Source organism: Ursus arctos, unplaced genomic scaffold (genome assembly GCF_023065955.2).
Source record: "Ursus arctos isolate Adak ecotype North America unplaced genomic scaffold, UrsArc2.0 scaffold_4, whole genome shotgun sequence".
Taxonomy (NCBI): Eukaryota; Metazoa; Chordata; class Mammalia; order Carnivora; family Ursidae; genus Ursus; species Ursus arctos.
Window position 1 is genome coordinate 48297039 of NW_026623056.1, and position 123907 is coordinate 48420945.

Consider the following 123907-nt stretch of genomic DNA (forward strand, 5'->3'; position numbering starts at 1 on the left):
TGAGGGGCTTAAATTACTTTTTAAGTGAAAATGAAAAATCACTGTTTAAAATAAAAGACAACTGAAACAGAAGTGGCTAGCAGGAGGGAACACCTAAACGAGAATCTTCTTTAAAATCATGCTGATTAGAGTTTCCAATATGTGAGATTATCTAGAAGTTCTTTAGTCTACCCACAGTGCCATCCTGTTTTCCCTCAAGTTATGCAACTCGGCTTATTAAGAAAAGAAACTAACCAATTCATAACAGAAAAAAGGAAACATTATGCCTTTCTTTAAGATTTGGTTTAACCATTCTAAAGCACATAGAATAAAAACAAGACCACAGAAATTTGAGGCAGACTTTCCGAAACTCGAAAACATCACAAACTAAAGGCATAAACTAAGCTAGTTTTCAGTCCATTTTCATCTTACATCTTGTGAATATCAGTTTGTTTCCTTTAACATAAAGTCCTTTTACTTAAAATTTCCACAAATACTTAGGAAAAAATAAGGTGACCTTAAACACAGTACTCAAACCTCACTGGTGACCACAAGAAAAAGTTGTATCTACGTCAGATCCAAAAACTCGCCACAAGTATACGATTTATGGCTTAATAAAGCTTTTTTTTTTTTTTTTAAGAAAAAAGAGTAAGAGAAAATCTAATGTGATTCCTCCCCACCCCCAGAAGTCAGAGCTCTGCTCTCAGAAGCCCTTTGAGCTACCAGGCCAACTGGATGGCGCCCGAATTTTACAGATGGTCAAAGGGCATCGAGTTACAGTAAACCCCTAGCACAGCGCAAGTCGTCCAGTCATCGCCTAATAAACGATGGCTAGTGTGATGCCGCTAAGGAAGTCGCAGAGGACGCCGAATTCCTGGGCGGCGCGGACCCTCCCCTCCCGGCCTATGGGCCGCCAGGAGACCGGGGAGACGGGGGTGCTGGGGGCGCTGAGACTGCCCCCGCCCGGGCCGGTGGGTACCTTGCAGCCGCTCCGCGCGCGTGCCGCCTCTCGGCCGGGACTCCACAGCCCCGCAGGAGGACACGGACGAGGCGGAGGAGAAGTCGGAGGAGTCGGAGCCGGGCGAGCCGGGAGCCGAGGGCCCCGACGCCGAGCAGATGGCGTCGCAAGCGCCCGGGGCCGCGGCTGGCGGCGATGCGCCGTAGAAATAGGCCAGGTTCAGCGGGCTGGTCATGAGGCCACCGTCGCCGGCCCTGTCCAGCAACCCCTCTCCGCCGCGGCTGTCGTCCAGCAGCTTGTCCACGATCATGCTCCCGGGCTGGGCGCTCGGGGACCCAGACTCCTGCGCCACCGGCTCGTTGCGCGCGGCTGCCTCCTGGCTGTGGCTCTGGCTCTGACGGACTCGGGGACCGACCGGCGGGAGGATGGCGCGGGCACGGGCGCGGCCCGGGGCTGCCCGGCTATTTAACCGGCCTCCAGGGGCGGGGAGAAGGGGCCGCCGCCTCGCCTGCCTCCCCCAAGCCCGGCCGGGCCATTGACGGTGTCGGGGCCGCCTCCCCGGGGGCTCCTCCTCCGGATGCGTCCCGTTTCCAGTAAAATGTACAGGATGAGGCAATGTGCCCTCCGCCCTCGCCCCGCCCGCCCGGCTCCGCCCCGACTGACCGGTTGTTTTCTCCCCCTACACCTGGAAACCCCGACCGAGGGCCGCCCTCGGCCTCCCGGACCGCGACCCCCCCCCCCCCCCGGCCGCCCGCCGGGAGAAGCCGGGCCTGGCACGCGGGCAGAAGGCGCGCGGCGTGGGGCTCCGGGCCTGCAGAGGTTGACGGAAGGCGGGAAGGCGGGAAGGCGGCGGTGGGAACAGGTCGGCCTGGTTCCCGGGGAGTAGGAAGTCCTGGCAGCCGCGCGTTCCGCACTCCTCCGCCCGCCCTGGCGCGGCGAGCTTCCCGCCAGCTCCATTTAAGGCGTCTCTGGAAAGTTCCTACGGGCATGTCTTCTCCAGCGCCTCAGAGCGGCTTTGTCCTCTTCACTTTAAGTTTGCCAGCGTAGCTTTTGGCAGGGTCCCAAACTGAGAAAGACGTTGAAGCTATTTTTCTGTCCTCAAATTATAATCTGACAACTAAATATTTTTTGGCACAGCCCGGAAATGAAAAACAGTGCCCTACACCCCTGTATAGTTCAGTACTGAACAAAGCCATCTTAGCAAAATGATGAATATACATACATGTATATGTCTGTATTCATATACATATAATTTTTTCCTTTCTGCATAATTTTACATTTTACCCGATAAACAGGAATTTTGATCTTTCCTATCTTAAGTACTTTTTTTAAAGATTTATTTGAGATGGAGAGTGAGCAAGGGAGAGAGAGCACAAGTGGGAGGAGGAACAGAGGGAGAGGGAGAGGCAGACTCTCCAGTGCTCAGAGAGCCCGCTGGGGGCTCCATCCAGGGACCCCAGCCGAAGGCAGACACCCAAACGACGGAGCCACCCACAAGTCCCTCTCTTATGTACTTTTTAATGGATTTATACAATTCTTTATTGAAGTCCTAAATCTTGTTAAAACCATGGCTGGGAGTGTGCAGGAGAAAAAGATGATTATGTCCCTCCTTTCAAGTACACTATAATCTTGTAGAAATGATAAGGTAAGCACACACATGCTGTATTAAAAGAAACCGATTGTGATTAAACATCATGAAGGATACAAAGTCCAACAAGTGTCGTAAAAAGAAAGACAAAAAGTGGTGGTGGAAAAGAGGTCAGGAGGAAAATCTTTACAAAGGAGATGGCATTCCCTAAAGGATGGGTGGGATTTCAACCAAAAGCCTTTACAGGAAGAAGGAACAGTATGGGCAAAAAAATTGGGAAGAGTCGGATAAAAGCTTGCAGTCCTGTTTAGGGTAGTCAAAGGAAAGAGGATAACATAAATGTAACAAGTAACTCGGTGCCTTTGGGTGGAGCACCTCCAGCGGCAGGCTACGACACTGGGTCTTTAATAAACACTGAGTGAACACGAAAGAATTTGGGGCAAGCAAAATCAACCTGCAAGCAGCTTAGATGGGGTAAGACGGAGGGGCCCAGAGGCCATTAGGAATCATGCAATAGTCCAGGAGAGAACTAACCCAACACTGGTACAGAGGCAATGAAGAAGAGGAAAGTAAATGGAAAGAAGGGGCAGGACAGCATTGCTGAGACAGAATCCACAGGTCTGGACCTGTTGGCTGCAGGCAGCAATGAGCGGGTCCCCGATCAGGTTGTGATTGGGGGCTAGATGACCAGGTGAACGGGGATGCCAGCTTCAGATCACAACCAAATCAGCAGAAGCAAAATCTTAGGGTTCCAGGAGGGAAGTAGGGAAACAGGAAGACAATGAGCTTGAATTGTTACTCAGTATTAATAGGTGACAGAAGACCCTGCTGGGAGTTCCAAAGTAAATATTTACTTCTTTCTCAAAAGTATTGTATTGCCCCCAAAACTTCTTGATGTCTTTCCTTCTCCCAGTTTCTGGATTTGGGTAACTTTAAAAAAATAAAGAGGAAACAACTCCTTTGTATCTGCAGGAAATACAAGACTCCAGTAATTGTAGTTCTTCAGAAACCAAAGTCACGTAAAGGATGCTCCCAATGAGACGCTGGGCTTTCTCAATAAAATCTACTTGAATACTTTTTTTCTCCCCACTAACATTTTATGTATAATAAAGGCCTTAAATGTCTATTCAAACAAATTCATGCACAAATATTTTTTTACAAAATTAATTCTCCCCCCAAAATTACTTCTGGTTTCGCTTGGTAAATAAAAATCCAAGCTCAAAAGTATAGCCCTCTGGAGAACTTATAAATAAATATGGTCAGTGAAAGACTAATGTTTCAGAATAAATATTCAAAGTTTTCTATGAAATGTCAAAGCAATCATATTGTTTGAGAAGACCATAAGTCCCAATGCCCAGAAGCCCTCCCACATACAGCCGAGAATCCTTGTTTGTTAACATCACTACAAAAAGAAAATCTAAATATACTTTGCTTTATTTACATGTTGAAATATAAATTCTATTTGGTCTATGAGGTTGAGTGATATGACACTACCATTGTTCTAATCAAATATGATAAAACATTCATTCTCAGAGAGAGAGAGCTACCATGTTATGAGGACTCTCTGGAAAAGTCCACTGAGGCCAACAGCCAGCAACAACTGGACAGCTATGTGAGAGAGCCATTCTGAAAGCAGACCCTCTACCATGTCAGGTTTTCAGATGTCTGCACGGACCAACATCTTGACTGTAGTCTTAGGAGCAATCTTGAGCCAGAATTCCCCCAAAGCCACTTCCAGATCCCTGACCACAAAAACTATATTTAAAAAATGATGCCTTAAGAATTTGCCCAAGGTCACACTGCTCATCACTGGGTGAAAAAATTAAAATCCTCGTCTATCTGACTCTAGAGCCTGATCTTTTGCTTTAAAATGGAGATCAGAAGACTCATTTCCTCAAGGCTCAGATACTCTGCCTACATATAAAGATACGAAAAAAGATGAAAATGACAAAATGACATATCAGAGAGATCCCTGACTCATGAAAGGAGAATTCTGCTCCAAAGCAACTGGAAGAAACTGTAAATAAGAAATAAAAATATGACGATGGCTACCTTTCCCTTGGCTTTATAGATGGTAACAATTTACTTTATGTATCTTATACGATAGAACACTTCTGAATGGTGCCAGTTAAGTTGTAACATCATTTTGAGGTCAATCATTCAAAGTTTTTTAAAAACGTACTGATTTTTTAAATGTAGACGTAATAAAATTTTCAAAAGCCAGGAATTATTTGGTGCAACCTTTCAACTGGAGATGAAAAAGCCAGTGAAGTATTTTACGGGGTAAGTTATTGTACTGCATTGGCTAAAGAAGTGAACATCATAGGTTAGAGATTAATAAAGCCTGGGAGAATTTATTTTGCTAAATGCCTTCTAGATGAAAAAACAGCAAAAGAAGTAACAGCCCTGCCCTTCCCAATAATATAGCAACTCATCAAATTAAGATTCGACTGCAAACATGAAAGCTGATCTTGTCTGCAGTACTGCGTATTTGCCTTAGAAATGGATAGATCTACAGACTGTCTGGACTTGCTATTTTGGTTGTATTCATCAGGTATTAGCACTGGCTAATCACCAAAGATCTTTTATATGAATGCTTAAAAACAAACATAAGAGGGTGCTGAGATATTCAAAATGTACAATAATCTTCTTGAGTCTCATCATTTATCCTGGAACAATTGTATTGACATTTGCCCTGATGGTACAAAAGCAATGGTGGGTAAGCTGCTGGTGCCTTACAACAAATCAGGTCAGTGCCAACAAAATGAAACAGCAGTCATTGGTTTCATCACCACCACCCACTAGCAGAAAAGAAAAAAGCCAGGTTCAGTTAAGAAAGTCCTGGGCTTGGGGCGCCTGGGTGGCACAGCGGTTAAGTGTCTGCCTTCGGCTCAGGCGTGATCCCGGCGTTGTGGGATCGAGCCCCACATCAGGCTCCTCCTCTATGAACCTGCTTCTTCCTCTCCCACTCCCCCTGCTTGTGTTGCCTCTCTCGCTGGCTGTCTCTATCTCTGTCAAATAAATAAATAAAATCTTTAAAAAAAAAAAAAAAGAAAGTCCTGGGCGAAACAGTAACAGTTATTAATTTTATTAAATATGGACCCTTGAAATATACATATTTTTAATATTCTATAATGATTTTCTGGAAAAACACTTGGTCCATTAGATTGAATGAATTAAACAATAAGACACACTATTTGTTGCACTCCAATCCCATTTGAGTTGTGAGTTGAACTAGTCATGATTTTTCGTGGAGTACCAATTTATTTCACTGACAAATTGTGGTTATTCTGACTTGAATGTTCATCAGGTTTTTTTTGTTTTGTTTTGTTTTGTTTAATGAACAAAGTAAGCCTGTCATGTCAAGAAACAACTGACAGTATTTGTTGTCAATGATAAAATCCAACCCTTCAAATGAAAATTCTAATTTGGGAACTTTCTGCCTGACACCCTGAACTTGATACCTTTCCAGTATTTTATTTTATTTTATTTTATTTTATTTTATTTTATTTTATTTTATTTTATTTTATTAAGATTTTATTTATTTGAGAGAGAGAGCATGAACAGGAGTTGGGGCAGAGGAAGAGGAAGAAGCAGACTCTCCGCTGAGCAGTGAGCCCAACATGGGGCTCGATCCCAGGACCCTGAGATCATGACCTGAGCCCAAGGCAGACACTTAACCAACTGAGCCACACAGGCGCCCCTTTAAGATTTTATTTTTTTAAGTAATCTCTACACCCAATGTGGAGCTTGAATTACAACCTGGAGATCGAGTTGCATGCTCCACCGACTGAGCCAGCCAGGGTCCCCCATACCTTCCCACTATTTGAGGATGTTTTTGATGAGGTCAGGGGTAATATGTTATTAACAAATGTGACTTTTTAAATATTATATACTGAAATGTGGTAATATTTGGAAAATTTACATAACTCAATATTTTTCAGTATTTTCCAAATGAAGAATGCAAGATGTTATAAAATCATACATGAGTAAAAGATCCATTCGAGGTGGGAGAGAGACCAATAGATATTGATGTATTAAGAGTACGAAAAAGTTCACTGATATGGTTTCAGATTCCATATTGCATTTATCCTTGGATGAACTACCATTTGGTATAATACCAAAGAACAGCCACAATTATCTGAAGACTACTAAAACATTCCTTCCTTTTCCAATTACATATCTGTATGAGGCCAGATTATCTTCATAGATTTCAACCAAAACAATATATTACAACAAATTAAATGCAGAAACAGGTACAAGAATCTGTCTTCTCAGGGCACCTGGTGGCTCAGTGGGTTAAGCGGCTGCCCTCAGCTCAGGTCATGATCCCAGAGTCCTGGGATCGAGCCCCGCATTGGGCTCCTTGCTCATCAGGGAGCCTGCATCTCCCCTGCTTGCCACTCCCCCTGCTTGTGCTTTCTCTCTCCCTCTCTCTCTGTGTCAAATAAATGAATAACATCTTATTAAAAAAAAAAAAAGAATCTGTCTTCTCTAAAGCCAGACATTAAGAGACTTGCAAAAATGTAAAACAATACTGCTCTTCTCATTTTTTTTACTTTTTTAAATTTGCTACTGAAGTATAATTGGCACACAATGTTACATTAGTTTCAGATGTACAACATAGTGATCCAGCAATTCTATACATTATGCAATGCTCTCCTTGATAAGTATAGTCACTGTCACCATACATTAGTTATTCAATATTATCGATTTAATATTTAATATTATTGTATTCCCTATGCTGTACTTTTCATCTGTGTCTTGTTTTATAACTGGAAGCTTGTACCTCTTAATTCCCTTGATCTATTTTGCCTTCCCTCTGGCAAACACCAGTTTGTTCTCTGTATGTAAGAGTCTGGTTTTTTGTTTGTTTGTTCATTTGTTTTGTTTTTTAGATTCCCCATATAAGCGAAGTCATAGGATATCTGTCTTTCTCTAACTTATTTCACTTAACATAATATCCTCTAGTTCTATCCATGCTGTTGCAAATGGCAAGATTTCATTCTTTTTTGTGGTTGAGTAGTAGTCCGTTACACACACACACACACACACACACACACACACACACACACACCCCATATCCTCTTTATCCATTCATCCATAGATGGACATGTGGGCTGCTTCCATTTGTTGGCTATTGTAAATAATGCTGCAATAAACGAAGGGGTGCATGTATCTTTTTAAATTACTGTTTTCATATTCTTTAGGTAAATAGCCAGTAGTGGAATTACTGAATCGTATGGTATTCTTATTTTTAATATTGTGAGGAAACCTCCGTACTGTTTTCCACAGCAGCTACACTAATTTACATTCCTACCAACAGTGCATAAGTGTTCCCTTTTCTCCACATCCTCACCAACACTTGCAATTTCTTGTCTTTTTGATACTAGCCATTCCGCCTGGGGTGAGGCGATACCTCATCGTGATTTTCATGTGCATATGCCTGATGATGAGTGATTCTGAGCACCTTTTCAAATGTCTCCTAGTCATCTATATGTCTTCTTTGGAAAAATGTCTATTCAGTTCCTTATGCCTACTTTTTTAATTGGATTTTTTGTATTTTCAGTGTTGAGTTGTGTAAGTTTCTTTATATATTTTGGATACTAACTTCTCATGGGATATATGATTTGCAAATATCTTCTCCCATTCACTAGGTTGCCTTTTTGTTTTGTTGATGGTTTTCTTTGCTGTGCAAAAGCTTTTTATTTTGGTGTGGTCCCAACCGTTTAGTTTTGCTTCTGTTTCCCTTGCCACAGGAGATATATCCATAAATATGTTGCTAAGGACTATGTCCAAGAGGTTATTACCTATGTTTTCTTTTAGGAGTTTTATGGTTTTAGGTCTCACATTTAGGTCTTTAATCCATTTTGAGGTTTTTGTATGGTGTAAGAAAGTGGTCCAATTTCATTCTTTGGCATGTAGTTGTCCAGTTTTCCCAGCACACACCATTTATTAAGAGACTGTCTTTTCCCCATTGCATACTCTGGCTTCTTTTGTCATAGATTAACCGACATAGATATAGGCCTGGCTGTATCTCTGGGCTCTCTATTCTGTTTCATTGATCTTTGTGTCTGTTTTTGTGCCAGTACCATACTGTTTTGATTACTATAGTTTTGTAGTATATCTTGAAATTAGGATTGTGATAACCTCCAGTTTTGTTCTTCTTTCTCAAGACTGCTTTAACTGTTTGAGCCATCGATTTTTTTCTGGTTTAGAAAATACAGTTTTTAGGGGCGCCTGGGTGGCACAGCGGTTAAGCGTCTGCCTTCGGCTCAGGGCGTGATCCCGGCGTCATGGGATCGAGCCCCACATCAGGCTCCTCTGCTATGAGCCTGCTTCTTCCTCTCCCACTCCCCCTGCTTGTGTTCCCTCTCTCGCTGGCTGTCTCTATCTCTGTCAAATAAATAAATAAAATCTTAAAAAAAAAAAAAAAGAAAAAGAAAATACAGTTTTTAAAGTAGGTAAGTAAACATTTTTTTAAATTTTATTGATAGAATGTAAGCAGTATCATATGATTCAAACTAAAGTTCCAGACTGTATTAATAATTGTTGAACACCTGGTTCTCGAAACTTCCTCTCCTTTACATTTCTATTTAAAATATCTAAGGCAGGCCTTCATCTCTCACCTGAGTCAAATGATTACCCATCAACCTTGCCCACTTAAAATCTACCCCAGACTGCCATGAGCATATGCTACCTATGACCAAATCTAAGAATTCCCCTACCCTATTTATGGATCCTATGATGGCTCCCTATCATCTTTAGCATCAAGTTCAGTCTTCTTAGAATGGCAAGTGTCCAAGCCCTGCCTTCCTCACAAGCTTCACCTTCCTCATTAGCTGCAGTAATACCAAACTGAATAGAGTTTCCCACAGCTCTGAGACTTCACTTCTGCTTTTCACTCTATGTGAAATGTTCTCACCTCCCATCCACCACCCCTGGAGCCTTCCCTGACCCTCCTCCTCCCCACCCTCACTCACCCTCAGTCTGGCTTAATGGCCCCTTTTCTATGTTCCCACAAAGATTTCCATCAGGACTCTCATGTTGTGTTGAAATTACCCATTCAGGAGTCCATCTCCTCTACTCCACCATAAGCTCCCAGCCCATGTATCCCTTGTAAGTGCCAACCACCTGTTACTTAGTATCCATTTAATTGAATGGCGCATTTTTAAATAGTTATATTTTAAATGGTTATATAAGTGCCTACATAAGATCTTGCCTTTTGTCTCTCAATCCACAAAATCTAAAATATTTACTATTGGGTGAAGTATAGAAAAAGTTTGCCAACGCCCACTTTAAGCAACAGTGCTGCTTAGAGGCACTACAGTGTCATGGCTTTGAAACTTGCAGACTCAGCTCTAGAACTTACCAGCTGTGTGACCTTGTCCCCTAATCTCTGAGCCTCAGTTTACTGACTGGGTGGCTTACAAATGAAGATTTATTTTCTCACAGTTCTGGAGGCTGGAAGTCCAAGAGTAAAGTGCCAACAGGGTTGGTTTCTCACCAGATCCACGTATGGCCTTTTCCCTGGTGTCTCTTCCCCTTCTAATAGGAACACCAGTCAGATTGGATTAGAGCACATCCTAATGGTCTCACTTTAACTTAAGTACCTCTTTAAAAGCTCTGTATCCAAATACAGTCACATTCTGAGGTACTAGGGGTTAGGGTTTCAACATATGATTGGGGGGACAACGGGGGGAGAACGCTTCAGTCCATAACAAATAGGTTTGATGTAGCTGGATTTTAGAGGTTCTGAAAAACAGGCATAGGACTTTAGTTATGATATGGGAGGTCATGGGGTCCAATTATGGTCAAGCAGGGAAAAACATGGATATCATAGCTTTCCTAAATAAATTTCCAGCTGCTCTTTTTTTTTTTTTAAGATTTATTTATTTATTTGAGAGAGAGCATGAGCAGGAGGGGCAGAGGGAGACAGAGCGAGAATCTCAAGCAGACTCCATGCTGAGCATGGAGCCCAATGCAGGGCTCAATCTCACAACCCTGAGATCATGACCTAAGCTAATGAGCCAAAACCAAGAGTCAGATGCCTAACTGACTACATGACCCAGGCACCCATCCAGCTGCTCTTCAATGTGATGGTACTGAGAATGAGGACCCGTGGGGAAGATGCAAGCATTTTGGACAAGGAACTAATAGATCTTTTTTACAGTGGAATAAAGGTGCTGAAAGAGTTAAATCTTTAGGTCCTCTAGAGATTTCTGGAAAAAAAATGAAGATAATCTTTTAGTGGGGGTGGAGAAGCAAAGGAAGAATATGGCAAGTTTGGTTTTAGATCTCTTGATTATACACTTGGCAACATGGAATTAGAACTCAGAGAAAAGGTTGGAGCTGGAGATAGGAATCTGGACTCTTCACACGGGTCAGAGTTGAATCTGTGGGAGTCGGGGGCTTGCTTAGAGTTCAAAAAACATAGGAGACAAAAACTCTCAGTTCTCAAACTGCTTTGCTGTGACCTAGGGTTTGGGAGATAGTTTTCCAAGACCTCTCTAGCTAAAGTGGCACCTCTCGCTCTCTCCCTTTGCCTTGCTTTGTTTCTCTTCATAGCACAGTATTACCACCTGGCATTATATTTATATAGCTATTTTGTTGTCTGTCTTTTCCCAGGAGAACGTAAGCTCCGTGAGGGCATAGACTGTCTTTTTGTTCAGTACTCTGGAGGAAGGTCCAGAACACTGTAGGTGCTCAATAATATTTACTGAGTTAACCTATAAATAGATGAATTTTTATGATCAGTAGAATTTAATTGGATAATAAATTGCTGAATATTGTCTTTTTATCTTTTCTTAAAATAAAATTTTGTTCTTTAACAAATACCTTTGGGCAAATGAACACACACATATACTTGAGAATCCTGACATATACAACCTAAAAACTTAGTTTCGTTTTTGTGTTTTCCCTTAAGTTGTGATATTTCCCCAAATCAAGAGCACCTAATCCCCTCTCTGCAACAGTATTTATTTATGAGAAAGTAAATGTGACTTTCTTTAAAAATCCAGGCATTTCAGCAATGTGGTTGCTCTTATCAGATAATCTCTTTGCACCTACTTTTTTTTCTTTTTAAATTTTCACGGTAGGTAATTTGTGGCATCATCGGTTTCTGTCAGGTCTCTTTTCCTTTTACTCACCATACCTGTACTGAAAGATTCCTATATCATTGTACCTATGTGGGCAGCAACAGTCCATACAAACATATGTTTATCACTTTTCTTTATAATTTTCTCCAGGAGGACTGCTCGTCGTGCTATGGTGTCTCATGAAATACCGTTATAGGTAGTATAGTCATTTAAACCAAGTCCGCCCTCCTTTTTTCTAAGGAATCATAATGAAAGAAGAATCTGAATCAGTTTATATTTCATACAGGTGAAGACTGTTGTTAAATCTAGCTTCTCTTTTTCAGGTAGTATGAGTGGTACAAATGGCACTAGAATTATGGGGTAAAGTAATTTAAAGCAATAGTTCTCCAAAAGATGGGGAACTCCTCCTTACAGGACTATTCGGAAACACTGAGGAAGTGTTTTCAAGAACCACATGACCCTGTGTTGAAGATAGTAGTGGCCAGAGAGCACCTTACCGATGGGAGTGGAGCCTATGTCTCAGGTGTGTAAAGTAAACGCTTGAGAATCACTCACTGGTCAGGCATTCTGAGAGTTAAAGCAAACAGAACACATGAAACTAAAAGATGACTGGTTTCTATCTATCCTCTACTCTTTATTTCAGGGTTGTTTTGTTTTGTTTTGTTTTGTTTTCTCTCTCTCCTTTTTTTTTTTTTCTTTTGGTCCCCCAGACCCTGTTTGCTAGAATTTTATGGAACTTTTAAACTGTAAAGGAAAATATAGGCTGATGGGAAGAGGGCACTCCGCAGGGCAACAGGACAAGTCTGTAAAATCCAGAATGAGGTTAAGAGATGAAATTTGAATATGCTTGTTAGAAATAGAGAAAAAATGGAAAGATGTGAACAGGTTACTAAACCTCATGGCCAATTTAGTGCATCTTTAGTAATTGTTTATTATAGTAATAGTTTTCTGACTTACAAATTCTACCATTATGATTTTTAAAGTTTTATTTATTTGTAAGTAATCTCTACACCCAACGTGGGGCTCCAACTCACAATCCCAAAATCGAGTTTCATGCTCTCCCAGCTGAGCCAGCCAGGTGCCCCATACAATTATGATTTTTTTTTTTTTTAACACACTGGGCTCCTTCCTAACCAGTCTGCATCAATGTGAAATTGCTCTGGGGGGAAAAATGCTAGAGAGACACAAGTTATAACTAGACAGGTTTTTGTCCAATATATAATCTATTCCTCCCTGGTCCGCCCAACCATACACACAGAAATAGGTGGAGATTTACTCAGTGGTCATAATAATTATGGGAGTGAGAAAGGAACTGAAATATATTAAGTGTCTAGGATGTGTCAAATACTTTACATATCTTGTACATTATCTTGTGTGATTTTAGCAATTCAATTTAGATACTAATATCCCAGTTTATATGTGTCTGTGGGGTTGTGCTATGGCAGCCCCAGCTAACGCACTATCCCATCATGCTTCCACTTACTACTCAACATGCAGTCCTTATGAGTGATCCTGGAAAGCAGCACACTAATTCTTGTCCCTAACATTTTGGGGGTGGGGTGGGCAGAGGGAGAGGGAGAGAGAGAATCTTAAGCAGGCTCGATCTCAGAACCCTGAGATCACGACATGACCGAAATCAAGAGCTGGACAATTAACCAACTGAGCCATCGAAGTGTCCCTCTTGTCCCTAACTTTTTTTTTTTTTTTAAAGATTTTATTTATTTATTTGACAGAGATAGAGACAGCCAGCGAGAGAGGGAACACAGGCAGGGGGAGTGGGAGAGGAAGAAGCAGGCTCACAGCGGAGGAGCCTGACGTGGGGCTCGATCCCAGAATGCCGGGATCATGCCCTGAGCCGAAGGCAGACGCTTAACCACTGAGCCACCCAGGCGCCCCCCTCTTGTCCCTAACTTTTATCCAAGCTAGAATTACTGCCTGATTTTCTTCATCCCTTGCTTAAAAGCATAGGGTTTTGAAGTCAAACAAACCTGGCTTCAAATCCCAGCTCCATTCACTTAACAATCATGTAGCTTTAATTAACTTCTCTAAGACTGTTTTCACATCCATAGAATGGAAACACCAACTGCATTCAGTCAGTATGTAGGTAAATGAGGTAGTGTACGTGATATGCCTAGTACCACTCCCAGCACACAGTATACATTCAATGATGAGAGTTATAATTATTATCCATTTTTCAAAGCTCCATTAATACTTGCTTCTTAAGCATTCTGGCCTCCTTGGGCCACCAGCCAAACTTGAAGAGAACATAGAAGGGAATCATGGAGTCAAGTCTGGACTTGACTACAGAGTCTTGATGCCACTGAAAATGTTGGAGTTCATGTCATAAGCCATGGGGAACCTTTCAGGATTTTTGAAGAGGGAAAAGGATGACCAAAGCCATGCTTTAGGAAGGACAAAGCAGCAGCCGAATGTAGGTGATCAGGACAGACAGTCTGCAGTAGTGACTGGTCCTAAAAGATGGAAGGAGGGTGGTACCCCTATAGGGGAATAGAAAGTGGGGACTTGTTTAGAGAAATATTTCAGACATACTCTGTGGGGCTGACAACACAGTGCACACAGAAAGATAGGAGAGAGGCAGAAGCAACTCCAACACCTTAAGGCTGATAGAGTGGTAGCACCACGAACACAAATGTGGAGGCCAGGTGAAGGAGAGTACAGGAGGCATCGAGCTGATTTTAACCTCCACATTCCACACCTTGTGCTGATCCTACCACTGCCTCTCGCCCCGTATCTGCAGTCTGATCAGGGCAGTCTCCATGCCCTTTCCTTCCAGTAAAATTTCAAGAAGCCATTCCAAAATTAATTCACACTGAGGCATAGAAATCTTTCCCAGGGGCGCCTGGGTGGCACAGCAGTTGGGCGTCTGCCTTCGGCTCAGGGCGTGATCCCGGCATTATGGGATCGAGCCCCACGTCAGGCTCCTCTGCTATGAGCCTGCTTCTTCCTCTCCCACTCCCCTTGCTTGTGTTCCCTCTCTCGCTGGCTGTCTCTATCTCTGTCGAATAAATAAATAAAATCTTAAAAAAAAAAAAAAAAGAAGAAATCTTTCCCAAAGGTTATTTGCATTTTAAAATGAACAACAATGAACTCTAGATAACTGACAAACATAAGTGAGGTATGAGATGGAGCGAGCATCTCCTTCGACACTATTATCACCATACATTTCCCTTCCTATTTGCTACAAACACTTTGTCTGGCTGCAATCTGGCACCATCCCTAGACTTGGACATTAGTGTTGTGTCTAAGAACCCCTTTCTTATCCTAATACTGGATGGTGTTCAATGCCACAGGAAAAAAAAAAAACTGTTTTCATTGCCTGTTTAAAAGATATGAAGCATCAGCACAGAGCAGCGAGACTGGGAAGGTCCATGATATACCAGTGTCTGCCACCTTCAGACAGTTCTAGGTCATCTGTCATGCTACAAGACATGCCAAGGATAAATCCAGCAGTCTTGTCCAGCGATCATTTTCGATTTCCTCCAACCCTTGTCTTCCCTAATTAAATCCATCTCCTTTGCCCTTTGCAAGGGTATGAAATAGAAACTTCTTACAGTCTTCAAAATAGTTTTTCACAGATTAGAAAATAATTTAAAATTCATTTTTTTTCATTCTGGGTTATTCTGATTTTTTTTTCGCATTCTGTGTTCAACCAAAATTCACAGGGTGACCATGTGCTTACACTGCAGAGGTGAGGGAAGGAGGTGGATGAGAGAAAGAGGAGGGTGAAAATCTGATGTCACACAATTCCCATCCTCAAGGTGTTCTCGGTTCAGTTCATCTTCATTCACATCTGTGGATTACCTCTGTGGCTCTGATCCTTGAACCTCCCATAAGCCTCTTTAGGTTTCTTTTAAATGTGAGAATCCATAGCAAGGGGTGCACATTTTCAAAAGGATCTGGCCCATATGGAATCTAAGTGCCTTACCTCAGTGCTTCTCATAGGAGTTATTCCCAGCCATGCATTGTTTGTAAGTATGTACATTGTAATATGTGGACAAGCAAGGGTGAGGCTGATTTATTTAAATAGTTGTGGTGCTGAATCATTCTACAGATTATTTATTCTGAATTTCCTATCATTTTCTGTCATATATTCATGACACAAATATTTTTTAACTGCCCTTCACCAAACACTGCACAAAATGAGTTAAAAAGCAATGATCATGGTGCTATAGAAAATAGTAAAGCAGTTCCACAAAATATTAAACATAGAATCAGCGTGTGATCTAGCAATTCCACTTCTGGGTGTCACCCAAAAGAACTGAAAGCTCAAACAGATTCTTACACACCCATGTTCACAGCAACATTATCCACAAGAGCCAAAAGGTAGAAGCAAGCCAACCGGCCATTGAGGGAGGAATGGATAAACAAAATGGAGTCTATACATACAACGGAATATTATTCAGCCTTACAAAAGAAGAGTTTTTGACACATGCTATAACATGGATGAACTCTGAAGACGTTACGCTAAGTGAAACAAGCCAGTCACAAAAGGACGAATGTTGCATGATTCCACCTACATGAAGCCCCTAGAACTGTCAACTTCATAGAGACAGAAAGTAGAATGGTGGTTGCCAAGGGCTGAGGGAGTGGGGAATCAGGAGTTATTGTTCAGTAGATGTGGATTTTCAGTTTGAGAAGATGAAAAATTTCTGAAGATGCATAGTAGTGACAGTTGCACAACAATGTGAATGTACTTAATGCCCCCTGTTCTATACACTGAAAAATAGTTAAGATGGTAAATTTTATGTCACATATATTTTATCACAATTTCTCAAAATAGTAAAAACATTTAAGGATATAATAGAAGAAAATATTCCTGAAATAAAGAAATATGGGGGGGGGGAATCATCAGAAATCATCCCTCTTCTGGAAGCAGGTACTTTATTTATTTTTTAAGATTTTATTTACTTATTTGACAGAGAGAGAGACAGCCAGTGAGAGAGGGAACACAGGCAGGGGGAGTGGGAGAGGAAGAAGCAGGCTCCCAGTGGAGGATCTGGATATGGGGCTCGATCTCAGGACCCTGGGATCACACCCTGAGCCGAAGGCAGATGCTTAATGACTGAGCCACCCAGGCGCCCCTGGAAGCAGGTACTTTAAAAAACTGTGGCAATGATGCAGACACAAACCAAGACACAAAGAGAGAACAAGCCAGGAAAAAAAATCTCTGTGACCTCAAGTGAATAAGTACATGGAGAGCATTTACAGCTGTGTGTCCGACCTCGTTTTCATTATCACACCATGTAAGGAGAATTTTCAGACATTTCTTCCCTAACTGTCCCCTGATGAAAGTTTAAAACCACAGCTAAACGCTACATCTGTTTATGTACTATTAGGGTCCTTTACAAGGCCACAAACCACTGTAATATCTAAGCTATTTCCCTCCCCCAAGAACCAATTTTGCCCTCTTGGGGGTACTATCACGCTCTTGGGGAAGGCATGATTTACTGTATTAGCCACTCTAAAAACGGGTGCCATGACAAACAGCAAATCTGACTGAAATAATCACAGGACCAGGAATGCTCACATACTAACCGACGCTAAAATGTGTCGAAAAGTCTTATGTCGATGTTAAAACTTTCTGCACACTACTAAACTCCTGAACGAAAAGTGAGAAATTCATCCTTACTGTCTTCAAACATCTGGAAGTTGTGACTGTATAGATACAACATTTAGATGACTGACAAAATTTTGAAAAGTTTAATTCAGATATTTGGTATCATGTAAATAATGTAGCATTACCACTGCTGTTTAACATAACTGTGGCAGAATTTACTTTTCTATATGGTACAATGACATATACGGATTTTAAAGAAAAGCTGCATAATTGTGAACTAGAATTTAAGGAGCCTTAAAATTCTGCTACTCTAAGTGTGGACCTTGGGCCAGCCTATTACCACATGGGAACTTATTAAACATGCAGAACGATAAGCTCCGCCTTAGACCTACTGACACAGAGTCTGTAGTTCAACAAGATATCCAGATAATTCTCACGCGTATTAAAGTTTGAGAAGAACTACCTTAAAAGACAACTATCAAAATTCTTCCTTAACTCAACAGAGCATTTTATTTTTTAACCAAGTAGATTAATTACTCCACTCATACTACAGAGCCTATAGGAAATGCAAACTAGAAAAAGAGCATACAAAATTGTTAAAGAATCAACATACAAAACATGCAAGTTTCTATCCTGGGGGCTACCTCTGAAGGTAATTCGGGTAGTTACTTAACTCACTCTGCACTAGCAGGGATGGTAGAGAACAGGTGAGTGGGTTTTTTAGGTGCCCACTGTTCCCCTTCAGAAGCAGTAGCAGTGGGCCCTATCACCAGAGCTTTGACTAGCAAGGCTCTTACAAGCCTTAGCTTTCTAGCACAGAAGGAAATGTCCTGTGAGAAGCAGGGGTAACAAAGGGTGGGATTCTCCTTTCTTCATAATCCCAAGTGTTATGTCCAAAAATGGCTTCTCCCATCCACTAGCCCATCCACTCTCATCAGTTCCACCAGATAGCTTTACTATTGTAGGTATGAAAGATTTTCCTATGGTCTTCTTAAAATAGGAAGGCTTATGTGGTTACCAACTAAAACCTTATCAGTTAAATCTGAACCGGAAGTAGGGGGTGGCCAGGTGTGACCTAGAGAAAGGCAAGGACCCTGGGGGAATCAGAGCCCTGGAAAGAGGTTGACCTCTCCCCATAGTACTCGGCTAATATCCCAGTGGCCTGGTGGCAAGGGTACTAGCTTTAGAGATAACACCCTCAGATTCAAATCCAATCTCTGCCACTTACTACCTAGGGGATCTTGAATCAATTGCTCAATCCCTCTGAGCCCCAATTTCCTCACCTATAAAATTACTCCAATGCTATTAGGAGGGCTAAATGAGATCTTGCTGGTCAACTCCCAGAATTAGTGTTTAATAGATGTTAATTCCCTGCTGCTAACTCCCCCAAAGGAGGAAATATGTTCATCTACTAAATTTGGAAGGAAAGTGTTTTACCTCACAGTCCCAAATTAAAGGAACAGGAAGTGCTTTAAGCAGAAACCACATATGCTAGCTTTAAAGAGCGGCTTCACCGAAACCATAGGGGGCATGATGCTCTCTCAGAGCCTGTTAAAGATTACATAACTCTGAAACTGCCAGTCAGCAGAGAGCTGAATTCCCCTCTCAGACGTATGCATGTGTTCTCCTCTCATAGAAAATAGTGGAAATTCAAATTGGTTAAAAGCATACCAAACCACCAAAATATCTTAGTTCACAAGAAATCACAGTACAATGCCTATAAGTAAAATTCACAGTAACTTTGAGGTAACTTCAAAAATTGATTTAAGAGATCCAAGAATCTTAGAAATTTTAGAAAACATCCCACGGCCCATTTTGACTACATCAGCCAAGGTCAAGGTAACATCTACAGCCCACTTGGTTAGAGTTATCTGCCTTTCTCACCCTCAGGCGTTCAGCATCAGGCCAAGTTCAGCCTCCTGATCTTCCTGTTAACCTGGGGGGGAAGAAATCGAGAAGCCACCAGATCAGTCAGCTGTAAGCCAAAGGGAAATGGTTTTCTCAGGAACAATTCATTCCCTCTTTAGCGGCTCTTTAACTTCTGAGAGGGTTTCTTTGGTTCTTTCAGGGCAGAGTAGAAGGAGAAAAGTTTGCCTCCTTTCCTCAGTAAGGAAAAGTCTGCATCTGGGCAACTAAATTATGCTGACCGTGGTCACCACCTCCATGTTGGAAAGGATGCTGCCAAACATTTACCGTCATACGTGCTGTGCACTGATTTCTTGTGCCACTCATCCCAGACTGACACTTCTGTGGTCCCAGGGCTCTTCACCTGTACCTTGCCCGACTGTGTCTTTAACTGAAGCCAAATAAAAAGACTTCAGGATTCTCTTCATGTTTCGATGATCTGTTTGGTTGATCCACTCCTCTACCAGAGATTATTGAGGGTAGTGAATAAGCCTTGCAGATGTTTCTCTCCTTTTACTGTCTAAACAACCTACTATCTAAGGTAAAAAAATATTTCACCTGCCCAGATAATGTATTTCTTTAGATGGCAGATTTAAAGTGGGGGAATATATATGAGCACCAAGTGCTTAAAATGTACATAATAAATGTCATCCTCTTTGGGACACACCCACCCCTTGACAGCCAGTTTACAAATCCACTAATCCCTGTGGAGAGAATCTCTAATCCACCCTACCTAGAAAAGCATTTTTATTCACACAAAATTCCTTCAGATACTTTATACAGATTGTCATAAATCTGGGGGTCCAACCAAGACATCAAATTTCAGGGTTTCCCTCATTCATAAAATTGTCTTGTAATACTTGTCTTTAATTTTACAGGGGTAACATAAGAATTAATGGGGGCATTAAATGAGTGAGAAAGTATACCTCTAAACCCACACTCAAACCTGGGAGATTTCTGCCTTCGAGTATCATAGTTCTACATCACAGACTAAAGATAAATTGTTATATGGGACTTACGCTACTTCCATCAGGCATCCTATCCCTCTCCTCAATCAGCATCTTAGTCCTTCCTGACCCTTCAAGGCAAACAGATGCGATTCATGGCTACTATCAAGCTATAGAAATATCCCAGATTATTTCCCCAAAAACATAGCCCCCCAATATTTTGCCCCCAAACAAGTATGATCACCCAAATATCATAAAGTGATTTCAAAGGAAGGAATCTGAATATGGGGGGAAAAGCTTAGCATTTAATATACTTTTTCATACTAAATATCAAATAATAAAAATATACCTTTGAGTTTGAAGAGCCAAGTCATAGAAATACGTAAAGGCAAATCAATTGTTTCCAGCTGTAATCAGCGATAATAAACCCAAGTACGTGAGAGCATGAGAAAGATGATCAGTTTCCTTTTGAGGTTACATGATAAGCAGCAGCAGTTAAGCAGCCTGTTTCTCTAAAACTCGGCGTCTGACCTCGTGGCAAGAAGAGGCCAGCCCCTCTCCCTGTCCCCTTTATAATGTCCGCTGTCGGTTCAGCACTCTAGAGGCATGGGGGCGGGGGAAGCTAAGGACCTATTTTCTAAAATACAGAATACAGTCAAACGGCCATTCGAAAGGGATTGCGTGGGCACGGAGGAGGGGCGGAGGAGGCGGCGGGGAGGGGGCAACGAAGACTAAGTTTGTGGATTTTTTTCTGCATACTGGAAATTCCCAAGCCAAAAAGGTACCAACCCGAGTCCCGGACATTCCCCTCGAGGGCCGGCTCCAAGACCTGGACTGGAATCCCGCAGAGGAATCAGAAGCAAATCTAAAACCAAAACATTTTTCTTAGGGATGCCTTTTTAAAATCTCAATGAATCCACACCGGGTGTTAGCGTTGCTTCCTCATCTGATTCACCTTTTCTTATTTAGCTTTTTTTCTGTAGGTCTTCAAGGGGGGGTAAGGGGGGGGAGCGCGATACTTTCTACGACACAGCTTTTCAAACTATGGCAGTCAAAAAGTAGTATCGCTATCATGTGCCTTCAATGATAAAGGATAATCTGAGACATAAATAAAACAGTGGTTCTGTAACAAGATTACGTTATTTTCACTCGGGCAAGGGCCGGGGTAGAGTGGGGTGAATTTAAACAGAGAATGAACTATTGCATAACATTTAAAGGATTTTGCCTATGACATTTGGTTTCACTGTGACTCCTTTTCCTTTTGGGACACTTACAACTGGAATCCCTGTACCGCTTCACACCCCACCCCCACCCCCACCCCCGCAGTGTTAAAATCCAGCTTTATAATTAGACCGGAAATGTCTGATTCTCCAATAGGAATGGGCATCTAGAGCTAAACACCAGAAGGTCCTTGAAACTTTAGCAGAAGATCGTTCTTCCTGACTTCCTCGCATTTAATGGTGAATATTATTATAGCAAAAGATGAGGCACACCTAGGTGTTGTGAGAGACCCAGCCCTGTGTGAGGCTCCCTGCTCAGTGTGGAATCTGCTTGAGAGATTCTCTCTCCCCCTCTGCCTCCCCCCTACCCCTCCCTGCACTCGTGCTCTGTCTCTCAAATGAATAAAATCTTTTTTTAAAAAAGCAAATTATGATACTTAAGTTCACTTTTTTAAAAAGTAAAAATGTGGGGCGTCTGGGTGGCTCAGTCAGTTAAGCGTCTGCCTTTAGCTCAGGTCATGATCCCAGGGTCCTGGGATTGAGTCCCACATCATGCTCCCTGCTCAGTGGGGAGTCTGCTTCTCCCTCTCCCTCTGCCCCTCCCCTGCTCGTTCTCTCTCTCTCTCTCTCTCTCTCTCTCTCTCATAAATAAAATCTTTAAAAAATAAAAGTTGAAATGTAAATATTTGCACTTTCAAGAGACAGGTTAGACTGCACTTGGAAGTGCATTTTGTGCCCTTCTACCTTGTGTAGCCTATAAACTTCCGCCTTCAGCAACCCTCTTCTCTTCCACCACCCCCTAGCCCCCAGAATTCCTAGGTGCTCCTAGTACTCAGGAACTAGGTCTCACTTTCAAAGAGACAAAGAACACCTTTGAAAAATCCCATCTATTTATTGCACACTGAGAAGTCAGGAATTCTCAGGGCGCTGAGACCACACTGCAGACATAAACCCTGAAGAGACTACTGCTTAGCGCGAAAGAACGAATACGCTTAAAGTAGAATTTCTAGCATAAGCAACTAACGCTAATCAACTGAATTCACCCAGATAATGCTGAGCATGGGGGCGGGAGGGGGCCGATGTTAATTTTCCTGTGCTTCTCTCAGTAATTGCTTTTTCCTTTAACAGGACCCAGAAACAGACTCATCTCTGGCGTGTAACATGGATATGTAAAGGCTTACCAAATATTCTTTTTACACCCCATGTATCAATCTGAAACTTAATTCCTGAAGCCAGGAAATGTCAGTCAATTGGTATTTAATAAAATGATGGTTGTTCAGGGAGCCAGCCACCCAGGGCTGCCTGGGTGGCTCAGTCAGTTAAGTGTCTGCCTGCGGCTCAGGTCATGATCTCAGGGTCCTGGGATCGAGTCCTGCATTGAGCTCCTTGTTCAGCGGGGAGCCTGCTTCTCCCTCTGCCTGCCACTCCCCCTGCTTGTGCACTCTCTCTCACACACAAATAAATAAAATTAACAAAAAAAAAAGTAAAAAAAAATTATGGTTGTTCAGAATGGTAAAATGGATCATATTGGAACACCAAAGATCTGTGTTGTATTGCTAATGAAAGGTTACTCTTTATAAGAAAACTTCTAGAAAACATAATTTGTGTAGAAGGGCCTTATTATGGATTCTCCCTTTCACAAGTAGCATCAAATCAATCATTTGAGCTCTAGAATATGAGGAGATCCACTAAATGAAATTAATGCCATCATTCCAAAATAAAAATCCATGGTTTAACCCAATGAAACTGTATATAAACCAGTTTTAATATTTTATTATAAACCTAAATGTCCAACCATAATGACCAACTTAAATAATAATAGCATTAGCTGAATTATTGAGCAGACTTTTATAATTCAGTTATGAAGACTAACTAGAAAAATATTTGTACGTTAAATTGAAAAACACAGATACAAATTACATATTATCTGTGATTATAGCTATGTGGTTTTAAAAAAAACCTGGAAGAAAATATACCAAAATGCTAATGCTTACCACATTAGATGATAGAATTAATGGATTCTATCCATAGATTTTGTCTAGATTTTACAGTTTTTAAAAATAATGATGTCCTGGGGCGCCTGGGTGGCACAGCGATTAAGCGTCTGCCTTCGGCTCAGGGCGTGATCCCGGCGTTATGGGATCGAGCCCCACATCAGGCTCCTCCGCTATGAGCCTGCTTCTTCCTCTCCCATTCACCCTGCTTGTGTTCCCTCTCTCGCTGGCTGTCTCTATCTCTGTCAAATAAATAAATAAAAAACCTTTAAAAAAAATAATGATGTCCTTTATATTTATAATGGAAAATATGTTATATAAACAAATTATATTATTTGGCTGACATGCTAATATTCACAACTGTGGTACTGGCCCTAAAATAAACTTTTCAGGAGAAATTAAAATATTGTATCTAATTGTTCTGAGAAAGATATAGGTAATATTCCAAACTCCACACTTAAAGGCATTTTTTGGGAACACATGGGTGGCTCACTTGGTTAAGCATGGGACTCTTGATTTCAACTCAAGTCATGATCTCATGGTTGTGAGATCAAGCCCCATGTTGGGCTCCACGCTCACTGCAGAATCTGCTTGAGATCCTCTCTCTCCCTCTCTCCCTACTAGCACTTTCTCTCTAAATAAATAAAATCTTTGGGGCGCCTGGGTGGCTCAGTTGTTAACCATCTGCCCTCGGCTTAGGGCGTGATCCCAGGGTCCTGGGATCGAGCCCGCATCAGGCTTCCTGCTCTGCTGGAAGCCTGCTTCTTCCTCTCCCACTCCCCCTGCTTGTGTTCCCTCTCTCGCTGGCTGTCTCTCTCTCTGTCAAATAAATAAAATCTTTTTTTTTAAGAAAAGGCATTTTTTTAAAACTTCCATATCAGATAATATAAAGACAAGTTTAGTGGGGCACCCAGGTGGCTCAGTTGGTTAAAGCTTCTCTCTCTTTTTTTTTTTTAAAGATTATTCATTTTTGAGAAGCACCTGGGTGGCTCAGTCGTTAAGCGTCTGCCTTTGGCACAGGGCGTGATCCTGGCGTTCTGGTATCGTGCCCCACGTCACGTCAGGCTCTTCTGCTGGGAGCCTGCTTCTTCCTCTCCCACTCCCCCTGCTTGTGTTCCCTCCCACTGGCTGTCTCTCTCTCTCTGTCGAATAAATAAAATCTTTAAAAAAAAAAAAAAAGATTATTCATTTTTGAGAGTGAGTGAGTGGGGTGTGGGCAGAGGGAGAGGACGGAGAATCTCAAGCAGACTCCCCACTGAGTGTGGGGCTTGAGGCAGGACTTTATCCCAGGAAGAACTGGACACTTAACCAACTGAGCCACCTAAGTTCCCATAAGCATCTGACTCTCGATTTTGGCTCAGGTCATGATCTCAGGGTTGTAAGATCAAGTCCCCACACCAGGTTCTGTGCTAGGCGTGGAGCCTGCTTAAGATTCTCTCTCCCTCGATCAGTAGGAGAAGGAAGGGGAAAATGAAGGGGGGGTAAACAGAGTGGGAAATGAACCATGAGAGACTATAGACTCCTGGAAATAATCTGAGGGTTTTAGGAGAGAGGGGGGTGGGGGGATGGGCTAGCCCGGTGATGGGCATTAGGGAGGGCACGTATTGCATGGAGCACTGGGTGTTATATGTAAACAATGAATCGTGGAACACTACATCAAAAACTAATGATGTACTGTATGGTCACTAACATATAATAAATAAAAATCAATTAGTTAATTAATTTTTTAAAAAACAGTTCTCTCTCCCTCTCTCTGCCTCTCCCCCAGCTCGCAGGCCTCTCTCTGAAAGGGAAGGGGAGGGGAGGGGAGGGAAGAAAAAAGGAAAAGGAAAGGGAAAAGAAAAGGGAAAAGTCCTGCATCAGGCTCCCTGCTCAGCAGGGAGTCTGCTTCTCCCTCTGCCCCTCCTCCCACTTGTTCGCTCTCTCACTCTCTCAAATAATAAATAAATAAAATCTTAAAAAAAAAAAAAAAAATCACTCCAAAGCCCTGGAGAGGCAGTGGAAACTGAAATTCTCCTGAGAAGATGATGCCTTCTCTTCCTCCAGCAATCTCTGAGAAAATGCTCAAAAAGTTCTTTCGTGAAAAAGATAATCTCTCTTTATAAAAGTCCAACAAGTTGTAGTTGAAAAGGGCTATTTACTCTCACATACCTTGGTTCAAATCCAAACTCGAGTTTCTCTTCTATAAAAGGTACCTAATATCACCTACACTACTAGATAATGATAAGAATTAAATGTTAGGGATTAAGCCCCTGAAATAATAGACAAGCAATATTATGTCCTTAGTTCTATCTTCCTTCTTCCCTTAGTTGGTATTTCTTAAAGTGTAGAATACCACCATTGCATCAGAATCACTGGACACTTGTAACAATGGTTGATTCCACAATTCCCAGAGGCATGACCCGTAAGTCTATATTTTCATCAAGGATTCCAGGTGATTCTCAGACACTCTAAAGGTTAAAGACCATTAAAATTAAGCTATCTTGATATTTTTAACTACTTGTTGGTCCTCTTTAGACTCAGAAAATAATTTAAAATCTTCTTTCCCCATATATATATTTAATAAATTTGAAGGTAGGCCCTCAAGGCTAAGAAAGGAAGATCTTACACTCTCTGTTCTAAGTGAAAACTCCAAATTCTTTGGCCCACTCTCCTAAGAGTGTTTTTTTTTTTTTTCATGCTTTAAGCATCTGTCTTCATTTCTAAAGCTTCCCCAGTCTCTTCATGTGTCCATTTAGGGATAACTAAAACTAGACTGTAATCTATTGTGACTCAAAAAGAAAAGAGTGCTTATACTTACTAAACGGCCCCAAGTTAACCTAAACTCATTTAAAATTAATAAGGTAAAGACAGTCAAGTAAAATCGATAATTCCATTATTTTAAGATAGCCAGGAGGAATAGCAGCTTTTTACTTCCAAGCATGAGAGAATGTGTGAATCTTACGTTCAGATCAATAAATACCTGTTCCAGATCTCAATATCTAACTTTAGATTCTAATTAATCTCTAATGTTGGTATGTGATTCAAAATAACAACCAAAAAAGAAACACTTGAAATTGATGGAAGTAACTTCTACAACTTTATAATAAACAAGCATTCTTTACATAAAAGTTAGTTCTTAAAAACCTCAAACTTCAAAACACAAAAATAAATTTCCATTTATAGATTCCCCCTTCCAGTTCCAAAAGCGATCTTTAAGTATTCATCATGTAAAATTTAGCTGAGATAAGTAACAAGCCCCCAGTGCAAATATCAATTCAACATAGAGACTTTGTGTACTGCTTTCATATTTTCCTTTTGCTTCTTTTCTAGATAAAAGCAGGATACGGTAAATAGTCCCACTAGAAAAGTCTAACCAAGGATACTGGCCTCTTCAAGCAATTCAGAAAGAGACCCAGTACTGGATCCTCAAAAGCAACTCCTGAGACACAACAGTCTTCAGTGTGTTACAGGAGCCACTGACCAGAAGCCTCATCAGTTCCTCCCACAGAAGATGGACCAACTCTGCTATTCATACAGATAAGCTCAATCTCCTTCACCATATAAGCGACAAACACTCCACTAGCAACCACTTAGGTCAGAACACTTTTCACAGTTTTTAGCACAGTCCTCTCCCCTCTCAGGAGAGGCTAATTCAAACACACTCATTAGCATCTTTGGTTATAAGGGCAATAGTGCGTAGATGTTGTTAATAGTGGTTCTCCCATGGCTATGTAAAGATTGGAAAAAGTCCTGTAGGTAGATATAAATGCAACCTGCATTTTCTAAGCTCCTTATAAGTCTTAAATAAAGTCCAGTTCCTTCTGAAATTTTGTACATGTCAATAGCAGCCATCTCTCTACGGGGCCAGCCATAAACTTCCTGTACTGAGGGTAATATGATTCCTCCAGTCCCCTCCAGGGCAGGCTAGGTCTCCAAGGGGCACACAAAGGACAAGAACATGTCCAGTTGGTTCTTCACAATAACTTCATCTGGATGTAGCTTGTGGGGTAAATAATGAGCCAGGGTCATCTCCCAGGCATCAACGAGATACACTCCAACCCCTGAGAACATCTTCCGAAGGATGGTGTCCAGCTGAAAGTTGTACCAGTCACTGTTGAAAAGGCTCACCTCGGGCCCCAGCTCTTGGGCGTTGGCGGTACGGATGACTACTACGGTCTTAGGGCTTCGATCCAGGAGCTGGACCACTGCTCGACGGATATTCCTGAGCCTCCGGATGTACACTTCCAAGGGGAAAGTGCTGAAATGAGACCATATAGCTATGGCCACCACGGTGTTCTTCCCTCCCACGATGCCATTCAGCTCATTTGCCACATAACGGAGCTCATTGCTAAAGACAGTTGTAAAGCGGATGGGTGGCCCATGGCAGCGATATTTGAGCAGGATGTTGTGCTTCTGGTCTACCGCAAGGAAAGGACCCACATTCTTGGGACTACCCAAGTTAAACTCCACTAAATCTGAAACAAGGAAAACTCAAATTCATAAAAATGTTCAAACCAAGCATACATATTATGATCATTCTATACTTAGCAGCTTAAAAGAACATTGTTCTTTTTTTAATAAAAGTATAACAAAAAGGTACAATTGTAAAGGGAATACCTATTCCACTGGCCTCAAAAGACCTTTATTCTAACATATCTATTATTTAAACTATCAGTGATACCTATGTCTATATGCCTCAGAAGCAAAATAACCTGTTTACCTCTTACCATTAGGCCAAGAAATCTTCCTGCTTGCAGCAATTGCTAAATATCTAAAAATCAACTTGGCATTTACACATTATTCTTCTAATAGACAAATATTATTTCTTCTAAGACAAGGGCTATAACTTCTGCTTTTTAAAGAATATATAATATTAACCAAATACTTCTTTTTGCAATACAGGAAAGAAAGGAGCAACCCTGTTTCTTTTGACTTTCAATTTCACCCTATGGATGGAAAATCATATTAATGTCTCAGAGAATGTCTCTCTCTGTCACAAGAATAACAAAGACAGCTGCACATGTTAGAATTCCCTTCTTCCTACCCATTATCTAAGTGGTGTTTCAAAGTCCAGCTCCTCTGAGATCTTCTGAAGGTCCCAGGAATCAGTGATTATTTCTCTTTTGTTACCCCTAAAAAACTGTCTATACAATTCATCACTTAACATATACCCATAAGGAAAGCGGGCCCGTCTAATATACTTAAACGTTCCTACAAGTGCCTTTCAGAGAGCAGACTAACTCCTGGCAACCCACGTCAACTAACACTTCTAAGCACCTATTCAGCAGCACGAGCCAGCAATGCTCAGATGGGTAAGTCACAGTCCTTGCTCTCAAGAGGTATACTGTCAGTTTTGAAGAAGTAATATCACCCTATAATTGGTCTACGTTCTTCTTAAGGGTTAAAGGTGTCACTTTTCTCTCGATGCAGTCCCAGGCTCCTCTTCTAGGTGTTTCCTACCTAATTCATTACTATTTAGCATTTGGCCCCACTTAAGTTGAATAAACTCAAGCTACCATCTTTTCTTTTGATTAAGATCAAGCACTGACACAAGGCTTTATCAGGTGAAAATCTGTCTGCAAAGGATATGGTGGAAAACAATCAAGACACTCAATGTGATCACTGCTGTGAAAGGAAATAATGAGCTACGTCATTAGAACTTAAGAAACAAACAACTACAGACTCTTGGAGGGCCTAGTCAGCATCAAAACATTGTTTAGCATTATGCCATACAAATTATATCCCTCTTTCTAGTTTTTAATTTATGCCTCATCAACTAAACTCGGCTATGTCTGCTTCAAAAAAACCAAGCAAAACAAAAACTAACTTTCTACTTTTGGGGATCATATCTACTTCTTCCTCTCCTTCTAAAAATTAAATCTGAAACTAAGTTGATGTAAAAAATAAAAGAGAAAAAAAAATACCAACAACAGCTCACAACAAGCTATGGGACTGTGCTTTATGGAAAGCCCTGCCCATACACAGCCCTCAAAAATAGTTCCCACAGATTTACTTATCAGCTCTCTAAATTGTAAGCAGGGTCTTTAGGACTGTTACCTGGGATTCATCCCTCCTTACCCCAGCCACACACCTTCCACAAAGAGGAAAAGGCCCTTGAATAAGGGATGGCCCTCCAGTGAGTGGGGCTTTAGTCTGAGTCTGGATAGCATCCCCAGAGCCCAGCAGTGAAATCAGGAAGCTAAGAATGCTGGGACTTACCAAGACTCCCTCAGAAGGAGCCAGCTCATCTCAGAATCATACCAATGGAATGCCCAATGGATGACACTGGGAAGGCTTTGCTGAATGGATCCATTAAAATGGACCACAGTCAGTTTGGCTGTTTCCTTCCAGGGAAATCTATTTTAAATTTGGAGTCTGACCAAACAGAACTAGGAGAGAAACAACTGGAAATGTCCCCCTCTATTTTAGAGCCCAGAATATCAGAAGTAAAGGACTGCTGTAGGTAATACCGTCCAGCTGCCTCATTGCACACATGAAGAAATGAAGCCTGATAACAATAACATGTCCAAGATCACATAGCTAATCAGTGGTATGAAACTTCAACAAGAACCCAGTGCTTCCACCATTAATACGTCAACCCCACCATGGACCAGAAACCATCACACAGCTCTCCAGAGTTAGGATACCTCTTTAGTCCTACAGAGAAACAACTACTTCCTTGCCTGATGTCCTTCCTCAGGCACTGGAGTGAAGAGAGCTGATTTTGTGCATGTGGTAGAGTTATAAAATAAAATGCAAAGTACCAACCTGGAACAAACGTAGTAAGGTATTCAAACCATTGCCTGATTGTTGAGTCACCAAATAAATACACCACTTTTCTTTGTAAACATTCTGTGATGTTGTCGGGGTCATTAAACTGGCGCATCTTAAACTTTCTGGGCCTCCACTGGTCTTTATAATAATACCCAGAAGGAAAAGTTCCTGAGCCTTGAGATAGTTCTAGATCATTAGTTTCTGGGGAAAAAAAAAAAAAAGTAAAAAATAAGATATTCTGAAAGTCTCCTCCAACAAACTTACATGGAAAATGCTCCAAGAAACAAAATTATGCCTCCATATTTGTTAGCCTGCTGGTATATGGGTAACATTTCCTGCTATCAGATCTCAGAGAAATCCCAGACTTTCCCCTTGCTACAAAAGGTTCTCCTTTGCACAAAAATAGGAAGATCTGAAACGTGTGTGAGGGTATTGGCGGACAGAAGGGGAAAAGGGGACTTTGAGCATTCCCCTCTGATTATGCATGTTTTTATCAAAGCCAAAAATAAAAGCAGGCAAATCCCAGAATAAGTTTCTCATACGAACACCTTAAATTCATATTTTACATATGTATAGTAGTCAGTCCATTGTTGCTCAGCCTATTAAAAGGGAAGTTTTAACCTATGGGTCCTATAATCAAATATGAATTCAGAAAACCACCACTTAATACAGAGAACAAACCAAATATACACACTCTAAAGAATTATTCCCCACAACACAAAAGGTTCAGAAGGTCTTTTTGTACGATGAACAGTATTTAAAATGCAGCAGCAGGGCGCCTGGGTGGCTCAGTCGCTTAACATCTGCCTTCGGCTCAGGTCACAATCCCCAGGTCCTGGGATCGAGTCCCGCATCGGGCTCCCTGCTTCTCCCTCTGCCTGCTGCTTCCCCTGCTTGTGTGCTCGCCCACCCGCTTGCTCTCTGACAAATAAATAAAATCTTTGAAAAATCAAATCAAATCAAATCAAATGCAGCAGCCGTATGTACTCATGGTTGTAGCCTAGCTACACGTGATGACACAGGCGCCAGGGCACATTTCGGAGGGACAGTCAACATCCTTCTGCCCTAACACCTCCCTTGGAAAAAGCTTCTGTAGAAACAACACACTTTACATGCTTCAAAATAAACAGACAGGGATGGCAAATATTTCCTGTGAGTTTCCTCTGCAATTAAACATATTATCTCATATGATGTTCACAATAACCCTTTAAGAAAGGTCCTGTTGTTACCCCTACCTTTAGGAACAGTTAAGCAACTCGACCTAGACCCAGAGCTAGTAAGTGGCAAAGCCAAGACCTGATCCAGGCAGGTGAGCCCCGAAGCCCATGCGCTGACCACGGTGCTACATCACGTCTCACAAGCAGATGGTTGTAGGGATGGCAGCCATTTTCTTTCTGGCTTTCTTCCTGAAGGTGTACACTTACTTCCAACACTTATTCGAACCTAAAATCTTCAAAAACCACCGGTGATTTCACATCACTTCCTTACACACCCCAAGGCTCAAACCTTCATCAGAATCTAGTAATTCTACAGTCTCACCTGTTAAACCACAGTTTGAAATCCAAATGTTTATACAGTCAGCTGTTTAAATTTGAGTTCCTTATTTGTGACTATTTGCAGCTCATCATCTTGATATTATTCCTATTACTCAAATTATTTCGGTTTTATTCTCTTCAAAGAAGATGCCCTATTTGACAGGTAGTGCATATTTCATCTTTTAACTTAAGCAACTGCTAATTCTTTGAAGGTTCAGGGCCAAAGCAGCAAGGTAAACAGAATTTTTTTAAAACTTCGCTTGGAAAAAATAAAGAAAGAAAAATAAAAACTTTACTTGGAAAATGTGATTGTCAAAGAAAAAAAGGGGGGTAAATATTTATCTGGCTTATTCAAAAACAATTTCTCCACGTGTTACCAAGCGTGGCTTTACTATGTTACCACACCCTGCCCAAAGCTCCCTCATTACATCAGCACGTCAAGGTTACACAGGCAGAGAGCTCCAGAGCAGACACCTGGGGTACAAAGAAAACATTTACTAGACTGGGAATTAAAAGTGATTTTGAAGTTACAATTTTTACAATGGTTAATTCAGGAGACTCGGCTATTCTGTGTCAAATACATGTTATAAAGAAAAGTATATATCACAGAGGAAACAATTACCATTTCCATTCAAATGTTAATTATATTTACTACCAGAGTTAAGTCAAGCAAAGCAAATCAATTATTGAACCTGACATTAATTCTCTACACACGCAGCACTAGATAACAGAGCATATTTTTAAAGTGAATGCATGTACCTACATTGCCCTCTTATGGTCAGCTGAGACAAACACATTTCCTTTTTCTTTTTTTTTTTTTTAAGATTTTATTTATTCAATTGAGAGAGAGCAGGAGCAGAGGGGAGAGGCAGAGAGGAAGAGAAAGGGTCCCTGCTTCTCTATAATGTGTTGGCTTCTCTTTAAAACCTGTAGCTTGGGGCACCTGGATGGCTCAGTCGGTTAAGCAGCTGCCGTCAGCTCAGGTCATGATCCCAGAAGTCCTAGGATCGAGCCCCACATCGGGCTCCCTGCTGAACAGGCAGTCTGCTTCTCCCTCTGCTCCTCCCCCTGGCTCGTGTTCTCTCCCTCTCTCTCTCTCTCTCAAATCAATTAATAAATTTTTTAAAATCTTTTTAAAAATAATAAAAAAATAATAAAACCCATAGCTTATATTTTCCTCCAAAGGGTGTCATCCCATGCGGTTCATTAGCCAAAATGAGGGCCACAAATGGGACAAAAGGAAAAAGAAAACTGCAGAGGAAAAAAATTCCCTAAACTATCCAGAAAGAGCTGGATGAGAGATACAGTATGAATTAAGGGTGGGAGATGTGTGTGAGTGCACGTTAGTGCTCATGTCCCTTAATTTTATGGCATGGAATTATCTGTGGAACAAAAAAAAAAGTAAAAGGCAGGCCAGAGGGGAGTATATATTTCATGACAGAAAAAAACAAGACAGAGAAGAAAAAGAATCAAACAATTCCTTGCATTAGGGAACATGATGGGCACAGGACGGGCTGGGTGCCATCTCAGGGAGGTAAGAAATGAGGACAGCGTGTGTGGAGCTGTTTGGGCATACCTTGACAAGTGCTGGGACTGTGAGAAGGTCCTGGCAACACAGTCATTATTGTGGCTTGAGTTTTGAGTTCACCCTTGTGTCCCCCCTAGAAAACCTTGGGAATTTAATTTTTTTCTTTTTACGTTAGTCCCCTAAAAGCTAAGCATTTTACATAGGAAAGCTAAAAATAGGTATAGGTAGAAATACCTATAGATTCAAAGAATGCTGAAAGGGACCTCAGATAATGGCTAGTCTAAATATCTTTTAAAGGTGAAGAAAGTATGTCACAGAGTGACTTGCCAACGTTTCTCAAAGAGTTGTAGAGACAGGCAGCGGTGAGGGTAGTACTGTTTACAAAGGCATACATTACACTACGGATACAGCTGTGGGAGTGGGCTTCCTACCCCCAAATGATATCAGTTAGTTGAATTTTATATGTAGGATATGAGCCCTTTGATTTTCTAAGTTAACCAAATAAAATGTATTCTGTACGAAGTATTTTTTCCAACAACTGGAAAGTGGTTGTCTTTAAAATAGCTTTGTCCAATTTCTTGTGCCATCACATCAACGTCAGAGTGAAGTCTCATCCATAAAGGCACTAGTTTGGTTTTCAGCGAACAACATGAAACACATTCCATCATCCGCTCCATCATTTGCACGCATTTAGACACTAGAGAGTTGATGGATTTCACTCCTGCAGACAAACCCACCACACCTCGCAAGAATGTTAAGGGGTAGCAGAAAAGGGGCTGGACTGAGTCAGAAGCTCCGGTTTATGTCTGGCTCCACCTCTCCACTGTGAGACCCCAGAAATCACTTAAACTCTCATCGTATTCATCCCCTGTATTCTCAGAGTCTGGTCTAGCATCAGGCACAGAGCAGATGTCAAAATGATGACTGAATGAGTCTCTGGAACTTGGTTTCATTATCTACAAAATGGGTCAATTACTAGTTTTTTTGAAGGGTTGTTGTGAAAGTTCAATACTATAGTAGCATTAATAGTATTAATCATTTTTAATATAAAGGGCAACACTGGAATGCTGGAAATAGTCTATATGTTCTAAAGTCTCTATCTTCATGTGGGTGGTAGTTACATTTTATTCATTTTCTATTGCTGTGTGACAAACCACCACAAACTGAAGTGGCTTAAAAACAAGGGACATTTATTATCACAGAGCTCTGTCTGCAAGAGTCCAGGGCATGGCACAGTGCGGTTCTCAGAGTCTCACAGGTTGAAATCAGGTTCTCAACAGGGCTCTGTTCCTTTCCAAAGATGAGAGAAACCTGCTTCCAAACTCATTCAAATTGTTGGCCAGATTCAGTACCTTGTAGTTTTAAGACTGAGTTTCTTGTTTCCTTGGTGGTTGTCAGCCAGGGAATGCCCTTCAATTTCTAGGACCTGCCTACATTTCCTGCCACATGGCCTCCTCCATCTTTAAAGCCAGCAACAAAGAATCTCCCTCATATGGAAGCCTTCTCACATTTTGAATCTCTTCAAGAAGAACCTTGTTCCTATTGAGAGCTTATCCAGTTAGGTCAGGTTTACCCAGAATAGCATATTTTTTTAAGTCAACTTTGTTACATAATCAAATCATGGGAGTGATATCCCATCATATTTGCAGGTCTTTTCCACACTCAAGAGAAAAAGAATTATATGTGGGCATGGGTCACTGGGGTCATCTTAGAATTCACCTATCACAGCTACAAAGACAGATATAAATGTAAAATCCCATTGTACTATATATTTACAATCCATGCTCTCTATTGTATGTAAGATACACCTCAAAGGATCAAGAAAATAGCAAAGGGCCACAAAGATGTTTACGTTTATTCTACTGCTATTAGATCTAGTTTTATCCCAAACTCTCAGTAAGTTTCCCCCAAAATATGAACTCTAGTTTAGTTGCCGGTGAGGTTAGAAGCCATAAAGGCTTCTATTAGCCTCTGATGGTCTCGGGACCATAGTACAGGTACTAATGAAAATGAGCAGCAATTCTGACACTGGGAAAGCGTGTCAGAAGCCAGATCTTGTCCCTATAAGTCTTTGCTTTTGATTGGAATTATACCCATGTGTGGAGGCAGACAGGTAATCTCAAACAATTCAGCAGACTAAATATGCATCTTAAAATAATTTTAACTTGTAGTAAAATCAGTTAACAAATATATTTTAAAAACTGATAGGGAAAAAAAAACCTTCAAAAAACAGGATTCACAAGTAAAATAATAAATGTGGAAAGACTAGAAACCCTTCCAAGGCCAGGGCAAAGAAAATACAAGATGGGTCTGAAATATCTTCTGGTGCCAGAAAGTAAGGAAGTGCTTACAGGAGAAAAAAAAAAAAAAAAAGGATGACAGCATGTCATAGGGGCATAGGAATCAAACTGAAAAAGTTCCCAATTGCCAAAACTGGAGCAATTAGAGTAACAAAATAAATAACAATTGAATTGGGTAATAACCCAAAGAATGAAATAAATAATCATGAGTCATAAGCCTATAATGACATAATTAAATAGAAAAAAAGAGACAACTCTTCCTTACAGAAAAATTCCAATTAATAAATGTCTTAGGAATGAGAGATTAAAAAATCAGAATTACATACCACAGAAATAATTGCTGCTGGCAAGATCTACTAATGAGTGCAAAAATTAGTGGGTGAAAGTTAAGCAGAAACAGGATGTTCACATCCTGATTTAATATAGAGACATCTGGAGAGTAGTTTCCTGTGGCTATTATAACAAATTACCACATATTTAGTGGCTTAAAACAACACACATTTATTCTCCTACCGTTTAGAGGCCAGAAGTCCAAATTCAGTGTCACTGGGCCGAAACCAACGTATCAGGAAGGCCATGCCCGCTCTGGAGGAGCTAGGGAGCAGTTTGTCTCCTCGCCTCTTCTAGAGCTATGCTCTCTGGCTCAAGGCCCCTGCCTCCATGTGTTAAGCCAGCAGCATATCATCTTCAGGTCTCTCTCTGCTTCCGTTGTCACTCAGCCTTCTGCTTCTGCATGAAATCTCTCTCTGCCTCCCTCTTAAAAGGACACTTGTGGTTGCATTTAGGGCCCACTCAGATTATCCAGATAATCTCTCCCCATCTCTAGACCCTCAACTTAATCACATATGCAAAGTTTCCTTTGCCATCCATATTCAGCAACACTCACAAATTTGAGGGATTAAGATCTGGATACCATTGGGGGCCATTATTCAGCCTACCACCGTCTCAAAGTATCTCCCCAGAATACAGACTAAATACAAAGAGAAGAGAACCCTGACAGACACCACTTGAACCAAGTGATCGAGGTTAACGTCGTTAACAATACGTATCAACATCATGTACTCTGCTAAAAGGGCACAGCATCATTTCTGTGCTATTCTTCCAAAAATGCATGATCTCCTTCCAATCATTAGAAAACATTAGACAAATCCAAAGTTAAAAACATTCTAAAAAAGATCTGACCAACACTCTTCAAAGTGTAAAAGTCATGACGATAATGCCATAGACGGAAAATTAAGAAAACACAGTAACTAAATGCAATGTGGGATCCCTGCAGTGATTCTGGAACAGAAAAAGGATGTGAGTGGAAAAACTGATGAAATCCAAATAAACTCTACAGTGTAGTTAATAATATTGTACTGATGTTAAAATCTTAGTTTTGAAAGTATTATGTGGTTATATAAGATGTTAGCATAAGGGGAAGCTGGGTGTAGGCTATACAGGAACTTTGTACTATTTCTGTAACTCATATTTAAGTCTAAAATTATCTGAAAACAAAAAAAAAATGTTAAGAAAGAGGAAGGAAGGAACGAAGGGAGGAAGATAGGGAGGGAGGAAGAGAGGGATGTGAGCCCATGGTTTAGGGTCTTTGAGTGCACCCTGCTGGTCACTTGTGTGAACTGCAATGAAGTTCTCCTAAACTGGGCCTCTTTGATATTACATAAAGCAATTGGCCTTCTCTTTTCTTTCCAGTTAGGTACCTGATCTGAGATGGTCTCAAAGCCAGGTTATTCTGCTCCTACTGATTCATGGTTCCTTTCTTCCTCTAAAAATTCATCAAGGGGATGGGATGCCTAGGTGGCTCAGTCAGTTAAGCACTGGCCTTCAGCTCAGGTCATATCTCCAGGGTCCTGGGATTGAGTCCCACATTAGGCTGGCTCCCTGCTCAGCGGGAAGCCTGCTTCTCCCTCTGTCTGCGGTTCCCCCTGCTTGTGCTCTCTCCCTCTCTCTGACAAATAAACGAAATCTTAAAAAAAAAAAAAAAAAAAAAAAAAAAGATTTCCCTTCTAACAACAAAATCCATCAAGGGGAGCCTGCGTGGCTCAATGAGTTAAGCGACTGACTTTAGCTCAGGTCATGATCTGAGGGTTCTGGGATCCAGCCCAGCAAAGGACTCACTGCTCAACAAGGAGCTTCCTTGTCTCTCTCCTTCTGCCCCTCCCCACACTCATTGTCTCTCTCAAATAAATAAATAAAATCTTTAAAATAAACAAATGAAAATAAAAATCCACCAAAGGTCTCACTGGACTAAATCTGTCTTCTCCAAACAGAACAGCACATCACGAACCCACAACCACTTCTTGGCTGAACACCAAGACCTGTCAGGAGCAGCTAAACCATCCAAAGCTCCACGCACTGACTATCCCACCAGACGCCCAGGGACAAGGCAGGCAAGCCAGAAGGCTGGGACTGTGGCAGAGAGGGTAGACGTGGTAGTGGGACGGGGCCTCCTGAGGTGTCGGACACGAAAGAGTGTGAGGAGTGCAGGACTGTGGGGAATAATGTGGAGGGGAAGGCCCAGGCAAATAAAAGTATTTCCATTAATGAGGATGTTTCATTTGTGAATCTTTTAAAATTAATAACGCACCGGCTTTAAGTAAATCAAATACAGCCTTTCGTTAGGAAAAGACAGGGATTTCTTGTGGCACATGATGGTGGAGACCAGAGATACAGGCTGGCAGTATCTTGGGTGCCTCTGGGCCACAGACAAATTTTATGTAGCCCACAAAATATTTTAAATGTTTTCAACTGGATGCCAATGTTTTGAAATCTGGAGATATTACATTTAAAGATTAAAGATTAAGAGTTCTCATTTTTTTTCATGGAAAAAAAAATCCTTACAGATCTGGCCACATGTGTCTACATTTCTGCACAGCAACAAAGCAGAAGGAACTGCAGAGAGGCTGTCCTTGCTCTTCAGTTCCTTCCCCATCAATCACACAAGGCATGCATGCGACTAATACCGACCCTGACCAGATTCAGATGTATTATATACGAGGCCCCATGGCACCCGTGTTCGCAGTATGTGCAGCAGACTACACATATATGCTATCAACAGCTAAAAGGACCTCGCCTGCCATCTGCATAAGCTTCCTTAATAATATCCATCCTTTCCTCCTAAAGGTCACCATAGCTATATACATCTATTCTGCAAAAACAGAACATACACATTTACCCCTCAGAATTTTGTTGTCTTATTTTAACAATACCCTATACCAATGGATCAAAGTCACCTAGAAGGTTTGTTAAAACACAGACTGCTGGGCCCCACACCCCAGCGTTTCTGACCCGGTAGCCTGAGATAAGACCTGAGAATCTGCAATTGTAGCAAGTCCCCACCAATGCCAATGCTGCTACAGAGATCACACTTTGAGAAAACGGCCATTCACCAACCCAATGCTTTTGATTTCAAAAACTTCTATGACCATTTTACACACATTATCTCCAGAGCACCAGATATCAGACAGAACTTCTGCAATAATGGATACATTTTATACAAAATGCTGTCCAACAGGGCAGCCACGAGCTACATGTGGCTCCTGAGGATGTGTGACTTAAGAACTAAATTTTAAACTTTATTTAATTTTAATTAACTTAAACGTATATAGTCACATGTGGCTAGTAGCTACCATATTGGACAGGATAGCACTGAAGGCTCCCGAGGAGCCAACCAGAGAGGGCAGAGGGGCAAGAAGATGACTTTTACATGAGTATAAATAGCAAAGCCCACAATTATGCACATAAGGTCTGATTCACTTTAATCAAAAAGCTCTTTTAGTATTTTCAATTGTGCCCGGAAGTACGTTCATGGCATATTAAAAGAAGGAAAAAAGTTTTCATAACATTAGTGAAACCACAGAGCCTCACCCATTTAGCAAGAAAAACAACAAATCATCACACTCTTTTACCTTTTATTCTCCTGGGAATCACAGTTACCCAGTCAGGTCCACTGGAGTTGATTGGCATTTTGATATTGACACCACTTTAAAAGGAATAAAAAGAGTACAAACTTAGATTCAAGAACATTTATTTTCTGATATGTATCTTCATTTGCAAATTTAAAAAAGGTATGATTTCAAAGAACCCTAAGATGAAATATCCTTATAAATGTTAATCAACACAATTAATTAATAAACTAGGTCTCTTATAATAAGCAGGTTATACAGATATACAAAGCGAATAAAAATTAAATAGGTTTTTAATTTTTTACTGCTTAGCACTGAGATTATAAGCTCCAAAATGACAAATTCTGGTCTGAATTACTTATTCCCCTTAGACTCAGAAAATGGCTCACACTGATGAGAATGTCTGTCACTATATAATTTTCAGGCTCAGATCTATGGAGAATTAAGTCGCATGTCAGATTCCTTAGGCCCTGCCCAGGACAGAGATGAGTCCCTACTGAAGACACTTGTCCCTAGATATGTCTTTTGTGGTACTTTGTTCATCATTATGATGGCTCTGGAATGCCTCCTCCTAAAACACACGCTCCTCAAAGACACAGACTGTGTCTCACTCACCTTTTGCCTGAAGCACTTAGCACAGGCCCTGGACTAGAGTCCATGCTTGGAAAATATTTGATGGAGGGCTGTGTGAAAAAGCAGGGGAGAGTGGAGTCCAGGAGAAAAGTACTGAAAACTTGCTAAAACTATGCCAGAAACTGGGTCACAATAATTAGCTCCTATGCTTAAACCAAAAACAAACAAAATAAAATGCTAACTTTCCAAATTCTTTTTTTTTTAAATTTTATGTATTAATTTGACAGAGAGAGAGAGCGAGAAAGCACAAGCACAAGCAGGGGGTGGGTCAGAAGAAGAGAGAGAAGCAGGCTCCCCGCTGAGCAGGGAGCCCGACACGGAGCTTGATCCCAGGACCCTGGGATCATGACCTGAGCCAAAGGCAGACACTTAACGACTGAGCCACCCAGGCACCCTTCCAAATTCTTGATATAGGAACTGAGTCTTGATATTTTGTTTCATCAAAAATCAATTCAAAAAGGGGCACCTGGGTGGCTCAATCGGTTAAGTGTCCAGCTTGATTTCAGCTCAGGTCATGATCTCAGGGTTGTAACAGTGAGCCCCAAGTCAGGCTCCATGCTGGGCAGAGAGTCTGCTTAAGATTCTCACTCTCCCTCTCCCTCTGCCCCTCCCCCACCACTCACACTCTCTCTTTCACTTAAAAAAAAGAGAGAGAGAGAGATCTGGTCTTCAATAATTAAGCTTCAAATGAACAATAGGAAAAAAAGACACAAACCAAAAAATAGACTCTTAACTATGCAGAACAAACAGATGGTTACCAGAGGGGAGGTGGGTAGGGAAATGGGTGAAATAGATGAAGAGGAGTAGAGTACACTTATCTTGATTAGCACGGAGTAATATATAAAATTGCCGAATCACAATAAATACTGTACACCTGAAACTAGTATAACACTGTATGTTAACCCACTGGAATTAAGGTTTTTTTTTAAGATTTTTATTTATTATTTATTTGAGAGAGAGAAAGACAGCAAGAGAGCACAAGCAAGGGGAGTGGCTGAGGCAGAGGGAGAAGCAGGCTCCCCGCTGAGCAGGCAGCCCAACATGGGGCTCAATCCCAGGACCCTGAGATCAAGACGGGAGCTGAAGGCAGACGCCTAACCAACTGAGCCACCAACTGAGCATGCAATGAATTAAAATTTTTTTAAATAAAATAAAATAAATAATTCTTGGGGTGCCTGCATGGATCAGTTAGTTAAGCATCTGACTCTTGGTTTTCGCTCAGGTCGTGATCTCAGGGTCATGAGACTGAGCCCCAAGTTGGGCTCCCTGCTCAGCATGGAGTCTGCTTAAGATTCTCTCTCCCTCTCCCTCTGCCCCTCCTACCCTGTGTGCTCACTCTCTCCCTCTTCCTCTCCCTCAAATAAATAAATAAATCTTAAAAATAATAATACTAATTCTTAAGCTTCTACTATGTGCCTGGCACTGTCCTAGATGTCAGGGATCTAACAGTACACGCAACACACAGCATCTCCTCCTTCATGGAACTGACATTCTAATGAGGGAGAGAAACAAAAACACAAGAAAGGCAGGCAGTACAGTTGACCCTTGAACAACATGGGTTTGAATTGCGCAGGTCCATTTATGCGTGGGTTTTTTTCAATAAATACAGTACAGTACTGTACATGTATTTTTTGTTCCTTATGATTTTCTTTTCTCTAGCTTACTTTTTTTTTTTTAAAGATTTTATTTATTTATGTGACAGAGAGACAGCCAGCGAGAGAGGGAACACAAGCAGGGGGAGTGGGAGAGGAAGAAGCAGGCTCCCAGCGGAGGAGCCCGATGTGGGACTCGATCCCGGAACTCCGAGATCATCCCCTGAGCCAAAGGCAGACGCTTAACGACTGCGCTACTCAGGCGCCCCTCTAGCTTACTTTACTGTAAGAATACAGTACATAATAGAGGTAGCATACGAAATACGTGTTAATCAACTGTAAGGGTTCCAGTCAACAGCAGGATATTAGTAGTTCAGTTTCGGACAGTCAGAAGTTAGAGGAGATTTCAGACTCTGCAAGCAGTTGGCACCCCCCATGCCCGTTGTTTTCAAGGCTCAACTGTATCAGGCACTATATTAGAAAATAACTTAAATAAGTGGCATTTAAGACACAACATGACTTCTAAAACAGCATAAATAAACCACTTTCATGAGAAAGCCTTGAGGTAAAGAAAAGAAGAAAATTTCCCCTTCGTAATTTTCCGGTAAAAATGTTTAACCCAGGGCAACTCCTTCGGGTCCCCTCCGTCCTTGGGAGCTTTGTACGATCACTTTGCTATCGCTCAATAAACCTTACTTTGCTGCCAAAAAAAAAGTTTAACCTCAATTTGGTCATGAAGAAACAATAAAGCCGCAAATCCAAACTAAGGGACAACCTACAAAACGGTGACATCAAAATTCTTTTTTTTTAAACACTTTTTAAAAAAGATTTCATTTATTTATTTATTTATTTGAGAGAGAGAAAGCATCCGAGTACAGGCAGAAGGGAAGGGAGAGGGACAAACAGACTCCACTGAGCGCGGGCCTGACACAAATTCTTCATATTATAAAAAACAAACTAGAGACCTCTTCCAAATTAAAAGAGATTAAAGAGATTACAAAACACACTGTGTGTGATCATACGTTAGATTAGTTCAAATAAACTACAATAAACAAGTAAATATTTTTTAAAAATAAAAAGGGGTGCCTGGGTGGCACAACCAGTTGGGCGTCCAGCTCTTGGTTTTCGCTCAGGTTGTGATCTCAGGGTGGTGGGACTGAGCCCCGTGTGAGTGTGGAGTCTGCTTATGGTTCTCTTTCCCTCGTCATCTGCCTCGTGCGCGTGCTCTCTCTCTAAAATAGATAAACACATCTTTATAAAATAAAAAAGACAGCCACAAAGGACATTACTGGGACAACCGGAGAAACTTGAGCATGGACTGTATATTAAATAACAGTACTGTATCACTGATAAAGGCCCCAAGTGTGATACCTGTGCTCTGGTTACATATTGGATGAGTGCACGTGCTAGGAGATGCACACTCATGGGGTGCAACACCATGATGCCTGCAACTTACTCTCAAATGGTCAAGGGGGAAGAATTATACATAGACATCCACACATGTAAACACACTGCAGAGAGAAAGCCCATGTAGCAAAACACTAACAATGGTAAATCTAAGTAAAAGACCTATGGATGTTCATTTTTATTATTCTTGCAGTGTTTCTAATGATTTGAAAGGTTTTTTTTTAAACATAAAGTTAGAAAGTAAAAAAGATTAAATTATGCTAAAAGTATATGGGAAGCTTTTCATGTGAGAAGCTCACTCTTTCAAAAGGCCTTCCTTTATATTAATAGGATCTTTTAAGCAAAGTACTGTTGTTCTTTCCAAAACCAACATTTTTTTTCCTTAGGAGTAAAGAACCAGAGATTAAATCACTTTAATTGTCCAACTGTAATTTAGGGAACCAAAGACCAAAGCTAAGCTTCTTAATCCTTTCTGAATTAAGCAATGTTATGAGCCACCAAGGGAAAAAGGTAAAAATGGGTATCAGCCTAATATATTCAGGCCATGAGCTCAAAACAGTACACCCAAGGACACCTCAAAAGATCAATTTCAATCTTTTACTTTTTCTTTTCCGTTAACTGGTACAAAACTTCAGAATTTTAAAGAGAAAACAATGCAAAAGATAAAATCCGTATCAGGACTATCAAATGTTTAGTTTCCAAAAATGCCACCTCAAACACTATTTTCCCAACAAACTTCCAGGTAAGTAGAATTTCTTAATGATTCTACTACAAAGTGCCATCAGCCAGCCTCATCCAGCATATGCAAGTAAAGACAGGGACATACATTATGTCGCCCTTCACAATTCACAGGTGTTTTCTGGTTTTAATGGTAGGATTTAGTGTCAGGAATATTCTTAAATTTTACAAACTCTCTAGCCTTTTTCCCACTTTTTTCCACATGGAATTTCAATAAATTACAAGCAATGCTGCTTCTTTTTTGCTAAGCCACTAAGCAGACTGACAACACAACTCTAAAAGAGGGGTAATTGAGCAGTCTTCTCACACTGGCAAAAAGTATACAGAACTGAAATAATCTGCTCACCATCGCTGTTAAGTAGCTTGTCTGAGATCGAACCCAGGATAAAACTAAAGCTAAAGTCCTTGTGTCCTGAGTTTTTCCTGTACACTGAACAACAGCGCCGTAAATACATTGAGTAGTGCTCCCTCTGCTGGCCTTCTAACAGCATGGCATGAGTCCACCAAATGTGTATTTAAAACTTGGACCAAAAGCTGACTCAAGCAGTGAAAAATCAAGGGCTTTATTGCAGAAGTTCCTGTAGACATACACACCTTATGGTAGGTACTTCTCCCCCATTGAGGAATGAGTGGACATAAAACATAAAATTGTTTAGGGTTGCCCAGATGTACTCAACAAAACTACCTCTCTAGCAGGAATATTTTTAAGTATCTATTTCATTAAAAAATAAAAGACATTTTTACACTCTTTCAAATAATTGGATTTTGACCATACGGCTTTCTAACTTTTTTTTCCTTAGGCATGTTCTTTTACTTCAGAACTACATGGGATGTTGAAGAAAACATTTTAATTCATACTGACCCATACACTCTATTCCATATATTGATCATTATGCTGAAGGTTTTACACTTACGTTCAAAAACAGAAATTTGTGTACAGTAAAGCAAAAATGTCAACAACTATTAATTTAAAAACTATAGTTTGTTGTGGTATTCCTGGCTTCCCATGTTTATCATTAAATCAACCCAGCAATGTTGTCATATTCATAGTCTTTTCTGATCTGTTCTGTGAATAAGTGATCTTTCTTACATAGCTATAGATATGCTATGTAGTTCCGAAGTAAAACATAGATATGAGGGTAAAAAAACAAAAACTCAAGGTTAAAAGGTCTTTAATCTGAACTGAAGTAAGCTCTTGGCTTCATTTTTTAAAAACTATTCACAGGGCGCCTGGATGGCCCAGTCAGTTAAGTGTCTGCCTTCAGCTCAGGAAGTGATCCCAGGGTCCTGGGATCAAGCCCCACATCGGGCCACCTGCTCAGCAGGGAACCTGCTTCTTCTTCTGTCTGCTGTCCCCCCACCCCGCTTGTGTTCTCTCTCTCTCTCTCTGTCAAATAAATAAACAAAATCTTTAAAAAAATTTTTTTAAACCTATTCACAAAAATACATTAATTAATTAAAATAAATAAATAAAATAAAATAAAAACTATTCACAGGGAGGCGCCTGGCTGGCTCAGTCAGTGCAGCATGCAACTTGATCTCAGGGTTGTGTGTTCGAGCTCCACCTTGAGTGTAGAGATTACTTAAAAAGAACCCAAAAATTTTTTTAAATAAATCAATAAAAACCATTCACAAATATAATTTTTTTTTTCTTATTCACTAACTCTCCCAAATTGGGCCAACTTCAGAGAGATATATGAAGCAAATAACCAAAACAAGATAAGTCTCCTAAATGGGACAGTGTCTCCTAATTGGGTCAAAAACAGCAGAAAAGAACCCTTAAATTACCCCGTAGAACAAGGAGCACGCACCTCTGGAAGAAAGCATTCTCTGCAGCAGTTAGGAGGCCCTTCAGGTATCCACCTTTGAAATGGTTAATTCTGCTACTGCAAGGGAGCTTCTTTGGTTTGAAGCAGAACCAGGGTTCTCCAGTGTAGAGATCTGTGAAGTTACACAGGGGCAGACTCCCGGGAAGACACACATTGCACTCTGTGGTTTCAGAAATTCTTCCTGAACGGAAGAGACTCTTGAAATAGACCCTATGTGGTTTCTCTTCCTGTAGGTGCTGAAGAACTCGGATCCCTTCCGTGGGGTGGACCAGAGATATGGACACTTTAACTTTGCCCGGCCAGAGCAAAGTAAAAAAGACCTTGTAAAACCCATTCTGGTAGTCTACCACTCTGCCCACAGCCCCCGCCTGCAGCTTAGGGGAGTGGATTCTGGCCTGCAGGTAGTCTCCACCATATTTCTTGGGCTTTCTCTGAAAATCCTGTACATGAACCAGCACTTCTAACTGGCTTCCCACCTTGAAGAAGGCTGCAGAGTTCAAGATAACAAAGTAGCTGGAAGAAGGGTCAGTGCTCTTCAGAAAGGGGACTGGACCCACATCAGGCACCTGCCACTGTAAGGCAGCCAGCAAGGAGTCCTCCTCCATGCGCTCCCGGCTGGACAGAGTCTGATGCTCATAGCCGCAGTAAGGATTCCGGCTAATTGCTGTCACCTGGGAGGAAACAAACTGTCCACTACTATCGATGAATGTGGCTGAAACAGTCTCATGGTCCAAGTACTAAAGAGAAAAACACAAAAACAGAAACCACAGACAGCTATGGTAAATTTCCTTCTATCAACCAAACTTACCTCTGCTTCTGTTTAACTTTAATAAAACTACTTGGGATGACATTGGTTCAAAAATCAGAGTTCACTACTTTTACAGGGCTATCTTTTTGTAACACAGTGAAATCAGGATGAGGAATAAAGTTTTAGAGAGATCTCCACCCTTCTGTGAATTCTACCTCCAGGAGCTCAATCAGGTCCCCACAGTCATTATCAGTGGAAAAAATCCTCTTGCTTCCAGCAGAAGAAGAAAAGGAACCATTTGGAAATACAACAGAGCATTCTGTTCTTAACAAGGTCTGCCTTCAAGATAAACTATTTTACTAGAGCCTAATCTATTGGGGTTTTATCAGCACCTAACCAAACTGGAGTAAGGGACATATCCAGCTCCAGCCCATTCTAAGCATCTATCCAACTTAAGGAGTGTAAGACAAGGAATGAGAAGCACTTCTGAAGTTCACAGCCCGGTAGCAAAGGCTCACTGGAGGACCAAGACTTACTCATAGGACTATAAAACACTTTACCTTCCCGACACCTCTCCATCTCACGACTGAGAGCTTATTTATCAGAGTTCCTTTTACCCAGTACATCACATTCAGCTTTCAACAAAAAGCTACAAGACATAATAAAAGGCAAAAAACATAGCTTGAAAACACAAACCAAACATCAGAAGCAGACTCAGATATGGCAGGGTTGTTGGAACAATCAGACCAGTAATTTAAAACAACTATGATTAATATGCTAAGCCTCCTAAGGGAAAAAGCAGACAACATGAAAGAACAGATGGGCAATGTAAGGAGACGGAAATTCCAAGAAAGAATGAAAAAGAAATGCCAAGAATAGAGAACCCAGAAATGGACCCTCGACTCTATGGTCAACTAATATCAACAAAGCAGGAAAGAATATCCAATGGAAAAAAGATGGTCTCCGGGAGCCTGGGTGGCTCAGTAGGTTAAGCGCCTGCTTTCAGCTCAGGTCATGGTCCCGGGGTCCTGGAATCAAGCCCCACATCAGGCTCCCTGCTCAATGGGGAGCCTGCTTCTCCCTCTCCCTCTGCCTGCACCCCCTGCTTGTACTCTCTCACACACGCTCTCTGTCAAATAAATAAATAAAATATTTTAAAAATTAAAAAAAAAAAAGAAAAATGTATCTTCAACAGATGGTGTTGGGAAAACTGGACAGCCACATGCAGAAGAATGAAACTGGACCATTCTCTTATGTCATACACTAGAATAACTTCAAAATGGATGAAAGACCTATATGTGAGACAGGAATCCATCAAAATCCTAGAGAAGAATACAAGCAGCAACCCCTTTGACCTCGGCCACAGGAACTCCTTGCTAGACACATCTTCAAAGGCAAGGGAAACAAAAGCAAAAGTGAACTACTGGGACTTCATCAAGACAAAAAGCTTTCGCACTGCAAAGGAAACAGTCAACAAAACCATAAAACAACCTACTGAATGGGAGAAGATATTTGCAGTGTCATCAGATAAAAAGAACTTATCAAACTCAACACCCAAAAAACAAATAATCCAGTCAAGAAATGGGGATAAGACATAAACAGACTTTCTCCAAAGAAGACATCCAAATGGACAACAGACACATGAAAAAATGCTCAACATCACTCAGCAACAGGGAAATTCAAATCAAAACCACAATGAGATATCAACTCACACCTGTCAGAATGGCTAAAATTAACAAGTCAGGAAAAGACAGATGTTGGCAAGGATGTGGAGGGAGGGGAACCCTCCTACACTGTTGGTGGGAATGCAAGCTGGTGCAGCCACTCTGGAAAACAGTATGGAGGTTCCTCAAAAAGTTGAAAATAGAGCTACCCTACGACCCACCAATTGCACTACCAGGTATGTATCCAAAGGATACAAACATAGTGATTCAAGGGGCACTTGCACTCCAATGTTTATAGCCGAACTATGGAAAGAGCCCAGATGTCCATTGACAGATGAATGGATAAAGAAGATGTGGTATGTATATATAATGGAATATTACTCAGCCATAAAAAATGAAATCTTACCATTTCCAACACCGTGGATGGAACTAGAGGGTATTATGCTAAGCAAAATAAGTCAATCAGAGAAAGACAATTTTATGATTTCACTCATATGTGTAATTTAAGAAACAAAACAGAAGATTATAGAGAAAGGGAGGGAAAAATAAAGTAAGACAAAATCAGAGAGGGAGATAAACCATAAGAGACTTTTAACTATAGGAAACAAACTGAGGATTGCTGGAGGGGAGGTGGGTGGGTGGATGATATAACTGGGGGATGGATATTAAGGAGGGCACTTGATGTGATGAGCACTGAGTGTTATATGCAACTGATGAATCACTAAACTCTACCTCTGAAACTAATAACACACTATATGCTAATTACTTGAATTTAAATAAAATAAAATTTTAAAAGCCTACCAAAGGGGCATCTGGGTGGCTCAGTTGTTAAGCATCTGCCCTCAGCTCAGGTTATGATTCCAGGGTCCTGGGATCGAGCCCCGCATTGGGCTCCCTGCTCAGCAGGAAAACTGCTTCTCCCTCTGCCACTCCCCCTGCTTGTGTTCTCTCTTTCTCTCTCTCTCTCTCAAATAAATAAATAAAATCTTTGAAAAATAAAAAAATAAAAGCCTACCAAAAAAAGAAAAAAGGAAATGCCAGACAAAGCGGAGAGGATTTTTAGGGAGAGAAAACACTCTGTATGGTACTATAATGATGGACAGATATCATTATACATTTGTCTAAACCTACAGAATACACAACAGCAATACAGAACCCTAAGGTACACTATGGACCTTGGGTGATCATGGGATGTCAAGGCAGGTTTTTCCTTGATTAAAAAATGTACCATTCTGGTGAGTAATGATAATAATGGGAGAGGCTAAGCATGTAAAGTGGCAAAGAGTGTATGGGAAATCTCTGTAATCTTCCTATAGTGTAAGCTCTGACAGTTGTTTTTTTCTTTTTTGTAATCCAAGTGCCTGAATTTTGACCTCAATTTTGATTGCCAAGGCACGCATTTCAAGAGGTATCCACTTTAAAGACAGCTATCTCAGAAAAACACAATGCTAGCCACAAGACTAGATAAAGAGCCTGGCCACCACCTCCTGCGATAAGCTCCTATGCTTTAGAGATCTTGGTAGATTCAGATAAGTGACCATTTCCTGTACTTTAAATTCCCACTCTTACATTTTAAATTCACCAATAAAGAGTGAACCTGTGAAACCCCAGGCCCCTGTCCTTAGATTCCCCCCCCCAAAAAACAGCAGAACCCCAGGCCCACACTCTCTCTTTCTCTAGCCATGAGCTCACTGTGTGGCCCCAGGTGTGCTGTATACCCTCCAGGACCTATGAATAATAAACTTGTTTTTCGAAGTTTCCTGCTTGCAGTCAATGGTAAGAACCACAAGAACCAGTCCAGCAACGAGAGGTAATTAAGAGGCTGAGACCAGGGCAAAACATTTCCTGTCAATTTTCCTTTAAGCCTACCAAAGACTCATTTTAGACCTAAAGACGCCTGCAGATTGAAAGTAAGGGGGTGGAGAAGCCTGCAAATAGATGTCGAAAGAAAGCCCAGTCCGAGTAGCAATATTTATATTGGAAAAATTAGACTTTTTTGGTCTCATATCGTTTTAAGTAGGCTCCATGCCCAGCATGGAGCCCAATGTGAGGCTTGAACTCACAATCCTGAGATCAAGACCTGAGCTGAGATCAAGAGTTGGACACTAAACTGACTGAGGCACCCTAGCACCCCTGTTCTTGTATTGTTTTTCTCTGCTTTGGTATCAGGGTAATACTGGCCTCATGGAATGATTTTGAATGTGTTCCCTCTATTCCATTATTGGGAACATTTTTATAAAGATTGTCATTATTTTTTTTAATGTTTGGCAGAATTCACCAATGAAACCATGAGGTCTTAGACTTTTCTGTGCTGGGAGATTTTTGATTCCTAATTCAATTTTCATTCTTGTTATTGGTCTGAGAAGATCTTCTACCTCTTGGATTCAAGATTCATGATTCAATCTTGGTGACTTGTGTGTTTTTAGGAATTATCTGAGCTTTTTTCTAGGTTATCTAATTTATTAGTATATAATTGTTTACAGTAATCTGTTATCACACTATATATTTCTGTGGTTAACTGTTGTATTGTTCTCTCTTCCATTTCTCATTCTGGTTTTTTGAGTCTTCTTTTTTTCCTTAATGTAGTTAAAGCATTGCCAGTATTTTTTTTTTAAACTGGTCATTACTTTCAATGTTATGTTATTATTTATTCTGGTCTCTATTTGTTTCTGATTTTTCTTTTTTGTTTTCTTCTCTACTAAATTTCAGCTAACTCTTCTTTTTCTAGTTCCTCGTGGTGTAAAGTTATTTCAACTTTTTTCTTTTTTTTTAATTGTTTTGCTCTTTATTCCTTTTTTTTAAAGATATTATTTATTTATTTGACAGAGAAAGAGAGACCACATAAGCAGGGAGAGCAGCAGACTGAGGGAGAGGGAGCAGCAGGCTCTCCGCTGAGCAGAGAGCCCAACATGGGGCTTGATCCGAGAGCCCTTGGATCATGACCTGAGCCAAAGGTAGACACCTAACTGAACCACCCAGATGCCTCCTTTTTTTTAAGATTTTATTTATTTATTTGAGAGACAGAGAGCACAAGGTGGGGAGGGGCAGGAGGAGAAGCAGAGTCCCCGCTGAGCAGAGAGCACAACACAGGGCTCAATACTAGGACCCTGGGATCAGGACCTGAGCCGAAGTCAGATGCTTAACCGACTGAGCCACCCAGTGCCCCTCAACTTTTATTCTTAATACAAACACTTATAGCATAAGTTTCACTCTAACATCTGCTTTTTCTGCATCCCATAGGTTTTAGAATATTGCTTTTTCTTTTTCTTTTGTTTTGAGACATATTTAGATTTGCTATTTGCTTTCTTATTGGGCTAATTGCTTGTGCAGCACTGTGGTGCTTAATATTTACATATTAAATATTTAATATTTACCTTGTAGATTTTTCAGCTTTATTTTATTGTTGATCTTTAGTTTTGTACCACTGTGGTTGGAAAATATACTTGGCATGATTTCAGGCTTCTTAAATTTTAATATTTGTTATGTCTCCTTTTATGTGATTTAACCAGGGTATTCCTCTGACTGTACTTGAAGAAAATGTGTATTCTATTTTTCTTGTATGAAATGTTTTATATATATCTTTTATAACCATGTCTTCAAGTTCGTGCTGAGAAAAAAACTTTAACAGAAGGTACTGGTTTAAAATAAAGCATATCAGAAGGGAGGTGGGTGGGGATGGGTGAAATACATGAAAGAGATTAAGAGTACACTTAGGATGATGAGCTGAGTAATGATGTATAGAATTACTGAATCACTATATTGTATACCTGGAACTAATATATAACACTATATGTTAACTATACTGGAATTAAAATAAAAATTTGATAATAATAAATTTTGGTTTAAACATAAAACTTTTCTTAAAAAAATGTTTTTTTAGACCCAAGCCTAAGGCAGACACCCAACTGACTGAGCCACTCAGGCGCCCCTATTTCTTAAATTGATACTAGCCATTCCAAATGGTGTGAGGTGATATCTTACTGTGGTTTTGATGTGCATTTCCCTGATGAATAGTGATGCTGAGTATCTCTTAATGCGTCTGCTGGCCGTCTGAATGTCTTCTTTGGAAAAATGTCTATTCAGGTCTTCTGCCCATTTTAATTGGATTGGTTTTTTGGTATTTCTTTATATATATTTTGGATATGAACCCATTATCAGAGATATCATTTGCAAATATCTTCTCCCATTCAGTAGGTTGCCTTTTTGTTTTGTTCATGGTTCCTTTGTTGTGCAAAAATTTTTTATTTTTTTAATTTTTTTTTTTTTTATATTTATTTGTCAGAGAGAAAGAGAGAGAGAGCACAAGCAGGGGAGAGCAGCAGGCAGAGGGAGAAGCAGGCTCCCTGCTGAGCAAGGAGCCCAACATGGGACTTGATCCCAGGGTCCTGGGATCATGAACTGAGCCAAAGGCAGACGCCCAACCGACTAAGCCACCCAGGTGAACTCCCAAATTTTTTATTTTGGTGTAGTCCCAATAGTTTACTTTTGCTTTTGCTTCCCTTGCTTTAGGAGATATCTGCATAAATATGTTGGTACGGTCAATGTTCAAGAGATTACTGTTTTCTTTTAGGAATTTTATGGTTTCAGGTCTCACATCTAAGTCTTTAATCCATTTTGAGTTTATTTTTGTGTATGGTTTAAGATAGTGGTCCAGTTTCACTCTTTTGCATGTAGCTGTCCAGTTTTCCCAACACCATTTATTGAAGAGACTTTTTTCCATTGTATATTCTTGCCTCTTTTGTCATAGATTAATTGACCCTATTGGCATGGGTGTATTTCTGGGCTCTCTATGCTGTTTCACTAATCTATGTGGGGTTTTATTGTTATAAAATTTGTTTCTTGTCTTCAGTTCCTGAAAACACTTCGGAGCTATAAAGGTGAAATAGATGTCTTTTTTTTTTTTTTTAAGATTTTATTTATTTATTTAACAGAGAGAGAGAGAGATAGAACACAAGCAGGGGGAGTGGCAGGCAGAAGCAGACTCCCCACTGAGCAGGGAGCCCAATGCAGGGCTCGATCCCAGGACCCTGAGATCATGACCTGAGCTAAAGGCAGACACTTAATGACTGAGCCACCCAGGCGCCCCTGAAATACGTGTCTTATTCAAAATAGGTGTCTTTTCACCACAACTGGGTTGATGTTAATGAGATGACTTTTGGAAAGCACCTAAGGATGGGGGCTGGTTGCCAGGAGAACCAACCATGATTAAAGGACTGAACCTTTCAGTCCCATCCCCTCACCTCTGGGAAGGGGAGAGTGGCTGGAAGTAGAATCAACTGCCAATGGCTAATGACTTAATCAATCATACCTGTAGAATGAAACCTCCATAAAAACCCAACAGGATGAGTTCTGGAGAGCTTCCAGGACGGTGAACCCATGGAGACTCAGGGAGAGTGGCGCACACAAAGAGCGTGGGAGTTCCATGCCCTTGCCACACAGCTTGCCCTATGCATCTCTTCCATCTGGTTGTTCTTGAGTTATATCCTTTTATAAACCAGTAATCTAGTAAGTAAAATGTATCTCTGAGTTCTGTTAAACCACACTAACTAATTAGTTAAATCCAAGGTGGGGGTCATTGGAACCTCCAATCTATACGTAGCAGGTAAGAAGCACAAGTGACAACCCAAACTTACAAATGGCATCTGGGGGGGGGGGGACAGTAGAACTGAGCCCTTAATGTATGGGATACAATGCAATTTCCAGGTAGATAGTGTCAGAATTGTGTTGATTTGTAGAATACCCTGCTGATGCCCAAGAATTGCCTTGTGGTATGGAAAAATCCCCCACATACACACTGGAAATTGTGTGCAGAACCTTTTTAGTACTTAACCCGGGAAACTGCATCCAACATTATATCATGAGTTAAACTGCAAGGGGGAAAAAAACAATAACAACAACAAAGCAAAGCCAAAAATTATTCTCCTTAAAAGCTAGTATTACCTGTTACAAACCACTTGAACAAATGCCTCAAGCTCCCCACGTATGCCAAAACACTTCATAATCTTACACAGGTAAAAATAATCCCACACAAGGTAAAAATAACCCCCAAATAAAGAATTTTTAGTGATCTTCTTAGAATCTGTATTTTTTCCCTTTCTTCTTTTATTATGTTAGTCACCATACAGTACTTCATTAGTTTTTGATGTAGTGTTCCATGACTCATTGTTTGCATGTAACACCCAGTGCTCACTGCAATATGTGCCCTCCTTAATACCCTTTCATTTTCATTTTACACTTACTTACAGACATTTTCAATGGAAAGGATTTCATTAGGAGCCTTCATTTTAAAGGAGAACACGGTATTATTTGTTAATTTAAAAAGGTAAGAGATGGGGGCGCCTGGGTGGCTCAGTCGGTTAAGTATCTGCCTTCAGCTCAGGTCATGATCCTGGATTCCTAGGAAAGACCCCTGCACCCCTGCGTCAGGCTCCCTGCTGAGCAGGAAGTCTGCTTCTCCCTCTGCCCCCCACCCTGTTCGTGCTCTCTCTCTTTCTCAAATAAAATCTTAAAAAAAAAAAAAAAACCATAATAGAGAAAGCAAAAATGACTGAAAATTTCGTCTTAGCAGAATTAACATCAGCATACAACAGCCTAAGACATTCCTCCTTTTTTGTCCCCCTTTCAACAACTAATCAGGCATCCGTCCATAAACAAAAGTGCCTTTATGGGAGTTGTGGGAAACAGCACCATATGCCAAGGGACCTAGGAGTCTCGCCCACACGTACATCTGGTAACAGGCAGACAGACTTAACACAGGCTGCGGAAGAGCCAGTGAACCTGCCCCAACCCCTCATGGCCACAGTCAGGGAAAACATGAAGAGTGCTGACCTGGGCAGATCCCAGTGAATGAAAAAGAATTTGCGGAAATCCAGCCTTCCCTAGAGGAGGAGATTCCAGCATGCCACTGGTGATGCACTAGAGCAGTTAACAGAAACTCTGCCGGTGCTGTCCCTCCCCCAACACAACACAGTGCAGATGAACTATCTGGTACCATCCTCTCCCAAGAGGGAAAAGGACAGTGGTGAGTTAATGCTCAGCTATCTGCTGAGGGAGATGCTGGTAGAGAAACCCATTTCTCTCCAGCAGCACCCAGAGTACTAAGGCTAGACCTCCATGACTGGTGGGAGGGAGGAGATCAGGAAAAAGGCAAATGAGAATATAACTGCATTGAAGGGATGCAGTTCTGCTGACTGCACTCAGAACTTTAGCAAGAAGTTGATCCATAAGCCTGACAATCTCCCCACCGAGCCCATGAGCACCCCAACACCCTGAGTACTAAATTCACACCTCCTCCAACTCTGCAACTAGCTCCTCGCATACACTTCTAAGTGAGGTGGCAAGTGTAAGTCTGACAAATGAGTCTATCAGAAGAATAGACTAATATCTATCAGCAAAGAAGAAACCAGAAACTTGAGTTATAGTGCCACTTTCTAGAAAACAAAAGAAGTTAACAGCAGTTAGCCTGGTGGTTTATAAGACTCAGAGAAGAGATAAAAACTTAAGAATTGTGTCACATGAAGAAACAAAAATGTGGAGAAGATGTATCCACATAAGGAGGAGAAAACCCCAGATACTACAGGACCAACAGTTTACCCCATCTGAAAGTAACTAGTATAGATTTGAGGAAGTATCTGCTACCTTAAAGGCAAAAGCAGCAATGCAAATCTACAAGAACATGAAAAATCAAGGAAATACATCATCCCCAAAAGATAACAATAATCTTCCAATAACCTAACTCAAACACACAGAATGTAACAAGCCATCTGATAAAGAATTCAAAATAGCTGGTTACGGGAACTCGACAAACTAAGAAAACACAGACAATTCAATGAAGTACATCAACAAAATGAGAAATCTACAGAGAGAGAGAAATCATAAAAAAGAAGCAAACAAATTCAATGAATGCAATGAAAAATGTCATAGAGAACATCTACAAGAGAGTAGATTAAATGGAAGACATAATAAGTGAGCTGGAAAACTGAAACTTTGAAATAACCCAGTCAGAAACAAACAAAGAAAGGGGCGCATGGGTGGCTCAGTCGTTAAGCGTCTGCCTTTGGCTCAGGGCGTTATGGGATCGAGCCCCACGTCAGGCTCTTCCGCTGGGAGCCTGCTTCTTCCTCTCCCACTCCCCCTGCTTGTGTTCCCTCTCTCACTGGCTGTCTCTATCTCTGTCAAATAAATAAATAAATAAACTTTAAAAAAAAAAAGAAAGAAAGAAAGAACAAAGAAAAAAGATGAAAAAGAACACAGAAAGCCTACATGATCTATAGGATGAAAATAAATGTACAAATATTAGAATAATCAGGATTGGGGAAAGAGCAGAGAGTAAAAAGACGACCTCTTTTATTTGAAGTTTATTTAAAAAGATAATAGCTGCCAACTTTCCAAACCTGGGGATATAATTGGACGACCAAGTTCACAAAGCTCATAGATCACCCAATTATCTCAATGCAAAAAGACCTTCTCCAAGACACAATATAAGGACAGTGTCAAAAACAAACACAGAGAATCCTAAAAGCAGCCAGAAAAAAAATACAGTAATCTGAAAGGAACACCCATTTGGCGATCAGGTTTCTCAGCAGAGACTCTGGGCCAGGACAAGTGTAATGACGTATTCAAAGTGTTGAAAGAAAAGAAGTGGTGACCAAAAATACTGCATCTGGCAAAGTTAGCTTTCAGATATGAAGGAGAAACGAAGACTGTTTCAGAAAAACAAAAGCTGAGAAAGTGCATCACCACTAGATCTGCCTTGCAAGAACACTGAAAAGAGTTCTTCAAGCTGAAATGAAGGCACTAATCGGTGACACGAGAACATATGAAAGTATACACACAACGGTAAAGAGAAATACAGTCAGATTTAGAAAACTATAATTCTAGGCTCAGTCAGTTGGGCTTCTGCCTTCGGCTCAGGTCATGATTCCAAGGTCCTGGGATCAAGACCCACATCACGCTCCCTGCTCAGCGGGGAGTCTGCTCCCTCTGCGCCTCCCTCCTGCTTGTGTGTGTTCTCTCTCTCTTTCTCTGACAAATAAATAAATAAATAAAATCTTTAAAAAAAATTATAATTCTATAATAGAATAGTGTGTTAACCACCTAATTACAGCATAGAGGTTAAACAGAAAAGCATTAAAAGTAACTATAGCTACTATAATTTAATGAATACACAGTATAAAAAGAGGTAAATTGTGACATCAAAAATATAAAAGGGACAGGGGCACCTGGGTGGCTCAGTCAGTTGGGCGTCTGCCTTCAGCTCGGATCATGATCCCAGGATCCTGGGATCAAGCCCCACATCGGGCTCCCTGCTCAGCGGGGAGCCAGCTTCTCCCTCCCCCTGCCTGCCACTCCCCCTGCTTGTGCTCTCTTTCTGGCAAATAAATAAATAAAATCTTTAAAAGTACACATATATACATATATATGTGTGTGTGTGTATGTGTGTGTATATAAATATATTTGTATATATTTGGGATCGGGTCCATGAGGAGCCTGCTTCTTCCTCTGCCTCTGTCTCTCTCTCTGTCTCTCATGAATAAATAAAATCTTTAAAATATATAAAAAGGGTGGAGCTTTGTATGCTACTGAAGTTAAGTTGTTATAGGGTTAAAATGGACAGCATTATCTATGAGATATTTTACATAAGTCCCATGGTAACCACAATGCAAAAACAGAATAGATTCACAAGAGAAAGAAAGGAGGGGTGCCTGGGTGGCTCAGTCATTAATGTCTGCCTTTGGCTCAGGGCGTGATCCCAGCGTTCTGGGATCGAGCCCCACATCAGGCTCCACCGCTGGGAGCCTGCTTCTTCCTCTCCCACTCCCCCTGCTTGTGTTCCCTCTCTCGCTGGCTGTCTCTGTGAAATAAATAAAAATCTTTAAAAAAAAAAAGAGAAAGAAAGGAAAAACAGAGCATACCACCATGGAAAAACACCACTTTACAAAAGAAGGTAGAAACAGAGGGGAAAAAAAAAACTATGAAAATACAAAACAATCAGAAAGCAATGAATAAGATGGCATTATTAAGTCCTTACATATCAGTAAATACTCTAAATGTAAGTGGATTGAATTCACCAAGCAAAAGGCAAATAGTAGCTGAATGGATTTAAAAAAAAAAAAAAAAGACCCAACTATAGGTGGCCTAAAGATACTTCAGATTTAAGGATACACATAGGCTGAAAACAAAGAGCTGACAAATGATATCCCATACAAGTAGAAACCAAAAGAAAGAGAGGGTGGCTATAGTTATATGAGACAAAATAAACTTTAAGCCAAGAACAGTAACAAGAGACAAAAAAGGTCATTATAGAATGATAAAGTGATCAATTCATCAAGAGAATATAACAATCGTAAACATATACCAACCCAAACAACAGAACACGTAAATATATTTATATATATATATATATATATATATATACATATACATACATACACACACACTAAGTACTAATAGAACTGAAGGGAGAAATAGACAACAATAAAAGAATAGTAGGGGACTTCAATACTCCACTGTCAGCAACGGACAGATCATCCAGACAGAAAATCAACAAGGAAACACTGCATTTGAACCATTTACATTAGATCAAATGGACCTAACAGACATTTATAAAGCAATCCCTATCAAAATTCCAATGGCATTTTTAGTAAAAGAAAAAACAAAATTTGTACCGAACCATAAAAGACCCCAAATAACCACAGCAATCCTAAGAAACAAGAACAAAACGGAAGATATCATACTTCCTGGTTTCAAACTACACTACAAAGCTGTAGTAATCAAAACAGTATGGTACTGGCATAAATACAGAATAGAATTAAGACCCTGAAATAAAGCCCCACATATACGATCAACTAATATTTTAAGTAATCTTTATGCCCAATGTGGGGCTCAAACTCATGACCCCAAGATCAAGAGTCATAAGCTCTACCAACTGAGCCAGCCAGGCACCCCTAAGATCAACTGATAGTTGACAAGGGAGACACAAATACTTGATGGGGAATGCAGAGTCTCTTCAACAAATGGTGTTGGAAAAACTGGACAACAAGAAGACAAATGACTAGACCCATTTCTTATACCACTCAAAATGGATTAAAGACTAAAAGATCTGATATTATAAAATCCTATGGTGATAATCATATTGCAATATATAAATATCAAATCAATATGTTGCACACCTTAAACCTACATGTTATATGTCAATTGTATCTCAACGGAAAGAAAGAAAAGAAAGTTTTCCCTTATCTACTGATTACCTATTAGGAAATATTTCATCCTTCTTCTCTTTTTTAGTTGTTATAACGATAAACAAACTGTTAAGGACCAAACCATGCATGCTCACAATGCACCCCCTTCTCCTTCCTACCCTTTTCCTCTCTTCCTCTCCTACTCTTACTCTTGTTCCACGGGTAGCCATCCCAGCTAATCAAAACCAGCCAATTTCAGGATACAAAATCGATACACAGAAATCCTTTGCATTTCTATACACTAACAATGAAGCAGCAGAAAGAGAAATTAAGAAAACAATCCCATTTACAATTGTATCAAAAATCATAAAATACTTAGGAATAAACTTAACCAAGGAGGTGAAAGACCTGTACTCTGACACTACAAAACACGGGGGTGCCTGGGTGCTTCAGTCATTAAGCATCTGCCTTAGGCTTAGGGCATGATCCCGGAGTCCTGGGATGGAGCCCCGCATCGGGCCCCCTGCTCTGCTGGGAGCCTGCTTCTTCCTCTCCCACTCCCCCTGCTTGTGTTCCCTCTCTCGCTGGCTGTCTCTCTCTCTGTCAAATAAATAAATAAAATCTTCAAAAAAAATAAATAAATAGAACAAAAACTATAAAACACAATGAAAGAAATTGAAAATGACCAACACATGGAAAGATATTCCACGCTCATGGATTAGGAGAACAAATATTGTTAAAATGTCTGTATTACCCAAAGCAATCCACAAATTTAATGTCATCCTTATCAAAATACCAATAGCATTTTTCATAAAACTAGAATAAATAATCCTAAAATTTCTATGGAACCATAAAAGACCCCAAATAGCCAAAGCAATCTTGAAAAAGAAGAACAAAACTGGAGGTATCGCAGGACACCTGGGTGGCTTAGTCAGTTAGGTGTCTGCTTTTGGCTCAGGTCATGACCCCAGGGCCCTGGGATCGAGCCCCATGACATCAAGCTCCCTGATCAGTGGGCAGTCCGCCTCTTCCTCTCCCTCTGCACCCCCTCACCCCCTCTCGTTCTTTCACCTCTGTCAGATAAATAGATTAAAAAAAAAAACTGGAGGTACAATTCCAGATTTCAAGATATACCACAAACTATAGTGATCAGAACAGCATGGTACTAGCACAAAAATAGACACAAAGATCAAAAGAACAGAATAAAGAGCCCAGAAATAAGCCCATGATTATTTGGTCAATTAATCTTTGACAAAGGAGGCAAGAATATGCAATGGGAAAAAGATAGTCTCTTCAACAAATGGTGTTGGGAAAACTGGACAGTTACACGTAAAAGAATTAAAATGGACCACTTTCTTATACCATACACAAAAATAAATTCAAAACGGATTAAAGATCTAAATAGGAAACCTGAAACCATTAAAAAAAAACCCTAGAAGAGAGCACAGGCAGTAATTTCTCTGACATTGGCCACAGCAATATTCTTCTAGATATATTTCCTGAGGAAAGGGAAACAAAAGCAAAAATAAACTATTAGGACTACATTAAAATAAAAAGCTTAATACAAAGCAAAGGAAACAATCGATGCAACAAAAGACAAACTGCGGAATGGGAGAAGATATTTGCAAATGATATATCCAATAAAGGGTTACTATCCAAAATATATAAAGAACTGACAGAACTCAACACCAAAAAAACAAATAATCCCATTAAAAATGGGCAGAAGACCTGAACAGACATTTCTCCAAAGACATTCAGATGGCCAGCAGACACATGAAAAGATGCTCAATATCACACTCATCACTGGGGAAATGCAAATCAAAACCAAAATGAGATATCTCCTCAAACCTGTTAGAATGGCTAAAATCAACAACATAAGAAACAACAACTGATGGCAAGGTTGTGGAGAAAAAGGAACCCTTGTGCACTGTTGGTGGGAATGCAAACTGGTGCAGCCGCTGTGGAAAACAGTATGGAGGTTTCCTCAAAAAGTTAAAAATAGAATTACCATATGATCCACTGACAATGGGTATTTACCCAAAGAAAATGAAAACACTAATTCAAAAAGCTATATATGCCCCCCTCTGTTTACTGCAGCATTATTTACAAGAGCCAAGATGTGGAAGCAACCCCAGTATCCATCCATAGATGAATGGACAAAGAATATGTGATACATATATACAATGAAATATCACTCAGCCATAAAAAGAATGAAATCTTGCCATTTGCAACAAGACGGATGAACCTAGAGAGTATAATGCTAAGTGAAATTAGTCAAAGACATAACACCATATTTTCACTCATATGTGAAATGGAAGGGAGGAAGGAAGGAAGGAAGGAAGGAAGGAAGGAAGGAAGGAAGGAAGGAAGGAAGGAAGGAAGGAAGGAAGAAAGAAAAAGAAAGAAAGAAAGTGAAAGAAAGAAAGAAAGAAAGAAAGAAAGAAAGAAAGAAAGAAAGAAAGAAAAGAAAGGAAGGAAGGAAGGAAGAAACAGACAAACCAAAAAAAAAAAACAGACTTTTAAATATAGTGGACAAACTGGTGGTTACCAGAAGAGAGCTGGTAGGAGGATGGATGAAATAGGTGAAGAGGATTAAGAGTACACATACTGGGATGAGCACTGAATAAAATATAGAATTGGTGAACCACTGTATTGTTCACTTGAAATTAATATAACACAGTCTGTTACTTACACTGGAATTAAGGAAAAAAAAAAAAAGACCAGCCGATTGCCTACGCAGCCCAATCCAAAAATCACCAGATACTTGGTGCTAAGCCAAATGAATTTTATTCACAAATGAAAAAGAATGCAAAAAGATCAATTTGCTTAAATTTTCCTAAATGACAACTCTATCCTGGGCCAGTGATAAGGACAACTCCAGGGTCTGCCACCTTTTTAGATTCAAAGCCAAGAGGAAACACCAATGGTCACTCTTGGAGCCACTGTCAGCGGTGGTCTGGAGTGAACCTTACATTCCACATCTGTTTCACTCTTTGCCTACTGAAAAACAGCACTGCTGTTTGCTGACCGGTCAGCTCAGGGGTGGACCTGACTAATCAAGGGATAATCCCAAGTGGACATGGGACCCAATTCTACCCTATGAAAATCCAGAAGAGATTGCTAGAAGTTTCTGGTGGATGTATGCAGTCAAATCCAGATCCTGCCAGTGCTCTAGTAACGCTATCTGAATTTTACTTGCAAATGGAAAAATGCAAGTAATCTCTTCAGAGAGTTATGAGAGAACAAACTATCTCTTAAGCTCAACATGAACAAGGATACAGCCACCTATTGCTATGACAGCATCCTAAAATCCAAGGATGAAAGAGTACGCCATGCATAAAAGCTAACACAAAGGAAGGAGGGCAGAGATAAGAGACTTAGAAAGAAACAGAGTCTCAACTGTGCCCAACTTACCTCCTGGCTCTACTGTCTATAAATGAGTAATATTCCTTAATATTAAAGCCAGCCAGAATCAGGTTTATTTTACTTGCAGCAAAAAGCCCTAACAGACTGGTACTATTTTTATAATCAGAAAAACGTATATACTTAAAATATCAATGAGTAAGGGGGAAAAAAACAGGCCATGCTCAATGAGAGCTTATCAGAGAAATACTAATAATCCCTTCTACAACTTTTGCTGGACATTGCTACATACATCTCCTTCTCATATTATGTGGTATTTTTAATTAAAATTGAGTCTGTACTTTTCAAAAAATGCTCAGATACTCTGATCACAAGAAAAGCATAGTCAGGATCAGAAGCATAGGATGGAAAGGGGATTAAGGATGGCAGACTGCCAAACTTCAGAGCCTTTCCTGCTCCCCATCCCCCACCCTAAGCTTCTTCATTAATTATCATCACAGTAATGAATTGAACAGTTTAAAAGTCATGGCAATATTCTCATCTTGGACAAGATGACCTCTTTAGACAGGGAAAATGTTTTACTGCACTCTACCAAAAGACCTATGTATTATTTTCAATGTCAGAATTGTCTTAATCGTTTATCACCGCCATCTCCCCTCTCCCTTGGTGCTGAATGTGTGTTGGTGCAGATAATTAGAGCTATTAGTTGGCATTCAGTCCAGAAGCTTTCAAGAACTAAAGCAGGACTATTAGGGGAATTTTCTCACATTCCTTCCTGACTGTAACAACATGAATGATATGGGAATCTGGCCTACCCTCTCAAATCTCTCTTTCTCCCTTTTCCTACCTTCTCACTGAACCTAGACCCACACAAGTTTCTTTCTTCTATGTGTATACCCAGGCTGCTTAATGTGGTAAAACACACACACACACACACACACACAAACACACACACACACACACACACACAAAACCAAGGAAGATGAGTTCCACACACACCTATGGTCTTGAAAGTTATTGCCCCTCTGTCGTCGTACAGGGTCAGCTCCATCTCCAAACCCTGTTCTTCCAAGCCCCTCCACACAAACCTCCCGTACGGCCCCCTCCCTCCACCTTCCACCTGCTCTACAGGCCAGAACTGCTTCAGTGTCCCAGCCTCCAACCGCAAAGGTATCTGCATTCCAACCACCACGATATTTTTCCTTCTTAGGTCAGAGGAAGGAGCACGGCCACTCCCACATAATTAATACTAAAATGATAACAAGAACACCACAATGTACCATGTCTCTCATCCTACATAAAGTTTTATGCTCCATTTGTGCTCTAGATCGCATTATCTCCTCTCCTTGGTCCATTAATCCTTCTCCTCTCCAGCTTCTCGATTATCATTTTCCCCTCAAATTCAAATCCCTCAGACTTCCACTTCTAGCCAAGATAAACAGTGAGATTTACCCTTCCACCTGAAACAACTTCTTTTAAAAAGGCCAAAATATATGAAACAATGATTTCCAGACCCTGGACATTAGACACAAAGGACAATGACGCCCGAAAGACGGGAAATACAGGTGATCCTTTGCTTACAGCCTTGAAAGCGTTTCCAGGCTGCAGCGTAGGGAGGGGATCCCGGGTGGAGGCCAGTCCAACCACTCAAGTTGAAGAGATGTGGCCAAGTCTTAAAAGACCGAAGTGAATCCACAGGACAGAGTGGCAGGAGGAGAGGTGCAGACAGAGAGAACTCAGGGGACCTGCAGAGGGTCCTGCTCGAGTACTCAGTAGAGTACTGGAGGGCCCAAGTGCATGATGAAACTACGGAGGCTGAAGGAAAAACCTGAAAGCATGAAAGACAACAATAATCAGAGCTTCCAGAGGGCCGCAAGGCCTGGCGACACAGACATTCCATCTATAGCAAAAGCCATTACGCAGAGAAACACCGTAATTAAGTTGGATCTGTAACCGAAGAAGTACCACAGGCGAACAAAAGTAAAAGGGCAGCATCATTTTATCTAAAATTACTCCATAAATTTTGGTGACTTATGAATGGCAGGGCGGGGGAGAGGAGCATACTACTAAGTTCCTTCCTAGTGCCAGGCACTTGAGAGGGTTCAGTAAGACACAGTCCCTGCCCTTGTGTGCCATTCCATAGTCTTCAGGACAGATTCATCAACTCCCTCCTCTGAGGTACTCCGTCAGGTTTTGACCAGCAGTCAGCTAAAAGGTCCCCTCCTTGAAAAAGCTTTCCTTCATCCCTCTAATGACTATGGAGTAGCCCACTTTCCTTTCTTTACAGTACTCTTCACAATTTCTAAGTATCACTTATTATTACTATGTGATTATGATTTATTGTTTTCTCCTATGCACATTTAGAATATTAACTTCGTAAGCGAAGAAATCATGTCTGTCATCCTCACCACTGTACCCTCTGTGACCGGCAAGGTATACAACCACTGAAGGTACTCAAACACTTAGTGAATAAATGAAAACAAGAGCTATGACCAGGGTAAGTTTTCTGATGGTCAGCATTTCCTAGGCTAGTCAGCCCCAAATCCTTAGATTTGGTTCCCTGAGTGATGAAGGAGCATATGAAGTACTCACCTCTACCTGAGTAACATTGACGACCAGCACCACCACCATCAACACTGCAAGCAGACAGCAGAAGAGCCGTAGTTTGAAGAAGTTGATCCACATTGTCTGGCTGTGTCTTGATCACCCATGGCCGATGCCATGCTACCCTCACTCCTCAAAACTCCATGTCTTTGTTCTTCCGATCTGCAGATGAGCTTTTTGTTTAATTTGTTTCTTTTCTACTAGTATCGTTAAGCGTTGTTTTTATGGAGAGGCTGGGGTTGATTTAAGAAGCACATTTTTCTTCAAACGACTCCTTCAAAGAGAGAAGATGAGAATACAGATCACCAACTGCAATGGCCTCGTGTGTGGTAAGAGGAAAATGCCACACTTCCTCTTCCTTAACCCTCTCAAAGGCCCAAAGTCATGAGGGGAAACAAAGAGGCAGAGCACAGTAAGATCTGTTATATACCCCATTTGCTCAAACACAACCCTATACTTCCATATATATACAGTGATACTTGACCTGCAAATTTTAGGTTTTAACTTTGAAGAATGCAAAGAAGAATGTTTCAAACCCTTAGGATCAGAAAATTAAAGTTACTGTTAAATTTCTAGAGGTCAAAGTAAATAAAATCACTCCCCTTCCCTTACAGTTCAAGTTTTATAACACTCCTAAAGTAATTACATTTGACGAGCATTAAGAGGAAACGTGATTTTATGCAGAGTTCTGGGACACTGTGCAAACCATCCTGACCTCCTCTAGAAAACAAGGAGTGCGGCCCCCCTGCACAGCCGAAGACATGAAACACCCTTTGGATGTCCAGCTGCCCCACCACATATGTAGAACGGATGATGCTCCCTCAGCTGAGGAACAGGGCACAGGAGGGAAGACACTAGCTGTGAAGATATAGGAAAGAAAAGCTAAGCCTGAGGATTAAGAGGAGACCCAAATCCTTCATCCTAACTGCTAGAGGCAGAGGACTTCAGAGCCTGCCGCTCCTAACTGTTCTCCCACATAATGAATTCCAAATGTTCTCCCCAGTTGTTATTTTGGTATAGGTATTTTGTTCCTAGCTAGGCTTTCCATGGAGGGCAGCGTGGGGAAGGTGAAAGGGTGCATAACTATGGCGCAGAGGATCTCTGAATACCTCAGCTGCACCAGCACTCCCTGCAGCTTTGTACTGGACCTGGCAAGCTGCGCTACTCCCTCACTCTTCCACTCCACCTGTCTAATCCATTCCCATGCCACAAGGACCACGACAACTCCTCCTCACCTCTGCTTCATAAAGGAGGCACAGCTAAGCTATTCTAACTTGCTCTCCATCCTCAGAATTCCCACAGCACTTTCTTCTCACTTCACTTCTCAGCGTTTTCACTCCTCTGTATTTGTATGTATTTCCTGTCCCTCCAACTAGACTATACCAATTATGATTTAAAAAACAATAATAATAAAACAGAAACCAGGGGCGCCTGGGTGGCTCAGCTGGTTAAGCATCCAACTCTTGGTTTTGGCTCAGGTGGTGATCTCAGGATCACGAGTAGGGCTCCATGCTCAGCATAGAGTCTGCTCGTCCCTCTCCCTCTGCTCTTCCCCTCACTTGCAAGCTCTCTCAAATAAATAAAATCTTTAAAACAAAAAAACAAAAACAAAAAAAAACAAAAAAAAACAGGGGGTGCTTGGGTGGCTCAGTCAGTTAAGTGTCTGCCTTCGCCTCAGGTCATGATCCCAGGGTCCTGAGATCGAGCCCCATGTCAGGCTCCCTGCTCAGTAGGGAGCCTGCTATTCCCCCTGCTTGTGCTCTCTCTCCCTCTCTCTCTGTCAAATAAATAAATAAAATCTTTAAAAACAAAACAAACCACAGAAACCATGTACCAGAAAAAAAGCAACTTAGTAATAACAATGTATCATACTTCTTTGATTCCTTCACAGTACCTCCCCCCTACATGATATATGTTATCCAACAATCCACAAAACACAAAATTATGGAGGCCTACTCTGTACTACACAGTGTACTAAGTGCCAGAAATTCCCATGGAAAGGCTTACACTTATATTAGGCAAGGGACAGTTCCTCTACTAATTTAAACAGGAAAAGTTATTCCTCTACTACAGGCCATCTCTACAGGGATATCAAGCACTGTGAAAGACTGCACATAACCATTTGAGGACCCCTCAACACCGCCCCTCTCTAACACCCAAGCACCCACTTAACCCAAAGTGCCTGGAAATTCTGGGAAGGAGCGGCTGTGAACTAGAAGAAATAACTCTATCATCAGGGTCCAACTGCTCCCCTGTAGAAACCCTTCTCAAGGAGTTAGCCAAAAAAATCATAGGCTTCCCTCATGCCCAGAGAGGGAGAAGACCAAAAATGATACTCCACAGAGTTTCAGCAGCACCCCTGTAAGCACGGTCTGTGTAAAACGCCAGCAGCTTCTAGAAGGTCAGTGTTATTCAGAGCCAGGTGGCAGCAGCACAGCAGCGGTCAAGGGCGCAGAAGGATGGCAAGGGCAGCAGACTCCTGAGCTACAGGGACTATAGGGATATAGGCAGCCATGCAAATATGCAAGAAGCCCCTCACAGCCAAGGACTTCTACAGAAAATCATGACTGCAGAGGCATGTCAAGAAAAGACCTGACTTCCTGCGAGGAGCAAGTAGAGCCCCGAGATTTGAGAGACCCATTTGTACATCTAAGTAGATGTGGCCTGAGGAGCACTTAGACAGACCTCCCTTTGAAAAAAACATATATTAAAGTGTTGATAGTTGTCACCTCTGCGCAGTTCTTTTCTCCTTCATTTTTATCTTCGTGTCCTAATTTTTCACCAGGAAATAAAAATTACAAATATAAAGAAAAAAGCAGGTTTCTAAAAGCAGTTACTAAAGATAAGCCATAAGGAGAAACAGAGAATGAAACCAAATACAGGAAAACAATTCAGTTTAAAAAGAAAAATTTCAAAGTGAAAGAAGAAATCTCTAACCATTCTCTACTGTTTTCCTACAAATATAAAGCCTAGGCATTACAACAAGAAAGTTATTTGCAAAGACAGCACGACAATAGCATTCGGTATCTCAAACTGCCTTAGAATTCAGTAAAAACAAAAATGCTAGCTGGGAATGACTCTAAGAAAAAGTTTCCTAGACCAACCAAAAATAAAAATATGTTACTGAATGTTACTCACCTTTTTTTTTTTTTTAATTTCCAGTTCCCAAGAAGAGATGCTTATTAGAACTAAGATATTAGAGCTTACATCTAACTTTCCTTCCAGTGTAAAGTCCTGAATTCAAGCAATCATGACGGTGCTTATTCTCTTCTTGCCACATTCAAAGCACGGGTTGATGTTTTCTCACTTTTATACCATTCTTCCTGCTGCAACAGGGATACACACATTATATACAGGTTAAAGATACTGAAATTAAGGAAAACATATTTGAAATCAAGAGTACAATTTTATACCGAGATGCACATAGATTTCAGTATAACATAGTAAGAGAAACTTTTCCTTTAGTACAGTACCAGTAACTGGCTATTTATATATATTAATTTAAACATCCAGTCACTTCTGGATCTGAGCTGAAGGTCAAAACTTTATAAATAGCAATATAACTTAAAAAAAATCAAAGATAAAAGCTCCATATGTTATTTTTCTTAAAGACTAGGATAATCATGTACTTCAACAACCCATCCTACCACTATAGAAAACAAGAGGTATCTACACAGACCCAAAAGTTATGATTACTTCAGGAGGAATTTAAATTTGAGCGGTCTTGTTTTCAAATCTTTCTAATGTGTCAGTCCACCACTTAGTCATGCTTCGTATTTATGTTCGAAGGACAAGGAAAAAGTAAAATGCATGGTCTGTTGGGTTTCTTTCGCCAAAGCTGATTAAGACTACTTACCAGCCAGTCTAACTTTTTTTTTTTTTTAAGATTTTATTTATTCATTTGACAGAGAGACAGCCAGCGAGAGAGGGAACACAGGCAGGGGGAGTGGGAGAGGAAGAAGCAGGCTCCCAGCAGAGGAACCTGATGTGGGGCTCGATCCCAGGACTCCGGGATCACGCCCTGAGCCGAAGGCAGATGCTTAACGACTGAACCACCCAGGTGCCCCCAGCCAGTCTAACTTCTTTATGGCCTGTCGCAACAACCCTAGACTGCCATTATGTACCTGACTTCCTACCCCATCTTGTAAGAGAATTGCAGAGTGATTGCTTCATCACTGAGAATTAAAATTGTCAGTAACATCAGTGAGATAGGTGAGTTCAGTACTAAAAAATTAGGCAGGAAACCCATCCTCTAAAGAACTAAAGGTCTTAGACAGCCATTTCACAAAGACAATGTATTAGAGGATAACGACACACCCAGTTTCTGGAACAGTTCCCATTCTAAATACCCTGAACTGCTATCCACATAAATACAATTATACTTGTCAGACCAAGTGTCTAGAATTTTAAATCAGAATACATGGACCCCCTACATAGAAGACAAATCACAGATTTACATGGAATATACCCAAACTTAAATATTTATGTATCAGGGGCACCTGGGTGACAATCAGTTAAGCATCCAACTCTTGATTTCAGCTCAGGTCCTGATCTCAGGGTTGTGAGATCGAGCCCCATGTCAGGCTCCATGCTAGACGTGGAGCCTGCTTAAAGTTCTCCCTCTCCCTCTGCCCCTTCCCCCCTTAAAAATTTATATATCAAACTTTCCAAATTGCAGCTGTATAACTCATAAACACAGAGAACAAACTTATGGTTGCCAGAGGGGAGGGGAGTGGGGGGAACAGGCAAAATAGATGAGTAGGATTAAGAGGTACAAGCTTCCAGTTACCAAATAAGTAAGTTATGGGGATGCAAATATAGCATAGGGAACATAGTGAATAATATTGTAATAACTCTGTATGGTGACAGTAACTACGCTGATTGTGGTGATCATTTCATAATGTATATAAATGTCAAACCACTAAGGTGAACACCTGAAACTAATATAAATCTGTATGTCAACCATACTTCAATAAATAAATAACAAAGAGCAGCTACATTTCACAGGGCGCTGGGTAAGACCTTGAAACGTAACAGGCCAGGATCTAGAGAAAGAACTGGAGACGTATCCACAAACATGATAATGATGGGTCACCAAGGTCAACCCTTGGACAAAGAGGAAGCACAGCAGAAGTCTGCAGGGCTTGCTTCCCCTGATTCCATTTCTCTTTCATTTATCCCCACCTCACACACCCAAAGTGCTGACTCACCACCCTGGCCTTCCCTTGCCCTTCTTCCAAAGCAGCACCCCATGCTTTCATGGGGGTTGGAGGGGTGGAGAGGAGCAGATGAGAAGTAAACAAATCAGTTAAATAAGTCACACAGTAGTAAGTGCTGTAAGAAAAAAATAAGACACATTGATAGGCTGTATTCTTTAACCTTGCATGCACGTTAATATCATCCTGTAAGGTTTTTTTTTTTTTTTTTTGGTTGTGGTGAAAAAAACTAAGCATTTAATTCTCGAAGGCCATTTTGTTCCAGCTACATCAAAGTGGTCACATCAAAACAACCAAGTCAAAATAGCTTCTCAGCTCCCCCATCCTGTAAGCTTTTAACAATGCCAGTGCTTAGACTAGACTCAACTAACTGAATCAGAATCTGTGGGAGCAGGGCCCAAGAAACAGCTTTTAAAAAAAGGTCTCAAAATGATCATAATATACTGCCAAGCAGGGGAACCACTAGTATGAGGTGGCCAGAGGTGCTATTTGTATCAGTCGGTCAGGGATGGCCTTTCTAAAATGATCTCTGAATTGTAACTTACACCATCCCCTCAGGACAATCCGATTCCACGGTAACAAGGACAGCCAACCTCACTTCAGTGATCTATTCCTTGGTTTCCCTTCTCAGTAACAACAGCACTGTATCAGGCCAGAGATTGTGAAGGAGAGAAGAGACTAAGTACAGTGAAAGGAAAGCAGAACCCAAACACCTTGGAGGAACAGCGTGCTGCTGCCTCCACCGCATGGAATCAGATAATTAATGATCAGGGTCTGGGAGTCCCGCCAGCTTCAAGCACACCCTGATGTTCCAAATGATAACCACACTGAGGAAGGGGAAGGCCCATGGAGCAGTGTGATTCTTCATCTTTAGAAAATTGGCAGCAAGCCTCCTTTAGAGTAATAATCAAAAGAAAGGAAAATTTTACAAGTATACACTAAAATCGTATAAATCCTGACTGAGAATGCCACTTACCACCACCCTAATGGCTTTTGATCAAGCGGAGATGGGTGACAGGCCAGGGTTTCCACATAGCACCTTGCAAAGTCACACGCTTCTCTCTCCATACGACCTGAATCTGATGTCTCAAAGCGTTAGTTCAATACTGCCAGAAGAGTCCAAAGTGTGAGAGCATCTCCAGGCAAGTGGCAGCTGCGGCTCCGTGCAGCAACGAGACCGGAGAATGCGGCTGAGACGCAAGGCGTCGCAAAGTGCACCGCACCGGGTTAGGGAGAGGTCTGTAGCCGCAACACCTGCCCGCGTTCACCAAGTCCAGAAAACAGCATGGAAATGCTCACGCCAGCCCCGCCCCCTCCCTGCCGGGACCCGCAGCGGCTCGGACAACTCAGGTCCGAGGCTGCGGCAGCCGGAGGTTCCAATTCTGCCCCCGCCCAGGGCTGAAGCCTCCCCTTTCTGGCTCCAGAACCTCCAGCCGTGATCCCCGAGTCCGCCGCTCCTCGGCACCAGGCCGGGGACTCAGGGGTCGGCGCGTGCGGAATAAGGGGATCCGCAGACTAGAGGCGCACGCGAAGTGCCAGGCAATGGGTCGCTCGAGCTGCAGGGACCCAGCCCGGCGCCTGCGCACAAGCCGGAGTCCTGCACTCACCGCCAGGCCCAGCTGTCCGCCGTGCTCACTCCGGCCGCTAGGCATTCGGACGCCCGGATCTGGTGCCGCTGCGCCAGACTGCCTGGCCCCTGCTTCCTGGCCCCGCTACGACTCCTCACCCCCGACCCCCGGCTACAATTGGTTGAACTCCAGGAGGGGCGGGCCGAGGACGCTGACTGACAGCCGCGGGCGCGGTGCGCGGAACGCTGACCCCCGAGGCGAGGTAAGCGCTGCGCGCGCGGCTCGCTCTCGGCGCCGCCTTGCTTCCGTGCGCGAGGGGGTCGCACAGCTGTAGCCCTGTGGCCTGAGCTCTGGCGCCTCTCCGGACCGGCTTCTCTTGCCTCCAAACATCAGGGTTTCCCAGGGACAGTCTGTTTCAAGGCTTTTTTCTTGTCAGCGAAAGTGACCAAACCGGAGAAGCCCCTACTTGGGCCGTCTTTCCTGTCAGTGGCGGAATGTATTGTTTCCTCTGCCAGAGAAAAACACCATTGGCCACGCACGAGCTCTTACATCTTGCCCCGCTTGAAATTAGTCGACTTACTCTATCTGGCCCTAAAACAGCCTCGTTCCTTTCACTCTCCCTGTACATAACATAGGTCTTCGGACAAAAATGCCTGCATAGGTTCCCTCCCCTCCCCAATTCGGGGTTATCCTATTTTGGACATTCTTCTAAGCTGTAAAACGTCTATGGCTATGTGAAATTCAGAAACTGAGAGGGGTCCTTGAAAGACAGAGGACCTGCTCAGGAAGCCGGAAGGGATTGCGGGCTGCTCTGTGTATTTCAGTGCACCGTGGGGTTAATGGAATTTTTCCCAGCAAAACGCAGACTCTGAAAATAGTCCTACCCCCAGACTATTATCTCAAGGTTGAAGAAGAAGAATTAATACAAATTGCAACTAACACTAATTATTTTTACATTTACCGACCACAATGGGCTCTACGTGCTTATTCAGATGTTTTCGTGGCAGCACTACATGCATGAGTGACTAGACCTATGAACGGAAGAAAAGGAGTTTCTACATAGGGCACTCTTTTCTGGAGTAACCATTTCATTCTCCTTCCTGGAGAAAGTCAGCCTTCCAGGGCCTATTAATAAAAGGTGGCTTCCGTTGCCTGTGTGCCAGATAAAGAGCCCCGTATGATAAACCTGCACTCTAAGTCCTATCTCCAGACGCCCCGCCCCATCACCCACCTTTCACAGTTTAGGGGCTTGGTAAACTGCAAATACTTTAATAGGGCATGGTGACTTCTAGGTCACGGTTTTGGACCACGTTAGTGATCCCTGATAACCCCTTTCTCACATAGGCACTCATAACCTTGAGGCATTTGAGTCATCTTACCTATATATAGTCATTATAGCCACAAACAAGTGTAGCCAGGACCAGACAGGCCGGCCAAATAATTCTGACTACAAAGTCACCACACTGCAAGTGAAAAATACTATCATACAAAAAATATGCAATTTGGATCTTAGCGGGACTGGGGCTAACACACAGCTCTGCCTCTTCCTAGCAGTGCCATCCTAGGCAAAGGACTTAACTTCTCTGGGCTCAGTTCCTCAACTGTGAATTAGGGGCAACACTACCTGCACTTAAGAATAAATGAAATGATAACTGAAAAGTCCCCTAGCACAGTGTCCGAGATCTCTTCCTCTTAAATTCCCTACCTCAGGTTATGACATGGCACAATGAATTTCTGAATACTACATTTATGATAATCTAATTTTGAAAGCTGGAAGTTTTCATGCTAATGTTAGTTTAGATGCTAATCTAAGTTTAGATGCTAATGTTACTAAATTTCGTTTCTCTAAGAAAACAAAGCATGGATCTTAAAGTTAGATAAGCAAAAAAGCAAATTAAGCCTGTTTCTGATGTAGCTAATTTGGGGGATATTTACCAGCAACTTGGCTCCATCTCTGATGGCAGAAACTTGGGGCACAAGCACTTCTGAGCCCATGTCAGTTCCTGATTCAGTTCCTTTGCTTCTGAACCCTTTGAACAAGTAACTAAAATTTGGGCCCCCAAACCCCTCAAACCATTGTTCAAAATAAGTGACTACTGTCACATTAGGTACCGATCACCCTATTCCCTAAACACCATGGACCATGAGAAGATGCTGCCAAGGGTAGGAGACTAGAAGGGAGAGGAACTTGGTGCCCGTATGAGTCTTGTCAGGCTGCCATAATAAAATGCCATAGACTTGAGTGGCTTAAACAACAGAGATTTATTTTCTCAGAGTTCTGGAAGCTAGAAGTCCCAGATCAAGGTGCCAGCTGATTCAGTTCCCAGTGAGAGCTCTCTTATTGGCTTGGAGATAAACACCTTCTCACTGTTTTTTGGGGTGGGGTGGGGGGAAGTCGGGGTTTTGGATTTTTTTTTTAAGGAACTGTGTGTGTGTGTGTGTGTGCTATTTCACTGGTAGAGTAGCTAGGACTCAGGCACTTGGAGGCTTTAGGAGCTCTGCTGCGCAGTGCAAAGGAGCTTCTCCTCCTGCTACTTCAAATCCTGTCTTTGAATTCCTCTAGCTCTCCATGCTGGTCCTCCTTCTTAGTGCCCATAGCCCCCTCTTGTGCTGTATGACATAGTCTTCAAATCACCTGGCCTGATTGGCAATCCAGAACATAGCCACAGAGAAGGTCAGGTAACGGGTCATCTGAAACACCTCCAGCTTCACTCCCACCTTGTTTCTCTACCCCCTCCTCTTATAATGACACTAGTTTCATTGGATTAGTGCCCCACCCTTAGGACCCATTTAACCTTAACTGCCTCTTGCTGAGAAAGGAGGTCTCAAGCAAGCAGTCTTTCATACATACGGCCTTCGCCTGGAACACTTCCTTACCAAGAGATGAGAGAGTCCTCACAGCTCATGCTGGACTATTTGCGCTGTGTGAGACTTTCTTCATGTATTCCTTTATTTTGCTTAAGACACCTGAGTGTTCCTTTGCCACTTGCACCATGTGAGGACACACTAAGAAAATGGCCATCTATGAGTCAGAAAACTACCCTCACCAGACACCGAATCTGCTGGTACCTTGATCTTGGACTTCTCAGCCCCTAGAACTGTGAGAAATAAATTTATGTTGTTTATAAGCCACTCCGTCCCTGGTATTCTGTTATAGCAGCCCAAACGGACTAAGACACTTACACTATCCACTCAACACAGTTTTCCAAAGTCAATTAGGTCATCTCTCTTTTTCTTATCCCCTTCAGTGAATTTATGTCATACACCTTAGGTATGTCATACACCTTATGTATGAATACTTAGATTCAGTTGTCATCCCCTGATATCCTACTTGAAATTCTGGGGTTAAAATTTACATATAATAAAACTTCAGTCCCTGTGTACTATTCTATTAGTTTTAAAGGTCAGTATGTGATGATAAAGAGGTCAATTCATCAAAAAGATCTAACAACTGTAAATACTTAGATATAAATATTAGATATTATTTAGATAAATATCAAATATATTACATAAATATATAAAGCAAATACTACCAGAATTAAAGAGAAATACAGAGCAATACAATAACAGTTGGACACTTTAATATTCCATTCGCAACAAAGGATAAAGTATCCAGACAGAGAATCAATAAGGAAACAGCAGACTTGAACAACACTACAGACCAAATGGATCTAACAGACACATACAGAACATTCCATCCAACAGCAGCAGAACACATTCTTCTCTAGGGCGCCTGGAACATTTTCTAGGACAGATCATGTTAGGTCACAAAACAAGTCTCAACAAATTAAAGAAGATAGAAATTATACCAATTATCTTTTCCAACCACAGTGAAATGAAATTAGAAATCAGTAACAGGAGGAAAACTGGAAAATTCACAAATACATGGAAATTAAATGCATTCCTGAACATCCAATGAATAAAAGAAGAAATTAAACGGATATAAAAAATATTTTGAGAGAATGAAAATAAAGACAAATACCAAGACTTATTATGGAATGCAGCAAACAGTTCTCAGAATTGTGTCAACTATATTCAAATTTTAAAAATTTAATTTAGGGGCAGATGGGTGGCTCAGTCAGTTGAGCATCTGCCTTCAGCTCAGGTCATGATCCCAGGGTATTGGGATTGAGCCCTGTGTTGGGCTCCCTGCTCAGTGGGGAGTCTGCTTTTACCTCTCCCTCTGCCCCTCTCCACAGCTCGTGCACTTATTCTCTCTCTCTCCCAAATAATAAATAAATATTTTTTTAATTTTAATTTAAAAATCAAAAAAGGAGCATCAGAGCAGAAGGATCTATATGCTAAGGAACAAAATAAAGGGGTAAAAGAAGTAGGGCACGGAGGAAATGGTAACCGATAGATGATTAGACTTGTGAAACAATTTGGAGATATCTTAAATGTGTTCAGCAGATCTAGTGGAAAAAATAAGAGTGGGTATATAGCAGGTCATGGGACTGAAAAAAATAAGGCAGTTTTTAATTCCAAGAAATTTTTTTAAAATACAGGAAAAGATGGGGCACCTGGGTGGCTCATTCGGTTGAGTGTCTGACTTGATTTTGGCTCAGGTCATGATCTCAGGGTCTTGAGATCAAGCCCTACAACTGGCTCCATGCTCAGTGGGGAGATTCTCTCTCTCCCTCTTCCTCTGCCCCTCCCCCTGCTCACGAGCACACTTGCTCTAAAATAAATAATCTTAAAAAAAAGAAAAAATATATATATGAATGGAAATGTAATCATAGCATAATAGTACCCTGTACAGTAAAATATATTTACTTAATAATAATAATAATGTAAAGACTGAATTTTGACTTCACTAAAATTATGGCCATTATTCATAGTAGGAAAAGGAAAGGAAGAAATCTGGAGGGTGGTATAGAGCCAAGTCCTCAGTTATCATAAGGGGAACTCAGCAGAAAATGTCTAAAACTGGGGCGGCTGGGTGGCTCAGTCATTAAGCGTCTGCCTTCAGCTCAGGTCATGATCCCAGGGTCCTGGGATCAAGCCAAGCATCAGGCTTCCTGCTCAGTGGGAACCATGCTTCTCCCTCTCCCCTCCCCCTGCTTGTGTTCCCTCTCTCACTGTGTCTCTGTCAAATAAATAAAATCTTAAAAAAAAAAAGTCTAAAATTTACGGCTCTGGTGAAAAAAGTATACTGAAATTAATACCATAAGAGATAGCTCAGGGGTAGGGGTGGGACAGGGCAGGAGACTGCCATTTTTCATTATTTTATTACTATGTGCGTGCATTATATTGTATTGACAATATCTTTTAAATATTTTTTAAGTTGATGAAACAAAAAATAAAATTTTATATGATTTTTAAAAGTTAAAAAAAGTTTTCAAAGGGAAGTTTATAGTGATAAATGCATACATCAGGAAAAAAGATCTCAAATAAACAGCCTAACTTTACATCTCAAGGAATTAGAAAAAGAACAAATTAAACCCAAAGTTAACCAAAGAAGGAAATAATAAAGGTTAGAACATAAATAAATGAAATAGAGAATACGAAAAGAAAAGATTAATAAACTAAGAGTTGGCTCTTTGAGAGATAAACAAAACTGACAAACCCTTAGCTAGACTAACCAAGAAAAAAAGAGAGGACCCAAATAAATAAAATTATAAATGAAAGAAGAGATATTACAACTGATACCATATAAATACAAAAGGTCATGAGACTACTATGAACAATTATATACCAACAAATTAGACAACCTAAAAGAAATAGAGAAATTTCTAGAAACATACAATCTACCAAGAGTAAGTCAGGAAGAAATGAGTAAAGAATAAATAGTTTTGTGTGTAAACAGCCACCCAAGCACCCCACCTTTTCTTGTATTTTAAAAAAATTTCTTGGAATTAAAAACTGCCTTATTTTTTGCAGTCCCATGACCTGCTATATACCCACTCTTATTTTTTCCACTAGATCTGCTGTACACATTTAAGATTTCCCCAAATCGTTTCACAAGTCTGATCATCTATCAGTTATCACTCCGTCCCTGCCCTACCCTTTTACCCCTTTATTCTACTTCTTATAGATCCTTCTTCTCTGATGCTCTTTTTATTTTTTTTTTAAATTAAATTTTTTAAATTTGAACATCGTTGACACACAATTCTGACCTAGAACCATGTAATCTACCAAGAGTAAATCAGAGAGAAATGACTAAGGAGTAAACGATAAAAAATGAGTCCGGAGATGAAATCAGTAATCAGAAACCTCCCAACAAAGAAAAGCCGAGGACCAGACGGTTTCACTGATGAATTCTACCAAACATTTAAAGAATTAATGCCAATCCTTTCAAACTCTTCCCAAAAAATTGAAGAGGAGGGAACACTCCCAAACCGATTATATAAAGCCAGCATCACTGATACCAAAGCCAGACATGACAAAAAAATTATAAGCTAATATTCTTAATGGATATAGATTCGCATTTCTTCAACATAATACTAGCAAACCAAATTCAAAAATACATTAAAGGGATCATATACCATGCAAAGATGGTTCAACACACACAAATCAATAAATGTGATCCATTGCATTAACAGAAAGATAAAAATCATAAGATTATCTCAACAGATGCAGAAAAAGCATTTGACAAAATCCACATCCATTTATGATAAAAACTCTCAATAAATTGACATCAACATAACAAAGGCCACATATGACAAGACTGCAGCCAACACCATACTCAATGGTGAAAAGCTGAAAGCTTTTCCAGTAAGATCAGGAACAAGGGTGCCCACTCTCACCACTCCTATTCAATACAATACTAGAAGTCCTAGCCAGTGCAATCAGGTAGCAACAAGAAATAAAAAGCAAAATTGGAAAGGAGTAAAATTGTCTTTGTTTGCAGATGACATGATCTTATACATAGCAAATCCTAGACTCCACCCAAAAACTGTTAGAACTAATCAATGAATTCAGTCATGCTGCAGGATACAAAATCAGCATACAAAAATAAGTTGCTTTTCTAAAACTAAGAACTACTTAAAAAAGAAAGAAAATAATCCCATTCACAATAGCATCAAAAACAATAAAATACTTAAGAATAATTTAACCGAGGAGGTAAAAGATCTTTACAGTGAAAACTAAGTCATTGATGAAAGAAATTGAGGAAGACACAAATAAATGGAAAGGAATCTTGTATTCATGGACTGGAAGAATTAAAATCGTTAAAATGTCTTTATTACCCAGAGCCATCTATAGATTCAATACAATCCCTATCAAGATTACGATGGCATTTTTTTTTTACAGAAATAGAAAAAAACATTCCTAAGATTCATATAGAACCACAATAGATCCAAATAACCAAAGCTGAAAAATAACAATAAAGTGGGAGGCATCACATTTCCTGATTTCAAACTATATTATAAAGCTACAGTAACCAAAACAGTATGATACTGGCATAAAAACAAACACATACACCAATAGAACAGAGTCAAGAGTTCAGAAATAAATCCATACTTATATGGTCAACTAATATTTGATAAGAGAGCAAAGAATACCCAATAGGGAAAGGATAATCTCTTCAATAAATGGTACTGGGAACCCGAATATTCATATGCCAAAGAATGAAACTGGACCTCCAAACTACACCACTCACAAAAATTAACTTGAAGTGAATTAGACTTAGTTAGACATAGACCTGATACCATAGAACTTCTTGAAAGTTGCTAAGAGAGTAGATCTTAAAAGCTCTCAACACAAACAATTGTAAAACTAGGTGAGGTGATGGATATGTTAACTAACCTTCGTGTGGTAAACATTTTATAATATATACATATATCAAAGCATCGTGCTGTATGTCTTAAACTTACACAATATGTCAACACTTCTCAATAAAGCTGGAAAATTTTTTAAGTAAAACTGAAAAAAATGCAGCAAATATATAATGGACTACTCAGCAATTAAAGCAAATGAAATATCAGATGAATCCCAAATAATTATGCTAAGTAAAAGAAACCACACAAAATAGGAGGGGTTATGAAGGAAATGAAGTATCTTTGGAGGATGGTGAGTATGTTCATTATCTTGATTATTGTGATCGTTTTATGTGCATGTTTATGTGTCAAAATTTATCAAGTTATCCACTTTAAGTAGGCTTCATGCGCAATGTGGGGCTTGAACTCACAACCCTGAGATCAAAAGTGGGATGCTCTACTGTCAGCCAGACACCCCTCAAATTGTCTACTTTAAATACATGCAGTTCACTGTATGCCATTTATATCTCAATAAAGATTTTTTTAAGGTATATAAATAATTTTTTATGATTCCCTGCCCTAACCAATATTTTGATTAACCGAAACTGTAGTAGTCTGCTTGGGCTCTCATAATAAAATATCCTGATTGAGTGGCTTAAACAACAGAAATTTATTTTCTCCTATCTCTGGAGGCTGGAAGTCCAAGATCTAGATCTCAGCAGGGTTGGTTTCTGTTGAGCTCTCTCTTCCCAGCTTGCAGATGGCTGCCCTTTCACTGTGTCCTCAAGTGGCCGTTCGTCTGGGCATGCACAGAGAATATCTTGTGTCTCTTCCTCTTCTTACAGTATACCAGTCCTATTGGAGTAAGACCCCTTCCTTATGACCTTTCTTTACCTAATTACCTCCTTGAAGTTCTTATCTCCAAACACAGTCACATTGGGAGGGCTTCAACATATAAATTTTAGTGGGGGATAAATTTGGTCCATAACACCAACTATAGGTCCCAACTGTGTCAAATGAGAGGGCTTGTGCTCTCCTTACTCATTCACTCCCTAACACTTTCAGCACCCAGTTTCAACAGTACCTGATAATGTCATCTGTGCTCTCTGAGGGATCTCTGCTCTTCTCTACCCATTACCTGGAAGTAATAAAATCTACAACAAATAAAACTATTAAATTAGCATTCCTTTCATTTCCTATCCATTATCATAATGCTAGGACTATTTTATTGTAAACTCATTTATGTAACAATACTCTGGAACTTCCTTAGAATTCTATCTGCTATTTGTTCTGAATTTTAGTTTCTCATTAACTGCAAACACAATGAGTGACAACCACTACTACTAATCACTACAAAAAACAGATGAATCACGCAAACAAATGTACAAACTTTTTATTTAGAATTAGAGACTCAAATACAAATTAAATACAATACAAAATATTAAGCCTTCATAAAACAGACCATAACCACTTTAAATCATCTATTTCTAAAACAAAATGAAAGAGAAATCTAAAAATAGTCCAAAAATCAATTTACTTTTAAACTCTTATTGTTAACATCAAAATTATTACAAAATGATCAAAGAAATTTAATTAGAAAATGAACGAAGCCACTACAGAGAGATTCCTGCTATCTACTAAAATCAATTTAGGAATTAAAATTTAGTATGATTTCTACTTATTCACAAATAAAAAGCACCTCATTTTAAAAAGACAATAACTGTTTCACTCTAAGGTTGTGAGAACTGTTTTGTTTACTTGACTTTTAATTTTAATATGGCACAATAGGTTTGATCAGTGTAAGCAATATACTAAAAATATTTAAATGTTCCTTACAGACCCTTTCTGTTTTACCTTATGAGTAAAGGGATCATATATTTAAAAGTTAAAACATTACAATATAATAAATATCATTAATAAGATACATGGCAAATAAAAATATACATTAAAAATGAAGTCTCATTTTCTTTTATGAATGGGAAACTGATCAGACTCATGTTAGATAATCCCTTTTTACTCCAGAAAAAAAAAAAGGTTTTATATTTTATATTATTGTTATAAATCCAATTCTAAGAATCTGCACCAAAAAAAGCAATACCAAGGGGATAGTATAGTATCTTAAGCTCGTATTGTATCCAAAAATACTTACAAAAATTGGAACTAGACTTGCATTAAGTAGATAACAGGAAAATACTATTACAGTGTTTACATATTTAAAATAACCCAAAACAAAAATAGAAGTCCACACTCAAGAATGGCACCCACATTATTGAAGAATAAAGTTATTTGCATATATGCAAACCATATGTGTGGCTAAATATTTTCCTAAAACATGCATATTATGAGGCCTTTCATAACTAAGCTTATAGAACCAAACCATATTGTTTATATCCACTGTCATGATTGGACATTTCTGCACATCAAGAGAGTTAAAACTCTGACATCTGTTGTTCTGTAAAACTCAAGAAGAAATATAAACAAACTCAGGCTTTCACTAGAAAATTTTAGATATCTCAGCAACCTGTTATACTTCTGGTCATGAAAAAAATGGATTCCAAGATGCAAATATTCTTTTAAATTTTTAATTTCTATGAGTCCTCTTTAAAAACCATTTTAATGACATCACATTTCTTGGAGAAAATTTACTCAGAGTTCTGAATGACTTAGTCATTTTCTACAAGCAACTTTGCTTCAAGTGGTAAAGTTCTAGCTCTCTCAGAAGTTTTTTTTCCTCTTTCAAAGAGAATGAAAAATATGCAAAGATTTTCCTACTGACTCACCAAATGTAAAATAGTGTATAATAATAAATTTTGGAATACAATAACTTTTAGGTTTTCAATTTATTACTACTAACTAGCTATAACATCAAGCAAGTCACTTAATTCTCTGTACTTCAGTTTTACCTTTAAAACAAAGAGATTAGAATAGATAATTGTTAAGATTCCTTCCAATTTTCGCATGGTAGGATTCTGTGCTTCTGGAGGAATATCTCATTGATACATTGAATTTTCTATATATCAAGAAAACTGATATGAACTAAAATAGCACAGCTAAACCAATACTCTCCTATAAGAAAAAATACAAAAACCATGTTAAAGCTCAACTTCCCAAACTTTACTAAACCCATTCTCTCTCTTTAGCCAGAACAATGAATAGCCCATGACACAACACCAAATATCTTAATTACATAAGTTATTTTAAATTACACTGTAAACCTATTAAAATATATTAAGTCTATGCCACAATTTTCTTGCATTCTAATTTACATTATTTTCATTCTATCTACATTCAAAATAATCTGTACAGTTAAGGTAGGGAACTACTTAATATTCTTGCACTTCAAAACACTAGTAAAGTTAAATCAAATGAAGGGTAGAATATTAACCATGATCATAACCTGCCAATTTTAAAATAAAAGTATACTAATACTATTTATGGGCTAGAAAAACAAAGCAAAGGTAAAAAAGGAAATTTTGCTGACAAATGCTAATGTTCAAATGAATTTAGTTGTGTTGTGCCATTTCTTAGAAAAAGAGGGAGAAGATATCAGCAGAAACTGATAGGCAATACTGAACCATGACATTTTAGGAACTTTTATGAGAAATTAATGTATAGTAAAGCAGCACTTTGGTATTAGTGCAGTGCAAGTTGGTTTTTCTGTGTCTAACTATGGGCAGCAAATGAGGCACTTAACTGTAAAATAGAAAAATAGGGTATATTTAAGAAGAAATTCAAAATCATTCATAAAAGGTAATTAGCATTATTCAAAAAGTAAAAAATTCTGTTTTTACTTAACGTGCATTCAACGTTACACATGCTTCACTAGGGAAAATTTTGAATGTACGACGGCTGTTTCATTTATAAGAGACAGAAAATATTTCCTTTTCAAGAGACTCTAGATTTCTGGAATGAAATCCAAGTCTTCTCAACCTGAGCGCTACACATTTATAAATCAAGAAAAATACATCTTACCCATACTGGAGAAATGTTTCTAGCTATCAACAAAGTATAACATGTGATCCCTGACTTTATTCTTGAAGGATCAGAAGTTTTTATTTTATATAACTTCAAAGAAAGGGATCTAGTGACTAACAGAAAAATGAATATTTAGCACCTAAATTTAGAACACTTAAGTATTGCCATAGTTTTAAATAGTTGTATGTCCAAAGATCAAGGGAAATCAGATATATGTTGTTCAATGATACTACAACATTGTCAAAGATTAATTTATCAAGCTTCCTTGATTTGCAAATGATTCTATCTATAACATTCAACACTATTATCATTTCTTTCTGAAGTTACAGATATATATTCTTCTTAACAAGAAATAAGTGAGGTTCATTTTTTCTTAACCACCATTATATTGTCTTCCAAATGTGGCACTTTTTCAGAGATTTGGATAGAAAATAGTCCTTTAAAAAAAGTCATTCATATTCTACCACTAATATTACTTTAAATGTTCTTCACTGTAAAGCAGAGGTCAAAAAATGAAGTAAATGGCCATGGACCTTCTGCTGAAATACATAAGCAAATATAATGCAGGATCAGAGAAGATGAACATACGTTAATTTCTGGCAAGGAAGTTGGCACATAAATGCTTATCTGTAGGGTAAAAAAAAGCACTGAATGAGAAGATAATGTCTGCTGTGACATTATTCCAAGCAAATGGAGCCTAGCATCTGTCTTCTCCACATCTAAGAGAAATATTCTAGTCATGCCTCTTTAAGTAAGCTTGATTTTTAATTCCAGATGGGAACTTGCTTCATATGTTAAAACTGACACACGACATTAACTAAAGTTTTCCATGAGACAATCATATTCATTTTCTCTGAAAAATCCTATAATCTTACCTCTTCTCCCTATTTGCTCATAAGAAGGCTTTTCTTGACTCATTAGGGGGGAAAAAAGTCTTAAAAATATATGTTCTTATTCCAAGGAGCCTGGAAAATTTCTAGTTCACAGTCCTCGTATTAGTCACCTACACTCACTTTAACAAGTTGCATTCCTTACTACATAATTAATTTCCTGACACACAGAAAAATCTAAATTCTCTTATTTATATCTTTAAACTCTTCTATTTTCTTGAAAGATATTCTAGTTTATTTTTGAAAGGAAATGAGTACATTAAAAAACAGGAACACTGTGATGCAATTCAGTTGTTAGGAAATAAAGTGCATATAACTTTCAATATAAATATTGTTTAATAGATTACAGCTAATAGCTAATGAAATAAAAATGAAGACACAGCCCAGTATCTAAAATATGGAAAACATGAAACAAGAATACAAATTCTATATAAATAGTAACAAAAATGAGGGTGATATTCCCCTTCACAAAAAAAAAAAAGGCAACTGAAATTGTTAAGTAGATTTCTGCTTCTCAAACAACCAGACATGCTACACAGTAATACCAACATGCAATACCTGAAATGTTGAATCGCAGTCTGACTGTTGCCCTTGAACTTCAGCATTTAATTTACAATTTTCTGGTGCCTGGCTGATTTCATCTTGCAAAGTAGGAGATATGCCATGAGTATCATCTACAGAAACACCATCAGACAAGACGTTCAACTTTTCAGGGGAAGGAGCTATGTGAAGCTTACTATCTCCTGTCCCTTCATCAAAATTTGTCCTCTCATCAGCATCTTCTAGCTGTTGAACTGAAGTTAAATACTGCTCAAGTAGACTATTATCCTGCTCATTGCTTAAGCTTTCCTTATTCCATTCACTGTGTTCATCACTGACATCCCCTACATCTGACTCTTTGCCATATTTGACTGTGTCAATGGAATTCCCCAGGATGGAACTTTCACTGCCTTCTGTGGAACTTTTTTCAAAATCCAAAGAATCCTGCAAACAGTGAACTTGGTCTGTTAAGGAAGAATGAAAACCAGAGTCTGGAAATTCCGGTAAGGATTTCTCTTGAGGAGCCTCATCAGGAGCAATGAACCAATCAGAATTTTGATCAGAAGAAGGCTCCTGACTTTGGGTGAATGATGGATGTTTAGAGGGTACTAGAGTACTTGATATAGGAGGAACATCAGTATGCCAGGAACTTAGACGCTGATCCACCATCTGTTGCCAAGCTTGTAGAGACCTTACCTATAAATCAAAGGATATAGTTTTATTATAAAACAAAACTCATGCCTGTTTCATAGCGTTCTTTGAGCTTTCTTCCCAACACTCATGAAGTTGGTAAATGGCAGAAGGGCAGAACTAGAGTTAGAAACAGCCTGACTCCCCTTATCCCTTCCATAGCACTCTCAGCCTTAACCAGGCTGGCGCAAGTAGTACACGTCCTCGGTAACAAAAGGTCCTCACCAGGAGAGTCAGGATGGGCCAAAGCAATTCTCCTGTTGCTACTGGAAAAACTATCAGAAGCACAACAGCCCGTGACTAAGCAGTCAATAATGTACTCAATAGAAACTGAAGGGTATTGAATAAGATAGGTTAGAACCCAATATAAGTAGATTCTCTAAAATTAAAATTTCACTGTAGATATCCATTTAGGATAGAGTTGTTAAATATTACCTAACAATATAGCATATAGAACTCTAAAATATCCAAGTTCTTGATAATATGACTTTCACATTTTTAACGTACAATCAAAAATCTCAAAATTTTACAATTAAATCTGCAAGAAAAAAGCAATATATAGAATTTTTTAGTTTCTCCTTGACCACCCTCCCAGGTAATCACTGATATCAGTTTGATATGTGTCCTTCCAGACCTTGTACTATGTTTTCAAATACACACGGAGTTTTTAAAATCATGCAGAACCTTAAGTTCTGCAACTTGCTGTTTTTCACTGAACAATGTTATTATGGGGAACTTTCCACATCAGTCCATACTATTACTTTATTCTTTTTAACTGTTAAATAATGTTTCATGGTATTGTTATTCTATAATTTGCTTAACCACTCCCCTAGTATTAGTAATTATAAAACCTTAGAAATCAATAACTATTTCTTAATTTTGTAGGTAAAATCCTATTATAACAAGTTCTTTTATAAAAATATTTCTAAGAAATTATCATCAAGAAATATTTGATGAGATAAAATAACAGTAAAAGTGATTGTTTGAACTGTCCCTGAAGTATGCTATTACAGGATTTAAACTCTCTCTCAAGAAGTCATGTGCACTTTTTAGAATATGCGTATTATAGCCATCATACACTATTTTTTTTTTTTAAGATTTTATTTATTTATTCAACAGACAGAGGGACAGCCAGCGAGAGAGAGAACACAAGCAGGGGGAGTGGGAGAGGAAGAAGCAGGCTCATAGCAGAGGAGCCTGATGTGGGGCTCGATCCCAGAACACCAGGATCACGCCCTGAGCCGAAGGCAGACGCTTAACCGCTGTGCCACCCAGGCGCCCCCATCATACACTATCTTAGTCACCTTTCATTCAAATATTCCCAAAAGGTAAAACAAGATAGATGGCTACAGAGAACTTTTAATTATTTTCTACCTATTGGAAAGTTATGAAAACATCCCTCAATTTAGTCACTTTCCTTTATCTTTTTACAGTTCTTTATCTTTCTGGTCAAAATTATGAAAATATTTTTCTTTAGATTAAATAAAATGTAACAAAATTCACTGTCCTAATTCAGAGTCTGTGGCAAGGAACATAGACCACATCCTTAACTTTGAGCAAAAGTGCTCAATATACCTGACTACTCTATAACTATCTCAATAAATCTAGAATTTTTCTTGGTTCACAAATTATGTAACTCAGCAGGAATGGGTTTACCTGGTTCCAAAGGAATCTGACAGCCTCTTCTTGTACAAATTTTTTAATACGTTCTTCATCTCTTTCTTTTCTTAATCTACAAGAATTCAAAATCCATTAATGACACAAGGAAGATGCTTTGACTCGCGCCTATTGTTACAACTAATAGACACATGTACTGTAAAGAAATTAATAGTCTAATAACCATCCTTTCCACTTTTAGAATATCTAAGCTGAAACTTTAGGGGTTTTTTTTTTGTTTGTTTTTAAATATATAGCTGGAAAATAGCCTTTTTTTTTTTTAAGATTTTATTTATTTATTTGGCAGAGAGAGAGAGACAGCCAGTGAGAGAGGGAACACAAGCAAGGGGAGTGGGAGAGGAAGAAGCAGGCTCCTAGCAGAGGAGCCTGATGTGGGGCTCGATCCCAGAACGCCAGGATCACGCCCTGAGCTGAAGGCAGACGCTTAACGACTGCGCCACCCAGGTACTCCTGAAACTTTAGTTTTAACTATGACTCAATGTAGAAGCCAAATGGATGTGATTGAAATTCCGATTATATTGGTTCTACAAAGTACTGCCAATGATGAAAAATAAAATAAAATATTAAGTGGCTCTTTATTTGGCCTTTATTTCCCAGCCAAAAACACCAAAGGCACAGGAGCCACAGAAAGGAGTAGTTGCTCAAAGGTTACAAAACAGCAGAGCATTAGGATTCCAGCTTGACGCGCCATCTTCTAAGAGACTAGGACTAATCCCACCAAACTTCAGTCCCCATTTGCCCAGGTCCCTGATATATTCCTTGCTATCATCAAAGGACCTCCCATCCATCGCTTTCCCTTATTCATTAAAGTATTCATCTGGGCTCACCGCTGTCCTCTCCACACTTAGGCCTGTCACCAACCTAAGGCTCCCTTTAGTTTGTCCATTATCTTCCACAATGTCACCATTTTGTTTTACCTCTAACCCAATTCCCAACTTTCTCTAACCCCCCAAGCTCTTCTCCTGTGCCATTTGGGACTCCAGAATTGTAACTGGCAAACCTTCTTATCTTCTCAACCTCTTTTGTGAAATTTTCCTTGACCAAATCAGACCTACTGCTGATGACACTGTAGCCCTCTCACTGTAGCCACTGTAGTAGTGGAAGCTATTTTGGGATACCTGTCTGGCTCAGTTAGTAAAGCATGTGACTCTTGATCTCAGGGTAGTGAGTTTAAGCCCCACGTTGGGCATGGAGCCTACTGAAAAAAAAAAAAAAAGTGGAAGCTATTTTTTTCCTTCATACATCAGGGTCAGAAGATAGCTTCTACTGTCAACAAATCTTTTTGCCTTCCTCCTTTAAGAACTCCTGCCACCCTGTTAAATTGTTCCAAATTTTTTCAAGTACTAGCCTCCCAGAATCTGCCCGCAATCACTGAAATCTCAGCACTCTCTCCACGTCATTCCTATCATCATTTCTGGAGACCTCAGCATGCACATGGATGCTCTAACAGTAATCCACCCTACGACATTCATTCTCATAGTCTCACTCTAGACCCAGTCATTTCAACTACACCATTTTCAAAAATGATTTCAAGCACCCACACAAATCACTACCCCTATCCTCCCAGTTCACTTGCTCTTGCACGCCCCCTGCAACATTCTAGACAGCCAGTCTTCATCCAGACCTCCAAACTAACAATCCCCATCTCCTCCTGTCTCTCCTTTTCCTTCTTTAAATTCCAAGATCCACCATTATAATCATCCCCTCCCAAATATCTTCAGCTCCTTTGCCCTTCCCTCTCTCCCCTACCATATTCACCTGGGAAAAAAACCATTCCTGGTGGAACCAAATTAAGCATACCCAAATCAGAATAGAACAGCTGAAAGTTGCTGAAGAAACTCATACAACCTGACCTATTGTTTTGCATTTTAAGTTTTTCCTCATACTGTTTAATCATCTTCCATTTTCCTTTTAAGTTCACTTTTAAGATGAACACCTCACACCTCACATCTCTCTTAAACTTTCTACACACTCACCCCTCTCCTCATTTTCAAATGTTGACCATGTCTTCTCTATCATTGAAAAGGAGAAGCATTCATCAGACAGAACTTTGCTTCCTCCCCATCAAACCTACCACCTTACCTGCTTCTGCTCCTGCTCCTACCTCAGGCCACTCCCTCTCCTTGAGCATTGGATCCCTTCTTTCACCTTCTCAAGAATCTCAACCTTGCACTTCTCCTTTCTTTCCACTGCACCATCAGATTTTTCCTCTTTATTGTATCATTCTATCAACACAAAACATGCTCTATATCTCCCACCTTTAAAAAAGAATTTCCTTAACAACACTCACTCCTCACCTCTCATTCACTATTCAACCCATTCCAAACTGCTTGATTCCACTACACGCTGAACATGCTCTTAGGAAATTCACTGGGCAGGAAAGGGTTAACTCAGGAGGCTTGGGGTGTTCAAACCCCACACATTCCAAAGATGGGACTGGCTTTGACTGATGGGGAGATAATGTCCAAGCCCTTGGAATATCCTGCTTGATAAGAGTATCTGTGCATACATGGGGTCTGGGGCCAAACCAGATAGTTTATGCTAACAATGTACTTTCAGGTAAGTACCTGTTTTGTTCACCTGAAGCCCTGCTACACACACTGTATCAGTCTGACCTTGGGTAGGAGCTAAGGCCTAGGTAACTAAGGTCAGTTACACAAGCACTCAATGCCTATGAGACTGACACCCAAAAAAACCCCCCTGTAGCCAGGGCTTAAGTGAGCTTCCCTAGGTGGCAATACTTCATATGTGTTGTCGCACATCACTGCCAAGAGACTCAAGCCCTATCCATACAATTCCGCTGGAAGAAGACAACTAGGAACTTATGCCTGCTCTCCTGGACTCTGCCTTATGTACCTTTTTTCTTTGCTGACTTTAATTTGTATCCTTTCATTCGAATACACCATAGTCATGAACAGAATACCTTCCTGAGTTTTGTGAGTCCATTTAGCAAATCATCAAACCTGAGAATAGTCCCAAGGTCCCCCAGTACAGTCACCAATAACCTCCAGCTTCTAAATGAAATGTATAATCCTCTGTCCTCCCTACGGCACCTCTCCTCTCTCCTAAAACATCTCCCTATCAAAGCTGAGACACACACTCTCCCCATCTTCCCACCACACAGGCTGTCCCTTCCCGTCTCTTTTACTGCCTCCTCCCCTTCCACTGATAATATTAATTAATATTGCAATGCTAATACTCAAAATAAATTTATGAACTCCTAATTTTCCTGATTGGCAGTCAGTAAAACGTCAGCCACAGAAGTGAGGAATAATTCCTACCATTGCCCCAGAATTTTAGTCCCTTTTAAGTCCCCACTCCTTTCTTTAATTCTATGTCACCTACTGGGTTCCAGGTAGACTTTCTCATCTTCTCATTTCTATGCTTATTCAGTTTTTCTACATTTTCTGTAGCTTCCTATGTTTAAGTTTATAAATGTCTATAAAACAAGCAATTGCTCAACACGTATCGCTGTAGTGCATCAAGGTACCAATTGCCATGCTAGCACTGGAGACGCATACAGCAGTTCCTGCGCTCGAGATGCTTTCAGGATGTTACATGAGACAAGGAAACCAAGAGTGGCAACAGGGTATGAAGTGTCCTGACCACAACAGCAAGGGGTCAGTCTTCTGAATCAACTCTAAGACTCTGACACTCCCAAATCAACAGAACAGCACCTAAACAAGGACTTTTGACCTACCTCCTTATTTCATCAGTTAAGCAAACAATGTGCTCCTGCATTCTGCGCAGCCGAATTTCATGCCGCACATCTTTAGCTTGGGGATTGTAGTTCCTGGCATAAAAGCCCCGCCAATAGGCCTGAAGTTTGGTGGCTGCTTCATTCAATTTCTGCAGGGCGACTTTATCTTGTCCCAAAGCAAAAGATCGCTGGGTTAAAACCCCACAGGGAAGTTTCTCCAAAGCTGACTGAGACATGGTTCCTTCACTGTCTGGCTGTGTATGGAAGACATTGTGTCCAACTGACTCAGGAAAAGACATAAGACTCTGGGTGTCATCCTTCAAGACAGCACTAGTTATTGTTGGCTCCAGACAAGGTAATAGCCCATCTTTCTCATTTACCCCTGTACTGATGACACTTTCCTTCATTTGAACAGAATTCTCATTTGCAGTCCAAAAAGCCTTTTCCTCTTCCTTATTAAAGTCCTGGTTTTCCAGACCTTTCACAGATTCATCTGCAACAGCATCATCTTCTAGGCCCAAGTTAATGCCTTGTAGCCTCAGCTCAACTGTAGGTGATACTGGAGAGAGTCCTGATGCAACTGGCATAAAAGTAGACTCTGAAGAGAGAAGACTACAGTTTAACTTGTCCTCATCTGTCTGTATGTCTTCCAAGTGCAGGTCATTTCGAGAATATCTTGTAGTATGTACAGAGGCTGGAAAGTTATTCTTAACAGCATGTAACTGATCATCATTACTGTTAATCCCAACCCAAGAATTGACTTGGATGACGGGTTCTAGAAGAATCAACAAAGTATCATTGAGACCACTAAATATTTAAAAAGGCTTTTAGTTGTATCTTTGTAATGAAATCTAACCCCTGAAATATAGTAAAATGTGATAAAATGCTTTGGTGATTTCCTCCAATATGCCTAAAACATCAAATCAAAGACTTTTAAGAAAATGAATTCTTGCAATAATCATTAGAATAATCAAAGCATCAGGTCAATAATAGAAGGTAGCAACTCTCTGAATATTTTTTAAAAATTTGAAATAAAGCACAGTGAAGGAAACAATCAACAAAATGGAAAGGCAACCTATGGAATAGGAGAAGATATCTGCAAATGACATATCCGATAAAGTGTTAGTATCCAAAATATTTAAAGAATTGATACAACTCAACACCCAAAAAACTAACAATCCAATCAAAAATCAGAAGACATGAAGAGACATTTCCCCAAAGAAGATATACAAATGGCCAACAGACACATGAAAAGATGTTCAACATAACTCATCAGGAAAATGTAAATCAAAACTACAATGAGATATCACCTCACAACTGTCAGAATGGCTGAAACCAAAAACACAAGAAACAACAACTGATGGCAAGGATGTGGAGAAAAAGGAAACCTTGTGCACTGTTGCTGGGAATGCAAACTGGCGCAGCCATTGTGGAAAAGAGGAGATGGAGGTTCCTCAAAAAGTTAAAAATAGAATTACCATATGATGCAGTAATCGCACTACTGGGTATTTACCCAAAAAATACAAAAACACTAATTCAAAGGGATACATGCACCCCTCTGTTTACTGCAGCATTACTTACAATTGCCAAATTATGGAAGCAGCCCCACTGTCCATGGATAGATAAATGGATAAAGAAGATGTGAGGTATTTATACACACACCACACACACACACACACACACACACACACACACAATGGATTAATATTCAGCCATTATAAGGAATGAAATCTTGCCATTTGCAACAATATGGATGGATTTAGAGAGCATACAGCTAAGTGAAGTCAGTCAAAGAAAGACAAATACCATATACCACTCATACGGGGAATTTAAGAAACAAAACAGATGAGTAAAGGATAAAAGAGAAAGAGACAAACCAAGAAACAGACTCTTAACTATAGAGAACATACTGATGGTTACCGGAGGAGAGGTAGATGGAGGGATGGGTGAAATAGGAGATGGGATTAAGGAGGGCACTAATCAAGATGAGTACTGAGTAATGTGTGGAATTGTTTAATCACTATATTGTACACCCGAAACTAATATAACACTGTGTATTAACTATACCAGAATTAAAATAAAAACCTTTAAAAAATTACCAGCGACAAAAATAATAAAAAAAAATTAACACTAGCTGGAAGCAATCTCATTCCTGATCTCCTAAAGCACTTTTCTTTTGACTGCTGTGATTAAGTGACCCTTTACGCTTGGCTTTCTATGATGTGTGCATTTGCCTCACCTCTTTGATATTTTAATCACTTTTGTATCTCCCTAGCAGCTCAATAAATATTTTAATGAATAAAAAAAAAAAATTAACACTGGGCAACCCTCCTGGGTCCCTTCCCTCCTCTGGAGCTTTGTGCTTATCACTTCACTATCACTCAATAAACCTTGCTTTGCTGCCCACCAGATATATAAATAAATAAAAATTAAAATAAAAAGTAACACTTTAAAATACAGTAATTTTACATGTCTGTATATATACATACACAAAATATAAGATCTAAATATTCAGTTAACAAACCAAAAATTATGAAAATATGTACTTTTTTCTCCTTTATGGTACCCAACAGATGGAACAACTTAGAGAAAATGGTTCAGAGATCAGTTAATTTCATACCGCTTTCCTGGACTATGTGGCCATCTTGATCAGGGCTTGAATGCTCAGGTACAAGGGGTGCTCTTGTTTCAATAGAAGCAAGAGGAGCTAGCTCTTCACTTTGGCTTTGGTTCATCAACTGTCTCTGGTGAAACCTAAAAATCAATAACATCTGATGTGATTTAACACAAACCACAAAAAGAAAGTTTCCCTGCTTCTTACATAATACTGTCAAAAAGGTAGAAATTTACAAGTTTTCAAAGTAGGTATCTTTCATCACCACCAAATTACAAAGTCAAGTTTGAAAGCATTGGATAGAAAGGTTAAGAAACTTATTTTTAGGGGCGCCCGGGTGGCGCAGTCGTTAAGCGTCTGCCTTCGGCTCAGGGCGTGATCCCAGTGTTCTGGGATCGAGCCCCGCATCAGGCTCCCCCGCTGGGAGCCTGCTTCTTCCTCTCCCACTCCCCCTGCTTGTGTTCCCTCTCTCGCTGGCTGTCTCTCTCTGTGTCAAGTAAATAAATAAAATCTTTAAAAAAAAAAAAAAAAAAGAAACATTTTTAAATCACAATCACATAGACACCCTTATGGGCACACACATGCACGCTCACTCAAAGGCAGGATCTCTGATAAAAGAAGTGACTAGTACATGCTTCCAGCTTCACTTCTTAATGTTAATATTAAAGAACCCATATGAAACACCTACATTAAAAGGACAGATTTTTTTTTTTAAATCCCAGTCTCCATACTGCTCAGCTCTCCCCACCCAGGAAATGACGAACCATGCAGCTGCTGTAGAGCAAGCTTGACGGCGCTACATGGTTTGGTTCCCCTGCAGGACTGCTGCAGTGACAAGGGGCCCAGAAATGTGGGTCACAGCACTTGCCTCAGTCCTACTAACCATGCAGGAAAGACTCAGAAGTATTTTCACTTGTGAATGATCAGCTGCTACAAATAAAGGGTCTTACCTCTGTTTGCTCAGAATCTTCTCTAGTTTGGCATCCTCTGCAGTCTGAAGACCCAGTGTGGAAGTGAGAGGACAGACTGTAGCCAGATACTGCACAAGGTGGATGTGCTGGCCTGGCCGATATGCTCTCCCCTTGCCCTGACTGTAGAGCCATTCAGCCTTCAAACTGGAGTTGGAGACCAAACAGTAGAGGATATGACACCAGCACAGACAGGATACATTTTGAAGCAACAATGATCTTCCTTCTTAGCATCATTGGGTAACTTTCATAAATAAAATTCAGTTAAATTTTTTAAAAAATCTTTCCTTCTGATTCACTCCCTTTTCTCTTACAATGATTTAAACCTTTGTTCTTGCTTAGGGGCACTCCCACAGAGTTGCCCTCATGGTTCCAAATATCTTTAAATTATTTTCAAAGAAGCAATGAGTATTTCCTCTATTTACTATTAAACTAAAGTACCCAAATACATCAATTACATTTAAATCCATTAGTTCATAATGACAGTTAAAAAAAAAAGTGAATTGGTCACAGCTGGAGGATGCTAGTGAACCACCAACTCATTCTCTTTAAAAAACTGGTAAATAAAGGGTAAGAATTCAATATTATTAATTCTATTTTTCCTATACAAACTATACATGAGGGACCAAATAGTTACTTTACAGACGTATTCCAGCTAATAAAATGAATGAATTAAAATCTCACCATTTTGAAGCTCACAGTGAATGAATTAATGGTTTTAGGCATTGATCATTAATAGCTACTAATAACATGAAGGACAACTAAACACTGTGTCTCTTTGTGTGTGCGTGTCTGTGTGTGTGTCTTGACAGAACCTAAAAAGTAATCCTCTCCACTAGAAAGCCTAAATCTTAAAAAAAAATAAAAAATAAATAAAAATTTAAAAAGGGCAACCCTCTCAGGTCCCCTCCCTCCTCAGGAGCTTTGTACTATCACACTTTGCTATTGCTCTATAAATCTTGCTTTGAAAAGTAAATTAATTGATTAATTAATTAATTAAATAAAATAAAATGAAAAGCCTAAATCTGATGAAACCTCCACATCCTCCTACCAATTTACAGGAAATGTAAGAGAGAGGAGCATGTCAAAGGACACAGGAATATAATCAGCAAAATAAGCACAGTGGGAAACTCTACAGGACACATAATCTGATTTTTTTCAACAACCACCAAAAAAAGAGAAAAGAAAGCAAAGAAAATAAAAGAGAAGAAACCTACAGATTAAAGAGATTTAGGGGCGCCTGGGTGGCTCAATCAGCTGAGCGTCTGCCTTCGGCTCAGGTCGTGATCCCAGGGTTCTGGGATCGAGTCCCAGGCTGTCCTGGGATTGAGTCCCACATCGGGCTCCCTGCTCACATGGAGCCTGCTTCTCCCTCTACCTCTTCCTCTCTCTCTGTCTCTCATGAATAAATAAATAAAATCTTTTTTAAAAAAATTACTCACTTCAAAAAAAAAAAAAATGTAAAAGCACATGAGAGCCACCCAATACGCATGGCCAGCCCACAGAGCACTCAATAATAACAAATTAATGTTTTAAGTCACTAAGAAAGCAAGAAAGAAATTTAAAAGATGTATCAACCAAACACAATGGGGGCCTTATTTCGATCCTGTTTCCAAAAAAAACATTTAAAAACTGAATTTATGAGGATTATTAAAAATGCAAGCACTGAACTAATTACCTAATGTTACTAAGGAATTATGATTTTTTTTGAGATACGATAATAGTATTATAGGTATTTCATTAAGAACTTTTATCTTTTAGAGATAATATGCTGAAATAGTCACAGTTGAAATTACATGTACTTTGAGATTTGCTTGAAAATTATATAGGAGAACAGGGAGTGGATGAAGGTACAGATGACAAGTTTGGCCATGAGTTGTTAAACTGCTGAAGCTGGAGGACGGATTCATGGGAGGTCATTACACTACTGGTTTTTTTTGCATATATGCTTCAATTTTTTTTTTTTAGTCAACATGCCATTGCCTTAATTTCACCATTCTTAAATCTACCCCTCAACTTGAAGTTGAGGCTGGATCATTTTGGTATACTTTATTTTTATAGCATTAACTTGGCATTGCAATAGTTTGAAAATCACTTTCAATCCACAACCATTTACTTGGACCTTGATATTTAGATATCCACATCATACAAACTGTACAGTCCAAAATTGTCAAGCCACCAAAGTTCTATTATAGACTGAAAGGAAACTGGCCCTTTGAGAACTGGTTAAATCATGCAAAAGAGTCATGGTGTAAATAAAATAAAATGAGATCAGTCTTCCATGATTTGGCAGTATCACAAGAAAGGAAAAACTGTTTTTTAACAATGAGATATGAGGTACGCCTAGCTCATTAACTGAAGTCACAGAATCCCAACCTTAGTCTAAAGATAAAAATTTTATTCTACCTAATAAAAATAATTCGAAGTATTTCTTCTTCTTTTTTTTTTTTTTAAGATTTTATTTATTTATTCGACAGAGATAGAGACAGCCAGTGAGAGAGGGAACACAAGCAGGGGGAGTGGGAGAGGAAGAAGCAGGCTCATAGCGGAGGAGCCTGATGTGGGGCTCGATCCCATAACGCCGGGATCATGCCCTGAGCCGAAGGCAGGCGCTTAACCGCTGTGCCACCCAGGCGCCCCTCGAAGTATTTCTTCTATGAATGAGTCCATGTATTAAATAAAGATCAGGGCACCTGGGTGGCTCAGTTCAATTAAGCGTCCAACTCTTGATTTCGGCTCAGGGTCGTGGGATCAAGCCCTGCATGGGGCTCCCCACTGGGCATGGAGCTCCCCACTGGGCATGGAGCTCCCCACTGGGCATGGAGCCTGCTTAAGATTCTCTCTCTCTCCCTCTGCAACTTCCCCCACTTGTGCTCACTTGCTTTCTCGCTCTCTCAAAAAAATAATCATTCAGAACGTTCTTGATATCTGCTCTAAATTTCCATGAGTTGTCCTGACAAGCAAATGGCTTGCTGAAAAGCTGTTTCCAAAAAAGGTCCATAGTAGAGGATAATCACCAACTTTAACATTAGCCAGCAAGCAACATTTCCAAGTTATAGATGGTTTGTAGTTGGGAGGGAAAGAGAAGCGAAAGTAAGAGGAGAGAGAAACCGGCTCTGACTTGAATATTCCACAATTTTAAGTGTGTGAGGGAAATCACAAACTGCGGAGCATCAGCTACTGTAACATCTGATTCTCTGCTTCTGCTTCACATTCATCAATAAACATACCATTACACAAGTTTATTAATCCATAAAATATTCTCCTAGGTAAAAAAAAAAACTCCTTGCCCATTAAAACATCATTGACAATTCAAAGAAAAACAAAATTAAAATTCATTCAGCTCTAACATACTAATTTCAAATCAATGGAATATGATTCTTCTCTTGAAACTGAAGGAACAATTTATATAATGTAACAGAAGTAACAACTATTAAGAGAGAAAATTTAAAACAATCTGTTCTTGGGGCACCTGGGTGGCTGAATCAGTTAAGCAAATGACTCTTGATTTGGGTCAGGTCATGATCTCATGGTCATTAGATCGAGCCCCACGTTGGGCTCCATGCTCAGAGTGGAGTCTGCTTGAGATTCTCTCCCTCTCCTTCTGCCCCTCCCCTGTCCACACTCTCTCTCACTAAAATAAATAAATAAAACCTTTCAAAAAAAGTTTGAGTTTTAAAAAACAGAATAAAATAATCTGCTCTTTCTTGTTAAAAAAAAAAAAGGAGTATCAGATGAAATGATATCTGGTATTTGCTTTTAAAATACTCCAACAGGAACACCTGGGTGGCTCAGTCGGTTAAGCAACTGCCTTCAGCTCAGGTCCTTATCTGTGTCCTGGGATTGAGAACCATATAGGGCTCCCTGCTCAGTGGGGAGCCGCCTTCTCCCTCTCCCTCTGCCCCTCCCCTCTGCTCATGCTCTCTCTTGTGCTCTCTCTCAAATAAATAAAATCTTCAAAAAATTAAAATTAAAATTAAATACTCCAACAAAAAATGTGGGGATACATGAAACAAGATTGGCAAAGTTGGTAATTGTTGAAATGGCATTGTGGGTATTTAGGTGTTTATTATGGTACTCTCTCTACTTCTGTACATATTTTAAAAATCCTTTCAAAAAAGAAACATCTCCAAAGTTCTGCTCCCTAAATTCTAATTCCCGACTAAACAATGGAGGTGTAGCTTGGGACTAGGTCCTCTAAATAATCAAAAAGAGATGGAAACAAATTCGGCAAGAACTCCAAATACTGAGGTGCTACACAACGGTGCTGGTCTTTCCACAGGTGTGCCTCTCTCTGAGAAAGCACCAGCCACGGCACCACTGGGGTGGGTGACTGCTCAAATTACTCTTTCCAGTGACACACACACTCAAGATCTGGCTACCTGAAGTCATCAAAACACCCAGAATACTTTTCATGGTGCCTGGGTGGCTCAGTCATAATGAAGAAAATGTTTAATCTGGATGTTTCCTGCAAATAACAGGCTGGGTAGATACAAAAACTGTAAATCCCTTCCTGTCTTTCAGGGTAATTCCCAAGTTTAACCAGGAAAATGTTTTGAACACTGCTCAGGCATTGAATTTTAACACAAGAGCTCTCCCTTAGAATACTTGCAGAGTTGTTTTAAAACACAGAAGCACTGTGTAGGCTACAGAGTTGTCTCAGACATCAACTGCAGCAGCATTTTTCTCTACTATGGCATCAACGACAATCTAGGTTCCTTAGTCTGAATGTAACTATTCACTCATTCTTCCATGGACTGACATTTGGATTGTTTCCCAAATGTACCAAATAGCTCCAAAATGTTTGCAGCTATTGTTAAGTACAAGCGACCATGAACACGCTTGTACATGTCTTCTGGTAGACATAAGCACCTAGTTCTGTAGGGTATATACCAGAAGTCAAATTGCTGGGTCATAGGGTATTTGCATGTTTAGCTTCACTAAATATGCCAGTTTTTCAAAGTAGTTGCACCACTTACACTTCTAGAACAGTGTATATGAGTTCTAATTGCTCCACACACTCATCAACAGTTAGTATTGTCTGTCCTTTTCATTTTAGCTACTCTGGCAAAAGTTGGCTGAAAACTCCATAGCAACCAGGAAAAAAATAATCTTTCAGAGTTATCAAAAAGTCAGTACAGTGATTATTTATGGTGGGGAGGGGAGTTCTGATGGGAGCAAAGTAAAGGAAGTCTCCAGAGTGCTGGTTATGTTCTTATACTCCGTGGTGATTACGTATGTATTTTTAAATATTTTTCTAACTATATCTGAATTATGTGCTACCTTGCAAGCTTTCATAAATGTGAAGGGAAACAAAGATACAGACGTAGTGAAGAGAAGGGCTATATGCACCCCAATGTTCATAGCAGCATTGTCCACAATAGCGAAACTGTGGAAGGAGCCGAGATGCCCTTCAGGAGATGAATGGATAAAGAAGATGTGGTCCATATATACAATGGAATATTACTCAGCCATCAGAAAGAACGATTACCCAACATTTGCAGCATCATGGACGGGACTGGAGGAGATTATGCTAAGTAAAATAAGTCAAGCAGAGAAAGACAATTATCATGGTTTCATTCATTTATGGAACATAAGGAATAGCAGGGAGATTGGCAGGAGAAGGAAGGGAAGAATGAAGGGGGTTAAACAGAAGGGGGAATGAACCACGAGATACTGTGGACTCTGGGAAAAAAACTGAGGGTTTCAGAGGGGATGGGGGTGGGGGATTGGGCTAGGCCAGTGAGGGGTATTAAGGAGGGCACGTATTGCATGGAGCACTGGGTGTTATACGCAAACAATGAATAATGGAACACTACATCAAAAACTAATGTGGTACTGTATGGTGACTAACATAGTAAAATTTTTTTTTAAAATGTGGGGGGAAAAAAGAAACTTGCTATTGTACTATTCTCCCACCTCTTCCTTCCTCCCATACTTATTTAGTGTAGGATAACCCTACAGAGAGAAAGACCACCCCAAGTGAAAGCCCACACTTCCCTACCTCCTGAAGTCTCTGAAATTAGAGAAAGTTTAAAAAACATTCAAATTCACCTTAAAGTCATTTGGATTAAAACAATTTCCAGTCTGCAGAAACATAGCCTTTGCATTATTATTCATCTATTCAACAGATATATTCTGCTGTTTATTTTTTAAAGTAAGCTCTGTGTCCAACATGGGGCTCGAACCCACAACCCTGAGATTATGACCTGATCCAAAACCAAGAGTCAGATGCTTAACCAACTGAGCAACTGAGGCACCCTGGGTCCTAGTACTAATACTGCCCTTACATATAAGATGGATTAGAAGCTTTTGTGGGATTGACCTGAGACTCTATACACCATCCATGACATGATTTCTATAGAAAATGCTCAAACCCCTGCAAATAACTGATTAACAAAAGAACGTTTAGAAATCAAATTGTTGTATGTTGGGCATTAAGTTAAACTCACTAGCCCCAACCTCTTAGATGGATATTTATTTCTTATCCTTTCTTAGAAAGGATAGAAAATCCTAAATGACCACCATATAGTTTGCTATATGATTGCATTAATGATCTTAATTTCTAAATGCACATTTTAAGAAATATTCAGTTTATTAATCTGTGGTAAGCTAGAAATGGTCTTTTCAGTAACTTCTATGATAAATGTGACATTAAAGAGGTCATATTCACCTTTCCTTCTGAGAAATCACATATCCATCTAGGACTCTGAGGTTTAAGCACCAGCTGACGATGTATGGCCGATAGTCAAACCCTGGAATGGACGGTGTTGCCATCACACAAGGATTATTCATGATGGACAACTGTTCCAATTCAGTTAAGGATGCCAAAAAAGAGATCTGGAACAAAGGATATCTTTGTTGAATGAAATGGACTATTTAGTATCAAGCACAGGGCTTCCTTTGAGTACACATCTTTGGCAGTTTGAGACTGTAACAATTTCCCTCTTATTCTGAAAAGCAACAAGTAACACTCTTACATTATCCACTGACTTCCAAAATTCCATCAATATGGCCATCTGTCCTTGCTGCACAAAATACCTTACGAAGTATCAGCACTGTTTCTGAACAGAGAAAATCCTATCTTGAAAACATAATATCAGCCAGAGAAAGGTGCACAGTGTCCCTTCTTGATCCCTTTAATGTAAATATACCTCTATCACAAATCAGTTCCAAATGGAATGACAGTTGCAGCATTACAAGCACCCCTTAATGACCCACTGACATTAAGAAAAAGTAGAAAGAAAAGTAATGATCATCTTGAGTCAAGTGTTTCATCTTTTTGGCAGTGTCTTCCAAGATGCTCACAGTTTACAACTGAGCTCCTAACTTTCTCCCGTGTCTCTTCTGTACTCTGCAGCTTTCTGGATCCCACAGTATACCCTCAAATTTTACCTCATTTAAGTCCCGAATTTCATTTTCTGCCAAGGAGAGTATAGCAAGACTTCTGGGTAGATAAGCAGGTGCCATTCTAAGAGAGGTGATGATGTTTCCATGTAAAAGCAGGGTCTTGAAAGTAAAAACAGGATGAATTACAAATGAAAAGATTATGATTTATCTACTTTGACAAAACCAAAATGGTGCATATAAAAATAAAGGGATCTATTTTATTATACTTCTCATCACTTACAAAGCCAAGACTATTAATGCTACAAGGGTCCTAGGTGGTCTTCTGGTCCAACTCTCTCTTCTCATGTCCACATTCTAAGCTCAAGAAAGTTTAAAGATTTGTCCAAGAACACACGCTTGGTGAAGTAACTAGCATTTTTTGAGATTTAAATTATTAAAACTTGAGCAATTTCCAACATATTGTTCATTTCCTTTTCATCAAAATAGGGGTGCTTGCCTGGCTCAGTCAATGCAGCATGTGACTCTTGATCTCAGGGTTGTGAATTCTAGTCCCATGTTGGGTGGAGATTACTTAAAAATAAAATCTTAAAAAAAAAAAAAATCAAGGGGCGCCTGAGCAGCTCAATTGGTTAAGTGTTTGACTCTTGATTTTGGCTCAGGTCATGATTTCAGGGTCATGAGATCAAGCCCTGTGACCGGCTCTGTGATGGGTGTGGAGCCTGATTAAGAGTCTCTCTCTCCCTCTTCCTCTACCCCTCCCCATGCTCTCTTTCGCTCTTAAAAAAAAAAAAAAAAAAAAAAGCAATCAATCAAAATGAAGGGTGAGGAAAGAGAAAGAAAACATTCATATATAGGGGTGCCTGGGTGGCTCAGCCAGTGAAGCATCTGCCTTCAGCTCAGGTCATGATCCCAGGGTCCTGGAATCAAGCGCCACATCAGGCTCCATGCTCAGTGGGGAGCCTGCTTCTCCCTCTCCCTCTGCCTGCTGCTCCCCCTGCTTTTGCACTCTCTCTCTGTCAAAAAAATTTTAAAAATCTAAAAAAAAAAAAAAAAACCCAACAACAATCACATATAAAGCAAATTTTCCAAAAGCAAAGAGGTAACCCACAACCTGTAATTTACAACTGTATTCTCTTGAAAACTACTTAAGGAAGGAACAATGTGCTACTTGCAAATGAAGCTGACTCAAATTAAGTCAACAACAATGACGAATAACTGAAGGCTTTGAATACCCAGGATTCTGATAAAATAATCATTCCAGAAAAAAAAATCCTTAGTTCATCTGTTCTCAGTATCTGGACACATCAGATTGTTTAGAATAACTGTTGCTAAAGATGATTTATGCTAAATATGAGGGGCAAGTTGAGCTAATAATACTGCTTCTAAGGTTTAATGAGTTTATCTGATGCTAATAATATTCAATGATGCAAAACTATGGAAAACGCCTACATGTTTTTGAAGCTGTAATTGCAACTGTTACTTACCTGATCGCATGATCAATTCCCCTCCATAAAAAGTGCTATACGCTACAGGTTTACTTTTTAAATTCAAGTTACTTTTGATAATTTAGTAATACCTATTACTCAAAAAGAGCAATCCCAAGTGTCAAAAAAAATGACTCAAATTCAGGAATGTATACTCTCAACCTTACCAACACGTTACATATTATCTAGCTAAAGCTGCTAGTGTTGGCTGATTAGGCATAAAGGGGATTTCATTATGTTCATAGAATGACAAATAAGAATTAACCTTAACTAAAGTGACCAATTTTAGTTAAAATAAATCAAGTATAGAAACTAACAACAAAGAGTTGCATACTTAATTTCTGGTGCTCTAACTGAATTTTTATCATAATGTACACAATCTGTTCTTCATAGGGAGTAGGCTGATTGTAAGCCACTCAGATCACTTTCTTTTGGTATATTAGTATAAAATTTCAGAAATGACATGAAAATGTCAGAAATGATACACTTACCTTCAGTGATACCAGTTTAGATAGATCACCTATCTGGGGTATGTTATTGTCTGATAAATCAAGGTGCTGTAGAGCTGCGCAGCTACTGATTTGTTCCATGGCCTACCACGAGAAAAGCATCACACTAGTTCATGTACACAAAATCAAAAACTGAAATTCTTCCCTAGTTCCTCATAGCTGATTCTCTTGCCTCCTCTGTTTATTACCGGAAGCAGAGGAGCAGAGTTTAGCAAGAGAAAGAGGAAGTAGTAATAAAAGAATTTGGTAAATTGTTATATACCAAGCTTCTACCTTCATTATCCCTCTGAGAGGAGAGGATCATATTATCCCAGATATTTATAGCTTGAAAAAACCTTAGTGATAACACATGACAGTTGGTATAGTATAGAGTTTACAAGTTAAGAGTGGAGTCAAACTGCCTGGATTCAAATCCTGGCTCTGCAACTTCCTGGCTATGTGACCTTAAGCAAGTTATTTACTTCTCTGTACTTCAGTGTCTCAATTATGTAATAGACATAATGACTATACCTACTTCATAGGCTGTCATGACACTGAATGAGTTAATACAGTTAAGGTGCCTAGAATAGTACCTAGCATAAGTTAACTGATTAATAAATGAACAATTAATATCATTTAATTGGGTCCCCTCATCTAACATATCAAAAAATAAGACATGGAGATATTTATTACACAAAAATATAGAGCTACTAAGTAATGGAAGCAGGACTAGAATCCAGATCTCTTGACTTTTAAGACACTATATTCTCCACTATACCACTAACCATTTACTTATAACTTAATTCAGCATGCTATAGTACCCCTACATTTCATTCTGTTTGACAACTTTTCTGAGTATAATATAGATTTTTTTTCAAATTTTAAAGAATATCATACTGCATATGTGCTTCAAAATAAATCTTTTTTCAGTTTATGTTAACTAAAATTATCCCTGGGAAGTGGGAGTAGATACTTTCACTTTTTATTCTATTTATTTCTATACTGCTTGAATTTTTTTTTACAGTGAATACTTTTATAAATTAAAAAAAGAAAACGCTACTAAAAAAAAGAAACAATTCACCTTGAGATTATTTCCTGCCAAATTCAGCCATTCCAAATGAACTAGATCCTTCAGCCCTTCCACATAGCCAATGCTATTATGAGGCAAATTTAACACCCGGAGTTGGGTCAGTTTGGCCACACCCATCATTCGCACCAGCCGATTATTAGCCACTGACAACTGTGGAAAGAAAACATATCATTACTCTTAGAAATAAAATATGCATATTATTTTCACATGAGGGTGGTTAAAAAGATTTGTTTATATAGCCAAACATTCCCAAATATACAAACGCAATTTGAATTTCTCACATATTTTGTCTAAATACTCTATGGTGTAACTGTTTGTTGTTGTTGTTGTTCCTAAGCAATGGAAAATATACATAAAGCTCAGCAATCAGACCCTCTCCAACTGTTCAACAGAAAATATTTTTAACAGAGCAACTACTTGAGAAAAGTGCCAGATATTTAAGAGGAGCCCAATAAACATCTGACAGAATGAATGAATGAACTCTACCTCCATCATGATGTAAAAGGCTATCTTAACAACATAATGCTTTGCCAACATAAAATGCTGTTTTTTTAACAAATGCTTCTTTTTCTAGTCTATTTTAAATGTAGCATGTATATGTTCATCTTCAAGGAAAATTGTCATGTAAAAATTTAAGGTAACACTGCTTTCTAGGCCTGCAGAGTTACTTTTTGTTAGGTTATTTTATTGTTTTGTAGAATAACAAAGTGTTCATATATAACTGTTTCCCCAGATGGCAATACCTACCTGTATTAATCGTCGGCATTTCTCAAGATTTTCCAATTTAATAATCTGATTTTTATCCAGAATCAAAGTATGAATATCAGCTTCACAGGGTAAGTTTGGACTTAACTTCTGTAGCCCCTGTCCTGACCAGTTGACCACTGATCCTTGAAAATAGAAGAGAAATTGTTAGAAAACACAAATACAATAGCTAAACATAGGAATGGAATTATATTCATAAAATCTCTATTATTTAGAATTAGAAAACACTAGAGAATAAATATCAAGATTTAAAAACCAATGCAATCGAGTTCTAAATGACCACAGATTGAAATTGTTCACTTTCCCTCAGAAATATCAAATTACACCTAGAAATTTGTGATATTCTGCTCAACTTTTTATGATATAATACTTTGGAATTCTTCAGATTTAAATATGAACTATTGGGGGCCTGGGTGGTTCAGTCGGTTAAAGCATCAACTCTTGATTCTGGCTCAGGTCATAATCTCAGGGTCGTGGGATGGAGCCCCCAGTCAGCTCCACCCTTAAGATTCTCTCTCTCCCTCTCCCTTTGCACCTCCCCCCAACCCCCTCCCATAGCCAGCACAGGCTCTCACTCTCTCTCAATAAATAAACAAGTAAATAAGAACCATCACTTCCATATTTGGTGGCTAAGTAATGATTGTATTTTTTAAATGGAACTAATCTTTTGATAGAGATCAACCGGCTTACAACCTAACTACCAGTATATCTTCAAGGGCCCAAACTACTTTTAAAATCAATGTATAGTTCTGTTAATTTACCTACAAAACGGGAACGATACACCTAATTAATTAAATTGAGGTGGGATGAAAGCAGAAACCATATGAACAAAACTTGGCCCCACTCCTGGCATACAGCAGTCAATAAAGTAATTTAGTTTCCCAGACGTTCAAATCCTGGCTCCCCAATTAACCACTGTGGTATCTTGGTCAAGTTATTGATCTCTTTGGGGCTCACTTTTCCACTCTATAAAATGCGGGGGATAACAGTATCTGCCTTTTAATGTTGTTCTACAGAGAAAATGAGATCATGTAAAAAAAAAAAAAAAAAAGCACGCAGAACATCGTCTGGCGCATAAAAAAAAAAAGGCTCTGTAAACGCTTACTGCTATTATCGTCAGTAAGTTCCCTTGGTGGGCTGAGGAGGTGGAGTTTAAGAGAAGCAGATATCAAAAAGGGGTGGGGCCACAGAAACTGCCAATTTCAAATTCATACCCAGATTGAGATTACCGTGGGAAATAATTATGCGAGACTGCTCTCCTGAAAGGTTTCAACGTTTTTTCACTGTCCAATGGATTCCAGCATTTGGGGGTGTTTGGTGAAAACTGTGTATTGCCCAAGGAAAACGTGGTCTTTGTACACAATTCCACGGTGTCGACAGACCTCTTAGAACCATCGGTGCCCCTCACCCCCGCCAAGAAGTCACGGCCCCAGACAATAACCCCCTGGTCTAAACTGTGGAGAAAGGCCTCAACCCTCAGCCTGGCCCCTGACCCAGAAGGCTGCTGCGGAGCCTCGGAGCTGTAACCAAAACAAAGGGAGCTCGGCTCATGCCTGGCGAATGCCGGCCACAGAAGCACCCACACCCTGCGCTCCGTTGGGTAGCGACCAAGCCCGATCCCAGGACCTGGTCTGCAGAACAAGGGGTGAATATCTGTGGGCTCTCGGTCGCCGTGAATTTTATCACGGCCACCGAACACTTCCAAAAAAAGGGTTTAACGTCGGTCTAGGGAGCTATGTTTGAAAGAGGTTTTCCAGAACGTGACAGGAACCGAGAAGATAAGGGAGACGCGTAAAGCCAAAGAGGGGGATCCGGCAATTTTCACTTGGGCGTTCAGAATTCAAAGTAAAAAAAACCAAGAAAGGTCACCGCAGTCCGAAACCCACCACCCAGGCAGCCTCAGAAGCGCGGGAGCCAAAGCGCCCGGCCGCGCGAAGGACCCTGGGGATGTAGTCCCCAGTTCGGCCCTCTCCGCAAAGCCGCAGACCTAGGCAGCACCCGGGAACTACAACTCCCAGAGGGCAGTGCGGCTCCGCGACGCCCACAGCCCCACATCAAAAAGAATTGGTACAGAACTGCACCCCTAAACCCAGGCTTCTTCCCACCACCAGGTAACTATTTAATTTAGTTCCATGGAGTAAACTTTGTGACTCAGGGGTTGGAGAGGTCGCCTTACCTTCTCCAGGAGTCAAAGCCGCGTCGACGCGCGCCACCGCCATACTTCCCGCTTGCTAATGATATCAAGCAACCGTCCTCCAGCTGCTCGGTGGAGTTTGGAGTCAGGAGGAGGAAGCCGGAAACTACAGCTCCCAGGATGCACGGCAACCAGACGACCCAATTGGCTGCCTGCGTCTAATGATGTAAAACTCGGGTTAGAATCTGAGCCGCAGTGTGTTTAGGAACCCTGGTGAACTCCCTGATCTGACAGATAAGCAAACTACTGTTAAATGATCTTTTCGCCGCCTTTTCTAGGTGTCTGTGAAATTTGACACTTTTACCATCGAGACAATTATAAGGCAGCTATTTAATGCGGATCGAATTTGAGCGCTCACTGCTAAATCTCTTCTGAGTAAGTTGAAAGTTTTCTACTCTGCTATAGGAACGATTTGGGCAATCTTGTTGAGATAGCCAAAATGGATACATTTCACTTGAAAACGAAAAGCATTCTCGGACAGAAGGTTTTATATGGTATTTTTAAGTGGTTCTTGAATATTTAACAGAACTTTTAGACCTGAGTGTATATCTAATAAGTATGAACCTAGAATTTTTGCAAGGAATATACAAAAGAATTTTACAGTGTAGTCTCCAAACTCAAGAAATACACTGCCTACCTAACTCGATGCCTACCTGACTCGAGGGGAGTAGGCTAACACTTTTGCTATAATTACTACCTGCTAACTAGTATGATTGTAACTATTAACACAAGATCTCAGCGAATGGAGAAAGAAATGGAAACAATAATCTTCAAAGACTTGAAGGAAGTGAAACTGAGCTAGGGCTTAGAAGATGGGTACTCTAAACAGTTCAGAAGTAGATGAAAAGACATTAGCATAGGCTGCAGGTGGGGTCAGGTGGTAATGAAGCTGTTCTCACAGGAAGTGAGAGACTAACCAGGACAGAATGTACAAAGGGAACTTCTAATCCCTATTACACATGCCTCCATTCCCTCTTGCAACCTTTACTCGGAACTCCCCTCTTTCTGAAACAGCAATGTACAAAATCTCTGACAGTTTGTGTTTGGGAAAATCCATTAACTCCCACTTTTAGATTTCCAGGCCCTTGATCCTGTGAACTTTCCCTCCTTCCTAGGTTCTCTTCTGATCTCTGTGACTACACCACCCCTTAGTTCTTTTTTTAAAAAATTCAAGTGTTTATTTAAATTCCAATTAGTTAACATATATGGTAAAATGAGTTTCAGGTGTAGGCACACCTGGATGGCTCAGTCAGTTAAGGGACTTTTTTTTTCTTCTTAAGATTTTATTTATTTGACAGAGAGACACAGTGAGAGAGGGAACACAAGCAGGGGGAATGGGAGAGGGAGAAGCAGGCTTCCCGCTGAGCAGTGAGCCCAACGTGGGGCTCAATTCCCGAACCCTGGGATCATGACCCAAGCTGAAGCCAGACACAACGACTGAGCCACCCAGGCACCCAGTTGAGGGACTGTTGATTTTGGTTCAGGTCATGATCTTGGGGTTGTGGGATCATGGAATCCAGCCTCGCGTTCTCTCTTTCCCTCTGCTCCTCCTTCCTGCTCTCACTCTCTCTCTAATAAATAAATCTTTAAAAAACTGAGTTTCAGGGGCACCTGGGTGGCTCAGTCGGTTAAGCGTCTGCCTTCGGCTCAGGTGGTGATCCCGGGTCATGGGATCGAGTCCCACAGGGAGCCTGCTTCTCCCTCTGCCTGCTGCTCCCCCTGCTTGTGCTCTCTTTCTGAGAAATAAACAAAATCTTTAAAAGAATAAAATAAAAAATAAATTAAAAACTGAGTTTCAGAATTTAGTGATTCATCACTTACATATAACACCCCGTGCTCATCACAAGTGCCCACCTTAATACCCATCACCTATTTAACCCATCCCCCTGCCCACCTCCCTCCATCAAGCCTCAGTTTGTTCTCTATAGTTAACAGTCTCTTATGATTTGCCTCCCTTTTTTTCCCTTCCCCTATGTTCATGTTTTGTTTCTTAAATTCCACGTGAGTGAAATCATATGGTATTTGTCTTCCTCTGACTCACACCCATCTTAACTCTTTTCTTCACTCTATTTCCTACTGTTCTATTCTGAAGACAAATTTCGAGTTCTGAAGAGGTAATTAAGATTAGGAATCATTCTCATCTAACCAAGAGACCCCTTATCTAGAAAGCACAATCTTACCATATAGGTGTAAGAACAAAGCAAGTTTGAATACTGCCTCCTACTTTGTGGCCTAGAATATCTGGTGAGGATTGAGAGGAGTGTCTAGCTCAGGGAGGGAGAAAGGGTTTACAGTTCTTTCCAATTTAGCAGGTTAATGACCTGGGAGAGGCATCCTGGAAGCTCAGAGGGCACCTGAGGAGCACAGGTTCCTGCACGTTTATAGCAATAGCAGAACCAGAATTTTGTCTGGTTCATCTGACCTAGAATCCAGAGGAAAGTATTCCTTTTATGGAGTCAACTAAGTATAGTCATGGATCCATAAAAGAGTGGCCAGATGTTCCCAGACACAGTCCCACATCCTAAGTGAACCAGCAACCCTTTAAAATCACACCTCAGAAACTCTTGGGCTTCAGATACAGCTGTACATCTAAAATCAAATTGCTATACTGTAACTAAATTGTCTCATCTTCTATATATGTTAAACCTTGCAAGCTCAAATCAAATAGGAGGATTCTACTAACCAACACTACGAACCTCTCAACAAAGTAGCATTTTTTCTGGGTCAGGCCTAGGCTCCATAACACTTTCCTTCCTATCTGCACAGTGTACCTGATCTCTGCAACAGCTCAGAGCCCTGGCTCAACTCTTGCATCTGTAATGGGTCCGCCCACGGCTACAGGAGAGATCTAAGTAAAGCACCTTTTATCATGTTAATCCCTTCCTCAAATACTGTCCTCTTGTAATTCAACTGGCCTCACCCTACCTCTCACCATTCATTCCACTAATTTTCATTTGGTGTTTTTGAGCGAGGGAGGGATTGACAAAATGAAACTTGTGTTTTAGAAGGTTAAACTGCTCATATAACAAGGATGTATTGAATAGAACAGTGGCAGGAAGGAGACTATTGTAATAGTGGATGGTAACCTTTAACAAAGCAGTTTCAGGAGAGCATTATATACACGTTTAGATAACACAAAGAGACAGGAAACTAGAACAATGTGGATAGGACAACATATTTTGACAAAACAAAGGAGTTTTTCTGATTAGGATGAGCGCTTATATTCAAAAAAAGTAAACATAATAATAACTTTGAAGTTTTAAAGTTTTAAAACTGCAAAGCTCTTAATGATGCAGACTGGCCGGATCTGAGGACCCAAAGGGGGTTCCACAGGACCAGCCAACAGGATCCTTGGCTTCGCGTAGGAAAGAAATCAAACACGAGCTGAGAGGAAGTGAGAGCAGAGTTCACTGAAGATATAGAGAGAGCAGATACAGGTGAAGCAACTGGGAGACTCAGAAAGAAAAAGGAGAATGAGTCTCCTCTTTGCTTGGGGTTTAGGTTTTTACTGAGGACAGTGGTCAGGTGTACACGTCCTGTCAGGCATCTAGGAACTGGTCAAAACAAGGACAAGAGCTCAGGTGTCCTACATAAGTCACTTACACCCTAGAGACAGGGGTCTTGGTGTCAAGGTGTCTGGAGTCAGTGGTCTCAGAAAACATTTATAATGACCTCACTTAGTCACCCTTCAGATGTTATCTGTGGTACTGGAAGATGCTAAAGAAATCATTAACTCCTTGACATTTACAAGGAGAACATACATTACTGGTACTTGAAGCCACGTGTAGGGCAGGGGTTCAGGTCCTAGCAAGAATATAAGCAGGAAAAGGAGCAAAAAAAAAAAAAAAAAAAAAAGTTTTTTTTTCATGGGGTCCCTTTAGTTTCTGTCTCAATATAAAGAATTTTGACACTGTAAAGATTTTTTAAATGTGCTAATTTTTTTTACAATTTAAAAAAATCTTTATTTATGTGAAGGTTTAAGTGCATAAAATAAAATGTTTTCTTCTTTGGTTAGTATTCCTTGGCAGACTCTTATGGTTCTGCTCCCTTATCTGTGACCTATGACATGAAGGAAAGACTGCCACTATGATTTATCTATTCATGGCTTATCTAGAAATCCTAAATGAGCACTAACTTTCCTCATTATTATTTATTATTATTTAATAGGCATTACATATACATCATAACAAAACCCAAACTGCAAAAAGTTATACACTAATGGTTTCATGTGTTTTGTCTGTCCACTTGTCTGGAAGAAAGGCTGCAATTTTTTCAGATTATTGAAGTGGTCTGTAAATCAAAAAAGAAAGTTAGAACCAAAGTTAAAGAATTTCAATAAGAAAATTCTACAATAGGGGTGCCTGGGTGGCTCAGTCATTAAGCGTCTGCCTTCAGCTCAGATCATGATCCCAGGGTCCTGGGATCAAGCCGCCCCATCAGGCTCCCTGCTCAGCGGGAAGCCTGCTTCTCCCTCTCCCACTCCCCCTGCTTGTGTTCCTTTTCTCTCTCTCTCTGTCAAATAAATAAATAAAATCTTTTTAAAAATTTTTCTACAATAATATTTGGACAGAGAAGCTGATTGCTCTGCCTTATTATAAAAACGTTCCATTTGGGCTCTTCCAGAGACAGGAAACAAAACAGGATGGGGATCCAGTGAATGATTTTCTCCACCATGCCCACTGGATATAAACTGCTAGCTCACCATTCTCTAAAGCAATAAGATTTCTTTGGTGGACAGAACAGTCTTCAAGCATCAATTATCAATAGATAGATAAATTAATTCTAAATAAATGTAAGGGCCAAAATAATGAATATAGAGGAGTTGGCCATCTCAAGATGAATTACTAAAATTTTAATTTTTTCCCATGTAATAAATCAGCTAATATTTGTAGAAAAGATGGAAGGTGGAAGTATAAATAAAAAGTATAAATAAAGCTATTATGAGATATTTTTCAGGTGCCTTTTCCTAATTAACTGGAAAGAAGTTATCTTTTGTTTAAAAGAATAATAAAGGAATCCTTGACATCTTTATTTTATTCATCATGTCTTTTGAAGTGTTTCCAAAATGTAATGAAACCTATAAAAGTGATTAATCATATTCCCAATTGAAAATAAAGTGAATGTGTAAATAAAAAAATCTCTCATTTGTACTTGGAAGACTGCTTAAAAGCTCAAAAAGTTCACTTACGAATGGTAGTTTTACTCCCCACCCCCAACTTGATTCATTTTTTATTGTTTTAAATTAATTAATTTGAGAGAGAATGAGCACGCAAGCAGGTGGAGGGGCAGAGCGAGAGGGAGAAAGAGAATCTCAAGCAGACTCTCCACCGTGTGTGGAGCCCAACAGGGAGCTCCACACAGGGCTCAGTCCCACAACCCCGAGATCATGACCTGAGCTGAAATCAAGAGTTAGTGCCCCAACCAAATGAGCCACCCAGGTACCCATTGATTCATTTTTTACAATGAGAGGGTGTGACGGTTAATTTTATGTCAAGTTGACTAAGCCACAGTACCCAGATATGTGATCAAACATTATTTTGGACGTTTCTATGAGGACATTTTTGGGGTAAGATTTACATTTAAATTGTGCCCTCCATATGTGGGGTGGCCTCATCCCATCAGCTGAAGATGTAAAGAGAACAAAAGACCGACCTCTACCAAACAGCATGGAATTCTATGGTAGACAGCCTTTGGACTTAACTGCAACATTAACTCCTTGCTGGGTTTCCAACCTGCCAGCCCACCCTGCTAATTTTGGACTTGGCAGGCTCCATAATCGTGTGAGCCAGTTCCTTACAATAAATCTCTTCCTATATGTATGTGTACACGCTATTAGTTCTGTTTCTCTGGAGAACCTGTAATACAGGGGTTAGTGGGTGGGGGGAGGTGAAGAAGAATAATCAACTTCCAAGTAGCATTTAAGTATTGAAGTCTTTTGGGGGGGGGGACCAGGGAGCCCAACATGGGGCTTGAATTCACAACCCTGAGATCAAGACCTGAGGTGAGATCACGAGTCGGATACTTAGCCACCCAGGCGCCTCAATACTGAAATTTTTATTCTGTAATTATATAGTCCACCTCATTTGGGGCTCCATTGACATCACTTAGAGATATGAAAAACTTGGTCAATTCGGAATAGACTTCTCTGAAGAGAAAGAAAATTCAGAGTATGGGTGAATTATGTGCCTCTGATAGACGGCATATAACAATGTAGCTGGTATAAGTGATCTATCTACAGTAATGATTAGAATAGCTTTGCTACAAAGTTGCTTGTGCACAGAATGTTACACAAGTTTTCAAACCTAACTTCATTTACAAAAAATAATACCCAAAGGAGTCTAAATATTTCTTGAGATGTTCTTTCTGTCCTTCAAAATACACTATTTCATTTCATTTTTTTATTTTTATTTTTTTAAAGATTTCATTTATTTATTTGAGAGAGAGAGAAAGAGAAAGCACAGCAGGGGAGCGGCAGGCAAAAGGAGAGGGAGAAGCAGGCCCCCTGCCAAGGGGGAGCCCGATGTGGAACTTGGTCCCAGGACCCCAGGCACCCTGTGCTTTCTATTTTAAAATAACGTAGCATGTATCTGTTTATTGTTAAAAATATATTATTGTAAAAATCTTAGAAAACAGGCAAGCAAAAAATAAAAAGTTTCCATAATCCTCCTACTAAGAAAAGTCACTGTTACCATGTTGCTGTGTTTCTTTTCAATCTCTTATTGGTGGGAATATATCTAGATCCTTGCCTCCCATATTTTTAAAAACAAAAATGGATGTATACTATACATATTTTCAAGATATATGCTTTGAACATTTCCCTGTAATTTATTTTTGGTCATCACATACCCTTTAAATTTTTTTTTACCTTCTCTTCCTTTCCAGTTGAAAGGATGATATCAAGCAGAAATATATAAAGTATATTGACATGCTGAGGAATGCAAATATATGTGTTATCTTTTCTCTTCTAAAATTGTACTTTCAAAATTTTGAAATCACTAAGATTTTCATATTTAACCACAACACAAAGTCTACAATACAGAAGAAATATGAATAACAATCTCTTTAAATTAAAATACAAATTCCCAAGGGGTGCCTGGCTGGCTCAGTCAGTAGAGCATGTGACTCTTAATGTCAGGGCTGTGAGTTCAAGTCCCAGTTGGGCATGGAGTCTACTGAAAATCAAAAAAAAAAAAAAAAAAAAAGAAAAGAAGAAAGAAAGAGAAAAGAAAATGTTATGAAGAAAATCACAAACTCCTTTTCATCCCTTCAAATAAAATAATAAACTCAAAAGGCTACTTTATTTTTTTTTTTGAAAGGCTACTTTATGTAGATATTCTCTACAAGGGTTGGCAAACTATGCCCAATAGGCTGAACCTACTCTACATCCTGATTTTGTATGGTCTACAGCTAATTACAGCTTTTACATTTTATGTGGCTGGAAAAAAACAAAAGAATAGTAACATTTTATGACACATAAAATTAGATGCAATTCAAATTTCACTGTCCATAAATAAAATATTTTGGAATACAGCCATACTTCTTTACCTATTGTCTATGGCTGCATTTACAGAATAGAGTATTCATAATTGAGACCATACGTGTCATTCCTATCACTTCAGACTGCTGCTACATACTACAAATCACCAGAACACATTTTTACGTGACACCATTTCTAAGTGCCATCCATATCACCATACTGTGATAACTTATTATTTTTTTATTACCAACATATACCTATCAAGCAAAACAAAAAAAGAAAAAAGTAGACAAAATATTCCATCTTCAAGATACAGTTAAGTGTGGATTATTTTATCAAATTAGATTGCAAAGCATTATTTATTATGCAATAACCATTATCTGTGCTTAAAGAATATAGTATATGTCTACCTTACCAGACTACCCAGCTATCACAATATTCCCAAATCACAGCAATCAATCAGAGAAGTTAGAAAATTTTAATAGATATCTCATGATAGTAAAATTTCTTCAAAGAAAGAAAGAAAAGAAAAAGAAAGGAAGTCTGCTACCAAAGTAAGTTTTCAAGTGGCTCATTTATTAGCCAAGCAAGGAAAGTCATTTACTTATGGTCTGTTAATTAAATGATGTTTGACTGCAGTCACCCAAGAAATGTATCCAGAAAAAATAAACTGGTTTAAGACCATTAGCCTTTACGTAAGAACAGCTGCATTAAATGTTAAAGCTCTGGGAGCAGCACTGATAGTCAATTTAAATTATTTAGTGAAGGAAAATTATTTTGAATGTTTTCCATGGCTCTTAATAAATGGACAGGTGTTATTGATACAGGTTATTTGTGCCTGTTTATTCAGAAAGTCAATGTTTGAAATGACTGAAGAATAGCCTCTATGAATAGGCTGCATGAAACAGGTGACAATATTTTTGAGAAAAAACTAACTGACTACACCTTAAGTGAAATCAGCTATGATGTGTTACAACTTACATAAGTAGAAAAAGGCTCAGCTTAACAGATTTGTAATACTTGTGAAAATGTAAGGTGTTAAATACTATGGTTATAACATTATTGTATTATCAATCAGCCGGTACTTTGTGGAAGGCATTTGAATCTACCATGTGTTATTAAACGAGTAGTGTTAACAATAAACTTCATTTGTTCTCATGGACTTCATTTGCTGTCAGTCGGTGAATTCTTGTCAGAATTAGCAGCTGAATATCTGACTTGCCCTACCATGCAGCATTTGATAAAATTTTATTGTGATTTTTTAAAGATTTATTTATTTGAGAGAGAGCACTCGAGCACAAGCCAGGGGAGGTGCACACGGAGAGGGGGAGAATCTCAAGCCGACTCCCTGCTAAGCATGGAGCCCAGTGGGGAACTTAATGTCACAACCCTGAGATCATGAGCTGAGCTGAAACCAAGAGTGGGATGCTCAACAGACTGAGCCACCCAGGCACCCTATAGAAAAAAATTTTTTTTAAGCTCAGGGTCAAGACTGAAATTTTTCTAAATGAAAAGAACCACCTCCCCCCCCAACCACTACTATGGAACACTGACAGAAAGGCTTTAAAATTCGTTTTGCAGGTGCCTGGGTGGGTCGTTAGGTTAAGCATCTGCCATCGGCCCAGGTCATGATCCTGGGGTCCTGGAATCGAGTTCCACATCAGGCTCCCTGCTCAGTGGGGAGCCTGCTTCTCCCTATGACTCTGATGCTCCCCATAATTGTGCCCTCTCTCTGTCAAATAAATAAATAAAATCTTTAAAAAAATTCATTTTGCTAATTTGCTAATTTTGATCATTTAATGATGCTTCTTAATGAACTCAACCTAAAATTATAAGACAACACAGCACTTACATGCAAAACTTATTCTATGGTAACGTCATTTTGACAAAAAATAACAAGTTAAAACAAGTTAAGTTTTACAAGTTAAAACAAACAAAAAACAAGATTTCCATTGTCATACAAATTTGCAGTGGTTATATTTTCAAGCTCAAACTACATTTTTAGCAGTATTGAAAGACCTCCAAGCAAATACAAAGGAAATTTCTGTATTTCGAGACCCATTTAACTGTGCAATTGAGCTTTCATTTAACTTTCAATTGGAAATAATTATTACTCATGCTAAAAGGAAAATATCAAAAGAACAACCTAATTCTAGAATTGCCTTCCAAAAGATTGACATGCTCAGTTATATGAATTAAAATCAACACTGAGCAGTATTTATCTGGGTGAAAACACATTTTTCAAAGATGAAATATGTAAAATCTCATTACAGATCAGGATTAGCAAAAAAAATTAGTAGTTTATTTTAGTGGTAGGGAATAACTTTGAACCCTAATTAAGAGAAATGTCTAGGGGTGCCTGGGTGGCTCAGTCAGTTGGGGAGCTACCTTCGGCTCAAGTCGTGATCTTCAGGTCCTGAATCAAGCTGAGTAGGGCTTCTTGCTCAGCAAGGAGTCAGCTTCTCCCTCTCCCTCTGCCCCTCCTCCTACTCATACAGTCTCTCTCTCTTTCTTGCTCTCAAATAAATAAATACAATGTTTAAAAAAGAAAAGAGAGAAATGTCTATCATCCACCTCTCCCAAAAAGAATGTTATTTTTCTCTTCAGTAGACCTGTTTTACAAAAACTCATACACAATACTGTGATTATATTTAAATTTCATCAATGAAAATATTGTGAAAGTTTTTTTCTCATTATATAAATACCTACATAATGTCTTCAATCTTGCCTGTTAGCCCACAAAGCCTAAAATATTTACTGTTTGCAACCTCTGTTTTAGATGAAGTAAAATCTGAGTAGGAAGTTAGCCAGTGGAAGGGAGGAAAGATTTCCAGCCAAAGAAAATAGCTTGAGTACATGAGTGAGAACCAACAGGATATATGAAAAATAATAAGCAATTACTACATACATACTGAACAATACAAACGCCATGCTTTGTTCCTCTTGCATTTTTGAGCCAATTGGTAATACCAGTTTCTTCCAGAAGATGGCTCCCTTTAATTATTTTCCAACATCTTATTATGAAAAAATTCCAATATATAGAAAATTTGAAAGAATTCTACAGTGAGCACTCATAAAATCACTACTTTGATTCTCTTATCAACATTTCATTATGCTTGTTTTATCACACATCTATCCATTTATGTATCCCTTCATCCAGCTTGTTTTTCGAAGTTTCAGTATACTTTCCCCTATTTACTTAAGCCAGTATTTCATTAACTAGTACTGAATACATATTTAGTTTCTTTTCTTTTAAAGTAAAATCTACATACAATGAAATGTTCAAATCTTTTTTTTAATGATTTTTTATTATATTACGTTAGTCACCATATGAAATGTTCAAATCTTAATAAACATTCCCTGAGGTGTTGTGTTGTGGTTTTTTTTAAAGATTTTATTTATTTATTTATTTGAGTGGAGGAGAAGAGCAGAGGGAGAGGGACAAGCAGACTCAGCACTGAGTGAGGAGCTGATGCAAGGCGGTGAGGTGGGGGCAGGAGGACTTGATTCCATGACCCTGAGATCATGACCAGAGATCGACTGAGCCACTTAGGCACCCCTGAACATTCCCTGAGTTTTGACAAACTGTGTAGTTAACCCAAAACCCATACAGATATAGAACATTACACAGAAAGTTCCCTTGTATACCTTCCCATTAAATCCTTCCCTTCACCCAGAAGCAAACACTGTTCTGATTTTTTCCCATCAAAAGTTAGTTTTGCATGGTGTAGAACTTGATATATATAGAATCATACGGTAAGGCTTTTTTTTGGTAAGGCTACTTCCACTTAGCATAATGTTTTTGGTACTCATATGTTGATGTGTAAATCAAAAGCTCATTCCATTTTATTTCTGTGTAGTAGTCCACTGCATAAATATATATTATAGTTTGCTTATGTGCTCACTTACCGATGGGGCACCTACACTGTTTCCTATGTTTTCCTGTATTTATTATGAATACAGCTGCTGTTCTTGTATAAAGTACTTAAGGTTTTTTTTAAAGATTTATTTATTCATTTGAGAGAGAGAGTGCACAAGAGTTGGGGGAGGAGCAGACCTAGAGGGAGAGAATCTCAAGCAGACTTCCCACTGAACTTGGAGCCCAACTAGGGGCTTGACCCCATGACCCTGAGATCATGACCTGAGCGGAAACCAAGAGGCAGATGCTTAACCACTGAGCCACCCAGGTGCCCCTGTATTTTTAAAGTTTAATTTATTTAAGTAATCTCTATACCCAGTGTGGGGCTCAAACTCATTAACCTGAAATCAAGAGTCTCAAGCTCTTCCAACTGAGCCAGCCTGGTGCCCCTAAAGTATTTTTTAATTAAAAAAAATTTTTTTTAATTACAGAATAATACAAATGGTGCTTACCCTTCCTATTTTCCAGGATTGAACTGTGGGACTTAAATATGTCTATCCCAAAGCACACTATAATTGTTTGAAACTTTTTATTAGGGAAAAGTATCTAAAAGAGTTGGGTGCCTGGGTGGCTCAGTCGGTTAAGCATCCACCTTCAGCTCAGGTCATGATCCCAGGGTCCTGGGATCGAGCCCCACGTCAGCCTCCCTGCTCAGCTGGGAGTCGGCTTCTCCCTCTGCCTTGCAGCTCCCCCTGCATGTGCTCTCTCTCTCTGTCTGATAAATAAATAAAATATAAATAAATAAATAAAATATAAACAAACAAACAAACAAACAAATATAACAATGTAGAGACTATTTTAATGAACTTTCCTACCCAATACCAGCTTCAACTCTTATCCAGTCCTGGTCATTTTCTCATCCATGCCCTTACCCACTGGCTGCTCTCATTTTAAGACAAATCCCAACCATCATGCTATTTTATCTGTAAATATTTAGTATGTATCTAGAAATATAAGAACACTTTTTAAAATTAAACATGATCACAGTAAAATTAGAACACCTAAAGGATTAATAATACATCTTAATATCATCAAAAATCCAATCAGTATTCAAATTGTCCCCATGGTCTGATGTCCAGAGTGTTTGTTCAAAACAGGCCTCAAATAAGACCCATATACTGCAACTGGTTGAAGAAGCTCTTAAATTTCTTTTAATCTGGACTCCTGTGTGGCTCAGTCGTTTAAGTGTCTGCCTTCAGCTCAGGTCATGATCCCAGAGTCCTGGGATCAAGTCCTGCATCGGGTTCCCTTCTCCTTGGGGAGCCTGCTTTTCCCTCTGCCTCCCTCTCTCTCTCTGTCTCTCATGAATAAATAGATAAAATCTTTCTAAAAAATTTTCTTTTAATCCGTAGGTAGAGCCACCTTCAAACTGCGCAACCAATGCAGCCACACCAGGCCTGACACTCAGGAGCATGCCACACGTGGGGTTTAATGCTCTGCATTTGCTGTCTCCGATAGTGATCATTGTATCTTTGAATTTGTGTTCTGTAAGTAAGTACAATGGGAATAATAGGGCATGTGCCTGGGGCTTGGGGCCTCAGCTCACAGGCGGGTCCACTTCCTGCTGCTTCCTTACTTTCTAGGGATGGGTTCAGAGAGTGGCTGGTTCTGCAGTTTGCTGACGCTGACTCCCTGCACCACACTCACCAAAGCCAGCCCCACTGCCATGCATTCCGAAAGCAGCTTGATGCCCACCCCCATCCAGGACCCGGGTACATAACACATCCCAGGGCATTGCCCATTTGCTGTGGGTTAGGCCAGGAGTACAGTGTAAGGAGATGGCCAGCTTGACAGTGCCTCCCTTACCACCCCCCACCCCACTCCACCCCCGTGGGGCATAACATGTTGGTCCAAGCCTCACAGTAGGGGCAACCCAAGAGCTGGCTGGGCCTCGTGTTCCAGTACATGCATCAAGTCACAAGGCAGGTCCCTGGGCACCTGTGAGGGGCTCACAGCCCTAGGGAATGTCCTTGCCTGAGAGAGCATGACATTAAATAGCAAATGAAAAAACACCATAAAACGTCAAGAGATAGATTACCAAAGAAAGGAAATAGCTTAATATTTTATACCTTTATTCTGCTATTTGAGAAAGGGGTCCTACTTTCATTTTATACTGGGTCCTGAAAATTATTTGTGCAAGTAGTCCTGTCCATAGGCTCTAATCTCTCTTTTTCCTTTCAATTCACATATTGTTGAAGAATTTAAGTCATCCTGCAGATGTCAGTTGCATCCCTGTGGAATTGTTTCACATGTTCCTGTCCCCAATATATCATATAATTGGTAGTTAGATAGATATATGAAGACTTGATTAGATTTAAAGTATACTTCATAATTTTTAATTTTAATAATGCTTCTTAATTTTATTTAAGTAATCTCTACATCCAGTGTGGGACTCGAATTCATGACCCCAAGATCAAGAGTTGCATGTTCTACCAACTGAACCAGCTAGGCACCCCATCCTAAACAGAGTCTCAGGAAATGCTTCCAAAGAAGCCAGCCTGTAACACTAGGTGATATCATCACACATATTCTATCACCTGTATATTCATTAATCTTAAAATATATCCTATTCCAAGCACTCCTTTGAACTTGTTTAATGTCCTAAAACACAGCTCCACCTTATTGTGTTATGGGCATCTTGAGCTCTGACTTTGCAAAATTGACCCTTTCCCCCACAAACATGTTCCTTTCTCTTATCTGTCCTTTTGACAAATGATATCATTATTCACTAAGTTCCCATATTCACAATTTCCTTACTTCCTCTATTAACTATCTATTGCTATGTCAACAAAGTATTCCTAAACATAGTAGTTTACAACAACAAACATTTATGATCTCATAGTTTCTATGGGATAGGAATTCAAGAGGGTTTATCTCAGTGGAAACTGAAGAGCAAGGAACATTTTCTGCCCCTGAGCTTCCAGAGTCTGGAGCAAGGATACATTGATTTCAGCCCAATTTTACTCATTTTAGGCTTCTGGCCTGCAGAACTGACAGAATGTATTTCTGAACTTTTAAGCTACCAAATTTGTGGTAATTTGTTACAGTGACCACAGAAAACGAATACAGCAAGTATATGTAAAAGGTGAAGAAGCAATGAACAGAAGAATGCTCTGCTCTCAGGAGGTATAGGAGGCTGAGAAGAAGGCCAACTTTGGTTCAATATTGCTCCATAAGAAAATAAATGAGAAGGAAGGACAGCTGAGCCTTTTGCCTATAAAAGAGAATGTAATGGGGTGCCTGGGTGGCTCAACTGCTTAAGTGTCCAACTCTTGGTCTCAGCTCAGGTCTTGATCTCAGGGTTGTAAGTTCAAGCCCTACATTAGGCTCCAAATAAAAAAAATTAAAGAGAATGTAAGGATAAAGTCACCAAAAATTTATGGATAGTTTTGGAAGTTGTGTCTTATGACACTATATAAAATACTTTAAGGGGCTTCTGTATACCTTTTTCTTATTCTAAGAGTATTTGAGCACAATTTAAGGTGTGAGACACACAATGTGTTACAAAGAACCCTGAAATGTCAGCTCAAGAATGCCCTCCAAAAAGGGTAAAAGAGCTAAAATCCCTAAGATCTGGTTTTCTGCTTTTCCTCCACAGAGCTACTTGGGCCAAACTTAATTTTGAAAACCAGTAAAATAAAATCTTCCTAAAATGCTTGGGAAGGTACTATAAACTCTGGGGTTCTGTGGACCAAATTCCTGCTTGTAAATCTTGATTCCATCCTCTACTCATATCCAGCTGTGCCTTAGAGCTTGTAGAAGCCAGGTGGTTTTCTTCTCTCTCTCTCTTTTTTTTTAATGATCAAACATTTGTTAAATTAGCAGTGATTTAAAACTGAAAGAACTGTATGAATGTCAGAGTTGACTAAGTTCAAGCCATGGAAGCCTGAGGCGTCTATCTGCCTATAGTCTATTTAGACAATGTCTTCCAAATATACCAGGTATTCTGAAAAGCTGGTCAGAGTTGGTCAGACTGTCAAATTCCTCCTCTTTGCTTTTTGATTCCACGCTGATCTCTATTCTTTTTTTTTTAAATTTTATTTTTCACCCAAAGTAGAGTTCAAACTCACAATCCCAAGATCAAGAGTCGCATGCTCCACTGACTGAGCCAGCCAGGTGTCCATTAATTCATTCTTGAGGCTCGTTCCAACATAACTGTACAGCTTTCTTAACATCAGTTGTTACCGGACTTTACAAATCTTTTCAACTACCTACTAAAAGATCCTTTTTAGAGTGAGTAGCTTATATAGGCAGCATCAATCAATCATTATATTTTGTTTCCTAGTCAAATACTCCAACACACAATTCAAGGATAGTCTCTTGCCACCTTTCAACATAGGCTAGTTTCTAGCGTCACGAAAGGAAGGGCTCAAGCGATTGAAGCGTTGGCCCTCCCAGCGGGCTTGGCCAGAGCTCCCTTTTCCAAACCTCCAGACAAAAGCTTTGCCCTTCTCTGTGCAACCACCCGCCCCTGGGCTGCAATAGACATAAGTTGAAACCTAGCTCTTCCCAGACAGGGAGTTGTCATTTTGCAGTGCTTCATTGGTTACTTAGTA

At 39.9% G+C, this 123907-nt stretch overlaps 3 protein-coding genes, 1 long non-coding RNA gene and 1 pseudogene across 9 annotated transcripts in view; all 5 read right to left on the reverse strand.

The window, feature by feature from the left end:
- Positions 1 to 1484, reverse strand: part of NFKBIZ (NFKB inhibitor zeta) — an 11289-nt gene extending 9805 nt beyond the window's left edge. Inside the window, exon 1 of the mRNA XM_026492519.4 lies at positions 959 to 1484. Within this exon, the coding sequence (XP_026348304.1) occupies positions 959 to 1247 (289 nt within the window). The 5' untranslated portion in view covers positions 1248 to 1484. The remainder of the gene's footprint in view (positions 1 to 958) is intronic.
- A 16208-nt stretch (positions 1485 to 17692) lies between these two features.
- On the reverse strand, positions 17693 to 21337 carry LOC130542637 (uncharacterized). Its single transcript, XR_008957319.1, has 2 exons — positions 20403 to 21337; positions 17693 to 19137 (listed from the first exon to the last, which is right to left on the reverse strand). It is a non-coding gene; the product is annotated as an uncharacterized LOC130542637 (long non-coding RNA).
- Positions 21338 to 26323: 4986 nt separating this feature from the next.
- On the reverse strand, positions 26324 to 71984 carry NXPE3 (neurexophilin and PC-esterase domain family member 3). Of its 5 annotated transcripts, XM_044381683.3 has the most exons (8): positions 71242 to 71963; positions 70260 to 70383; positions 68188 to 68375; positions 65038 to 65323; positions 45473 to 46227; positions 39295 to 39368; positions 30018 to 30224; positions 26324 to 27724 (listed from the first exon to the last, which is right to left on the reverse strand). In XM_044381683.3, exons 4-8 carry the CDS (start codon positions 65128 to 65130, stop codon positions 27174 to 27176), a joined length of 1680 nt encoding a protein of 559 aa, XP_044237618.1. In that variant the 5' UTR covers positions 65131 to 65323; positions 68188 to 68375; positions 70260 to 70383; positions 71242 to 71963; the 3' UTR covers positions 26324 to 27173. The 5 variants fall into 5 exon arrangements, with proteins under 5 accessions (XP_044237618.1, XP_026348271.1, XP_026348264.1 ...); XM_026492486.4 differs by lacking the exon at positions 70260 to 70383 and having other exon boundaries at positions 71873 to 71984; XM_026492479.4 differs by lacking the exon at positions 70260 to 70383 and having other exon boundaries at positions 71242 to 71952.
- A 2338-nt stretch (positions 71985 to 74322) lies between these two features.
- On the reverse strand, positions 74323 to 82490 carry LOC113240976 (protein PET100 homolog, mitochondrial-like; annotated as a pseudogene).
- Positions 80909 to 108060, reverse strand: CEP97 (centrosomal protein 97). Of its 2 annotated transcripts, none has more exons than XM_026492467.4 (11): positions 107938 to 108060; positions 105744 to 105886; positions 104988 to 105146; positions 103910 to 104011; positions 101980 to 102093; positions 101258 to 101424; positions 94567 to 94731; positions 93623 to 93756; positions 91003 to 91777; positions 87282 to 87357; positions 80909 to 85631 (listed from the first exon to the last, which is right to left on the reverse strand). In XM_026492467.4, the coding sequence occupies exons 1-11, from the start codon at positions 107978 to 107980 to the stop codon at positions 84927 to 84929; spliced, it is 2583 nt and encodes an 860-aa protein (XP_026348252.2). In that variant the 5' UTR covers positions 107981 to 108060; the 3' UTR covers positions 80909 to 84926. The 2 variants fall into 2 exon arrangements, with proteins under 2 accessions (XP_026348252.2, XP_044237608.2); XM_044381673.3 differs by having other exon boundaries at positions 91003 to 91600; positions 107938 to 108052.
- Between the last annotated feature and the right edge of the window lie 15847 nt (positions 108061 to 123907).

Coding starts and splice junctions, on each gene's coding strand:
- NXPE3 (XM_026492486.4), bottom strand. CDS start 65,130: ATGTGGATCAACTTCTTCAAACTACGGCTCTTCTGCTGTCTGCTTGCA. Junction 46,228..65,037: donor TCAATGTTACTCAGGTAGAG/GTGAGTACTTCA, acceptor TTTTCTCTTTAG/TACTTGGACCATGAGACTGT. Junction 39,369..45,472: donor GAGAATGCTTTCTTCCAGAG/GTGCGTGCTCCT, acceptor TTCCTTTTAAAG/TGGTGTCAATATCAAAATGC.
- CEP97 (XM_026492467.4), bottom strand. CDS start 107,980: ATGGCGGTGGCGCGCGTCGACGCGGCTTTGACTCCTGGAGAAG. Junction 94,732..101,257: donor GTGATTTCTCAGAAGGAAAG/GTGAATATGACC, acceptor CTCCAACTCCAG/TTTGAAGGCTGAATGGCTCT. Junction 91,778..93,622: donor CCACATAGTCCAGGAAAGCG/GTATGAAATTAA, acceptor TGATTCTTCTAG/AACCCGTCATCCAAGTCAAT.